This window comes from Dioscorea cayenensis, chromosome 1 (assembly GCF_009730915.1).
Source record: "Dioscorea cayenensis subsp. rotundata cultivar TDr96_F1 chromosome 1, TDr96_F1_v2_PseudoChromosome.rev07_lg8_w22 25.fasta, whole genome shotgun sequence".
Taxonomy (NCBI): domain Eukaryota; kingdom Viridiplantae; phylum Streptophyta; class Magnoliopsida; order Dioscoreales; family Dioscoreaceae; genus Dioscorea; species Dioscorea cayenensis.
The window spans coordinates 1100273-1238774 of NC_052471.1; the positions used below are offsets into that span (position 1 = coordinate 1100273).

Below are 138502 nucleotides of genomic sequence, written 5' to 3' on the forward strand. Positions count from 1 at the left end.
CTATCTCTTGGAGGTCGCCTAACTCTCATTAATTTTGTGCTCTCAACTGTCCCAGTTTATTGGATGTCGGTATTCAAACTTCCTGCCTGGGTAATCAAAGATATTGATCAAATTCGAAGAGATTTTCTTTGGAAAGGTCATGATCTAAGCTCCAAAGGAATCAGATTGGTTGCCTGGAATAGAATCACCAGACCCCGCGAAATGGGAGGTTGGGGAATCCTCAACCTTCAGGATTTTAATAAAGCTCTACTTGGGAAGTGGTGGTGGAAATTATCTTGTAATCCTGATAGTAGTTGGGCTAAAATCATTCATTATAATTACTCAACTGGTAGCCCAAATGGAATCCTTTTCCACAACCCACCTAGAAACAAATCTTTCTTTTGGGCAGGAGTGAACTCTACTTTACTTCCCTTCCGATCCTGTATACACAAAATCATCAGAAATGGCTCAAACACATCTCTTTGGTTTGACAGTTGGCATGATGGACAATTGCTCAAAGACCTCTGGCCAACACTTTTTTCGGATTGTACATCTCCTTGGATAAATATTAGACAATTCATCCAACTTATTAATTGTCCAGAGGTTCTCTTTTACTCTGCTCCCTCAGACATGCTATCCTATCTCTTAGAGATCATTCCAGATTGCTCTCATAGTCAGGAAGATTTCTATTCCTGGGCATTGGAAAAAAGTGGAAAATTCACTGTCAAATCATTTTATAAATTCCTCATTGATGGTGGAATGCGTAGTCCACTTTATTCTCATTTCTGGAAAACTCGTTGTCCTAGCAAAATAACTCTTTTCTGCTGGCTCACTGGGGAAGATAAAATTCTCACTCTCACAAATCTCTTTAAAAGAGGGTGCAACACTCAAAGCTCCACGAGACACTCGTGTTCTATGTCACAAAAGCTTCGAAAAATGTTAACCATCTTTTTTTCTTGAATGTGATTTCTCCAATCGTCTCGGGGTTTCTTTTTCTCAAATCCTTGGTTTCAACCTTTCTCCACATTCAATTCCCCACTCTTTGGACTTCTTGGATTCCATCTCTTATCCCACAACACCGAACCCTCCGGGATCTTATTTCCCGTGCAATCTTGTGGAATATCCGGATTGAACGAAAACACTCGTATTTTTCCATTTGATTGTTTTTACTGGGTTTTCAATATCTTTATTAAAAGCGCTAATATGCTCCTCTCTTGGTTCTCAATTACAGGAGATAGTCAGCAACCAGTCCTCACTGAAGCTTCTCTGAAAATCAAGCGCTCTCTTAACTTCTACAGCGCCAGAGACTCAAACCCTGTTGGAGAATCGGACTCTGATCATGCGCAGGAGTAGTTGCTCCTTTTGATGGCTTGGATAGGCTCGAGGGACCCGGGACGGTGTCTTCCGCCTTCCTAGCTCCTTCTCTCCCTGCCTTTTTATTTTTCCCTGTTGTTTTTAGTTCCTCCTCACTTCCCGGTGAGAGATTTTTATCTTAGTACTTTCTGCTCTCTTTTTATTCAATAAAGCTGTGGTTTATCAACATTTATTTCAAAAAAAAAAAAATGTATAGATGTCAATCAATGAGCACGGAATAGAAATTTTTAAAATTTTATTTAACAACTTTAGATGATGATAAATATAATAAAGTTTGATAATTTTTCTCAAAAACATGCTTCAAATTTTTTATTTTTAAAACACAAATTAAATGTTACGGTAGCAACTGGGCCGTAATATATATATATATATACATAATTTATAATTAATGATTTTATTAGAAGTCAAGAATAAAAATGAAACTCCAAAACGATATGGAAAACCAATCAAACATATGTGCACAAATTTTCAGTGATTTTGGTCAAACAACCCAATGCTGACTTTTGCTGAGCTTTCAACTTATTGAGTTGCCGAACTCATGCATGCACTAATTAACTTGACGTCTACTCATGAGCTATCAGCTTTGGACCACCTCCAAAAAGAAAAACAATTAATAACAAAGAAAGCCACCAAAGTTTACTCTAATTCATTCTAAACATTGAAAATCAAATAACAATCCAACTAAATCAAGTAACAAGCATTCAATATTCACATGCAACTAATCCAACAATATAAATAATGTATATATATACAAATGTGAATCATGTGATAAGTGCAACAATTAATCAGGAGAGTGCCCTCCAAAAAGAAAAACAATAACAAAGAAAGCCACCAAAGTTTACTCTAATTCATTCTAAACATTGAAAATCAAATAACAATCCTACTAAATCAAGTAACTAGCATTCAATATTCACATGCAACTAATCCAACAATATAAATAATATATATATATATATATATACAAATGTGATAAGTGCAACAATTAATCAGGAGAGTGCACACACCCGGAAATTAATCATCTAGTTATGCACCCTCATCTCTTTACAAGGATTGGATTGCAAGTTTGTTCACACACTAGGATCTTTTGTAGCATTTTATATATGAGACGTCCCTCCACCTTCAACGCACAGTATACTTTTTCTGATCATGCATCGGAATAGATTTGAACACTCGACCCCTGTGTGAGAATAGTGAATACTCTGTCTATTGGGCTAGATAACATTGGTTATTCACAAGGTCACCAAAAAAAAAATCGCCATTTTTTACTTTGGTTTTTAAATCTAAGGTTGTTCATGAATGCCATTCAACAATTGCATGTCAATAATGCTTTGGGATCTTGGGAAACAACAACAACATTCACCATCACACCAGCGTTTCCAAACTGAAAATGAATAAGATTCCGAAGAAAAATTATGGTTAGGTCCAACACGGCCGGCGGTAGCCGCTTCCCGGAGAGTTCCCCAACATTCAACACGATCAAATTCTGGTATGTTTGAATGGAAATGAATCCAAACCAGTGCATGTTCGAGCTCCGGATATGTGCTAAAAAGACTCTCATCTCCGTGAACAAAGGCTTTGAGAACTACTGGTAATTCCTTGGAGAAGATGTAATGCCGAAAAGAGGCGAAGAGGTTGAGGAGGAAGTGACCACCACTAATGTGGCAGTGTACATGGAGTGACATTTCTCCTCGCACTTTTTTCCATTCGGCTACTACTTCATCTCTTTGTAACCAGTGATACCATCCTTGTAACTGTAATTTGAATTAATAAAATTATTGTTTAGTTTTTCTTAATTAGAAATAAAGAGGTTAAGTGAATATTTTCTAAATACTATGTGTTTGCAATCAAATGTCTTACCGCTTAATTATTACACCGATCGATGACTGTAAGTACTTTTTGATATATGATTTCTTTTAATATATATATATATATATATATATGAGAAAAGATCTGATCATGTAAATATTGAGAAATATGAAATTGAACCATTGAAACACTAACACTAAAATGCATGGATATATTACCTGAGGATGATGAATGGTGTGGGAAATGGCAAGAGTAAGATGAGAAGTGACGTCGCTGTGAGTGAGAGTGTATGTTCTTGGGAGAAGAGTAGTGGTCTTGTTCTTCTTCTCATGGATGCCAACGAACAAGACCTTGAGTTTAGATGCCTCAAAGATTGAAGGGCCAAACAACCTTGCCATCTAAATGAAAACAATAATTAGGTAAGATCAATTAGTAAATATTTGTATGTATATGTAATTGAGTGAGTTTGTATAAATATTAAATATTACTGGGCTTGTAGAAGTAGTTCTTTTTGGCTTCTTGTTCCCATAGATCAATGAAGAGCTCCTTGTTTTCATCTCTGAGTATGGTGTAAGGTGGCACAAAGCTGATGTAAACCCCATAACTTTTGATATATATATATATATATATAGACAGATAATTAATAGCTATATAGAGATAGTTTTGATGAGAGAAGAAGAAAAAGAAATGATGGTGGTGTTTTATTGAATAAAGAAAATATCTTATAAATTTAAAGAGGAAAAAAATAATGATGCTAACAATGATAATATAAGGATGGAAGGGAAGAAGTTCAAGATGCAAAGGTTAAGGTCTATTAAGATGATGAAGAAGAAGAAGAAGAAGAAGAAGATGATGATGATGATGATGATGATAATGAAGATCAATAAACACAAAAGAAGAAGAAGATGAGGGTAATAATGAAAATCATGAAGCAGAGAGAAGAGAAGAAGAAGAAGAAGAAAGAAAGAACAAAGAAGAGAGTTTGAGATTTAGAGAGAGAGAGAGAGAGAGAGAGAGAGAGAGAGAGAGAGATGGAGGATGAGAAGTGGTGCAAGCTAGGGAGGCTTATAATAAGTGAGAAAATTTAGAGAGAGTTAGCATAAGGCACACACAGTAATAATGAGAATTAATGGTGTCACTGTTACTTGTGAGGGATCAAGGCAAAAAGAAGCGTGTCTGAATGGGAATGGCTAAATACATGCTTTCAAGCAAAGTCTTGTTTTAAGTTCCAAAATTTAGATTTATTATTAGAAAATATGATACATCACACATGTCTTGATTGACACTTATTTGTACATATGAATTGCCAACATGGCTTTTGTTTACATATTTATTTAATATATATGTCAATCAAGGCAAATTATTACTGTACTTGGGTTAAATCTAGCTACATTTTTACTTAAGATTTTTCTTTTTTTTAATCATATTCTTAGGTAAACACTTAGGTAAAAGAAGTCACTGAAGTAATTATCACTACACTCCCATTTGATTAATACATGGCCCAACTTGTTTAAAATGGGGTAATGGATGTAGGCTTTGATATTTTTGCCCAAATGTGACTCATGTGAGCAAGTGCTAATGCCACAAACAATGGGGACGTACGGCCACTGTTTTATTCTCTTGGAACACATTTGACACGAGCATCATGACATCAATAATTGATTCTCGCCATGAAATTTGAATTTCCCAGCAAATGGCCCAATATGAACAAATACAGTACAAGATTTCAATGCTTGTGCAGTGTGGCCAAAATTAATATAGTGCAAGATTTGAGATTTCAATGGTTACCACTTCACTACGCACTGCAAGTGACTACTGCTATATGCTGAGCTAACCACTACTTACTTACCACTAAATAGGGATGACAACGGATAGAGTATGGATTATAGATAGAGTATGCCAAAACTTTTACCCATACCTATAACCCCTACCCTATATCCGTACCCTTACCCATGCCCTTCAAGATAAAAAAAAATCATACCCATACCCTTACTCGTAGGGTATGGGTATACTCACAGGGTAACCGCTTACCCATTGTTCAAATTATTAAATTAAATTTAAATTTAAATTTAAATATAAATTCAAATAATAATACTAATAATAAATTAATTATACATTACATTACAATCTTTAAACACATGTCCATATATTCCAAATTACAAGTTGATATATATTTGTTTATCTTAAATTATATAATCATATAAAAATGACGTTTGTTTAGGACTCAATGGTAACTCTACATTTTTTTTTCTTTTTTTTATGTTTAACTATCTTGGTTTTTGTTTTAAACTTTTTTATATATCTACTATTTATATTTTATATAGCTTCAAATATTATAAATATCTAGTAAGATTTTGAATATAAAATACATTAGAAGTAATTCTTATAAGTTATATTCAATTGATTTTTATTAGTGTTTTATTTTTCAAAATGTTCTTATAATTTATAGAATAAATTATTATAACATTATTTTTTTATATTTTTTTTATAATGTTTATCTTTTAATTTAATTATGATTCTTAATATATATCCAAAATTCAATTTTGATAATATTATACTTTATCAATTATAAATATAAAAATTAAATAAAATTAAAATAATATATTTAGATAAATTTGAAGTATTATTTTCACCATAAAAATATATTTTGGGTAAATTGTGGGTAAACGTTTAGTTCAATAAAAAAAATTATATATATATATATATATATAAATGAGAGGGTGAGGGTTAAACCCGTACCCTCTTCAATGGGTAAAGGTAAGGATAAGGGTATGGACAGAATAGGGGCATACCTTTACTGATCCGTACCCGCTCAAAAAATAAAAGATAATGCCCTTACCCGTACCCATATCCGGTCAAAGAGGGTTATAAATACACCTTCTTTGACCGGGTATACCCTCTTTGACCGTATATGGGTATAGATATACCCATCGGATAGGGTATAAATTACCATCTCTATCACTAAACTGTATTTCTTAACTTATTTCTAAATTGCAAAGAAATTTATCAAGAGAAATTGCTTACAATATACATTTCTTGAATGAAGGTAATAAATGTTTTGTTTTCAAGTATTCATGATTTTTTTTTTCTCAATAAAAAGAACGTTATTTGATCTATCATTGATAAAGTTGCTTGCAAGGTATCCTTTCTCTATTCATTCTTCCAAGGCACATATGCCATGATTGGTTGATGCCATCCAAGTTCATCAAGCAAACCATATAAGCCATATAAAATATAAATATAGCATAAACAATAAAGGCCACAATTACATAGAAATTAAAAAAAATGTTTGCAAGAAAATAATTTTCACTATAATTAACAACATTATATTGCTATCACTCAAAGTAATGTTCTCATTTTTTCACTCTAGTGAAATTAGTCATGGTTTCTTTTATATTTTGTTCATGTTATATAACATTAATTTTCATTTTGTTAAATCATCACTTGGGTTGGCTTAACGCTAAACTCTGGTAAAATCTAAATTTAAAAGAAATAACTAAAAAGCATTCTCATAAAAATGTTAAAAGATATTATTTATTTATTTATTTGACGCGATAAGCGTATATCATAGGCGTGTACAAAGAATGATATGAGCCTGCCCATAGTGATGCAAGTGGAGAGAAAAATCTCCGTTTCTCGTGAAGAGCCGTCCCAATAAAGAAGGGATTTCTCAAAATAGCCTCCCACCGGGTAGAGAATGTGAAAAACCCTTTCCTCACCTAGTAAGGTGGGAAATACTCTCCCCGACCCGCTCCTCGTAGTGAATCCTCTAGGCCGTGGGGAATTCACCATGAATATAATATTATAATATTAATATTATATTGGTCAAATATTTAATTTTTTGAAAAAAAGATAATTTTTTAGTATTTATTAATAATATTTTAGTAAATATAACTTTTCAGTTTAATAGAAATTTAATTCAAAACAATTGAGTTTAAAATACAATTTTAACAAATTTATTTAAAAAAGTCATATATATATATACACACATCTTGTAACTCTGATATCGAGATTAGCACTCTTGTAACTCCAGTATCTAATGTCTAATCTCGATGTCAGCATTACAAGGGTGCTAATTCCAATCTTGTAATCCCGACATCGAGGTTACCAACTTTGACATTAGGATTAGCACTTTTATGTTGGATGGCAAGAGAATTCTTTCGGGGGAGTGAGTGGGAAAATTTTCTCCTCCAAAGAAAATTTTGGGGCAAAAAAAATCCCCGATGCATGAGAAGCGAGGACGGAGATCCTATTCCCCTCCCTTCCAAATTTGTATCTCTAGTCTATGCGGCCTCACCCAGTCCACACCCACAATCCGGGACTTTTGACACTATTGCATCCAACGCATTTCGAATTTAGTCAATGAGTATCCCATAAGTCCTTCACAGTGGAGCTAGTGTAGTCGGATCAAAAGGAGTTTTTTTAACTGGAGGATGCTGTTTTAAATTTTAAACATGTTTTTCCAAAAAAACCTTTTTTTTCTTTTTTTTTCCCAAGGGGGGTTTTATAGAGATGTTTATGAACAACTGCCTTTTTTGTAAAAAATAAAAAAAGCATTTAAACACTTCAGTTTCTACTATCTGATTAAGTTTGAACGTATGATAAGTTTGAATTTAGTTTTGATTTTATTTAGCTACAAAGTCAAAAGAACAATAGAATTTTCTTTCTCTTATAAGGGAATGGATGTTAATATGGCATATCATTGTTATTAAAAATTCATTTCCACATGCTACAATAGGCTCTCATGTGAATTCAATGACCCTTTTTTTGGAACGTTATGTATATTTGTGCTTAAAATCCCTAAGTCATTGGAAAGAATAAAGTAGTTCACCTAAACATGCAAGCCGATTTGGCAGACCAATGTTGTGAGTGACTTGTGGAAAATCAAAATAATTTTTATTTGTTTTCCAAAATACGGATAAATCACTTTAAATAATTATATATGTGTGAAATTATTACTTTAACACACATGTCTTTATTCTATGTGAGCAAAAATTCAAATTCATCTCCTCGATATAACTAAGAACATTCTACTTAGAGGCAAGTGAAAAATAAAAGTGATTTATTAATCAAAACTCAAGAGTGAAGAAAAAAAAAATGATATATTTAACCATATATTTTTTAAATCAAGAAAATCAATATCCATTAAAATCAATATTTTAATTCATTCCTATTACCTCAACTATTTCCATTCTCGTTATCCTAATTCTGCAAACCAAATTCCCATAATCCCATTTAAATGCAACCTTAGTTAATATTAATAAATAATTTTAAATAAATAAATAAATAAATAAATAAAAGTAATTTATGCCTGTTGTCACTTAAATATTAAATAGCTATACTTACCACCAGAATTGAAGAAAACTTAGGTGAAGTGCTATAGATGTAATTTGTGTAGTCTACCATTAGATTTTTAACACTTGTCATGAGATAAGTAATTTAATAAAAAAAATAAAAATATTATGAAAAAATATTATATTTTAATATATTTTTATCTCAAAAATTTATTAGACACTATACTACATCTACTGCATTACGCCTAACATTATCTGCCAATACAAATTTATTGGCAGATAATGTTACAGAAATTATAGCACATGTTTTTGTGGCTTGTGACAGAATTTGAATCTGACGTTAATTTTTATTTTTTATTTGTTTGCACTTGGAAGCTTATCATGTGAATTAAAATAAGTGAAAATTGCCAAAAACACCTTGTAAGTTTGCAATATTGCCAAAAACACCCCGTTAGTTTTGCACTCCTCAAAAACCCCTTCTTTTTGAATACAATGATTTTTTAAACCCCCCAAACATCTAATAGTGATTGATAGAGTTAATTTGGAATTTTTTGGACGAAATTGTCCCTTGCGTGGGAAGTTATGGCAAGTGTGACAGGGTTTGACTATAATGCCCTTGGGTACAATGAGTTTCTATTTGAAAATGAAGCTTCTATTTAAAATATGAGGTATGAGGTTCTGTTTAAAAAATGAGTTTCCTGTTTAAAAAATGAGTTTTCTATTTAAAAAAATGAGTTTTTTGTTTAAAAAATTGAGTTTTCTGTTTAAGAAATGAGTTTTCTGTTTAAGAAAAGAGGTTTCTGTTTAAAAAAATGAGGTCTCTGTTTAAGAAATGAGTTTTCTGTTTAAGAAATGAGGGTTTTGTTTAAAAAAATGAGGTCTCTGTTTAAGAAATGAGTTTTTTGTGGTGTATTTATCACCCCCAAAATCTCTTTATTGCAGTTGGACTGGGCCAGTGAGACAAAGCATGCGGCTCACAATCACAGTCACGTTGCATGAAAAATGGGATTTCATGTTCAGAGAAAAAGGTGCAACCTTTCGATGCCTTCGCTCGACGACGAGGAGCATGCGGTCTTCCCCGAGGTCAACGACGAAGAAGATGAAAGAGATGAGGTCGACGACAGGGAAGACGATGAAGACGAAGACGAAGACGGCGAGATCGAACCCTCATCGGCGCCGCTTCCTCCCTCCGTTCCTGTCACCGACTTAGGCACCATGGATCCAAACCCCGGAATGATCCCTAACCCTAACCCTATTGCTATCCATGTTGCGGTCTCCGCAGTCGAGAATGGTTCCGTTCAAGTTCAGCCCGTCTTATCCGACGTCGCCACCGAAGACCTCACCACTCCGACCACCGAGGAACGTCGCCAACCGGATCGCCAACGCCAATAAAGATTTCTCCTTTAAGACCCCACACGAGCATGCCACCTTCGAGATCGCTCGCCAGATCTGGAGCTCAGCACTCAAGCGTTCGCGCGAGATCAGTGACGATGAGATACTCAATGTCCCTACTCAATGAGGTCTCTGTTTAAAAAATAAGCTCTCTGTTTAAGAAATGAGTTCTCTGTTTAAGAAATGAGTTCTCTGTTTATATGCTTGTTTGTCTTTGTTTAACTATCGATGTTTCTGTTTAATATATTGCGTTTACGTTTAAAAAAGTGCTTAAATATCGTTGTTTCTATTTAAATATGTACGAGTGACCAAGATTAATTGGTTTTATATCCAGGATTAATTTATCATGTAAATATTTGTTTTTCTGTTTAAATATTAATGTTTTTGTTTAAAAAATGAGTTTTATGTTTAAAAAAATGATGTTTCTGTTTAAGAAATGAGTTTTCTGTTTAAGAAATGAGGTTTCTGTTTAAGAAATGAACTCTCTGTTTAAGAAATGAGTTCTCTGTTTAAAAAAATGAGCTCCCTGTTTAAGAAATGAGTACATGCAAAAACGAATGCAAAAAAGAATGAAAAAAATGTATGCAAAAAGGTTTAAGGGCAATGATGGAATTTCATAATGCAGGGGGTAAAAAGGAAGTGAAACAATAAAGGAAGGGTTGTCTGAGCTATGCAAAACTCACAGGGGTTGTTTGGGAAGTTTTGAAATTATCGAGGGGTAAACAGTAATTTTCCCTTAAAATAAATATGCAAAGTTCTTTTGTGTGTGTATAGTTAGCGTTTTTCCTTCAACATAACTAATTTTAACGGACATTTAATTATTTATTAATATTAATTAAACTATTTTTTTCCCCTCCAACCCAATATATGAAAAGCATTCTTTCAAACTACATTCTTATGAGTTATTGCCCCCTCACTTGAGATAATCTGGCCAAAACCAATTTCATTCAAAGCAGCAGCTAACACAAATGGCGCAGCTACGTTAACAATCATGATACCATGCTATGGTTCTCAATACATAACATAATAAAAAATGACAACCCTTTTATGGACACATTAATAATTTTTCCGATGAGAACCGCTCGCCGTCTGCTCTTCGGCTTTTCCTCGACTTCAAGAAGTTTAACATCGACCTGATACATAACAATAATGTCAGTAGCTAGTAATACGGAGAAAATGAATACGAATGATCCTTAAAAATTCAATACCTCTTAGAGATCAATCTGAAAGCAAGCATCATTTCATGATTTCAGATTCATTGAACTCATTCTGATGATTTATAAACATTCGTTTCACTAATTGATTGAAAGTGTCATTATCAATTGTCTCTCTGTATCAGGGACATGAATTAAGCATGATGCTTCAGTTGATGTGGAAAATGTTGGATGCAATCTCTATTTGCCGGTCTCTTTGATGCAAGCCAGTTGTTAACTTTCAGAAACTTCTGTGAATGAACTAATCAAAGTTAAACACCCATGGAATATGATAAACATGTTCGTCTGAATTCAAAATAAAGACGATCTCCCGATGCTGCAGGCATTCCGTATCATGGGAAATCAAAGCTGACAACAAATGCATTACAGACGATGAATTCAGTGACGATAGTAAGAGGCCAACTTGGATTTTGGCAAATAAGATGAAAAAAATCAAGAAAGAGAAGGTCCATCTACCTTTTATGTGTTGGTTTGGGATTATATGAGCTGCAATAGTAAGAGTGCAACTTGGATTTCGGTAAATAAGGTGGAAAATAAGTTGGAGCTTACTTATCTCAGTCATAAAGGAAGCTCCCTTCAGACTAGTTATCAGCCAATGAACCATAAAGGTCTACACCTATACTGAAGAGTTGATATCTTTTTCTCATCTCTGGTATCATTCTAAGGATGATTTTCACTGCTTGAAGGAAAGGACATCACTATTTAGAAATTCACGCCACCTATAACTCTGGATCATGCATGAGAAACCTTATATTAGTCAGGAACATAAGTAAGTCCAAATTATATTTAAGGTCGTCCTAAGCTCTTACTTCCTCCAATCACACATAAATGAAAGTTTTCAAACTAGAGAAAAATAAGCATCTAAGCATTAGAGAGTCACAAAAAGCATACCTTCTTTCATCAACCCTCTGAAACTATGAAGGGGGATTATAATCCATTATGATGTCCTCACCAAAATCTTGCTGAAGCTCCCATCCTTCATTAAAAAAGAGAAGGTCAAGAATCAATGTATGCATCACTGAGAACTCGCACCGTTAATTTTTTTAGAGACAAATGCAGCTTCTTTTGATCTTCCTGTTGTCTCAAGAGCAAGTCTTAAATCATTTAAGCAGCTAGAATTAATCAGTCCAAGTCCACTCTCTGTCATTTCATAAAATAGCACAAATGCATCTGAGAATCTCCCATTTGTGCAAAGCCCACTTATAACCACACCATAAATACCACTATCAATTCTATGATGCTTTTCTAAACAAAACAGCAAAAGCTTCCCTGCTTCCACGAACCTTTTGCTCTCACACAGAAATGCAACGATCTTCTCCATTCTCACATAGTATTCCTTACTATAAATCAGTCCAAGAACCTCGAACGCCCTGTCAACCAAACCACTTCCAAACAAAGCGACAATGACATCTGTTGAGAGATCAATGTTTTGCCGGACCTTCCGTTCGAACATCTCCAAAACCAAGTCAGCCGCTTCTTTAACAAAAACATCCTTTTTCAAAAGGCCAGCAAGCACTGAATGAAAGATCATGGTGCTCGGCCGATGCCCACTGCCCATCATCCTTTGCAGCGCCTTCCAAGCATAAGGCACCTTCCCTTTATCTAAGAAACCTTCGATCAATACTTCATATACCTCAACATCTGGCACAAGGTCTCTCCTCACCATAACTATCACCAACTCGTATCCTTTCCGGAATTCACCTTCCTTGCAATGACCCAGAATCAAAGTCTTGAAAGCAGTAATATCCACAGTTGCCCTCCTTTCCAGAAGCTGCCTAAACACTATCCCCGCCTTCTCCGCCTTCCCGTTCTTACACAAATACTCAAATATCGGGTTATAAGCTGCCATCAAAGGAACACAAGTCCCTTTCTTCACCAACACCTCCTTATCCATTATCTCATTGAAAAGCTCCTCAGCTCTACTAAATTCACCAATTTGGCAAAGGCTACGCATCAAAGTAGTATAGGAAGCAGAATCAGGCTTCACCTTTAGCTGCAGCATTCCATCATACACCTTCAACGCATCCTCAACATGACCCATATTACAATGAGCAGCTATTATAGTATTGAAAGTGCAAACATCTGGCTTGAAGCCTCCATCACTACCACCACTCCTTTCGCGTTCCAAGACGCTCTTCACCATCTCCATCTTCCGAGACTCACAAAGACCTTGAATGAGAGTATTATAAGTAATCTTATTTGGCTTCAATCCAACACCAAACATCTCCTCAAACAACTCCAGCGCCTCCTCCACCCGTAGCTTCGCACAAAACCCACGAATCAAGGTAGTGTACGACACCACATTGGGCGAAAAATCACGACTTTTTCTCTTGCGCATTCCCTCGAACAAGTTGCGTGCAACCTCAACCTTGCCTGCACGACAAAGTCCGTCTAGAAGAGTATTGTAAGTGACAACATCCGGTTGGCATCCGCGCCTCATCATCTCCTGGAAGAACCGGAAAGCTTCATCAACCATGGCGTTGAGGCAGAAGCCACGAATGAGGGTGTTGAAGGTGCAGAGATCAGGGGCGACATTGTTACGGGGCATCTCGGCGAAAAGCTTAGTGGCAGCGTTGGTGCGGCCGCGCCGGAGGAGGGCGGAGAGGAGAGAGTTAAAGGAGAAGACGGAGGGGGAGGGCATGTCGCGGAAGAGGGAGACGGCGGCGCGGATGTCGCCGTTACGGGCGTATGCGCGGATGAGGGTGTTGAAGAGGCGATCTTCGACTGACGGGAGGGAGAGGAGGAAGGAGCGGGCGGCGGAGAGGTCGCGAGAGCGGCAGAGGACGGAGAGGGTCTTGGAGGGGAGGCGAGGGTGGGGAGGCAGGTGGAGGTGGGCGAAGTGGAAGAGGTGGAGAGCGGAGGAAGGAAGGCGGAGGAGGTCGAGGGAGCGGAGGAGAGAGTGGAGGGAGAGGGAGGGAGGGTGAAGGGAGAGTGTGGAGAGGAGGAGGTCGGAGGGGAAGGAGGAGTGGCCATTGATGAGCTTGGCGATGGAGCGGGCGAGGGATTTCTCTTGATCTCGTTGGAAGATGGAAGAGAGGGTTTGGCCATGGACTGCGGCGAGCGGTGGTCGGAGAGGTTGGAGAGAAGCCATGAACACCGGCGGGGAGCTCCCAAAGGGCTCTCAGTATATATAGTTTTTCTTTTTTTTGCAAATAAACCCTTAGTAGTTTATTATTTATTTTTATTGATGAATAACTGTGCATATAAATCTTGGAAAATTGCTTGTATTTTCCCATAAAACTGGGTAATTGCTGATACATATATATATATATATATCAGTGTGTACTTCGATATAAACAAATTTTTATATTAAAACTAAATTTTAAAAACATTTTATTTTGGACTTATTAAGCCATAATAGTTTTGCTTTTGTATTTTGTAAAAGAAATTGCATATATACCTTTATGACTTCAACAAATATGCAAATACTCTGATGAAAACACCCCTACAACAAAGTTTATTTGACAAACACTCAGGAAAGTTACAACATTAATTCAGTGTATAAATGAAGCAAAATTCTGGACAAGTATCACAATCAGGAATGCAAGATCTACATAATTCCTAGAAATACAGTGCAGAGAATGGAATGCAAATACAACATATATATATACATTCTAAAAATAAGCCAACAAAAACATCTTATTCATGTTGGTCTGAATATGATGATCAGAATTATGCCAGAAAGTTCCCTTCCTTCTCATCTGATAAAAAGCCTCAAGATAACAGAGATCCTGCAACTCTCTTCAATGATTCAGCTGCCTTTCGGACATCAGCCTCCGAATGGCCTGCTGAAACAAACATTCGAATGCCTGCAGGAAGACGACACTTATCTAACTTCGACCTTTTGGAGGTGACAAGGAATACAGAGTCTTCCTTTAGAACCTGTCGACGAAAGGAATGTCAAGAGAAGTGTTGGTTTTCTTTTTTTTCTGTTGAGTTGTTGAAGGTAAAGAGTTTCATGCATCAACTTACCCGGTCAACGATATTGTCAAGTAGCTGCATGTCACTCTTGAAGGAGCCTGTTGAATTCTTCAGCTTTAGAAAAACTATGGGTGACTGAGGATGGCTTGAAATAGTAAGCCCGGGCACATCGGAAAGACCTGCATTTATCGGCAAGGCATTTAAGAATGGTAAGGAATAATAATTGGTCTTAGTTGTTCATGAAAATAGTTTTATTGTGTTAAAGATTACATTTCCACAGAAGAGCAATGTTATTCCTCAATGACGCGAGGATGGCTGGGTTCTCTTCCAAGTGATTGACAGCAGAAATGGCAGCGCTTGCGAGATAGGGAGGCAAAGATGCAGAGAAGACATAGCCAGAGCTACTGAGTCGCTGCATTGTCAGATAAAAATGGCAATTGAGAAGTTGATCCATGGCATTTCATATAATGGGTCTGAATTATTGAATAGCAAATCAAAACAAAAGATCTTACCTGATGATCAACAACTCTAACACTTCCAGTGCAAAAGCCTCCATCAGTTGCCAATGAATTTCCCATACCAGCAGTTATGATATCAACTTGCTCAATCTTAAGAAAATGATAAAATCAGTCAACAAAGAACAAATAGAAGCAGTGAAAAGAATAATTCAAAGAGAATCAAAGGACATACCGGAACACCACAATGTTCAGAAAGGCCTCTTCCAGAATTTCCAAGCACCCCAAATGAGTTACTCTCATCCATAATAAGTCGGAAACGGTATTTCTCCTTCAGCCTGACAATCTCATCCAGTGGGGCTACCTGACCAGAATTCTGCAATAGAGAAATACCATCATAAATAAAAGAGTGTTTTGAAACTTGCGACTCTAAAAAAGGATACACGATGCAGCTTGCTTAAAAAAGGTTTAACATCACACATATTCAAAATATTTTATTCCTTTTAAGCTTTAATGTCCTTGTAGTAGAGCTATTGTAACAACAAAATAATCATCTATACCTGATAAACAGCTTCAATAACAATATACCGTCGGAGCTTCTCTGCCCGCCGATTTCCCTTAGTGGTTTTCTCCAAAGCACTTTGCAGAGAAGCCATATCATTATGCTTAAAATAAACTATAGTGCTCCTAGATAGATGGAGCCCATTTTGCACAGCCCAGTTGACACCGTCATCACTGTCATGCATAAAATGCAATTAATTCATGGTGTACATGAATGCCACAAAGCTATATAATCAAAATGTATATCTAAATCCTAATGAAAATTTAGTCAACATTGGCAATGGTACCAAGAAAAATGAATACTTACGCAACAATTATATCTCCTTTCTTGCAGAAGGCTGGAATGACACTGAAAATTGTTGATATTCCATAAGAGTAAAGAATTGAATCCGGTGTTCCCAAAAACTTTGCAATTCTGGTCTCACAATCAAGGTGGACATCTACAAAGATGTGCTACTAGTAAGAAATATGCACTCTGGCATATAATTAAGCTGCCTTAAGTTGAAAATAAGGCACTTACCAATTGTGCCATAGAAACCACGAGGACCACAAGAACCAACACCATACTTCTCCAAAGAATCAACACAGGAATCCTAAAAAACACAAAGTATTAAGAATATTTCCAAACCAGCAACAATAATGATATTCAAAAGACTAAAAAGGTTATGACTCACAATTATCTTCTCATTCCCAACAAGTCCAAGATAATTGGCAGATGCAAAGTTTACAACTTCTTTTCCATCGATTATGGTATGCGGCCCTGCAGCACTGAAATAAAAGACAAACCCTGTGAGCAGAAAAATATCATCTCCATATATTTTATTTTTCTAGTAGCATTTACGGCAAGCGAAAAAGAAAACTTAGTACAATGTAACACATTGGTTTAACTTAAGTAACAAGTCATATGGGAGAGACCCTCAATGAAGAGCAACTAAGAGAAGAAGGATCAAAATATATATGTATAAGGAAACCAATTACCAACTATTTTATATGGAAAACAAAACAAGATCCTTAAAAATATAGAAAAACACATAAGGTTCAAAGAGATAAACATTCATTAAGGAAATATGGCACTTTTATACAACCAGAAAAAGCTCTTCCATTTCCACAACTTGCGTGAACAATATACCCGTTGCTTTTTAGACTATGAGAATGCCAACTAGTTAGGCCATTATGCACTTGGTAGAAGGGCCGTAAAGGTAAAAAGGAAAACAGAAGTAGGTGAGCTTTTGATGCATTGACCAACACAAGGTTGGTTGATCAAAACCATTAAGCCTACAAAGTTTATTGAAAAGTATAAAGAGACCAATAAAAGTAATCAAATGTGCATGAAAATATGAGGACTAAAATGTTCACATGCAAATACAAAGAAAGCACCAACCAATGCCAGAAATGCATCATTCTATATAAAGAATTAAACCGGAAGTTCCTATATTACCTTTCCAATGTAGGAGGCTCAACTACCATTTCTTCTGTAATTGGAGGATGAAGAGGTTCTGGAACCCATTCTTCACAAAGGTCATCTATTTCCTGCAGTAAAGCAACAAAATTTCACTAAAACATGCATGACGCCAGATCATGTCTATCAGCTGAGAAACAAATACAACAACTATGATAATCACTTAATCAAAATGCACACACCACAAATGAAGAAACTGAGATGAGAATATTAAAGCGTTATTAAACAAAAAAAAAAAGGAAAGAACATTAATGCCAGAATTACCATGAACCAAATAAAATAAAGTAAAATACTAGATGCAAAATTTGAGACTACAAGGTGCCAAACATTTGTCAACAATTCATAAAAAAAAAAAGAAAAAAGAAAAAAAGGGTTTACATTATCTGAGAAGGGATATTAATTTGACATTAAACATAATCCAATACCAAGTGTGGTAAAACTAGCTACTGTCTTAAAATCACAATAAAACACAATCACTCATTAGATCTAGAGCAAGTTCAAGCAACCAGCACATAAAACACAAAATAGAAAAATCAAAAGTGAAATTCTGACAGTAAAGGATGCATCAAACTGTCTAGGGCCAAGAAATCAACCAACCTTCTCAGTGAGAGGCTTCTTGGGCGGCTTGTAACTCTTCCTTGAGAGTTGGAAGAGAATAACCAAAATCAAAAGCACTTCTAGAACTAAATGCCCTGAAAATAGAAAGCATATCAGCAGTGTCAGCTCAAATGAAAATTTATGAACAAAAAAAAAAAAACTTTAATTCCTCCACTGAAACAATTCATGCTAGAGTACCCACCATCAATATGGACCCCAAAAACAACAGCCCGAGCTAAAGGAGCATCAAACGATGAAGAGAACCATCCCAAAGCCAATGAAGTCATATTCATGACGGCCGACGACATCTATCCTTTGTCTAAGCAAGAAGAAAAAGATCCCAATCCTACAACTCTGCAAGAAAAACCAGATTTTTACACTGAAAAAAAAAACAAAACTTTCTAATAGATTCAATCAAATCACTATATTTTTCACACAAAATCAAACAGAAAAACCTCGAATTGGACCAAAACTCAATCAAATCAAAAGAAACAAAGAGAAAACAAATCAATGAGAAAATCATTGGAATTTGAGAAAAAAGAGAGAGAGATTGGGTGGCTCACCTGTGGAGGAGGAGGCCGAGAGATCGAATGGGGGAGGCAGAGAAGGAGAGATCTAGGGATTTAAATGGGATCAAACGGGAAGACGAAGTCGGTCGTGTTTGGAGAGCGGGATGATTCAAAGGTCAACACTTAATGGAGAAAAGATGCATTTATTTACGAAATTGCCACCGCCGCGCTTTCCGTTGTTGACCGTCGCCCACGAGGAAGGAGTACATGTATTACTACAAATTAATTAATAATAATAATAATAATAATTAATTATTTGGTTTAATTAAATTTAAAAAATATGGTTTCGTCTAAAGATTTCATAAGCTTATGGTATTAACCATGCTACGAAGGATGTTGCCATTGGATATTTAAAAAGTTCTGAGTTTAAGTCCCGTTAAATACAATAATAGGGTAAAAACTTATGATTTGAATATTTAATTTTCTGATCCATGTGCACATTTTTTTTACAGGATTTATCACATTTTAAGAACGTAATTTTTTTAAAGCTTATGTTAAAAAATTTGGTGGAGATATATATGCCATTTCTTTCTTAATTATATAAAGGTATATAAATATATAAAATCCTTAAAGTCAATTGTATTTAAACAGATGATTATCAGCAAAATTATATTTTAATCCATGATAACCATGGACAAATATATCTTCTTGGTTTCCAAAAACAAAAGACATAAATACATATATCGAATGACAAAAACCATGTACATTATATATAATTCTATGTACTTTATTAAATAAAATTTTCAATAAACTTACCCTCACACGCAACGTTGCACTGTTTTATCCATTTTTTAAAATTAAGAAGTTTGTGTAATTATTATTATTATTTTTTAATTAATGGTTACATGTTTGAAATTTCAAATTCTCAGCCATCTTATCACCAGATATTTGTAGGAAAAATTTATTATTTATAGACATGGCCACCAAACAAGCATTAAATGCATTTAATAGTGAAGCATATAATAAATAATAATAAATGAACACAAATAAAATAACAAGTTGTTCATATTGTGAAAGGGTGGGATTGGTAACTTGGTTGACCCTTCAATTAAATTTATTGGGGCCTTAAATTGGGTCCCATTTTATTTCATTAATTCATTGTTTATAATGTCAATGGAAACAATGGACAACCACACATCTTGATTGAGGGCCAATCCCAAGACACAGTGATGGTTGTCATTGTTCCCAAATGTTCAATTTTAAGTGGAGGTTTCCTGATTGGCCATTGCTTTTCATCACCTCAACGTCAATCTTTTTCTCTGTGATTAAGTCCAAAAGATATAATCCAAGAAATCTCACTATCTAATCTCCATATTTTCAATCATATATATATATATATATATTTTATGAATATGCAAGAAACACCTTCCCTTGCTTAAAGGATTATCAAAGAATAAATAGGTGCATATGTCACTAATTACAGTGTTTGAAAAAATATAAAAAAATCTCGTCATGTAACCCGATTCCCTTAAAGAGGATCTAAATGTGTATTTGTGAGTTAAAAAATTCGAACTCAAGTTTTTTCAAAAAGCAAAGCAGATGAGAACCGGATTGTTCTCTTTTATCAAATTTATATATTTTATAATTCTTAACTCAAATATTTTATATTTTTTTTATTACAAACAAATTGGTTAAGTTTTAGAAAGATAATTAAAGATTTTATAAGAATAATTACATATGAGAACACATAAAAGCACATGAACAAACAAGTTGGTCAAATTGAAGAAATGGATGACCTTCTAATAGCCAAATGAGGTATTTTATAATTTCTCATTTATATTTGTTTTTCTTGATGAACTTCTCTTCATTTAGACTTGTTCTTGGATAGCCGTCCCATAAGGTTGACTTCAAACGTGAGCATGAATTATTCTATGTGGAAAGAACCTCAAAGATATCAATGTTGAACTGATCAACTAAAAGTGGTAATTAAGATTGATTTTATGATTAAATCATATATGTTAACTATAAGATATTAACTAACATTAACGGTGCCTCTCTATAAAATGACCAAACTTCAAAGTTTTTTTTTTAACACGGACAAATTACAAACCACATATTTGAACACTTAACCTTTGAACAAAGAGGGAAATGTAATATCAATTTTTTCTATTACAAGTGTGGGAGATCATTTTGTAGAATTTATAAGTTTCATAAATATTTTTTTTACACGAGAGTTTTTTCAAAAAAAATCACACGTGCGGGGCCTAATTTTTAGAAATCCATAAGTCCTTAAAAATAATCAAACTTAATCATGTAATTTTTCTTTAGTTTTTTGGGCCCTCAAAATCATGGAAACCAAGCTCGAGGCTTCATACATATATTAATGTTTAGCCTCGACTTTATTAAATCATTTGTCATTGTCCTTGGTGACTTGGACCTAATTGTAGAAGCTATTTTTTTAGTAACTCTATGACATACATGATAGACGATCTATCGTGATAATTGTCTCCTAGACACTATTCTTCATCTCATTAAAGTTATTGTAGAACGACTCATTTCCACTATTAGTGGATTATGTGATATATCTCTTATACGGCTATTTTACTATAAAGTTATTTGTTTATTTTATTAGTACTCACCTTCTAATTTTTAAGAGAGCAATAGTGGATCCACTCTTATATATTTATATATATAATTTAGTGGGACATTATTAAAACGACATCTTTTGAAAACTATGATTTTTATGTGAATTACATAATTTGATAAATTTATTGTGTGTTGAATAAATTACAATAAATTGATGGAAAATTTTCTATTTTGATTATGTACAAAAAAAAATGTTATGAACTCTGCTGATTTATTAATAATAGGTTAAAATAATAATTTTTAATCCATTTTGTCTTAATTCAATTGACCATTAACATTGATAAATAGTTAATAAATCCTATTTCAATTATTAATTATTTTTAATTTGATTTTAAATTATAAAATAATATTTTTACTTCAAATTGACTTAACCCTTATCATTGATTCATTATGAACATGATTATCCCCATTTTTTGGAATTCGGATCTTTGCTGCTATGATTGTTTTGAACCCGTTTTGGGAATTCGGATCTTTAATCCAATAGTTTTTAGGATCCGTTAACCCATCCTATATAACCAACTGTTCCCCTTCTGAAAACGATTTCGAAATCTCTTCCCTCCCTTTTTGTTTCCCTTTTTCTCGCTGCTCCCGAAAGGCCGAAACCCTAACCCTAACCCTAATCCCTTTGATAGCTTGAAAAGAAGCACAGAGAGCTCGATTGAAGATCCATGGCCAGGTTCCAAGATGCTGAGGAGATCGATTCCAAGCGCCTTGCTGACAAAGCGAAGAGCCGAGACGTAGGGTTCTTTTCAAATCCTTCTTTTTTAACGCTATTTATTGGTTCTTGTGTTGATGGTGAGAGGTTGTTTGGATTTTGCAAGATGATCAATCCTGATGAGATTCCTGAATCCTCGCTGTTATCTTGGATGCTAAATCTGTTTTGTTTTTATTTTAGATGAAAGAATTTGGATTGAAGCGCACTTTTTACAAGTTTGTTGTTTTTTCAGGTGAGTAGCTGGTTGGAGGGTGAGGAGTTGATTGGATTTTGCAAAATTCTTGGTTGAAGACCTCTGAGATCAAGCCTGAGATTCCTTCGTTGTTATCTTGAATGTTAAATCTTTTTATTTTGTTTTAGCTTGAACAAGTTTGGGTGGAAGGGGATTTTGACCATTTTGTTGTTTTTTGAGGTCATTAGTTGGTTGGAGGGTGAGAGGATCAAGCCTGATGTAATTCGTCGCCATTATCTTGAATGGTAACTCTCTTTTGTTTTTTGTTTTAGCTCAGTTCCTGTGTTAGTAGTAGTATAATTCCTTGGTGAGCCTGTTCTCTTCAAATTAATTCTGTTGCAAAAGTAATCACTATGTCAATTTGTGTGTGTTAGTGGTGCTTTGTTGCCTAGAAAAGATTGGGTGTATGGAAAGCCAATGGGATTTAATTGAGCTTGGAGCTGCATGTTTTTTTAATTTTTTTTTTTTTAAAATACTTTGTATAGCTGCTCTTTTAAGTCTGCATTTTATGTTTCCGATGAGTTTTTTGTTGGTGAAAATTTTGTTTTCTGTCAGGCTTTCATGGTTTACACAAGGGTATCTCACAAGGGGAGGCGATTGATGGTAGATGATGCTGCAACTTGTGTAAAGGATGGACTCATGAAAGGTTTATGGGTTTGGTGAGTATTCATATTTGTTATTTTGTTCTTTTTGTTTTCTTTGGTGGTAGAATTTCCTTCATTTCTTTTAAATATGAGGAAAATGCTTCCTGCTGTTGCCAAGTTTCTCTACAGGTTTAATCAGTGCATGCTACTTTGTTGTTTTCTTTCTGAGCTTTCAACCTCTGTTTGTCCTTGTATAATTACTTTAAAACGTTTCCTAGAACCTTTTGCTTACTTTGTTGTCTGTATAATCTGGCGAACCTTGATAATCACTATGTAGAGAGTTTAGATCTAGAAGAACAAGTTTCTTATATAAAGAAACCTTCAAAACTCAGTCACTTGATTAGGAAAAATCACACAAGCTCAAAGAAACTAGAAAATCAGTAAAACATAGATCAGCTTTACTGAAATAAAGATACCAGATTTTGTACAACTCTGTTCCCTCTGAAAATCAATACACAAAGAGTTGAGATCACGAACAACAACTTTCTTATACAAAGTTTGGATCAAAACTCACTCAATTAAGAAGGAAAATTCATACAAGAAGAGGCTTCACAGAAAAACATAATCAGAAAAAACTCATATCACTGAAAACAACAATTAAACAACCCTTTATACAAACTTCGGTGACTGAAAAGAAACAGGTTAGTCATAACCCACGCGTCTGAACTAGACCAACTCCACCGCTCTTCATCCAGTCACATCTGTTTTGCCTTGAACTAATGAAACTATATGTGATGATCAAGTCTCAGCCGTTCATTGATTCTGAAACCCTTTGCTTCAGCTGCTGCCTCGAACTTACTCCTTTTCTCTGATGAACTGCATCACAGCCGTTGATTTACTTCCAGCCATCTGCTAATGGATTTAACTAAAATTTAAACACTTGAAAAGACACAAATACCCTTTAAATCAAAAGTTATACCACCAGGACAATTTCAGCTTCTTCTCTGCATCTCTTCAATTCTTCAATCATAACCAACAAAATCCCCCTTGATTGAAGCCGACAGACTCCCATTTTACCTCTGAACTGTCTATGCTTTTGAACACTCAAACACTTTGTAAAGATATCAGCAACTTGTACATTTGTAGAACAATAATTCACTTGAATCTTCTTCTTTGTCACAAGCTCCCGAATGTAGTGAAACCTCACATCCATATGCTTTGTTCTACCATGAAGTGTAGGATTTTTTGCAATAGCTATACATGATTTATTATCACACCAGATATGGACTGTAGTGTCACAATTCACATTACAATCAACCAAAATCTTCTCCATCCACATACCATGACAACATGCTGCATTCAAGGCAATATACTCAGCTTCTGTGGATGAAAGAGCCACAATTTCTTGTTTTTTTGATGACCAACACATTGCTCTTGATCCTAGAAAAAAAAACAAAACCAGATGTGCTCTTTCTATCTTGTGTATCTCCACTCCAATCACTATCACAATAGCCCTCAACCACACAATCCACATTACCGTTATATTGAATTCCATAGTCATAAGTACCAGCTACATACCTCAGAACATGTTTAGCAGCCCCAAATTGAAATCTTGTAGGTTGAGCCATATGTCTTGATAGTAATTTAACTGAATATACTAAATCAGGCATGGTGTGTGTCAAATACAAAAGTTTACCAACCAAACTTCTATACATAGTTGCATCAACACTTTCTGCATCATCATTCAACTGCAATTTTGTGCTTTGAGCCATTGGAACACCCACTGACTTGCAATTCTGCATACCAAATTGCCTCAACAACTCTTTGGCATACTTCTTTTGTGAAACATGAATACCATGTCCACTTTGATTCACTTCCAATCCCAAAAAATATTTCATCACACCTAAATCTGTCATATCAAACTCTTTTTTCATAGCTTCTTTAAACTGATCAACTGCTTCAATTGAGGATCCCAAACCAATCAAATCATCCACATATACACACACCAATAATGTTTCAGACTGTTTTTCAGATTTCTTGTACAAGGTGTGTTCTGTTAGACTTCTATGAAAGCCTTGAGAAAGAAACCAAGTATCTAACCTCTCATACCATGCTCTTGGGGCCTGTTTTAAACCATATAGAGCTTTAAACAGCTTATATACATGATCTTCTTTACCTTGTACTTCAAACCCTCTAGGTTGAGACACATGTACCTCTTCTTCTATTTTCCCATTCAAAAAAGCAGATTTAACATCCAATTGATAAATTGGCCATTTCCTTTGTGCACCGAGAGCCAAGATCATCCTTATTGTATCCATTCTTGCCACTGGAGCAAAAACTTCCTCATAATCAACCCCATATTCCTGAGCATAGCCCCTTGCTACAAGCCTTGCTTTATATTTTTCAATTTCACCATTTGGTCTTAACTTAGTCTTATACACCCACTTGACCCCAATTTTCTTCTTACCTGTTGGTAGTTGACAAAGCTTCCCAGTACCATTCTTCTGGATTGAGTCAAGTTCTTCAGACATTGCCTGCCTCCAATGCTCAGACTTTACTGCTTCTTCATATGTCTCAGGATTTGTTACAGCCAAGGCAAAAGTACAACCTTCATAAATTTCTTTCAGTGCTCTAACTCTTTGTATAGGTGACTCATCAACACTGGAATCACTCAACTGTTCTGACTACCTGCTTGGTGAAACACCATTGCTGCTATGACCATTAATACTACTACCATCTTCTGTTACTGAATTTTCTGATAGCTCAGATGTTGATGTTGTTGTAGTTCCTAATATAGTTCTCACATCTGGTAGTATTATTGCCTTTGTAGAATCTTGTACATCCTTCCACTGCCAAAATTCATTCTCAGAAAAAGTCACATCTCTACTGATCACAAGCTTCCCTGATTCTGGTATAAAAATTCTGTAGGCCTTGGTATTACTGCAATATCCAACAAAAACACCTTTCAGGGCCCTTTGATCTAACTTCTGCACATTTTGAGCTGGCAGATGTGCATATGCAATACAACAAAAGACCCTTAAATGATTCACCTTTGGCTTAACATCAAACCATGCCTCATAGGGAGTTTTATTCCACACTGCTTGTGCAGGAGAAATATTAGACAGATACACTGTTGTCATGACTGCTTCTGCCTAGAAAGAATTTGGCAAGTGACTTGAATTTAACAAGCTTCTTGCCTTATCAATAAGAGTTCTGTTCTTCCTCTCAGCAACCCCATTTTGCTGAGGAGTATAGGGAGCAGTCAATTCATGTTTAATCCCATTTTTTAAACAAAAGTCATCAAAATCTTTAGATACAAACTCTCCACCTCTATCTATTCTCAAAATTCTCATTTCTGGCCTGATTGTCTCTCAACAAAGGCTAAAAATTGTTTGAAGCATGAGAACACTTCATGCTTGTACTTGATTGGATATACCCAACTCATTCTAGTGCAATCATCAATAAACAACAGAAAATACTTACTGCCACCATGAGATTCAGTCTGCATTGGCCCACAAACATCTGCATGCAGAAGATGTAATTTTTGTTTTGCTCTCCATGACTTGCCAGATGGAAATGGTATTCTTGTTTGCTTCCCATAAATACATGCTTCGCATATACCTATAGGTTGTACCCTTGGCACCCCAATAACAAGCTTCTTTTGATTCAAAATTTTCAGTCCTTGAAAAATGCAAATGCCCATATCTGTGATGCCACAATAAAGCTAGATCACCCTTGCTTCACAACATTCACTTGCTCACCATCACCAGCAGAAAACTCTATAGGATACAAATTGTTACTGTTCCTATGCAACATCAAAATTGATTCACCTGCAGCATTCATAATTCTACACCAAGTCTTCTTGAAGACAATCTCATAATCACAAGCTGTCAATTGCCCAATACTAAGTAAATTATGAGCCAGCTGTGGCACATATTTCACATTTTGAATCAGTTTTTTAATTCCTCCTTGCATTGTAACCATCACTGAGCCTTTCTCTTGCACTTCAACATCTTTATCATTTTTCAACTTCACATTATGCTTCACTGATTCATCTAGACTGTAAAACAAATTTCTGTCACCTGTCATATGATTTGAACAACCACTGTCCAATAACCATAGTGAAGAACAAACATTGCCATCACCTCCATGCACCGAAAACAAATTCCCATAGTCACTAGAAGATCCTTCATCTTGAGAATTAGAACTAGACCCCCTTTCAAAATTTTGTTCTGAGACCAACAATGTGATTGAGTATGACCATATTTCTTACAATTGAAGCACTGTATATTTTGTAAGCTCCCTCTATTACCTCTCTGTCCAACAAACTGCCTTTGCCCTCTTGAAAATCTGCCAAATGATCTTGATCCAATTCTCCCCCTCTGCCATGTGTTACTATCAGAAGAATTTTGCTGTCTTTGCCCAACTTGCCTTTGATCAACATAACCCTGGCCTCTCCAATTGCCATCAAACCTTCCTCTACCTCTGAATCCTCTAACTCTCCCTCTTTGCACATTTCTACCACTCCTTGTGTCTCCTTGAACTACAAAGGACCGATCTTCATGTCTTCCAAAGAACTGATTGTATCTAGCTTCATGAGCTTGTAAAGCACTGCTCAAATCATCCAAAGTCATTGTCTTCATGTCCCTTGCTTCTTCAATTGAGGTTACAGCATGCACAAACCTTGATGATAAACTTCTCATGACCTTCAAAACAACCTCATCTTCTTTCAATTCAGTTCCCATACCTCTAATTTGGTTGCACTGTCTCATCTTCTCTTATCCTATGTGCTCACAAGACTAGCGGGGCAACCACAAGGTTGCGAGGTTGCAAAGTGAATACTAAGGTGGCAAGGCTCGTCGGAGGTTGCAAAGCTAGCACAGAGGTGGCAAGGCTCAGAAAGAGCTCTGTGGAGAGCTAACAAATCACGTCGGAGGGTGTACAGAATTCTAGACTGAACACGTTCACAGCGATGTCATAGACCGAATTGAACAAGATTCCGGCGATCGGCCGGCATCTGATACCATGATAAATAAATGATGAGAGAAAAGAATGAATACAATTCTAGGGCAAACTAGCCCATATAAATACAATAATGGTGTACACTCGAGTATGTATATACATATAATATACATGTACAAGTACTCTAACACTGAGTATGACCCCTTTTTTTTTTTTTAATTCTTTATAACAATGATAACATTGCCATTGGTCCTTATAATATGCTTATTTATGTATGAGTCGTGATTGTTGTTTGCTACAATGTCTTCATGCTCCTCTTGGCTTCATTTTTTTCCTTGCTTAGAAATTTGTTTGCTGGCTTTAATGCCAGGGAATGCAATTCCTCCCCTCTCCTCTCTCTCTCTCTTAGAAATTTGTTTGCAGGATTTAATGCCAGGGAATTCAATTTCTCTCTCTATGTGTATATATATTTATACATATATATATTCTAGGTTGATACTACAACAGAAATTTTATCACCTTCAAAAAACAATTCGTCTTTGGCTCTTCTTTCATTTTCAACATTAGCTCCTATTTCACCGACCACTCATTGCAATCATTAATGCCATTTAAAGATAGAGGATCAATGACATCTTGCATGTCATAGTGAGCCTTAAATCTTTGATTGTACTTCACAAAAACTAGATCATACAACCTTTGATGCTCAAGTCTGTTTTTTTTAGTGTGAATATTTTACACATGTTACAAAAAAGGAAAAAATATTAGGACGATCATGTAATTAATATGTATATATCTACATATAATTAATATATTTAGGGATTCTTCACATAAGGTGTACTTACATGCTCGGACATATTCCAATTGCGTTCACAACTTGCAACACTACAAGTTAAACTCAAGATTTTGATGGCTAATTGCTGCAAATTGGGTGTTGAATTCCAAACAAACTCCACCATTTAGCTGCAAAATTATTTAAAAATGTCAACAAAATCATATAAACATTATACGATAAGCAAAAAAAATTAGAAAACATCAAATACTTGCTTGGAGACTTGGTGTTCCTTGTTCTAATTGCCATTGGATTTCCAAATTGTCCTTTGGCCCTTTTGTACAAAGACAATTCATTCATGATTTTTTCTTGAATGTAGGTATTCGAAATTAATCATTCTATACACTTGTACAATCCGTTTGTAACTTCTTAATTGAACTCAATTTTTGGATTTTTATAAAAGAATTCCATATTCAAATAATGACCAGTTGCGTGTGATGGATGATGAAGTTAGCATTCCCATCTTTCATCAATGATTTTGATTTTTGAGTACTTCCTTGTACTTCCTATCATCTTCATTAAAAGACTTCATTATTGTCTCTTCTGCTATATCGATTGCTTTGTTTAGCACGAAATATTCCACCTTTGGTAGTCTTCTCGGAAAATATGCACATTACTAAAATAGGATCCTTAGGATCTTTCAAGTTATTATATTTCCAAGCAGGATCTTTCTAATGACTTGATTGTTTGAATGCACACCCTTCTTCCATATCCAAAGGTCTTAATAAAAATAAAACAATGATAAAATTTCAGATTAAGTTGCAAATGAAAGAAATAAATAACAACTAATTTTTATGGTAAATAGGAAACATAATCAGAATTATGTAGAGATAAAAAGTAAGGGATATGTTTGAATAATGGAGTAAGAAAATAAGTCATTTACCCTGTTAGTTTGTTACTTTAATGTTCTTCTCGAAGTAGAACTCTTTCTCAACTAATTCCTTGTCTTTTATTTTGGCTGTAATTTTTTGCTTGTAAAGTGCTTTTGTTTCCTTTTTTTTCTGTTCTTTGAAAGTAATATGCTGCTTCACTATTCTTTTCAAAGTTGAACTCTCCAATTAATCACATAAAATCTCTCAAATTTCCTTTAGCTTTCCTATGGAGTTTGTTTTTCTATTAAATATCTTTTCTTTGCTTTATTTCTTTCCTAAAAAATCTCTCCATATTCCAAAAAGTTGCCTTAATATATTTTGAAAAAATTGACATTTGCACTTTCCAAGTATAATTGTTCATATTTACTAGAAAGCATTTGTTACTCTATAATATTGTTTCCTAAAAAGCATTTAAGAATGTTGAAAAAGAGAAAACTAACAAAAATAAGGCTTTGCTTTTTTTCCCTGCGTTTGGGTTGAAGTTCTCGCTTAGGCAACACTTCTTTGGTGGCGCTTTGCCTTGTCTTTTTATGAGGTGCTATAGCCTCGTTTCACCTCGCTTTGGGCTCTTAAGTGAGCCTTTTTTGCGCTTTTAATAATACTGTTTGAGATAAGGCTTCCTTTCTTTTTTTTTTTAACAATTGCAAGTTTAATGGTTGGATCTTGTTAGCCATTTGGCAGGTACATTATCTTGACATTTCTTAACTATTTGTTTCTATTCTTGATTTTCTACTTGGCTTTTTTTTTCTCTTGCCCCTTCTTTCAATGAGGCCCCACCTTATTGACGATTATTTTGGTTGAGCACATTGTATACGTCCCATTCCTCTCCATTGGCTCAAGTTACTCCAAAGTCTAGGGTCTTGAGAATAACAAGAGTTTTTCTATTATGTCCTACTGTTTCTTCAATAATGATGGCTAAATTGTTCGTTTTTGAGTCAATTCTTTGGAAGGGTCCCATTGTAGCAAAATTATTATTTTCAATTGGATAGTTTGGAATAACAAAATTCTGACCGTGGACAATCTTGCTAGGCATAGCTACAATGGTTTGCTTGTTGCATCTTATGTGCATTGTTATGATGCTATGGAGATGGTGGACCATTTGTTCTTGCAATACCTGTTTGGTTTTTTGAATAAGGATCCATTTTGATTGCTTATTTAACCTCACTAGGTATCCCTCCTCTTAGTTGAGGTAGGGTCATCCTAGAGGACCAATTTAATCTCCCATATATGGAGTACATGTGAGACTCTTGTTTCGTTTGCTTGTTCTTTTGAACATTTGGTTGTAACCAAATAGCCTCATCTTCAATAATTGTTCTGCGCTCATCAATTTTGATTGAAAGAAAAATAATCTAGAGGTTTTTTTGTCCACCGTCGAGTGCAGCCTTCACCTTCTCAATTCTTCTTTGGATTCAGGCAAGCATACTAACACAACCATCGATCCAATTGATAGAGATTGATGCATGTTTTGTTAGGGCAGCCTTTGTCTTATTATTCCCTCTGTTAGTCCGGGTATCTATACATGTTCTCCTTTTAATATATTTTGTGGTTATCTCTCTTCTTGTTTTCGTTCTTCTTGTGTTTTATTTTTTTTGGACAAACCAAAATGGATATAATCTATAGACATAAAGCAAAATTGAAGAAATAAAAAGTTGGTGAAGGATTCACCTCTGTCATGGGCAAAACCTTTCTTTGTTCTCATAGTTTGCCTTTTACAATTTATGATGTAAATAACTACAAAAGTTAAAGGAAGATAAAATAGGTTGTAGCTGAAGTGTACCTACAGACTTAATTCAACTCCTGGTTTCAATCTGATGATTTCTGAAGTTCATTATATGATGCGTGAAATCAATCAATCCAAAAGCATTTCTAATAGCTTCACTGAACAGTAAAGAAACACATACTGCCCATAGACCAAACACATAGCCAGTAACACCACCATAATAGAACCATTGTGTGTCATCAGATTCGCAACCGTCTTCAGAATAAATACAAGATGGTATCAGATCATGAACTGTGGCATCGCTGTCGCATTTTTGTTGTAGAGGAGGACCGCAAAGATTATGGTTCCCGATGTAAATAAATGGATCATTCAGAGTCTGAAGTTGGTAACCTGATGGAATTCTTCCTGACAAGTTGTTATAAGAAAGGTTCAGGTGGCTCAGAAAACTTATGGTAGATAAACTTGATGGAATTTCACCTTCAAGACTGTTTGCTGACAAATCAAGAGATTCCAATGAGTATAAGCCACCGATTGATGCGGGGATGTGTCCTGTGAGATGATTTCCAGACAAGTTCAGACTTTTCAGTCCATGCAGACTGCCTAGTTCAACAGGTATTTGTCCTGACAGTTGATTCATTGAAAGATCTATGCTTCTCATTAATGGGAGGGTTTTGGTGTATTGTAGCAGCATGCCTTTGGTGAAGACTGATATGCTATCGCTGTAACCAATGGTGCTAATGTTGTCTGTTCTTGTCAAAGTCTGGCTTTCAAAGCTCTCCAGTGCGGTCTCTGTTGCCTCAGTTGTGTATTTCATTGCTGTTAAGTTGCCGAAATCTTGAGGTATCCTTCCGGACAAGTGATTATCTGAAAGGTCTAAAATTTGAAGTAGCTGTAGATTTGATAGTTCTTGAGGGATGCTACCATAGAACATATTGTGTCGAAGCCGGAGTATCCTCAGGAATTTCATGTTCTGTCCGATCCAAGTTGGTATTCTTCCAGTCAGATTATTCCCACCAAGATCTAAAGTTACTAGATAGTTGCAGGATTTTAGAGATGAAGGGATTTCTCCAGAGAGATTGTTGCTTCCTAAATGAAGCACTTCCACAATGCAAGGAGAAGCCACTTCCGGAACCAAACCCGTTAGATTGTTGTTTGCAAGATTAGCTACGAACAAGTCACGCAAATCAGAGAAGCATATTGGGAGCTCACCAGAAAGAAGATTGTTCGAAAGATCAACTACTTCCAAAATCTGAATTTTGCATATAGATGCAGGAACTGCACCATTTATGAGGTTATTTGAAAGATATATTTGAGCCAAGCTGTATAAATTTCCACTGAAGATTTGATGAAGTTCGCCTGAGAATGAGTTATCTGATAGATCCGCGTATTCTACATCTGGTGGCAGGGAAGGCAATGGACCTGAAAACATGTTTGAGCTCAAATTGATTATTCGGATGCTATAGAACTTTAAATATGGAGGAATACTTCCGGTGATTCGGTTATGAGAGAGATCTAAAAGTGTGACGAAATTTGACAATTTCCAAAACCAGTCAGGTAATTTATCTGCAATTCCTGCATTGGAGATGTAGAGTTGTACAAAGTACTTCTGTGTTCTAAGCCATGAAGGGAATCGTTGGCCTAACTGGCAGTTTGACAGACTAATTATTTTTAGCTGGAATGGAGGAATCCAATTTCTGCTCACATTGAAAGCCAATGAATTTAATCTCATGCCCAGGTCTTCCAACTTTGAAAGATTGGCAAAATGAGCTTCAGTGACAACACCTCCTACTGAATTGGACGAGATGTCAAAAATTTTCAGTTCTGACAGTTGTCCAATGCTCAGTGGTAGATTTCCATTCAGTCCATTATAACTGAGATACAACCCTCTCAAACTCGACAGATTCCCGATGGAAGCAGGAATTGGTCCGTCCAGAGAGTTCTTGCTGACATCAAGAATGACTATTCTTTTGAGCATCACCAACCAATTCATCAGTTCACCTCTCAACATATTGCTTCTCAAATTTAAGATCTCAACAGTATTACCGATACATAAAGAGAAAATATCCGAGAATGTGCTTGTGTTTTGACTGATATTGTTGGATGAAAGATCAAGACTGCGCAAGTTACATATATTGCCCATGTTTCTTGGCAATGGACCAACAAAGTTATTGAGTCCGAGCTGAAGCACCTCCAGGGATGTCATCTGGCCAATAGCTTCAGGTATCGGACCATGGAAATGATTGAACCAGAGATCAAGCTGGACAAGGTTGCTAAAATTTGTCATCCATACAGGAAAGTTGGAGTTGATTTGGTTGTTACTGAGATCAATGATGCGTATAGAATTAGTGAAATTGAAATTTGGAGCAGAAGAAGGAAGCTGTTGAAGTTGGCAGTCTGATAAAAGTAATACTGTAAGAACAGGGAGCATTGAAACCGCATAATGCCAATTAGAAGCTTTTGCAAGGTTTACGCCGCTCATGTCAAGATGTTTCAAAGTTGAGAGACGTGAAATCCAGTTTAGTTCATCAGCAAACAAGCGATGATTTGCATGATAGAGTGAGTTGAGATCAAGGTACCTTAAACTAGTGAGATTTCCAAGCTGAGGAGGAATCATCCCAGTGAAGCCAACATTAGACAGATTGAGATAACTCAATTCAGCAAATGAACCGATGAAGTTCGGTATCGGGATTCCTTTGAAATTGTTGGAACTCAGGTCCAAGTGGTTCAGGTGTTGCAAGTCAAGCAATGAAGGATTTATCTCCCCACTCAGCAACCCATTGTTGCTGGGACCATCACAGAGATGCTCATGTCGGAGATCCATCATATTAACATGACCAGTTTTGTTGTTGCAGCCGATTCCTCTCCATGTGCAGCAATCTTCACCTGTCCATGATGACAGAAGATGGTGAGGATCTTCCAGTCTTGCTTTGAACTTGAGCAATGCTACCCTTTCATGCTGAATGCAGCTCATGCACTGAATGATTTTACTGGTTAAACATCCCAGCACTAGAAGGAGATGCAGTGGCCTATGCGTCTCCATCTGTTAGAGGATGTTTGTCTATGTTTCTCTATCAAAAATTGTCATGTGCATGAGTTTTTATGGAAATGAGAACATGTATGCTGATACCTCTGAACATAGAATTTTCAGGTATATCGCTGAAGCTTTGACAAGTTCTTGTTTGTTTAGTCCACCAAATCTGTTTCTAGAGAAGTTGGAGTTACCATATTGTTTATGTGATCTTTTACAGACGAAAGAAAGCAAAATGCTGTGCTATTGACATCAAACAAAATAATGTTGCTGCTTTGAAATAGTCATCGATGAACATGGGCTGAAAAAAGGTATGAATTATTTATTTAGTCTCATATTTGAATGGAAGTGCTTTGGGGAAGAAAACCATTAATGCTGATAGACAGATTAGTGTTCATTTGTCTTACATCCACTAATCCTTCTGTGATTTGCATGATAAAGCCTAAAATAATAATTTGACTCAGAATTTGTTGGAAAACGTTACAATTTACCTTTGCTAAAGCTTTGACAAGTAATTGTATTGAGGGTTCAAAGAAAATGAGACATTGTGATCTATATGTTAATTTATATTATCTCATAAGTTAAAATATATATTAGTCCAAAAACAAACAAAGAAAAGGTTGACCAATGAAAAGAATTTTCAAGTCCTGTTGATATTAAACTTAATTAGATACCAACTTCAAGCTTTGAAGATCACCCAATTACCGGTCAATATAAAAGTATGAGTCATTATGGAAGACTGACTTATTTAGAATTTCTTGTAGGAGTATATGTAGAATTTGCTTGTTTGCAAAGTCATAATTTTACGTTTGCAGAAGAAAAAGCTATTAAAGCTGACAAACAGGTTAGTGCTCAGTTATTTCTGTATCCACCATATCCTTCATATATGTATTATACTTCCTATGAAAAATCAACATGGTATAATATAATGTTTGGGAATACAATAATTTCCAACAAAATTTGAGGGGGAATTTATCTAATGAATGATTCATCATTGAAATTGCAGCAATATGTATAACTGTGTACAGTATTTGATCTTGTCCTGTTAAGCAAAATTTCGGCACCTCACTCCATTTACTCCATTTGCTATATTTGTGAGTTGATTAGTTATTATCAGTATTGCTCTTTGGTAGAGTTTCATTGAGGCCATTGTAACTGAGATATATAGATATAGGGCTCCCAAATTTGGTAAGTTGCTGAGAAAATTATTGATTGTGTTTGTCTTCAATGACATTGTGGCAAACTGAACATATACTTTAAGCTTGATTCAATCCAGAAATTTAAGCTAAAAGTGTAAGAAACACAAGCTTATATATTTAAGTTTTTTTTTTAAAAAAACTTAAATGATGAGGGCTTATTAGTTACTCTGAACAAAATTATGCCATAGACTTAAAACGTGAGTATAGAAATAATTTTGTTAATTTAAATTCCACTCGAACTATATTTTAACTTATTTCTTCAATGAATTATTGGTCATTTAAATCCTCATGGTCTGCTAATTTTTTTTTCTAGTTAAATTATATATTTTCAGAGTAAATCATGAGATAGTGATTGCTTTTATAAAACTTTATAAAACTTTATAAAAAGGTGCATTTTGTTATCATATATGAGGAGAATTATGAAGTTTATCAATGAAGTTGAATCAGATTCCCATGTCCAACATGGAGAACAAACCATGTCATAGTGGGATGAGCATCTTATCTAGGTTCACTTAGTCATTAATGTCTAAACCAATCATAAGATTATATTCTTAAGGAGCTTGATGTTGAAGAGATTAATTAAGCGTTAATGAAGTTTTATTTTATTTACGAATTATATATATTCATGTGCTTTTATGGTCCAAATCCATATTAGTTGGTTGCAATTACAAGTAGTACATTTGCTTTTGTAAAAGCGAATGAAATCATCACCACTCAAAATCCAAAACTTAAAATGACATGCTTACAAAATATATTATCACTTAAGAAGAGCTTGAAGTTTTTGATTATTTAATAAGTCAATTTTTGTACTTATACATAAACAAATATATTATTTTCCAATATATGCACACAATTTTAGTCTTCACATCCATGCAATTATGAGAACCAACAATTATCTATGTTATTAATTTAATTTTAACCAAGTAATACTATAAAATAATTTTGAAGATTTTTGCAGAGATTATATAAATGAATTATTCAGGAAGATAGGTACTAGATTTTAAATTTCACATCCATGCAACCAACAAGCACGTGAATTCAATTATTCAAACACAACCACTCAAAACAAGAAAATTATTATTATTTTTTTTAAAAAAAGAAAGACATTGTACCGTACTTTAAAACCATACACTATGCCTTATATATATATATAATTCATGTGTTAAAACCTAAAATATTAAATTATGTAATATAAATAATCAATACTCAAACAACATAAACTTATCATTCCATTCTCCAAAATTTCATTATAATTCCCCCATTATATATATATATATATATATATATTCATGAAAATAACAAATAAGAGATAACATCACCATAATAATTAATAATATAAAACATAACAACTAAAACAAGAAGAAGAAGAAGAAGAAGAAGAAGAAGAAGAAGGGATCAAACATCAACATCACATTCCGGGGCACCAAGAATAGGAACTTGGCCGGAGCAACCCTTCCGGAGACCAATGAGCACATCACACCTTACAAAGAAACCATACCATACACTCCTAAACGGTCCTGATTTGTACCTAAGCTTTCCAATGATCACCAACCTAAGTCCCACTACACCATAACCTTCATCACTCATTAACCCAGTTACCACATCGCCGGAGACCGGCACCGGAGTAAAACTACCCATCACCGGAGACAAAGCAACCTCTCCTTGTTTCTCTTGAAAAAGCATAGGCAATGATACTGGTTGAGTTATGGCTTGGTTTCTATAAGTGACGTAGGAGGAGAGATGGTCATAGAGAATGGAACTCCGGTGGTTGGGGTTGTGGCTGAGGACGGTGAACTGGAGGTTAGAGATGATGGAGTTTGTGGCAGCTGGGGTGGTGGTAATGGTGGTGGTGGAGTTGGTGGAGGTGGTGGTGAGTTGGTAGACGGCGACGCCGGAGATGGCGAAGTGGGGTTTGGAAGGGCGGTAGACAAGGTAGAGGATGAGGGCGATGATGCCGCAGAGGATGAGGATTGTGAGGATTGTGCAACACAGGAGACGACCCATGCTTGAAGTGAATCCATTGCGTGAATGTTGACAATTGTGATCATTGCCCATCTTCTTCTTCTTCTTGATTTTCTTGAGTTTTGGTTTTGGAGTGCGGTGCTTATGAGTGTGTGTGTGTTTATAGAGATTTGAGGAAGGTGTCAATTGTAACAAAGGTTTAGATTACTTGACAATCCAAGTTATTTATTAATTTTATTAGTAATATGTGCAAGCGCATCTATACTTTAATCTTACGTGAGCTTGAGATTCGAACTCATTTTTTTAGCGGAATATTATGGACAATTTATATAGGATATATGGTGTTAATAGACCATGAAGGTATTAGCTAACTTAGGTTTTATAATGATGTGATATTAATATATAAATATTTTTTTTATGGATGATAGATGTAAACTTAAAGTTTAACATAATATAATAAGAAATAACAAGTAAAAGAATTGACTTGTTTTATTAAGATGTTGAAAAATTGGGGTTTTTTTTGGAGTAAGTCAGAAAACAGAGTGGTTTTTGGAGTGAATCCATTGCGTGAATGTTGACAATTGTGATCATTGCCCATCTTCTTCTTCTTGAGTTTTGGTTTTGGAGTGTGGTGCTTATGAGTGTGTGTTTATAGAGATTTGAGGAAGGTGTCAATTGTAACAAAAAGGTTTAGATTACTTGACAATTCAAATTATTTATTAATTTTATTAATAAGATGTGCAATCTGTGCTTTAATTTTGCATGAGCTGAGATTCGAACTCACATTTTTAGTAGAATATGATCACTTTATATAGAGTATATGAACTCATATTTTCAGCGGAATATGAGCACTTTATATAGAGTATATTGTGTCAATAGACCATAAAGCTATTAGCTAACTTAGTTTTTATAGGGATGTGATATTAATATATTAACTTAAAGTTTAACATAATATAATAAATATTATAAGAAATAACAAGTCAAGGAATTGACTTGTTTTATTAACATGTTGAAAAATTGGGGTTGTTTTGGAGTAAGTTAGAAAACAGAGTGGTTTTCAAGTAATTAATCCTTGAAAAAAAATACTAAAATGTTGTACGTATTATATGCAAACCAACTATAATATTCGGTTTCAATTCAAACAAAAAAATATTATATTTTCTAAATTAATTGATATGGAATTATTAGTTATTCTAATACATTTTCTAGATGCATACTAATTTATTTTAACTAACAACGTTGCAAACAAATTAAATAATTTAATTAATTAATTATTATTTTTTTTTTTTTGAAAAAGTGGATAAACCACATTCATTCGATAAAAAAACAAAAAAACAGTACAGATGCTCTACTAAAGGTGAGAGGAGAGCATTCAAACTAAATATATTATCTTGTCTAATTTAATTAAAAAAATTAAATTGATAGGATGAGAAACCGAGTGAAGCCATGAGGGTGAGTGATAGAGTATTAAATTTTGGTTGGAACAAAGTTGAGGTTATGCCTTAATGAAGATATAGAAAAGATAAAGTTAAGGATAGGTCACTATTAAGAAGAGGTTCTGATGCTGAATGGACAGGAATAGAGACATAGTGAAGGAAAGGATGGTAGTGGACTTGTGATGTGTAAAACAAGCTCTCTTGCTTTTCTTCATGGGACCTATTTTTTCTTTTTTGTTCTATTTATTTTTTCATAGTTTACTTCTTTTGTGTTTGCTTTTAGGGGAAGAAATTGGAATGGAGGGAAAAGAAGAATCAAAAGAAGAGAAAAGATGCTTTTTTTTTAAAAAATTTATTGAATGTTTGGCAAGAGTATAAAAAGAGAATGAAAAGAAGAGAAACAAATATATATTTACTTAAATTTTGAATGTTTAGTACAAAGTATAAACAGATAAGAAAAAGTCAATAATGCAGTAGAAACAAATATATTTATATGTAACAAAGGCAAGCCATAGAGGAATATTCATATACAAGAAATAGCAAACCAAAAACCAAAATCAAATGGTGTAGAAGACCCTGACAATATTTACAACAGATGAAAGAATCCAGTCTCAAATAAACAAAAGCTGAACAAAAGTTAACAAAAGGCATGCCATACAAGATGCCTGAAACTCATTACTATTGTATCACAATACCATAAAAGAAGTTAGATATATATATATATATATATATATGATGTTTGATGTGTGGAAATCCTTTGTTATGTTAGAATTGGCTCTGCAACACAAGAATTGCAATTATCCGGTCACTGAATCACTGCTGTAGTGTTGAATTTGTCGAACGAATTGTCCCTTTACTCGGGGTCGTTGCTCAGCAAGTAATTTTCGGCTTTGATATCGAACCTGTGAAAAGATAGCCAAGAATGAGTTGACAATGAATTGATTTGCATCATTTTAAATATAGAGTATATAAATGTATACCTTCTTCTCATAACATCGGTCCTTCCTCTTTAATCGGTATTTGGTTAAGGCCGCTTCTCTTTGGTTCATGCGAAGGAAGTCCATTTGCTGCATTCCATCATGAACAAAAGGTACTTCATTCTTTCCAACTTCAGCATTGATATTGCTGTTATTACTGTCAACGATTACAGTCGAAGCATCTACCTGTTCATCTCTGATTTCGGCAATCTCTTCCTTATTTTCTGAAGAATGATATGTTGGGAGTTGTTCACTTAGCATAGCATTGACTTCATCTGCAGAATTTGGATGGTCTGCTTCCTTGGAAATTGTCGGCATTGTACTCACAAAAGCATTACTTGATTGTGGAGTAAACATTGGCTGGAGTAGTGAACCATTAGTTTGCCATGTAATCGGAACCGGGAAAGGAATAGCTCTAAGGGAGAGATGGAGTGATGCTTCATCTTGATTCGTATTTCCAGAACCTGATGGATTGGTATCTTCGATGCTGTTTGATGTTTCTCTTTCGTGCATATTACCCGAAACTTGAATAACTTGTGATTTCATTGAAGAAGAACCGAGTAACTTCTCCCTCTCAGTTATTACCTTCATGGGAATCGGGGAAGGTGGCAATGGTGTCCTGCCTGTATACCTGAAAAATGAATTTAAAAGGTTGCAGAATAAGTAACTGAATGCAAATATCAAGTACATGAATGTAATCAACACGGCACTCACAGTGAAAATGGAGAGGAATTTGAATGATTTAATGTCTTTGGTTCATTGTTCTCTTGTGTTTGAGAACAAGCTTGTGTGGTTCTTCTCAAAGAAAGCTCTAAAAGATCATAAACAGGATGATCTTCTGAAGCATTAATCCCATTGCTTTGACTGTCCATTACCCCAATCAGATCAATGGCTTCTTTAGGCTTAATCTCATTGGTAGCATCATCGATATCCACAGAGTCCATCACTTTAAAATCTTCTTTCATTGCCACAACTGCCGAAGAACCATTGTCGGCGAGCACTTCACTGGAGTAACATTCTGGACCCAATGTAACTGATTTATCTGCAAGAATTCACTTGTCATACACCTCACAATTGGCTTCAGATAAAACACGACAGCCTAAATACGAGTTTCATACCTTCGGCTTCAGCAACAGCATGTTTCATTGACACCATATCATGCTCATCCCCATCCAGAGTCATTTTGGTATCCAAAAGAATGCATGACTTGCTTGTCTGCTGTTTGGTTTCCTGCATATTTTTCATGTATTTACTCTCAGCCTCTGTGTCTGATCTTGTACAGGAACTCTGCACAGCACCAAAGTGCAGAAAAACCAAGTGAAACTCCAAATCTGAGCTCATTCTAAATTGTCGAAACATGCAACTAAAACAATACTTACTCCTACAAACAAATCAGAAACATAAAACTAGATTAATCGAGCGAATAACTAACTTGAATCATTGAACTCACTTGAGCTTCACTCCCTTTTGCAGTGTTACCATCATTTTTGTCCATACAATCTACATAATCACTAGAATAATTGCTCGCATTATTTTCAAGATTTGCTTCCAATTCACCATTCACAGGCTTCTCATCTTGGTTCCGTTGTGCACCAGCATGTTCACCGGATGCCTGATCAGAAAATACGATCACAAAAGACTAACAAAAAGCATAACAGATAAGAGTAAAGAAAAACAAAGAATTGACAGTGATGCAAGAAACATACCAAATGTCTTCTCCAAACATGTTGCCATAAATTCCTGAGCTCATTCTTGCGTATTGGCTTTACAAGATAATCGGCTGCCCCTTTTAACATACATTTGAAAACCACACTAACCGAATCATGAGAAGACATCACTGCAAAAATGGCAAGGTTTTCAGTATCATAATACAAACAACAGAATAAAGAAATTGATGAGAATTGTAACAAAGAGAATCATACTTATGACAGGAATGTTTTTGCAAGTCTCATGTTCCATTATCATCGTCAGAAGACCGAAACCAGAGAGGGATGGCAATTCTACTTCAGTCAAAACAAGATCAACATGGCAACCTGTAATTGCCTCCCATGCCTTTACCCCATCAGATACTGAAAGAACTGAGGCAAAAAAAATTACAGCAGAAATGAGAAAAACAATTGAATTTTCAAATTGATGAGTAAAAAATTAAGATTCAGAGAAGACAATCACATATTTGTATAAAGAAAATGGTTAATCTGAGATCTTAACACCAAATTTACCTTTGGGGGAAACTCACCTAGACAAATTGGTATACAAAACCTCTTCACACAAATCTTGGTATGAAAAGAAGGAGAAGATTCACATACTAAAAATTCCTAGTTTTTTTAATTCAAGAACCTAAAACTAGAAGCAATCTTCATGAGTCTATATGCTCTCAATACTCATACATCATAACATTTTTTTATAGGAATTTAAAAGAACCATCAAAACTTAAGTTCAAAACACATTCAAATCAAAATCTAACACACAAACATCAAAAATGAGAAAAATCCAATAAACCAGATCCTCCCTTTCTTATCAACAAACAAACAAACACAAAATCCAAACCAAAAACTTCAAGCTTCAAATCAAAGAACAAACCTTTGTAACCACACTTGCGAAGCAAAGCAGAGATGATCTGTCTAGTGGAATCATCACCTTCAACAAGAAGAACTCTAACAGGTCTATTAAGAAACAAAGTTTCCCACCTCACTTCCTCCATGCTTTCTTCTTCTCTCTTTCCCATATCTCAAATATCTTTAAGACTTTCAATTTCTCTGCCACTAATGATATTACTACTACAACAACTACTACTCATCCATTAAAGAAGAGCACAGCAGCTGATGCCCAGATATTTTGGCCTCAAAATCCGAGATATTTTTGGGATGAGTTCTTCACTCTGGGCCAATCAGTACCTGTTCGCACGGTAACTTCCATGTGAGAGAGAGAGAAGAGAAGTTAATATGAACCAAAATATCTAAACCCACTAGCTTTAGGCCACGTCAGCAAACAGGGGAGGAGAGAAGGGATTGGATGGTGTGGATGATGGATGACGTGGCCGAGCATGAGTCTCAGATGAGATTTTTTTTTTTTAAATTTGGGAATCTTGAGTGGGTTGAATATTATGAGAGTGGGACACGTGTCGGGTGGATATTTTGGTGAGGGGTGTGCCACGTGGCGGGATTTTGGTGGGGAGATGGGTAGTGTGAGGTTAGGAGGTTGACACGTGGTTGGTTGAGATGAGGTTTCTGGATGGCATTGAGATATTATGTGGGTCCCATTTGCTTGTATTTAGAATTTATTATGCAAAATATCAGCTTGGAGCATGTCCTCATGCTAATGTCACTTGTAAACAGGTGTGAATTTTTTTTTTTTTTGGAAGGTTTTTTAATGTTTTAGATATATGAATTCATGGTATTTACATCATATAGTTTTTTTATTTAATAATATCAAATAATAATTACCGCATCAAATTGATCCATTTTTGAATTAAATTTTTTATTTTGTCTATAAAAAACTATAAAAGATTCTATTATTATTTTTTTTATAGAGTTCAGTATTATAATTTAGATCGGTTTAGAGCTTGTGCTTGTAAAAAATAAAATAAAAATATATTTTAAGAAAAAATTATTTTTATATAATTTGAGGGGTTAGAATGATATTTTGTTTAGATTTAGGAGTGCGATGTGAATCATGTGATATTTCTGATAAATAGATTTTTATTTTTTTTAATATAAAAAATAATTGGTGGTCTGAATTATAAGCATATTTTTTATGTTCCCCAAACTATTTTTGATGGTTTCATAGTATTTTTATTAAATTATAATTTAAAATAATTTATTAAATAGATAAATTATTTGGATTTTTTTTTTCTCATGGCTGTTTGAGAAAGATGACATTTTTGGAGTTACAAACTTACAACTATTGCAACATAAACTTTTATTTGGATAATATATCAATCCATATATACATTAAAACATAAATTTGAAAATAGAAAAATGTATGTGTGTATATATATATAAGAATCTCACTTATTCTGAAGTAAAATGATGGCATGTGTGTAGATTTTAAGTGGTATATATATATATATAATGAAAAGCTTGGAAAATGTTACCAATATGCCCATGAGAAAATCTAGATTTTTTTTTCTGTTAATCATTGGTAGATACTATTTCCTTTTATTTATTATTTTAACTTTCTTTCCATTTTTTTTTTGTCTTATTTTATTTATTTTTTTATTTTTGTGGTTGAAATTTAGCTAAAGGGCTTATGTTCTTTTTTGTTTGTAGTGCATTATTGCCTTCTTTGGATGTCCAAGGTTTTATCTGGTGATTGAGAACAAGATGCAAAAAAGATATATGAATTTGTGGTTCATATGTTCTACTTAGAAAGCAGCGTATAGACAAGATTTATGTAAAATATGCTTAGAATATTCCTGTTCAAAAGAAAAAAAAAAAGAATAAGAGTATCAGTATGAATAATTCATGGATGAAAATTTAAAAAAAAGAGGAAAAAAAAATATAAGTAATAAGTTCAATATTTTATTTGGGGTAGAATCAAAAGAAAAAGAATAAGAATAAGAACAATTCAAAGACAACAAGATTTAAACCACTAACAAATTTGATGGCTGTTAGTTTGTGGGATTTTTTTTTAAAGATTTTTTCTTGGATACATGAAAAAAAAAAAAGGTAAACTTAGGTACTATGTTCAAGTTTTTTATAAAATTGAAAATGACTCATAAAATTTGGGTTATTATGGGCATTTAAAAAAAAAATACTTTAACATATATTTATATATTTTATAACCATAATAAATAAGGAACTATTTTTATAACCAATACACTCTGAAATGATGAAATTAATTTCTTATATTAATAATGAATATTAAATACAAAATTAGTTTCTAAGAATGTATTTAAATTACTTACAAACATAACATTGAGCAAACGTGGGATTTTTTTTTCTTTTTTTAATATAATAAGAAGACATTGGCAAAGATTTTGACCTTTACAAGAATGTATTGACATCATTTTATGGAAACTATTGTTTTATAAATAATTGAAAGTTTTTCTTGAGAACAAAAAAATTGAACCTTGATTTGTTTCCAGTTCAGTGTATTTCATTTTATTGAGTAAAGAATTAATTAATTAAGATTTATATGCCTCAAAATAATGTCAGCCTCTAACCTGTTTTCCAATTTAGCTTGAAACTACAATTGAACTATTTTTATTTTTTTAATAATAAATTATATAAATTATATAACATTTTCAATTTATTATACATAAAATTATATATATATATATTATATATTTATATATTACAAGCTATTAAACTAAGCTTTATTTAGAGTGTCTTTAACTCAAAATTAATTTCAAATTTGGTTTGGAAGCTTAATTTTCTAAGGTAGTCAAACCCGACCGGGGTATTGATCGCCCAAGCTCAGGGGTCAGGATCGGTAGGTTCAACCGGGTCGAACCGAAGTCAATAATAAAATATTAAAAAAATACATTATATAAAAAATAAAAATAATATATATTTTTTATAATTAAAAACACAACTAATTAAATGTAATATTTAATTTTTTAATTTATAGATTTTATTTGATTTTCTAAATATCTGAAATATAATTATATTTAATATTTAAAATTTTAGTTTTATAGCTATACTAATTTCCTAAGTATTACAAATATTAAAAAAATATTTAAAAAAACCCTCATGTTTCTCTTGGGACTCGCAAAAGGTATACGGTATGATCGGACCAGCCTTGTGGTCGGTTCTCAATTTTTCTGGTTGAATTGGCTGGATCGATCTCGGTTTACCATCATTGTAATTTTTATGCCAATCTTGAGTTGTTGATGAATAATTTAATCAATTGATAACCATCTAGTATATATTAATGTACATATTAATTAAGTATCATTAAAGAAACTAATTAACTTTATCCCTTGATCCTTTGTTTATATATATATAGTCCTTGGTGAGGTGAGATTAAACCAAATATTTATATAATGAGATTTCAATAGATATTTTAATAAAATTTATAATTAATGTGTGGCTCTAAGATTAAAGTTTGATAAAAAAAAAAAATAAAGTTATATTATTTTATGAAATAAAATCATTAAATAATTACTAGTGCTATAAAAGAGCTAGAGCCCCCTAAAACTTTATATGTGTTGGAAAAATGGTCCCGTGATAAACTATTTCATTATTATATAATTAATTATTTTATCTTTGAAAAAAATAATTAACTCTAAATATATATACATATATTCAAACATGATATACGAGTGCACAAAAACCTCATGAATAAATAGCATAAAAAATCATGTTGAAGTTTACCCTTCCATAAATTATAAAATAGATTTAATAGCGTTAAATATTATATAAATCATATTTATTTTATAATTTATTAATGTCAAGGAAAAAATATATTTAAGATAAGTATAAACTATGCCATAATACGTAATCTCTTGTCTCTTTGACTTTAATTTCCATTAATGGAATCAAATATCTTTATCTTTCTCAACCAATATATATCAAGTATACCGCACTGTTGATCATGAAAGTGATTGAAGTAAATGTAGAAAAATTAGAATTATAACAAAATATTAATGTTCTTATACTAAGAAATATTATGTAAATTTCCATAGTTATTTGAGTTAAAATGATATTTATAAATATTTTTTATAATGTCTACATTAAATATTTAATATGTAGATAATTTTAATCAATAAATTATAACGTTTTTATATTAAAATAAGAATAGAAAATATTTTTATATTTGATATTTATGTGATACAAAAGATATTGTTAATTATTATTCCTTTGGAAATTGAGAAAAAAAATTAAAAGAAAAAGTTAAGCAATGTTACTTATCTTGTTAATTATCACATCAATTAAAATTATTATAGTACAAAAAACGTGAGTGTTCCTTCTTCTTCACCAAAGCATGAAAATTAAACATTGAAAAAGAAAAGCCAACCAACACTCACTTTCATGAATCTTTGAGTGATGAATAAACAACTCAAAAAATAGAAGTCAAGTTGTGCATCACATTACACCTCATGAAATGAAATTGACAAACTATATTATAAGCTTAGTAATCTTTTTCCTAATTTTACTCACACCTACCTAAACACAAATACTTTCAAAAAAGTCTAAGTTCCTTATAAATTCAGTTTCTTGAATTTATAGATTCTTTGTATCAATGGTTTTCAAACAGTTGTTTTCATTTTTATATGATATCGTTATTTTATATAGTTATGTTATGTGGGTCTCCTTACAACAAGTGTCCTTGAAATTTCGATGCATTTTTCAAACACTCTTATTTATTTATTTATTATTTTGTGTGTCAAACTTTGAAGACAAGTCATCGTTGAGATTTAAGTAATTAATTTGATCTCGTATCTTTCTTATGAGATGTATCTTAATGTTAGATTTGGTTGGTTCTTATGAAAAGAATATTTAAAACCATGCGTCTTGATTTATCATACCATGCATGAAATTTAATGTGAAAGAGTTTGGATTTATATCCATTGATTTGAACATATATTTACATATATATTGAAGTTTTGTTGCTAGTGTTTATTAATAATTAAAAGAACGGTGGACATGGAGGAACTTTAATTTGTTTTTTTCTTAAATGTTATTGAAATGAATACTTTTATAAGAATGAATTATGTGCATTAACAAAACATGTGATCATTATTTAATTTTTAAACATAATTATGTTGTTGACAAAGAATATTTTTTTTTTTACCTTTTTGCTGCAAAATTGAAATATGTGACAATGATTAATTATATTATATTAATGTCATTATTAAAAATAAAGTTAAACTATAACTCCTAGCTGCTTCATTATGAAAGCATAATAAAAAAAATATAAATATAAATATAACGATAAAAAAATATATAAAGAATATGACAAAAAAAATATTATTTGTCAGAAGATTCATGCCTCAGTAATATTAGCTCCACTATGAAAGTCTTTAGCATCAGGATCGCTTATCACATTTATAAAAATAACAAAAATATTATTCATTTTCAAGTTAAAAATAAAATAAAATTACAAACACTTCTGGCTTGTTTTCTTTTTCTCCACTAAAACACACAAAGACTACAAACATGGTAATGTTGTTGTTTGTCATTAATTAATAACACATTATAAACACTTCAACTTCATAAATTACTGTAAAATACATAAACCTCACCACCCTTTTTATTATATAAATACTTTTTCCACCACTTTTTTTTTTTTTGTTTTTTTTTTGTTTTAATTCAAATTCCTAATCCATCTCCCAACACTCCAAAGCCTTGATAATCAAACAACCATTCACAAGTTTCCTCCAATGGAGACATTCCAATCACACTATTAAAGTCCTCCAATTCATTGTTTGGAAAACTCCACATTGATTCACCAATGACATCAACATTATTACTATTATAATTATCATTACTTCCCCACAAAAAGCTTTCCATCAAGTTCTCATCATTCATACTTGAATTCTCTAGTCTTTTCTTCTCTTTTTCCTCCTCTAACTTCACTTCAACTCTCTCTTCTTTACCATCTTTCTTCTCATGGAGTGGTTCATGAGTCACAGGATCAATCCCCATCTTCATTAACTTCTTCTTGATGTGTGTATTCCAGTGATTTTTTATCTCATTATCTGTCCTCCCGGGTAATTTTGCCGCAATCTTAGACCATCTACAATATTAAATATAAATAAATAAGCTTGAGTTTCTCATGCTATTTAACTTAACGTATAATAAAATATATAAATTTGAGTCTCTCATCATATTTAAAAATATAAAATAAAAATAAACACCTGTTGCCAAGACGAGCATGAAGATCGATAACAAGTTGTTCTTCGGAGTCAGTAAATAGGCCTCTTTTAAGGTCCGGCCGAAGATAGTTAGTCCACCGGAGACGACAACTCTTACCGCATCTTGAAAGTCCGGCGAGCTTCGGCACTGCCCTCCAACAACACTGCCCATTGTTCAATATAAAATTTATCAACTTCTTATCTTCCTCTGCTGTCCATGGCCCTTTCTTCACTCCCAACTTATCACAACATGGTTGCCTTCCCATTCTCTCTTAATTCTCCTCCTTCTTCTTGTTCTTATTATTCTTTCTCTATATCTACATATCTTCTTATCAACCAAACATGGCTTAATTTATATAACAAAAAGAAGAACACAAAGTTAATCAATGACACGCACGCACTAGAATGAAAGCAACATATGAACCACAAAGACAAAACATTATGTGTGTTTGTGTGTGTAATTTTTTTCTTTATTTTTATTTTTTTTTCTTAATTTTATTTTTATTTTTTGGAGTCTTAAGTGATGGAGATGGTTGATGATTTGTTAACATAAAGAAGAAGAGACTTTTGCAAATGTAATCTACTCAAGCTTTCTAAACTTTTTTTTGTATTTTTTCACTCACAATATTCCACTAGTTGGTCGCTTACTTAAGCAGTTCATCACCCTTACATCATCCCCCACTCTTCATTAGTGATTAATTATTTAAATTAATCTATAATTGGAAAACTAAACATAATTCCATGCAGGCTGTTAAGCACTTCATGCTTTTATTGTTCTATTTTGGTCAACTAGTTAATGGTGTAGCTTCATTCATGCCTTGATCTATCTCATGAACTTAACTTTAATTGGCATGGGAGTTATGCATTGTGGATAACAATAATGAATTTTGAGTTGAAGCTTTAGAGAAAGGCATGCATGATACCTTACTGTTTTTTATTAATGGCATGCTATTTTTTCATGTTTACATTAATGGGTTTTTTTAAACATATCTATCTATGAAAACTCCATTATTTTTTTATATGAAATGACTTTTTTTTTTAATTATATAAATAGAGGAAGGGAATTTGAAACTTTGGAATTATTGTTCATATTTTGTCCATGCGAGTGAGCATATTTATTTTATTTTAATGCAAATGGTGTAATTATTTTCCTTAAAAATTTATTTAAATTAATAAAATCACATTTTAGAAGTTAGAATAAGAAGGTAAGCGAGGCCCCTTTTGGCGGCTCAAGTGTTGGGCCAAGATCCAATGGACACAAATGCAGGCTAAATTTTTATTTTATATTTTATTGTAAATTACAAATAATCAAGTTAATAATAATAATAATAATATAATTACAAGAGTGAGTCGCACATTTTAAGAATAAAATAAGGAGACATCTCAATTATCACTTTTGACATTTCCTATATATATATATGTATATTAGTATATATAAATTGAGATAAACAAAAACAAATCATGGGCTGTATTTGAGCTCTCAAATTTTATGTTGAAAGGAGACTGGGTAACAATTATCTTTTAAAGGATGGTATATATATATATGTATATATGTATATTACTATTTGTTTATTTTTAATTTTATATTTAAAGGAAATTAATTTGATTTTCTAAAGTAACATATAACCTTAGTTTTGAAGAAATCAATCATCTTCTTCTCCACCATTTGGATTTTTAATGCACATTTATTAGCTTCGTTACTCCTTCTTTGGGGTTTGTGGGGTGACTTAAGACTAGTGACTTGTGACTTGTGACTTGTGACTTATGAGGCTTTTTCTCTAGATAGCCCCACATCATTACCATTGAAATGCACCCAACTTTGGCCTTAAAAAGAAGTAATTAATTAATTAATTAAATACTTCTCTTTGATATTATAATTGTTATTTGTTAGTGTGTCTATATTTATTTATTAATATTATATATATATATATAGATCAATTCTCGGACCTCTCGGTCATATATTAAACTCTAGGTTTTAATATGTCAAATAACCCAAAAAAAATGTTCCTTTGAATAAATTTTAATGGCATTGACTCTTTGGTCAAGCCGTTCAACTTAATTTTTCCAATACCAAATAAACTTGACCACAATTAAAGATTACTCTTACCAATACCCCCTAAACAAATTAATCTAGTTTTGCTTATATATATATATCACTTGTCTATTTTTTTATATATTTTTTTAAAACATCTATTTTAAAAATAACAAGTGATCACCACTCATATAATAATAAAAAAATCATTATTTCATTCACAAGATTTTCAAATAATTTTCAATAATTAATATTTATACATATAAATATTTTTTTATAAATTAAATAAATTCTTAACTAATATTACAGGAAGAAATTAATTCTTCTCGGTTCTCATTTGGCAAGCGAAGTCATCATCTTTTTAATGTGAAGGTCCACATTAATATTATATATATAATGGAAATAAATAAATAAACTTAAAAAATTCAGACTTTTTCCAAAGTGGTCATCTTTTAATCCCTATAAAGAAACCAAACGACCCACTCAAACTCTCTCAATCCTTCAAAGTCCAACCAAACCATGAACTCCATCAACCATTCCCTCATCTTCATCTTCATCTCCATCTCCACCTTCATCTTCTCCGGCGAGCTCATCACCATCTCCGGCAAGCCCACCACTACCACCACCACCACCACAGACTTCATCCGCACATCATGCAACGTCACACTCTACCCATCACTCTGCATCAACTCCCTCTCATCCTACTCAGCCACTGTGCGCCATGACCCACGTCAACTCGCCCACGCCGCCATCTCCGTCAGCGCCGACCGTGCCAGCGCTGCCTCAGCCTTTGTCTCCCGTCTCTCCGCCAACTCCTCCAAGTCACTGAGCTCCCGTGACGCCGGCGCCGTCAAAGACTGTGTGGAGACAATGAAGGACAGTGTAGATAAGTTAAGGAACTCAGTGAAGGAGATGGAAAAGATATTGGGAAAAGTTGGGAAGAGAGAGTTTGCATGGTGTGTTAGCAACGTTCAGACGTGGGTGAGTGCAGCGTTGACTGATGAGAGTACGTGCATGGATGGATTGAAGAGCATGAATAATAAGAATAATGGAGCTGTGCTTGTTAGGGTTGGGATTAATAAGAAGGTGGTGGAGGTGGTGCATACTACTAGTAATGCTCTTGCTCTTGTTAATCATATGGGTTCTCCTACTTATTAATAATCTAGTGATCATTATGCTTAATATATTATTAGTTCATGCATGCATGCATGGATGGATGTACTTTTGTCTTTCTCTTTGGTCTTGTGTGTTTGTTGGAGTACTTGCAAATGTTTGCTAATTGAGTTCATCAGTTGATAAATGTTTTGATATATATATATATATATATATTTTTGAATAGTGGTCTTTTCTCCTCAACATCAACAGTTTCAATTGTTATTTCTCTATATTTGGTCAGAGGTGCATCTATGGTGATTAATGTGACTTGCACAAGAAGAGGATGTTGTATTATCAAACCATTAATTTATGATTTGAGAGAGATGACTTGTATTAAACCCTGATTTTATTTAGTGGATTTGTGTCACGTGATTGTTTTTTTTTCCCTTCATATCAAAGCTTTTTCCCATGTAAATTTCATCTTGTGTGATTGAGTCTTGTTTTCTTGTTTGGAATTTCAATGTGGAAACTGGAATGGTTGGTATATGGCAAGGTCAAATATTGAAGGACAAATAGTTGGAAAAAATAGAACCACAAATCACGCCTTCAATCACAAAAATCCAATAATAATTCAATGAGGGATTCAATTTGTAAGCAAATGGAGCCAACTTGGCTTGTCTTGTGGGGCAACAACTAAGATGAAAAATGCTAACTATTATATATGGTCCACTTGCCAGGCTACTAGACAACCTTCCTATTATGTGTGGTTTGAAAGCTCATATGAACTTAATTTGTTCTATTATTGATATTTAAAGGCGCCCATAAAAAGAGTAACAAGAGTAGTTCGTTTCCATTTCAGAACTTAGCATTAAATTAATATTTTAGGGGGAAAAAAACAATTGGAATATTTTAGTCATTGATGACATTCCAAAGTCTAAAATCATTATTTTTGTAAAACTTTTAATTAGCAACATTAATCAAAGAGGAAAACAACAACAATAAACAATTCATGAAGCTCTCTTAACTCTCTTGTATTTTCTCATCAAGCAATGTGATTTCGGACTTGACATCTTTCTCCTCCTTCTCTTCATCCTCTTTAACCAAGGCCACTTCTTCACTAACCTCCTCATCTTTGTTTTCATCACTAGCTTGTGCATTTGGTTCCTCACTCTCAACCTTCAAATCATCCTTCTTCTCCTCCACATTATTCTCCTTCACTTCATCCAAAGCCTATGGAAAGAAATAATGAACAATGATAAGCAATAATAAATAAATAAATTAATTAAAAATAATTAATTTGTTTTTTGGATAGAGAATTTAAATTTAAAAACAATCACGGGCAAAAGAAAAAAATCACTGGCAAAAAAAAAAAAAATCACTGTCTCTTTTTATTCAATAAAGTTGTGGTTTATCCACATTTATTTCAAAAAAAAAAACTATGTATAACGGTGGCACCTCAAATTGTTATAGTTATTTCAACATAATAATATCTTGAAATATATTTAATATAGGTTTTAAATTGATTATAAGTTATATTGATTTCATTCGGTCTTTCAAATAAATCCATAGTATGGAGATTTCACACCCCCAATGATAGTAGTATTGGGTTTTGATATTATACCTTTTAAATCTCATGATATTATACATAAGTATGTAATTGTTTTCATCAAAATAATGCATTTGTTTTCATCAAAATAATGCATGTAATTTGAAAAAAAAAATTATTATTACAAGTATAAATTCAAGATAATGTTAATTTTTTAATTTAAAATATATTTCAAGAAATATAACATCAAATATCATTTTACTTACATAATTTTCATCTTTTTATCATAGCTTCATTGTATTATTTATTTTATTTTATTTTATTAAAAAATGTAGATAAATCACCAGATTCAAAATATTTTTTAATTGAAAAGAGAATGAAATACTAACTCTTTCTAATTTATTTTTTTTAATACCAAACTAGTTCACATATTTTTTTATATTAAATTTAAAAAGATGAGAGATGTCGATATAGATTAAAGATCACCTCGACAAGGGCCGAGTTTTCGGAGGGAAGTAACTCGGGTTCATTGTCAGCCAGGTCCTTGGGTTTGCTTGCACAGCCTCCCATGGTAACTGGCAAAGGATGAAGAGATGATTGAGAGGAGAGTTCTAAAGAATTAGAGAGCTATGAATGTCTTATTTCTATTATGAATTTCTTTAAGATGATTATATAGAGGTTAGTGCATTGATTTTGAACCTATGAAATGTGTTCTAATTTTGGATGAATGAAAAGAACGGTGGACAATTAAGAGACCAAGTCTTCTTTCTCTGTTCTATCCATGAATTTTAGGAATGTAGGATAGAAAGTGTTTTTGGTTAGAGTTTATAGAGATTTAGGGATGTTTCCATTTTACTTATTTTATATATTTTTATTTTTTTTAGTTTAATTTATTTTTATAATTCTTATTTAAGAATGATTAGTAAAATTTAGAAAAATCACCACCGACTTTCCAATTGGTTCTGCTAACTTTTTTGTAATTTTTAATTTTTTTAAAAAAGATGATAAATGCCATCCTATGAAGGGGTTGTTAAAGAAATATATAAATACAGTGGTGTGCTAATTATTTAAAGAATTTAAAATTTTATTATATGAGGTGGGTTAATATGTAGGGCAATAACAAACTATCACATGTACCAAAAATTATATCATGAACTATAACTCTATAATAATTAATCACTCATATTCATACCTACAATCATTTTTTTAATTGTTTTCTACTCGATCATTGTCACGTTGGAAAATATTTTAAAAGTCAAACAACCCTTTATGTTTGCATCTAGGCATGAGCATGATGCCCAAGGGGTTGAGCTTAGACTTATCCATGGACCAGGCCGGGCTGAATCCATAATTATTAAAATTCAAATTTGTCCAAGCCCAACCAGGCTTAAAATATATGGGCTTTAACCCTTGCTAGAACTTGCCCAAATTTAATGACCTCTAACCAAAGCCCGCCTAAGCCCATCCAAATAAGGTTTTTTTATCAAATAATATATAAATAATAATAATAATAATATTATTATTATTATGTGAATATGACTCAATATTATTCTACAAAATACTTAAAAATTTAAATAACAAATGCACATCTTTATTCAATTACAACAATTAAAATTCAAATCATTATAATCAATGGCAATCAACAATAAATATATATTAAATAAGTATATACAAAACTAATTAATAAATAATCAATAACAATTCAAACCATTTTTTATATATATACAAAACTAATTAATAAATATATCATAATTTGGATCGGATTGAGCTAGATCGGGCTTTTAACAATAAAAACTAAACCAAGTTTATTTTTAAAATGTGCTCCTTCTTCATCCAAAGCCATTTTAAATATTTGTCCAACCTCTCTTAATTTTTGGGTGGGCTTTCGGATTTGAACGAGTAGCTTGGTCTTTGAATAAGTATAGGTTTAGCTCACCCTCATCACGCCCAAAGTGCCTCTCGAGCAATATGACAAAGGGGTAATTGTATCATTTTATTTGAATTTAAAAGTAAAACTTTAAAACACAAAGATGTTGTAGAAATATGATCAATTTCACGACCCTTGTTTGATATTAAAACATTTGGAGGGAGTTGTTATTCTCTTTCCCATGTTTTTGAAAAGGTGGATAAAACCACGTGCATTAGAAAGGAAAAGATAAACAGTGAACCATCTTGTACAAAAGTTCATGTTATTCTCTTTCCCATGTTCCATCTTATTTTACTACGAAATAATAGTGAAATTTTAAAAAAATAATATAAAAATAATTAATTGGAACTCAAAAGATGATTAAAAAAGTGAACCATCTTGTACAAAAGTTCATGTTCTGCCGGAAAAAAAAAAACCTTAGGGGCCGTTTGGTGTGCAGGCTTGGAGTGGGAATGAAGCCTTGATGAGCTTTAATCCCTTATTTGTGTGTGCAGGTATAGAAGTGAGAAGGGTGTGAGGGAGGAGAAAATAACCAGTACACAAGTAATGACAATGCCCCTGAATTTGAGAGGAGTCTCATTCTTTGTTGAAGACTTGATGGTGAAATGTCAAGTTTGCCCCCAAAAAGTAATTTTGCCCACGTGAAGTCTTCTTCTCCTGGTTTTTATCTCCAACTTCTGGTTTCACTGCATCTAATTAAATGGTTTTTTAATGCTCAAATAAGCAAGTAAATTTTATTTTTAATTCTATTACTTTATATATATATATATATATATATGTATATATTCATCAAGTAAAAAAAGATATATATATATATATATGTTTCTTCTATTTTGACAAAAAAACGTACAATCATGATGAATGTGTTAATATGTTGAATGTGTAATGTTGAAAATAATAACTGATTCAAATAATAAAGAGATAAATAAGTAAATTTAGTTATAAATAACAATTAAACTTAAATATTTCACAACCACCTATATATTGTTATTAAAATTAATAATAAATAATTGTTAAACTTAAAAATTTAATTTAAATTTTTAATTATGATAAAAGAAATAACAATGCTTACAAAATATAGTTAAAAAATATTGACATTCTATTTTCTATTTTCTACGTTTTAATCTTAATTTTAATAATAAATAATTGATAAAATAAAATATTTAATTCAAATATTTAACTATGATAATGGAAGTAAAACAATATTTGAAATATTTTATTATTTAAAAATAAGTATTATTTAACTTAAATATGTTATTTATATATAATTCTATTTAATCCTATAAAGGGTATAATGGTCATTTTACCATATTTCTCTTTTTTAACTTTTCCCATTCCCAATAAACTACTCCCTTATACCTTACCAACCAAACACACTCTTCATTCCCAATCCTCCTTCACTCCTCCTCATTTCCATTACTCTCCCACTCCTTTCCATTCCCAATCCGGAAACCAAACGGCCCCTTAATTTCTGTTGAATGAGTGTATATGTGCCTGATGTGCGTTAAGTTATTATTAGCTTCATGCCTACATATACATAATTTGTCCACTTTATAAATAATAATAATAATAATAATAATAATAATAATTTATTCTTAACACTATATATAATTTTGATGATATGCAAGTATGGGATTTAAGAAAAAAAAAATATCAAACACTCAACCAACACTTATTTTTATCAACCGAGTTAAACCGTTACTTATATAAGAGTAAAGTGTTTTGAGGCTAAACAATGATGACAAAATATTTATATATAGGTTTAATTATCATACATGTCTTTATAATTATGTACTTTCTATTTTTTTAGTCCTTTTAATATTTTTAGGTACAATTAAGTCTTCATATTTAGTCAAATTGAGTTGTTCTAGTCTACGGTAATAATTTTTAGGTATAATTAAGTCATTGCAATTTACACTTGTCCATCTATATCACGGACCAAAACGACCTAAATCGACTGAATATGAGGATTTAATTGTACCTAAAAATATTGTAAGCACTAAAAAAAACATAAAATACATAATTATAGGGACCTGTGCAGCAATTAAACCTTATATATATTCCGTCTAATAATAAATAAATAAATAAATAAATAAAATACCCAACCAATAAGGAACGGACAAATGTACCCTCAAAAGAAGAGCCGGGAAGAGGAAATATTTGGGAGCAATTTAAATAAGAGCAAATGGAGCTCCAACGCTGGTCATTCTCCTCCTCCCTCTCCACCGCGCTCCTCCTACTCCACCTTCTCCCCGCTATCAATGGAGAAGCATCGCCGGCGGTGTCTGGATCGGAGAGGCCGGTGTTGAGGTTCAGCGGAAAGAGGGGCGAGTTCAAGATCCTCCAGATCGCTGATATGCACTTCGCTGACGGCCGGAAAACGAAGTGCTTGGATGTTTTGCCCGAGGAGGCTCCCAATTGCTCTGATCTCAACACCACCGCCTTCATTTACCGCGTTGTCAAGGCTGAGAACCCCGATCTCATCGTCTTCACGGGTTAGAGCTCCAATTTATATATTCCTTTTTTATTTCAGTTCTATTGTAGCTGTATTTTGGTGGATAATCACTCGTTTATTACTTCAGATTGTTGTAATTTCAGTAATCTATGGTTTGAAGCTGGATGCAATGTGCTCCTTTTTCTTTTAAAAATTTGATTTTTTAAGTGTTGTGTAAATCTAGGAGCTTAAAAAATGATATTTTTATTATTTTTTTTGGGTTTAAATATGTAAAATTCTAAAGATAAGTTGAGGAATTACAGAGGCTTGTGTTTCTTTTCAGCAATTTTAATTTATTTCTTATATGTTGCCTTTTAGCTGTGTTAATGTCTCTCCTTTCCACTTCTTGTAGATGTTTTGTTTCCCAGTCTTAACAATTAACAAAGTGTGTTTTTTTCATATTAATAAATTATGGTTTATCCAAATTTTTTTTTTTAAAATCTGATGCCGTTGTGAATTGGGCCGTACATGCATTAAAAACTCTTGTTTGCTTATATTCTATTTATTTATTTATTTTTGTGTGCTGGTGGGTGGATAGAAGATGATAAAAACTTCAAAAATTCCTCAAATTTGAAATGCATGTTACACGTCTCTGAATGAATTCAAATAAGTAAATATATTTTGAGTTTGTCAAATGTTAATGATTATCAGGTTATTTAGCAGATCTGGTGAGAGTGTGAATAGATGAAAGGAATGCATATAAACATGCATATTTTTAGGACTCGAGGTATATGCATGCAATTAAAAATGAAAATTAATGCATTGGTTGAGAGTTTATTAGCTGCACATCACTGCCTCATTTATATTGCTGTCCTTCCTGTCTTGTTAGACATGATGACATTCTTGTTCTGTTTCTTTAATGGTTCATTGTGGTTTATATCAAGTGAGGACAAACCGGAGAAATAAAAGAGTTTAAAAATTTGGACTTTGCCGACTACTTCATGATATTAGCTGAAGATATGTCAAACTGAGAGTTTGGATCATCTTCTATGGACCACATCACTGCTATGATCTCAATTAATTGATTTGTGGTAATTTAGGAAGGCCGTGAGAAAATGACCAAGTTTTGCCTAGCACTGAATTGATGATATGAGAATGAAGGTTTGAATCTTTTCTCCTGAAGCCTGACACTTATTGGGTGATGGTTAACCAATTTGTGATTGTGCTTGAGAGATGGCGAGTGAGCAATGGAATGAAAATTACTAACAAATAAACTTGATAATTTATATCTTAATTTCTATTATTCATATAATTCCAAGCATGAGCATGCATCCTGGTTATCTTGTTTTAGATAGAATTGATTCTTGGCTGAACACCAATACTTTGAGTTGAATGTTAATTATGAAGAATTTCTCTGCTAACTTGAACTTTTTTCCGGTGGAATGAGATCTCAGGATGGGAATGGTTTAAATTATCTTGTGTTCTGTCTGTGCAGGAGACAACATCTTTGGTCGTGATGCAACAGACGCTGCAAAATCAGTAGATGCTGCATTTGCGCCAGCAATTGCGTTAAAGGTCCCATGGGCTGCAGTCCTTGGAAACCATGACCAGGAGAATCCCACATTGAACCGTGAAGGTCTGATGCAGCATATAGTGGGCATGGCATATACATTGTCCAGCATAAATCCAGATGGATTAGAAATAGATGGTTTTGGTAACTACAACCTGGAGGTGGCCGGGGTGGAGGGCTCAGGGCTTGCCAACAAGTCTGTGCTCAATCTATACTTTCTCGACAGTGGTGACTACTCCACTGTATCAAAAATCCGTGGCTATGGTTGGATCAAGGTGTCACAGCAAATGTGGTTTCTAAATGTTTCTTCCCATCTCCAGGTAAATTCAAGTGGTATAAAGAAACACTTTTTTTTTAATAATCTGATTCAGATGATTCAGATATCTGGAACTTGATCTTATTGATCTTAGTAGTTGGTAACTTTGAAATTTCTGATTACTTGATTGGTTTGCTGAATTTATTTCCTTGTCACAGAACTTGTACATGAGTAAACCAGAACCACAGAAGGAACCCGCACCAGGCCTCGTTTACTTCCACATTCCATTGCCAGAGTTTAGCAGTTTGGACACATTAAAAATAAGTGGAGTAAAGCAAGAAGGAATCAGTTCGGCCTCAGTTAATTCGGGTTTCTTCACAACAATGCTGGAGGCTGGGGATGTCAAGGCGGTGTTTACAGGTCATGATCACATTAATGACTTTTGTGGTGAGCTTCATAGAATTCATCTCTGCTACGCTGGTGGATTTGGGTACCATGCATATGGTAAGGCTGGATGGCCAAGGAGGGCGAGAGTTGTGTCGGCCTATCTTGAGAAGACACGAAGTGGTTCTTGGGGAGGAGTTCAATCCATCAAGACATGGAAACGTCTTGACGACAAAAACCTTAGCACTATTGATACTGAGATCCTTGGGAAAGAGGAAATGAAGGTATGCTATGTTTTCCCATTTATTGTCTCAGTTCTACTACCAACAATCATAATGTTTGATTGTTGGAGATGCTATAACTTATAAATCAGTGTCTCAGACTAAAATTGTCAGTGCATCCAAAATGCAGCTACTATTTTTCTAAAATGCTTCCAAGTTATGCTTGTTTATGAACAGCTGAAGGGCGACGGGAAACAAGAATCACGGCAGACGCTGAGGTTCTGGCTAAAGACAATATCCTGCAACTTAATCCACTAGATGGAAATGAAAAGATAGGCGTAATTTAATCTCATTGATTGCAGAAATGGATAGAAGCTGGTGATTGTATGCTGCTTCTACTGCATTGGAGTTATGTATTAACCATGAGCAAAGGACTTCTTCTTCTTTTGCTGTATGTAGTGAAAATTAATAGAGATGGAGACCTTGGTGTATTGAACTTGTGTTGTTTGAGTGAAAGAGTTGGATGGGGTTGCCAGTAAGGTTTTTTTTTTTTTCCTTCTAAAATTTATGATTTCATCCTATTTTACTACCAAAATAATAGTGAAATTTCAAAAAGAAAAATGACAGGGTCTAAAAAATAATTTAGAAAATATAGATTATTTATCAGAATGAAAATATAAAAAAACTACCATCACACAAGAGGTGAATTTGTATTTCATTCTTTTATGCTTAATATTATATGTTATTCATATTATTGAATCTCAAATGGATGATTGTAATTTAATGATTTAAAAAAATCAATTAAAATTCAGTATTTCAAAACATCCATGAACTAATAAACAATAAATCGCTGAATTTCTAAAATTTTTTTTTTTTTTTTCTCAAAATTCTAAGGTTATAAATATATAGTTATTCCCTTATTTTATTCTTGCTGAGTTACATTTCTGGTGACCTGATTTTAGTTTTCGGTATTTTTATAATTTTTTGTGTTTCTTATATTTTGCATGAAACCGTAATTTATTCACTTTATTAAAAAATATATATATATATATATATTCAAGATCTATATTTGTAAAAAATCAATTTAAGAAACCATTCCATATAAGATAAATTACAAGGGTCTATATGAAAATTATGCTTAACATTATTCCCAAAGCTTCTCTAATTTGAATGCGCGAAATGAAATCGAGCTATAAATAAGAGAAATGGTTTCACTGAGGAGACTCGGAGTCAAATGGAGCTCAAACCCTGGTCATCGTCCTCCCTCGCCGCCGAGCTCCTTCTCATCCTCCTTCTCGCCGCCATCAATGGAGAAGCATCGTCGGCGTCTGGATCGGAGAAGCCGGTGTTGAGGTTCAGCGGAAAGAGGGGAGAGTTCAAGATCCTCCAGATCGCTGACATGCACTACGCCGACGGCTTGAAAACCAAGTGCTTGGACGTGTTGCCGGAGGAGGCTCCTAATTGCTCCGATCTCAACACCACCGCCTTCATTTACCGCGTTGTCAAGGCTGAGAACCCTGATCTCATTGTCTTCACTGGTTAGAGCTCCAAACTATTCCTTTTGATTTCAGTCATTTTTTAGTTGTATTTCGGTGGATAAACCCTCGTTTATTACTTCAGATTGCTAGAATTTTTAGTAATTTTAGTAATTTTACTAATTTGGATGTGTATTGTTAATTTAGGGGATAGTCTGCAGTGGATGCAGTGTGTTGTTTTCTCTTTTAAAATTTTTATTTTTATTTTTTAAGTTTTTATATGTGTAAATCTAGGAACTTAAAATGATTTTTTTGGTTTTTTTTTTGGGGTTTTAATCTGTAAAATACTAGAGATAAACACGGGAAGTGAGGAGGCTTGCGCTTCTTTTCTGGAGCTTTAATTTTTTTTTATTATTATTTATGCCAGGGATTTATGTGAAACTTGAATAATCAAGATATTCATGCAAATATTAATTGATGGATTTATTCAATTATGAGGTAGTAATTGAGCCGTTCATGCATAAAAGTTCTTGTTTGGTTATATTAATTGTATTCATTTATTTATTTATATTTATGTGTGCAAGTTGGTAAATAGAAGATGATATAACTCCAAAAATAACTCAAATTTGTAATGCTTGTTATGCGCTGCTGATAAATTCAAATAAGTAAATATAGTTAGAGTTTGTTAAATTTTTAATGATTATCAGGTCATTTAGCAGGTCTAGTGGGAGTGTTATAAAATACAAATAATGTATTTAACCATGGGTATTTTTAGGACTCAAGGTATATGTGTGCAATAATGAAAATTAATGGGGGTGGTTGGGAGTTTATTGGCTGGACGTCGCTGCCTCATTTATGTCGGCCTCCTTCCTGTCTTGTCAGAAATGATGACATTCTTGTTCTGTTCTTCCATGGTTCATTGTGGTTGTTTCTAGTGAGGATAAACCTGAGAAATAGTAGAGTTCAGAAATTTGGACTTTGTTGACTATTTTGTGATATAAGCTGATGATATGTGTAACTGAAAGTTTGGATCATCTTCTGTAAATCACATCACTGCTATGGTCTCAATTAATTGATTTGTGGTATTAGTATTTGGACTTTGTTGACTGCTTCCTGATATAAGGTGATGATATGTGAAACTGAAAAGTTTGGATCATCTTCTATGGGCCACATCATTTCTATCGTGTCAATTAATTGATTTGTAATAATGGGGAAGGCCTGAAAAAATGACAAGTTTTGCATGATATTAAATTGATGATATGAGAGTGAAGGTTTGAGTTGTTTTTTTCCTGGAGCTTGACACTGATTGGATGATGGTTAAATAGTTTGTATCGTGCTTGAAAGAGGGTATAATTCATATAATTCCACGAATTGACCTGCATCCTGGTTATCTGGTTCTAGGTATAATTGATTCTTCCTGGACACCAATGCTTCGATGAATCCACCATACAAATAGTTGAATTACTTGTTTATTTTGAAGAATTCTTCTGCCAGCTCAAAAATTTTCCTGGAGGACTGAGATCTCATGATGGGAATGTTTCAAAATATCTTGTGTTCTGCATGTGCAGGAGACAACATCTTTGGTCTTGATGCAACAGATCCAGCAAAATCAATGGATGCTGCTTTTGCACCAGCAATTGCGTTAAAGGTCCCATGGGCTGCAATCCTCGGAAACCATGACCAGGAGTCCACATTGACCCGTGAAGGTCTGATGCAGCACATAGTGGGCATGCCATATACATTTTCCAGCATAAATCCAGAGGGGTTCGAAGTAGATGGTTTTGGTAATTACAACCTGGAAGTGGCCGGGGTGGAGGGCTCAGGGCTTGCCAACAAGTCTGTGCTCAATCTCTACTTTCTGGACAGTGGTGACTACTCCACTGTTTCTGATATTGGTGGCTATGGTTGGGTTAAGGTATCACAGCAAATGTGGTTTCTAAGTGCTGCTTCCCATCTCCAGGTACTCCTAAGAATCAAAACTCAAGTGGTATCAAGCAATGCTTTTATTATCTGATTCCGATTATCCAGATATCTGGAACTTGATCTCATTGACCTTAGTAGCTGAGAACTTTGAAATTTCAGATTACTTCATCAGTTTGCTGAATGTATTTTCTTGTCACAGAACTTGTACATGAGTAAACCAGAACCACAGAAAGAACCCGCGCCAGGCCTTGTTTACTTCCATATTCCTTTGCCAGAGTTTAGCAGTTTTGCTGCATCAAACATGAGTGGAATAAAGCAAGAAGAAATCAGTTCAGCCTCAGTTAACTCGGGTTTCTTCACAACAATGCTAGAGGCTGGGAATGTCAAGGCGGTGTTTACAGGTCATGATCACCTTAACGACTTCTGTGGTGAGCTGACTGGGATTCGTCTCTGCTATGCCGGTGGATTTGGGTACCATGCATATGGCAAGGCTGGATGGCCAAGGAGGGCGAGAGTCATGTCAGCCTATCTTGAGAAGACACGGAGTGGAGCTTGGGGAGGAGTTCGATCCATCAAGACCTGGAAACGTCTTGATGACAAACACCTTAGCACAATTGATACTGAGATTTTGTGGGAAGCAGGAAATGAAGGTATTCTATGTTTTCCCATTTATTGTGTCAGTTCACCAACTATCATAATATTGATTGTTAATTAGAGATGCATCATCATTCTAGATGAAATTAACCTAGTTAGAAATCAGGGCATCCAAAATGCAGCTATTTTTTTGTAATATGCTTACGATTAATTCTTGTTTATGAACAGCTGGTGGGCGACAGAAAAAAAGAATCACAAAACGACGCCGACATTCTGGTTAGGGACAATATCCTGCGAACTGAACCACGAAATGGAAATGAAAAGATAAGTGTGATTTTATGATTTAAATTGCAGAAATGAATAGAAGTTGTAGACTTGCATGCTGCTGCTGTATTGAAGTGTATTGAAGTTTATGTATTAATGATGATTAAGTTATGCATTAAATATGAGCAAATGTCTTTTTCTTCTGTTGCTGTATGTAGTGAAAATTAGTAGAGCATGAGATGTTGGTACATTGAACATTTGTCGTTTAATAGAAAGAGTTGGAGACTAGGAGGGAGAATTCATGATTTTTTCCTATTTTACTGCCAAAATAATAGTGCAATTTCTTTAAAAAATTATATGCAAACAATTGATGGGGACTAAAAGATAATTTACAATACCAAATATTATTTATCAAGCAAAAAATGTACATTAACAAATAAATTATTTATTCTTAACACTGTTTGTTATTTCATATTATTGGTTCTCAAATTGATTATTGTAATTTATGATTTAAAAAATAACAATTAATATTCAGACTAATTGGATAATTCAAAACATCCGTGAACTAATAAAAAATAAAATGTCTGAATTTCTAAATTTTTATATTATTCTTCTCTAAATTACGAGGTTATGAATATAATTCAGAGGTTGTACCCATGTAAAAAATTGATTTAAGTATGCAAAACAAGCAAAGTACAATTGGTTATTTGAAAGTTATACTTAACATTATTCCCATAAACTTTTTTGATTCGAATGCACGAAGTGTAACGGAGCTATAAATAAGAGCAATGCTTCACTGAAAAGATTTAGAGGTCATTTAGTTCACAATAATGATGTATTATCAAGATTATTATGGTAATGAGATCATAAATGCTATATGCATAGAAATGTTGTAGTAAACTGTTATAACTATATTCTAAATTTCCAAAAATACTCTTATCTATAATTTTGAATAAATTTAAATTTAAAGTAAAATAAAATTTTGGATCAAAATAATTAAATTATAACATCAAAAATTAATTTTTGCATATTTCCCCAAAATTACCATTATATATAAAATTTTGAGTAAATTGAAAGTTAAAATAAAAATTTTTAAATAATAAAATTAATAATAATACAAAAAAATTAATTTTCCAAAACTTAAAATATTCCCAAAATAACATCATCCAAAATTAATTTTTTTTTTTATCCAACTAATAAAATGTGATTTTTTTTTTAAAAAAATTATGCATATATGCAAGACGTCCACAAGAGTAGAGTCTATACACACACTTTTATTTTGTAGAAATTGAGATTTGAATCCACAAATACAGAGCACATACCTTAATTCAACATTATTTTTATCTTTATTTCGTAAAAACTGATATTTGAATCCATAAATATAAAGCACATACACATAAATTCAGCATCATTTATATTTTTATTTTGTACAAATTGAAATTTGAATTCATCTTCAAAAACACAAGCATCCACGCAAATGCAAGCACATACCCAAATTCAACAATATTTATATTTTATTTTGTACAAACCGATATTCGAATCCATAAAACTAGAGCACATACACACAAATTCAACATCATTTATATTTTTATTTTGTACAAACTGAAATTTGAATCCATCCTCAACAACACAAGCATCTACGCAAGTGACCGGTGCCACGTCCGTCTTGATCTATTGGCAGATATTGAAATTTTAAGCAACAGGTACACAGTTTAAATAAAAGATCCAATTTTCTATAAATTTAATTTAATTGTCCTTCATAGTAAAAACCAAAAAACCAAGGTTGTATTTACAAATTTCTTCAAATAAATTTCCATCTCTTCAAGGGGTTCATAAGCAAAAACCAATCCAAGAAGAAACCGAGAACCATCTCGAGAACTCGGCGACGAAGAAACCCTAAACGCGGAGGCCGAGCAATCCCAAGCTTCAGCTTCGCCATCAATGGCGATCTCCAAGCCCTCGCTTCTCCCTCTCCTTATCCTCACCATTTGCCTCCTCTCCTTCTCCGCCACATCCCAATCCCTTGATTCCACCTCGACGTACGATGGTCCATGCCCTGCTCTCTCCGCCGGTGCCTCTTCATGCCCCATCCGATGCTTTCGTGCAGACCCTGTCTGCGGCGCCGATGGGGTCACTTACTGGTGCGGGTGCCCTGACGCTGCCTGCGCCGGCGTGGGCGTTGTTCACACGGGACCCTGCAAGGCAGGAAGCTCCTCCGCTGGGCTTGTCCCTCGTGAGGCTCTTCTTCTCATTCACATCACCTGGCTCTTCGTTCTCGGCTTCTCCTTCCTCTTCGGTCTCCTCTGAGTCGCTCGTCCGCTGATTGGTATTCTTTATTTAATTTTCCCTAATCTCTTGTTTGTATTACTGTTTGAATCCTCAGTTATTGTTCTTGTAGATGTTCACAACTCCAGATCTGCATTCTTACTGTGATTCTGATGAAATTCTCTTGAAAATTTGGTTTTTTAGTGTGAGTACTTTTTTTTTTTCTTCTTTTTCTTGATCTCTGTGAGATGTGTTGAAATTGAAGGTGTTCTTGAATTGAAACCTGATTTAAAGTTTTGATTTGGATGGTTTCATAATTTTCATGGTAATCTTTGACAGAATTCTGCATATGCAAGATAATTTAAAAAAAATTGAATGCTATGGTATATTTGAGAATTTTGATAAGAAAACAAAGTTCCTTGGAGAGATTGATGTTTTTGAGTTCTTTCTTGTTTGGTCACCATTTCACTTTGATGTTTTTAATTTTGATTAAAGTTTAACTTGTTGCATTAGAAACATGGAGTTGTTAGATTATCAAGCAATTTCAAAGTATGACCTAATTTACATTCTAGTGAAAACTAGGATGGTTGAAAAGTTTATTCTAGAATTCACATGTAAATTACGAAATTTGAGCTACCATCAAATACTTCTTGATGAATTTCTGTGGGATTTGATTGAAAGGGTTTTTTTTGAATGGCTACTGCCAAATATTGAATGTGATATGTTAGATGTCTTACCTACAATGGATGAAAAATGCGAATTTTATTGTGCTAGAGATGGAGCTAACTCTTTTCTAAAACTGTTAAGTTTTTTTTTTTTTTCCTTTCAAGAAACTTGTGTATATTTTAATTTAAAGACATGTGTAACATATTACGTGTTGATGTTTTGGAAAATTGGACAATTTTGCCAAGCGGATATGGATCTCTCATTGTTGAGCATCGTCCATCGCCACCACCTCTATATAGAGAAGCATATTACAGTAGCTAGAGCTGCAATAACATTATAACAAGCAACCATGTGAGCTTGATGGAATTTATGCAATTGTAGTTAGAGCTGCAATACAAAGTATATACTCAACATGCTTACCTGATATAAACAACTATTTTTTTTTATTTATCTTTCAATGATAGAATTTGTACATAACATGATAGAAACCATTATTTTCTTTTATTTATAATGGAGAAAAAGATTGTATCAATATACAGTGATATTCAGGATTCACCAAACGAGAATCATTTCTTTCAATACCCACTCGTTATCAGTTAACAATCCTAATGAGTAGATCCATATGCTTAATTGTAGTGAAACATAATGAAATATGAAGACATTTTCTTCAATCTACTTGAGCTGACACTCTTAAATGAAAGGAGGTTGTTTTTTTTTTATTATTATTATAATTCTGCTTCCATGCTTTCACTTGAAATTATTTGAGGGACTGGCTCTCTTTTATCTAGATTTTGGAGAAACACCCTCTTCTTCGATACTTTTGTGTTTTTTGAATGATAGTGGCGTAATTCTGACCTCACCTGCATGTGCATATGAAATTGGAATTTTGCAAAGAAATTACTACTGGTTGGTTCCATTTTGATCACTTTGCAAGCCAAAAGCCTGCAAGTACTTCAAAGTATTAGTTCTAAATTCTGATACTAAATTTATACTGTCAGGTATTGTTGCTGCTCAGATATAACTCCTTTTTTAAAAACTTGTGGAATCTAATTTTTAGCTGTATATATGAAGAATGAGAATGCCACTATGTCAGTTCTTGCTTTCAATGGTGTTTGTTTTTATAGTTCATTTTGTGCACCCATTTATTTTATACTATTTTTTTTTTTAAAACATGACAGTGAAATTTGTTAGTTCATGTAGTTATTGTTCTCTATTATTATTATTATTATTATTATTATTATTATTTGTGTGTGCTTCCTTAACTGTGTTTGAAGTGCTTCAATTTGGAATTTACTTATAAAATTGGACCCTTATGCTTGACTGATAGCATGATAAGTTTTTTTTTTAGCATAATGAACCTTGTGTTTTTCATTAATGCTATTATGTCGGAAGATATATGTGATAATTAAATTTTGTTTTATTTACTTTCTTTCATTCTGTGATGTTAGGGACTATTCTTTAAAATTATTTTAATAAATATAAAAATGTTGTTAGATAATTATTTATGAAATATGTATATACTAAATTATTATCTTGATTAAAAAATAAAATTATGTATAAATATAAAATGAATGATCTTTTATATTTAATTATTTAGACATTTAAATTAAATTGGAGAATGAAAATAATCTGAAATCTTTTTCTCAAACTGTAACCAAAAAAAAAAAAAAAAATCTCAAGCCATCTTGAAGTAATAATTCCCTGGGGGAAGGGGATGAAAATGAACTTTGAATTTTCAACTTGTGGCCACATGTGGATCATGCGATAATATTATTATTTCATTTAGTAGAGTTCAATTAAAAAAAGACTATCATATGGTACTCCATTTGTTTATATTTATTATTTATTAACTGTTACATTTGTGATTTGTATAAAAAATAAAGTTGTTAAAATTTAGAAAAAAAAAATTAAAGAAATGTATAGATTAATTAAAATTGATAAAAACTCTTTGGTTTTAAACTTAATAATCAACTTTTTTTTAAGGTTTTATGTAAAAGAAAATAAATCATTTATATAATAGAAAGAGTTAGTATCACATTCCAAGCTTGTGCAATTAGATTTTCTTTAAAATTATAAATAAATAAATAAATAAAGTTTATGATAAATTGTTTACAGTTTTCCAATAATAAATGGTGGCAATGTTCGGATATTGACCATTTTTAATTTCAAACATTTGTATGATTAGAGAAAAATTGACTTAGAGTTAAGATGGAATATAATTGAAGTTTTTTACAATTGTTTACAGCTTTGTAACCTAATATTTTTATATGTACTTTTTTTATGAAAAATATAATATCAAACTATAATAAATAAAGTAATATATATTAAATTAAAAAAATAATTTTATTTACAGGGAATACTGAGATCAAGCAACATTTTATTTGATTTCATGTGCTACATATCCTTCCATATTCAACCTATTACAATTATATTTACCATAATCATTTGATCTTTCTTTATGAGTCAAGAATCTTCTGTCAAAGGTTTGTGCATCTGTATTTATCAGACTTTGGAAGTGTTTAGATTTACTAAAATTTCTCTCTTCTTCATAATTACCATAATTAACTCTATTTCTCTTTCTTCTTGTTCTTGTTTTTATTCATCATCCTCTTGTTCTTGATGATGATGGGTAGAGCAATGGAGAAAGGATGAACAAATGAAGGACTACGCAAGCATGGCACTTGTGCAACTCTTTTCAATGGGGGTGTTTTGCTCTCTAAATTTTGAGGGCAAAACATTCCCATTGAAAAGATTCGCATAGGTGCCATGCTTTAGGTATTGTTTGGATTGGATTTTAAAAAATTCAGAAGTTCTTTCTTATAAGTTAAGCACTTTTAGGTTCCAAAAATATTGTTTGTATTGGCTTTTCTGAAAAAATAGAAACTGTAAAAAAAAAAAAAAGCTGAAAAACAGTTTTTTTCAAAAGCTAGTCATGATCAGCTTATAAAAAAAAAGTTGTTTTTTAGCTTATTTTTACAGCTTCTGCTTCTACATAAAAGCTAATCCAAACAGAAAATATAAAAAGTGCTTAACTTATTGAAGCATTTTTTTTTCATAAGCACTTATACTAAACCAAAAAAAACACTTTTTTTATAAGGCAATTCAAACAAGGCCTTAAAGCTGTATTCACAAGCACTTCTTCCTTACCAAAAAGTCTAATCTATACATATTATTAAATTAAATGTATAATCTATTCCGAAAATATTTCAAACAACAATTTTAAATTTTTAATAATATTTAAGTTTTTATTTATATTATTTATAATATTAATAATTGAAAAACATTAATTACACCTAATTATTTATGTAATAAATGTCCATAAGATATTTGAAATTCAAGATATACAATAGTTTTCATAGTAGGTGTTGTTTAATTATATTATTTTATATATGATATTGTTTTAAAACTTCTCACAAAATTTTAAAATCTCCGATGCAAAACTGGGGAGAATGCCTTGTCTTCATTATTTCTTTGCTCTCTACTTTGAAAGCTTGCATGCATGCATTCATTAATTCATTTATTATTAATTTTCTCCTTGAAAATTATAAATGTACCATGTATAATTTCTTCAAGAATATATTTCAATATAATTACCTGGGGTAAGCCCTATAGCCTGTTTCCAATACTCAGCAGCCCGATCGAACCAAGCCTCTGCAATTTCAGAATCATCTCGTAGAATGGCCCATTCTCCCTGGTAGGAATAGGTAAGTAAATTAATGAAAATATTAATGCATATATGAAGACTTTGGAGGGTAAGAACATGCCCTTTGCGACAAAAGTTGCTTTGAAAGCTATATTTTGATTGGTTTATTTATTTTCTTTCATCTTTTGCTCTCATAATGGTATATCGACAATTTTTTATATTTACTTTAATAAATATTACAACATTTCTTTGATAAATGTTAATGAAAGATTAATGTGTTAAAAGCTTAATTATCTCAATAAATATATAAATAAAATAAAATAATAAGTAAAAATAATATACAATATATTATTTCTATATATAAAGAGATCATGAATGATCTCTTAGATTTAACACATTTAAATAATTAATATTTAATTTTAAAAAAATTAGAAAAAAAATCCCAATATATACACTGAAATTTTATGCCCAAGGCCCTAACTAGTATGGAATAATTCCAAGGGAGAAATGGACAAGATTGAACTTTGAATCATCAACTTCTGGCCACGTGTACACATGCAACAAAGTTATTCCTTCTTGTAGTGAAGTTCAATTAAGAAGGCTGTTAATTTTTTTTTATATAATAAAAATAGATAAATCACACCGTTATTGAAAAGAAGACTGTTAATTAGATAATACATATTATTATTATTATAAATATATTTTTTTTATCTTGCAAAAAAGAGTCATTAATTAACTATAGTTCAGTGATTTTTAATCAACTGATTAATTATTAAATAGACATTTTCCCCGGTTTCACATCGGAGATTTTAAAATTTTGTGAGGAGTTTTAATACAAGCTTCTACCACAAAAACTATTTTATAACTCGGATTTCAAAAGTCTTATGGATGTAATTAATTTTTTTTTAATTATTAATATTTTAAGTAATATAAATAAAAACTTAAATGTTATTAAAAAAATTAAATTGTTCTTTGAAATGCTCTAGGAGTAGATTATACATTTACTTTAATAGCATTTATAGATTATTATATTATAATATTTACTGTAAATAATTCCCTAACCTTGAACATAAATTCATGGCATTAATGAAGAATGTTGCAAGTTTTAAGATATGCACTCTTGCCTTGTGGTGGAAGAGTTCATTTAAAATATGAAATATTTATGCTCAGCATATACATCATCAGTTGCATATATACCTATAATAATCGTACACTCAACTTCAAACAATAACAATAACCAAAACAAAAACTAACAAATAAAGAGATTTTTATGTTCAAGGGACGTTATATATGATCTTATAAACTTAAAATTAACCATAAAATTACGTTCAGAGCTAATATGATAGCAAACAAACAAAGAGATTTTTTTAGGTTCAAAGGACGTTAAATATACCATCTTAAAAACTTAAAATTAACCATAAAATTATTTTTAAAGATAATGTGATAGGTACTATATATATATATATATTTATATATATTAAACTTCTATATTTATAAATTTTTAAGTATTAGGAGTCATGTTTTAATTCATCTATCTTGTAGCTAGATTTGAAATTATATATATCAACATATATTAATATTCATATTTGGTCATTATTTATTGTATTTATATACTGCACATGTTATAAATATTTTACAATATAATACATTTAATATAAGACCAAAATATATATGAGTAATGCTATATAGAGCGAAAGTGATAGAGAGTGAAGGTAAGTGTTTTCTCTTTTTGCGTTTCATTCATTTTTATTTAAAAAAAAAAAATCGAAGCGGCCACGTCACCAGCCACATTCGTGTGGCTAGTTTGTGTGATTGCTTCGCTCTAGCATTACTCAATATATATATATATATATATAACAGCAACATATCGTGCAAGCCAATATAATATATATAAGATCTAAACCACTTTTCTATTTATTGTTTCGTTAAGGTTGTTTGCAAACGGGCACACACACACATATATATATATATATATATTATTTTTCATGCATTTAATGAAGTTCCACCACACGCCAAGAAAAACCCCTTTGTTCTCTCTTATACATCCCAACATCCCCTTTCCATGCGTATCTTAAAACTTGCATCTATTCTCTCTATATCTCTTTCTCTCCATCTTCATTAATTATCCTAAGACTCTCCCCTCTCTCTCCTTCTTCTTCTTCTTCTCCTCCCACTCTTCATATAGCCTTAAAACGTTCATTTAGTTTGAAACAAAGAACTTCCTCCTATCCTCCTCCTCCTCTTCTTCTACTTCTTCTTCTTCTTCTTCTTCTTCTTCTTCTTCTTCTTCATTTGTGTTAGTTGTTGGTCTTAATTAGTTCATCACATTCTTGTTGTTAATGATCATGGGTGGAGTGATGGAGAGGATGAACAGAATGAAGGATCCGATATGCATTATATTTGTGCAACTCTTTGCAATGGGGATGCTCTTGCTCTCCAAAATTTCACTAAATCAAGGAATGTTCGTATTCACGCTTCTTGCTTACCGAAACTTTGTCGGTTTTATCTTCCTCATTCCTTTTAGTCTCTACTTTGAAAGGTTTGTCTGCATTCATTCATTACTCCTTCTTCTTCTTCTTCTTGAAAAATTATATATACATGTTCATCATTAATGATTCTTTTAATTTTGACTGTGTTTGTCTTTTCAGAGACTTGAGAAACAAACTCAGTTGGAAAGCAATTTTCTGGATTTTCATCACTGCATTACTATGGTAAAATAAAAAAAACTTTTTCTGTTATGATTCTATATATATAATCTTTATTCTTTTTTTTTTTTTCTAATGTTTCTGTAATCTGTTAGAGTTTTATATTTTAAGTTTCTGTAAATTTTTTTTTAAATAAGTTCAAATGAGAACTTGGTCAAAGGTGCACATCAAAGAGTTGGTTGTTAATGTTTTAAAGTAGTTTACATGGTACCATGAGAACTTGGTCAAATCTAGAGGATATATATGCATGTTAAGATAAGCAACAAAAAAAATTCCTTTCAAAGACATTATCATCAACTTCCATATCCATATATATATACATATGACCTTATCTTAATTTGTGAATTTGTATGTGCATATATATATATATTGACAAGCTTTGATGCAGTAAATTATAATCTCTAGTGAACTTAACTAAGGAAAAAAACTAACTTTCATTTTATAATTAAGATGCATCATTATGTTTAATTTTAATTTTAATTTGATTAACTCGGTACTTAATTTTCATCATTTTTTTTAAGAAAATTAACTTAACTTATAATTTTTTTTTTTGTGTATATATTTGATACAGGATCCCAGTGGCATTAGGGCTATATTATTATGGTTTAAGGGATACAACAGCTACATATTCCTCAAATTTTCTCAATTTAATTCCTATTGGTACATTTATTTTTGCTGTGATTTTCAGGTATATTTTATTATTGTAATTCTGTCTATCAACAGAGGTAATATATTTTCATTTCTCAATTTTTTTTTTTGTTTACTTCACTCACTAACTTTTGAAACAATTGTTTTTTTTTTTTTTTGGTTAGATTTCCATACAAAATCTCATCAGTTTTATTTAAAATCAAAAGAAATACAATTGATTTTATTATGGATTTGTTTTTTAAAAAATGTTATATTTTACATTCAATATCTAATGAAGTAAGATTTCATATAAACCCAACAAATAAATTAATAAATAAATAATCTTACTCAATTTATTTACTTATTAAAATTTCAGATTAGAGAAGCTTGAGCTAAGAAAAACAAGTGGAAAGGTAAAACTTGGTGGCACATTATTATGTGTGGCAGGAGCAATGGTGCTTAGTCTTTACAAAGGTAAAACTTTCCATATTTGGTCTTCTCACAAAAACCATGTCAACACTACCGTGCTAGTCAAGAAGAAGCACAATTGGACAAGAGGAACTTTATTTTTGATTGCAAGTTGTTTGGGTTATTCTTTTTGGTTCCTAGCCCAGGTAAAAATCTTTTTTAATCATATGATTTGGTTATATATTAATTTTATTTACTTTCATGTATCTCTCTCTATATATATATATTTTGTTGATTATATTATTAATAATAAAATGCAGGCTAAATTGTCTACAGTTTTCCAAGCCAAGTATTCAGCTACTATGTTGGTGGGATTGTTTGGAGGTTTACAATCTCTAATTGTAGGGATTTCTATCAATAGAGAAAAATCCACTTGGAAGTTGGGATGGAATTTGCAACTTTTGACAATTTTTTACTCGGTAATTTAATTTGTTTTATTTGTTCTTGTTATAAAAAATATATGTAATCAATACATATATAACAAGTGAACTAGCATATATACTTAATTAGAATAATATATAATTTTATACACAGGGAATGTTAAGTACGGGAGCAACATTTTGTTTGCTTTCATATGTAATTGCTCGTCGTGGCCCTACATATCCGTCGATGTTCAACCCTCTTGCAATTACATTTACCATGATCATTGAATCTCTCTTCATGGGTCAAGAATTATCTATCGGAAGGTTTATATATTTTTACTTATCAAACTTTGATATATAATTGATTTAGATATATTATGTTACTCATAAATTTTTTTTATTTAAAAACCATGCAGTTTATTGGGAATGGTTATGATTATTGGAGGATTATATGCATTTCTTTGGGGAAAAGGAAAAGAAGCAGTGAAAGCAAGTGAAGATAAAGATGTATGTCCAAATATAAAGAAGTCTTCAATGGAAGAGCAAGTGAGTTCTGGTGAAACTAGAGTTTCATCATCTTCAAATATTGGTCCTCAGAGCATTGTATTGAATGAAATCAAAGCAAGCTCATGAAGTCAATTCATATTTGAATGAAAATAAATCTAAAACTTTGAATTATGTATTCCTAATTAGGCTCTTTTTTCACATTGTGTTGACCCATTGGTGCGATATATGTATATACAATATATATATATATATATATAATATAAACACTAATGACTAAACACACACAAAATATCTAATGATATACATTGTATATAAAAAAAATAGAAAAATAGAATAGCTATTTGCATAAAAAGGAAAAAAAAACCCCACAAAAACATAGCCAAGCCACAGAATGAATAAACACAAAAAAACCACAAATTTTTTTTTTCATAATTCATTAAAATAAAAATTAAAAATCAGAGTACAAAACTCTCATCCCATCACATTAAACACAAAACAAAGGAAAAAAAAACAAAAATGAATCACCATGGAAACCAAGCAAGATCATTCTCATAGATCCAATGACAAACCTCAATCTTCCCGGGACCAAACCCTAACGCCATGAACGCTTCATGCCCTTCACTCCACTCACTAGTGTCCACGTGGCAAACCACCACTCCAACATTCACCATCTCCTCCTTCATCCCCACCACCTTCACCTCCACTTCATACCCTTCAACCCTAGGCACTGCATGGCAGTAATACACCAAATATGGAAACATACTCTGATGGCATGATACCACCTTTACTTCCTCCCCTCCCTTCACTTTCCTCACCTCCACCTCCATCCCTGACCCCACCGTGCTCTCCGTTGTCCTCACTCTTGCTCTCTTTCCGATCATCTCCGATGCAAACTCCGACATCTCCTCAATAGTGCTAACACATCTCTTAGTCTCTCCTTTAGCTCCTGCTCTCTCACACTCCCAAATTGTCCTGTCGATCACAGTTTTCGCTTCCGGCATTTTACTCATAAACACACCAGACCTCATCGGCAATAGCTTCGCCAATGCTCGTGGCAAGAACGATCTCTTCGGCATCTTATCTCTAATATCCGGCATCACTATCACCTTCCCTTCAGTTATATCTCTTCTTCTAAAGAACTTCCCTGGCTCCACAGAAGAAGTACTGCTAGTATTGTTGTAACCATTGAAACTTGTTACTGAATTGAAGTAATCTTTGAATGATGAACTAGTTTCATTGCCGAGATACGTCGAGAATTTCGTCGAAGCTACTCCAATGGCATCTTTGCCATACTCAACAAATTTAGTGGTTGAAGGGCCTGAAGAATTCCCATAGTTTGTGAAGATCTCAACCGGTGTGTTTGTCCCTTTTCCATATGATTTGAAGACATTCTTTGGCACATTTGCTCCATCTCCTCCATAGCCCATGAACTGCTCCACCCCTCCATTAGCTACAACATCATATGCTTGGAATTCATTCTTACCGACATTCGTCGCTCCGGCGTAACCCTTGAACAGGTCTATCGCTCCGTTGCCGGCCTCGTTATACAACTTGAACTCGTTCTTCGCCATATTGGATTGAGTTGAGTATGAAGAGAACTGATTCAAGATCGCATTCGCTTTCGAACCGTAAGCCTTGAATCCATGCTTGACGACATTGGAGTCTTCGGAGTAGGAAGTGAAACTTTGAACACCGGCACTGCTGTCGGAGCCGTAGTTCTTGAACTGATGACCTTGGAGGTTGCTTTGGCCTCCGTAGAGCTTGAAATCAGAAGCCTCACCATTGCTATCAGTTGCATAATTTGTGAATCCAGAACCACCTACATTTGTTTTCCCTGCATAACCAGTGAACTCTTCTCTACTTCCAGTGTTCTCTTGACCATAATTGGAAAAGAAATCATGGCCAACGTTTTCCCCTGAAGAATAGTTCTTGAATGATTGACCACTTAATAAGCACTCCTTCTGGTACTTCTTGAACTCCATGTTCTTGTAGTTCTTGAATTCAGTGTTGGCATGAAGATGATGATGATTAAAGAGAGGAGAGTTAGAGAAGTCACAGAAGAGGTTGGCTGCGGAGCAGAAGGAGGGGAAGTGAGAGTGGAGGTTGCCGGAGTGAAGGTAGTTGGAGAAGACGGCAACTTGGCTGGCGTTTAACGGCGATGATTTGGAGAGTAAGAAACCAGGGATAGTAATGGACGGGAAGAGACGGGACCAGTGCCGGCGAAGAGAAGCTTGAGGAGACAAAGGATTGATGTTGCTGATGCTGAATGTGTTTGATTGAAGTGAGTGATCAACATTGACGAAGAAGAAGAAGAAGAACAAGGTGAAAAATGTAAAAAGGTTGTTTCTAGTGAAAGACATGGTTTTGTTTTTCCAAGAAGATGGATGAGGATAAGAAGAAAAAGAAGAATGAATTATAAATTTATAAGTAAAACTAGGAAAGCATTGGAAACCCTTTGATGCATTGCATGATATTGGTGTGAAATTTTTTTTATTGGATTGATTAATATTATGTACTGAGAGAGAAAGGAGGAAGGTGTGCTGGATGAAAGTGAAGATGATGAGGAAGTGGTACTTTGGAAGGGTGGGTTTTGTATCTGAGAAAAGAGTGTATAGTAGTGAATTTAGTAGGGAAGTGGTAACATGGATTTTTGCAGGGTTGATGCTTTCTTCTATGTGAAATGCATTTCACATTCATTTTGTACTTTAGACATCATGCTAATGCTTAATATTTAAATACATTATTTGTTTATTGCATTTGAAGATTGAGTTTGGGGCTTAATTTTGGAGAAATAATAATTGTTTAGGAGGAGAAATACGGGTAAGAGCCCGTTTGGAGTAATTCATTTTCAATCCGAAAGTGTGTGTGTTTTTTAAGCATTTGTGAGTTCCAGGCATTCATATTTGAATTTCCTGTCCAAATAATATATAGATATCTCTCTCTATATATATATATATTAATTTTTTTATAAAATAGACAAATAATTCTCAATCAATCTAACAGGAAAGAATTGGTCCCTTAATCTCTTACTTGATAAAAAAATATCAATTCATAAGAGAATAAGTAAAAATAAAAAATTCAATGCACTATTATAAAATTATGAACACGAAAACACTTCCACACTAATGCAGACAATCAAAATAAATAAATAAATACTCATTTGAAGAATTTTCAAGTTTAAGTACTTATTTTATGATGATGGAGATCAAGCACTCTGGCGCTCACTTGACCTCCCCTCCCATTACCTTCTTCACATGAATTCACACACACACCTTCAATTTATATGATTGCTTATTTTACTGTAATCAAAGGAAGAAACTAATGATTTCAAAGGGCAAAGTTTGATGAGATGTAATCACTCAGTGGAAATGGGGTGAGACCTGTAGCTCAGGAGATTAGAGCACGTGACTACAAATCACAGTGTTAAGGGTTCGAATCCCTCCCACCTATAACCGGCTAAAAAAAGAAAGACCTTTCCTTTACCTCCGGGGTAGAAAAATCATGATTGGGATAGCGGCTCGACAAACCAAGATGCACATATATATATATATATATATACCGAAAAGGAACTCGTATGAGAAAAACAGAAATCCTGAGTTTTGGCCAGAAACATTGATGTCTTGAGGATCATAACAGGAAAACACCAAGTACCGGTTAATACTAGTGTGAATTGACCTAAAGGAACACTTGAAACAGAATCCGTGAGGGGCAAAAAGGTGGCACTTTTAAGACTCCCCAAACTGATATAGCATGCATTTTAAAACAACAAAGATATAAAAATTTGGCAATCTGTACAAAAGCATTGCAAAGGCACCAAGAGTAAACTTCAAAATATTGAGTACCCAAACCAATCTAAAACTGTGATCATGTTGGCAAGAGAGAACATTAGTATGTACAAAGCATCTGCTTTTTAAAGACAGCAGGAAGAGGAACCAAACCATATCTCTCTGAAGTTGAGATACTTGCCCACCTTGAAACAAAAGCATGAAAAATCAACTGTTGCCATGATCATCATCTTCGCATGCCTCTTCCACCACGTCCTCGGAAAGCTGCCCCACCATGACCAGCCATTGCACTTGCAGCTGCCTCACCTTGTGCACTCTCCGACTGAAATTATTTCCATCAAATAACAGTCAGTGATGATCCTCGAAATTGTTAAAAGCCAATGTGAAAACAAAAATAGGGCAAAAAAGTATCAATGCATCTGGAAACAGTACTTAAATGCATGCATTGTCTCATATTCGAGTAACAACAGAATGGATAAGAAACAAACAAGAACAGATTCCAAAATAGGCATAAAAAAATATAAATGAAAGACCAGAAATAAGGTGTAAAAATGGCAATAAATAATTCACCTCTGTCAAGGTAATGGGCATTTGAAGAGGTAAATTAATGCAGAGTAATTCAGAGAGATTGCCAAGAATTATGAGGCAGTTACCTTGGGATTTTTCACTGTTTCATCCACACTCAAAACAAGACAAGCAGCTTCTGTTGCCGCATTAATAGCATTAATCTGCAGTTTATATTGAAAATCAGTACTAGAATTAGCAGCAATGAAAACAAACAATTTTAAAAGTAGCACTCCATAACATCTACCTTAACAACTGCCGGTTCCCACACAAAGTTGGTATATGAATCTGCAACTCCACCAGTGTTAATATCTACACCATAGTTTGCTCCTGTACCTGTAATCAGACCTGCTATATGAGAAAAGTGCTATCATCCACTTGAACAAACTAAAGAAATTTTGCGTATCTGACCAAGGGCATGTTTCTGTCTGAGCTTGTTTAACACATCAGTTGCATCAAATCCAGCATTATCACAAAGTTGCCTTGGGATAATCTGCATTAACACAGCCAAAACAAATGAGAAGATTGGCCTAGAACAAGAAGATCAAAATTGTATGATTCATTTAACATTTTTGAAGGTTTACGAAAACAGTTTTATCTAGCAACACATTTACAAATGTTTATCAGCCAAGTATCAAGAGGGACATCTAGGGCCACATAAATGATATCATCAACAATTAATATTACAATTTGCAACATTGGTTTCCACGTGAAAGATTAAAGACTATATATAAAACTTGGCTGACTCATGAATGTGCAAAATAAATATTATATTGATGAACCTAATGACAACACGTTTTTCCCTGGAAGAATGATCAAAATACTTAGGTTGACCAACAGCAAAATACCTCAAGGGCCTTCGCATATGAGTTAATAAATAATTGTGACTTCCCAGCAATTGATCGAGCATGTGTTCTCAAGAAACGGCTTATTTCCATCTGTGGTAAACAATTAAATGATTATGCTCCACGAAAGTGAGTTGAAGTGATCAGGTTCTAAGCCAAATTTACATCTATAGCACCACCACCTGGCACAACAGTTGAGTTCTTCAGAGCTCTTCTCACAATCATAATGGCATCATGCAAGCTGCGCTCAGCTTCCTCAATGAACTGAAAATTAATGTGGTTAGTAACAAACAACTCACCGAAACAAAAGCAATGATCCAGAGTGACAAACCTGATCTGCTCCGCCACGAAGAACTATTGTTGCTGTCTGACCAGAAGGGCACCCACTAAATATATTGAACCGTTCATTTCCAACTTGTTTTTCCTCAAACACTTCACATGATCCAAGAACCTTCAAACCCAATCACAAAATAAAAAGAAAAATAAGCAGGAGAATAAAAAATATTGCAGAACAAATCAACAAGAAATGTGGTGGCACAAACTCTTTAAAGGACTGAGCACTAATAAGCCAGCCCATCCCAACTTGAAATAAGCTTCAAAACAAACATTGTTTCAACAACCCATGGAATACAATCAACAAAACTATAGATATTATTAAAAGGTATTTTTTTTCTTATTTAATGAAATAAGTTCAAATATGATTTTGCAAAATAGTGTTCCAGCCGACCTAAATCTCATACTAGCAGTAACTTTTAAAACCATTGCAGTAGGAAACAGTGATGTTACAAATAACCCACTACAGCAGGAAGTCCATAAAACTATCCTAGATCAGAAAGAAACAAAAGCAAGAAGTATGAAATCAACCTCATCAACAAAATTGTTAACAGAAGTCTGTACAGTTCCACCAGTTGCAGCAGCAACACGTCGCAAATCCTCTTCTGCCACACGACCAGCACAGAAAACATCCCGATCCGCAAAATACTGATCATAAAGGCAAAAAAACATATGGTCATGGTCAAATATTGAAACCAAAAGCAGTTAATGATTAAGGATACCTGTGTTCCAAGGTCACCAATTGGCAAACGTGACAGAACAATTTTTGCTCCACTTTTGACACACTTGTCCAACTTATCATATATTATATTCCACTCGGCATCAACAATTGATTGATACTGCATAGGATCTGATAATCTGCATAAGCCACATACAGAAAAAAAAAGTGGATAAACATACATAAATAGCATACAATATAGAAAATATGTAGTACACCAGCATACCTAATTTCTGCATTTTCTTTCTCTGATTTCAGTTCTAGCTCAATGTTCAACAAAAGGATTTTTGGGTTCAAAAATTTCTTTGGTTGCTGCTCAAATCCAGCATATGAAAAAGTCTTCTTGAAAGCAACGCCATTAACAAGAAATGAATCTCGCATGTTACCGCCAGGGACCTTAAAAAATGTCAATATTTAGAATTAGGAATTTTTCTAGTCATTTCTTTTTTTATTCGATAAGCAAAAATTACTGTCTCACATGTCAAAACAAGGGTTTGTTGGTTGCGTTTCAAATTTATGGTTAGATATCCACATAAAAATAAAAATAAAAGGCATCACTTCCAGCAAGGTAAGGAAATCAGCATACTTTCGGACGCCAATTACCTCATGCTTTGAGTAAAAAATTGTGAATTTGATGGGAAACTTGACACTTTTTCAAAATATTAAATTATAAATTGAAGAATTACCTTTTTAATTCCAATCAAATTTAGTCTATCATCATCACCAATAGCCATGACAGCATCCACAACCATTGATGCAAAAAACTCCTTTTCTCCACCAATCAACTTAGACGAGAGTGTTGTAGCAGCACATTTGGCCAACAAGCTTTTCTTTTCTTCCATGCTTTTCCCCTCTATGCTTACAGCTATTTCTTTAATTTTTTCAATTGCCTGTTGGAAATCAAAATGCAGATACTGGACCCTCCAAGCAATGAATCACACACAAACATCAAAAACACATGTGATTGAAGCGTACCAACCAGATAGCATGCTGTCCTGTAACTCCTAATGAGATTCTGTGGATGAACTCCATCCTCAATGAAAATTTTTTCAAACTTCAAGAATTCACCAGCAAGAAGCATAACAGTAGTGGTTCCATCACCAACCTATACCAAATCAAATGTTTAAATACAGATCAACATACCTAAAGCTATTAAAATACAAAAGTTGCCATATTCCTGATGAATAATCCAACTCTAATCAATCTTCCAACAAACATAAAACTTGATTACAAAAGAATGGCCTTAATTAATACTTCACAACAGGTACAATGCAATGGCATATGAACTATTAGCAAAAAGGAGCATAAATCAAACTTGCACAAAATAAAGAATTTAAAACGGTTTAAATACTAAATCAACCATTCAGTCAGCACTAAATCGAAAAAAAACACAAAGAAACCACCAAAGTTTCAATCTTTCTGGAAGAAAAAGCCTTGAGATTTCAGAGCAGGAGGAGGGACCTCGGAGTCCTGGGACTTGGCGATGTCGACAAGGATTTTGGCTGCAGGGTGGACGATGTCAAGGAGTTTCATAATGGTGGCGCCGTCATTGGAGATGGTGGTGTTTCCCTTATCGTCATGGATGAGCTTGTCCATCCCGCGGGGACCTAGAGTCGTCCGCACTGCATCCGCCACCGCCGTGCAGGCATTGATGTTGCTCACCACATGCGCCTTCCCCTGAGACGTATCCGTCCCCTCCTTCAAAAGTATGATCTGCGGTTGCTGCTCGATCGAAGAACCAACCATCGCCATAGACCAACACAACGCATAGCGATGCAGAAAGAGTAGGAGGACAAAGTATCCTTACCAACATCGCCGCCATGGCAGCAGACAGGAATAGGAATGGGGGCGGGCAGGGAATGGGATCCCGTCTCCATCCCCGTTTCTCACGGGCGGGATTCTCCGGTTAAAATTTTTAATGTATTTGTATATACATGGATCAAAGACTCTTATATATAATTAAAAAAATAAAAAAAATATAATATATGATGAAATAAAATAAAAAAATTCTCAACTAAAAGTTTTTTTCACAACATACACATTATATATAAAATAAAAAAATTCACACAAAAATATTTCTCCTAATGTCATAATATAATATTTGATGAAACAACAACATTAAGATCATAAATAACATAAAAGTTTTAAAAACTAAATTAAAAATTACAAATCCATTAAATAAAAATTCATAATGCAAAACTAAGACAATAATTTCACTGCTCCATCAATTTGTTTCTTCTTTCTCCAAAGTCATTTATATTGAGAATCCAATTCCACTACCACTAAAGCATCTCGACATGATAACTCCCTCTTTCAATAATAAACAAAATTAGTAAATATATAATAAGATTATAAATAATATCAAGATTAAAGATAAAATTTTATAAAAAATCATATTTACCTCATCATTCTCATCCTCCTCTTCATCAAATATAGAATAAATAGCTTGAATTGTTGACCATAAACAAGAATCTTCAAAAATAAAGAAATACATAATAATAACTAAAAATATATAAATTTAAAAGAAATACCATATATGTTTTAATGAAATATATAAATTTAAATAGTTAATAAATTGTATGAAATAATTGTGAGTTTCATAATAATAACTAAAAATATTAACAAATAAATATTTATTGATTATATATATATAATATTATGTTAATTTTGAAATAATCTTTAATAAATACATTAAAAATATATAATATATATTTTTGGAGAATCCCCGCGGGGCACGGGGAATCCCCCGTGCCCCGAGGGGATTCCCCACGGGGTTTTCCGCGGGGAGCGGGGCAGGGATCCCCGTGGGGCGGGGAGACCATTTCCCGCCCCCGCCCCGCCCCGTTAGGCGGGAAGGAATTTTTCCTCACTCCTCGTGAGGGGATGTTTCGGAGAATCCCCGCCCCATCGGGGCGGGGCCCCGCGGGGAACGGGGATTCCCCGCCCCACCCCCATTCCTAGACAGGAAGAACAAGAGAGAGATATATAGAGAGAGAGACGACGAAGACGAAGACGACGAGGAGGAGATCTAGGCTAGGGTTTAGAGAGCGTTGGAGGAGCAAGAGAAAAGAAAATGGGCGTTGGGGTTTGAGATCGAATTCATAATTTTTTTTGTGAGTGTAAAAAAAAAAGAAGTAAATGTTAGTTTTTAATAAAATATTTTAATTGATTTTTTATCTGGAACGTATAGAAGTAAATAAAAATTATTTGTAGAGGTAAATACTTATTTGTATAGGATTTGTGAGGAAAAAGTGTAAGGGGGAGGTCATGGGTTCAAATCTCTCCCCCAACAGTAATGTTTCCCGTACTGTTTATACACTATTCACCCCGGGATTCCTATATTATTCTCATATCAGTATATATATCAGACATCCGGGTTTTCAAGATCTTGTTTAAGATCTGTTTATATTCATAAAAAAAGGTGATTGTCGTCTATTATTCAAAGAAAAACCAAAGAAAAAAATTAAAATGCCATAGATATGACAAACATTTTGAATATATATATTATAAAGTAAGCATATCATTCATATATTTAAATAATATTGAGGAATAAGTTCCTCGACATGCAACTAATCAGATTATATGGCTCAATTACTTGGGTTAATTAGTAAAATAGATTGAAACATAATAGAATCTATATGAATATACTTCGATATTTTGATTTATAGTTTGTGCAAAATTAAAAAATTAAAATACAAATACAAATAATTTTTCAGTAATTTTTTAAAAAAAATTTATATAGTAATTTGATCGTCTATCACTAATAAAAATACAAAAAATTTATTTATTTTATTTAGTAATTTGATCGTCAATGCACTGTAGGAAAATTATAAATTTTGAATTTAATTCCACTCTATCCTCACACTAATATATTTTTTTTTATTGATTTTTTCCCATCAATTTTTTTTTAAGGATTAGATGACTATGCCACATATTAAGAAAGATACGAATTTAGAAAATCAAAAATAAATAAATAAATAAAACAAATACTTATTTTATGAATAAAACATATGTTATGATTTCCCAAGTTTTTAGCGCTAATAAAGGAAATTGTTAAACCGAACCGGTTCTCAATTCAGAGGAAGAACTCGACCGAACCGGTTTGAAATCATCGATGCTTTAAGATTCGAAACAATATTGATGCAAATCCAACCGTAGAATCAGCATATAAAAGGTTCTCACTACTCCCTCGTAAACCCTAGTTAGAGCGCCGCGGATTGAGAGCAGACGCCGGAGCAAACCCTAGCCGGAGGCAGCGCATCGTCGGCGGTGAGATGGGGCGTGTGAGGACGAAGACCGTGAAGAAGTCGTCTAGGCAGGTGATTGAACGCTACTATTCGCGCATGACTCTAGATTTCCACACCAACAAGAAGGTCCTTGAGGAGGTGGCGATCATCCCCTCCAAGCGCCTCCGCAACAAGATCGCCGGCTTCACCACCCACCTGATGCGCCGTATCCAGCGTGGCCCAGTCCGTGGCATCTCCCTCAAGCTCCAGGAGGAGGAGCGCGAGCGCCGCATGGACTTCGTTCCCGATGAATCGGCCATCAAGGTTGACCAGATCTTAGTTGACAAGGAGACCATCGAGATGCTTCAATCCCTTGGTATGGGTGACCTTCCCGGCGTTGAGAAACAGACCGAGGCTCCGTCCATCCCTGTCTTCTCCGGCCGCCCTGGCTTCGCTGGCCGTAGGCCCTGAGGCATATCTCTACTACATTTCTTAAATTTCTTATCTTTCTAAAGCTTTTATTAAGTGTTCTGTGATTTTTAGATTTCTAAGTACTTTAATTTTCTCCAAGTTGGTTTTGATCTGTTGAATGAGGAATGGTGACTTTTTTTGGCTTGTTATTGAAGTATATCTGCCTTTTTTATTTAGTTTCTGAAATTCACATTGAATGATTTTTATGCTGTAGTTTATATCTTGTCATTGTGAGTTGGTGTATTAATACTTAGTTCTTGCTTTTGTTTGTCACTGTTCTACATTGAAGTTCTTGTTTTTAGATTTATTTTTATCCATTGAACTTTGCAGTCAATAGGCTAATGCGTTTCTATTCTGTGGCTCAATGTCTTTGAAAGTGCTTATTGTTTATGTGCTTATACTGCTTAGACTGCTTAGTTAATTGTTTGCCGAGAGTTAGTGTTGCCGATTAAGTTTCTTCTGATTGGAATTAATGAGTTTTACTATTCTCCTCCAAAGCGCATTTGGAAATTCTCTTGAACTTTGTTGTTGATCAATGCTATAAGTTCTACTTGCTATGTCTTGAATCTCATTTTGAGGCTTGGAACACCTCCATTTTGGCTACTGGCTAATGCAATTGGATGCCTTTGGTTACTAGAAGAATAAGTTAAAATTACTAGTTTGTGTGAATTGGATTTTGATGGAATTAGAGAATTCTTCCAAACTTTGTGAAAGGAGCTGAGCTCTAGGTTTGCTTCATGAGCATCCTTGTTGCTTGTGAATTATATTGGTTGTCACTTCTTCCTGGGTCTCATCACAGTTTGTACATTTCTTGCTTATATTGGATTTGGATTATCGGTTATATCATCTTGTGGTGTTCTCCATAGTGTACTAGCTGTGTGATTGCCTAATAGCATCTTGTGTGCCAATGAAACTAAACTAGAAAAGTATTTGATAGAGTTTATAGGATGTAGAAGCATGTGCTGCTTGTTTTTCACTATGTTAGGAACAAGTTCATAGGCCAAGTCAATATATATTGCGGGAGCGGGATTGTTAGTTGTATTAACTCTCTTTTATGTCAAAATAAGATTGAGATTGATGAAATTAATACCTTAATGATGTTAGTAGAAGTGCAGAGTCTTGCATAGTGATGATATGAAGATGAGGATGAAGTCTTTTGGTATATTGCCTTTTAGATTACCGGTAGAAGTTTTTGACCAGGGGGCCATTTGGTTAATAAGATATTTTGCCATCAAGTGTTTTGTGTGGCTAGGCCAGGAAGTTATTTCTGACATTTAGAGAATGCTTGCCATGATTTGTCCATTAAATATAAGCTGCTGAAACAGGAAGTTTGTGTTAGGAAACTGTGGTAAAATTTTCTTCAGATTTGGTGACTACTGATACCCTGTTTGGGTACCATTAAATTCCATAGGAATAGTGATGATTCCTATGGAATTTAATATTACTTAGGAAACTATAATAATAGCTGTTGGGACACCAGTTTTGTAGTATTAGATTACCATGGATTGACATAAATTCCATATGAATTTGTAAAAGAGAGGGACCCAGATTTTTTTTTCCTTTGTTTTTCGGGCGAACCAGTTGCTGTGCTTGCTATGGATGCTCTGCTTGCCCATGCTTTCCATACTTTATCAAACCCACAATCGTACCCTTCGAGCCTCGTTGCGCTCCGTTGCGTATCCTCAGCGCTGTTGCTGAGCTCGCCAGCTGCGTCGGCTCAGAAGGCCTTGCCAAGCTCGCCCGCTGCATATCCTCAGCATTGTTGCTGAGCTCCTTGAGTACATCCACCTCCACAAAACGGCGGCTCTCCTGGAAGCCTCCGTTGTCATCGGGGCCATCGTCGGCGGTGGCTCCGACTTGCAGGTTGAGCAGCTGAGGAGGTACGTGCGGTGTGTCGGGCTGTTGTTCCAAGTGGTGGATGATATATTGGATGTGACCAAGTCATCGCACGAATTGGGGAAGACTGCAGGGAAGGACTTGGCGGGTGATAAGTCGGCGTATCCCAAGCTCATGGGTTTGGAGAAGTCCAATGAGTTCTTGGAGGAGTTGAACAGAGATGCTAAGCAGCAGTTGGAGGACTTTGATCTGTAAAAGACGGCACCTTTTGTGCATTTGGCTAACTACATTGCCTACCGGCAGAAGTAGGAGTGTTTGCCTTCTTGTTTAGAAGTAAACAAATGTTCAATTCTTTCTTGTTATTATTGTTGTTGCTTTTCTTCTTCTTTTGTTATTGTTATATTGTGTTTCTTGCTTGCATTTAAATGTTGTGTCTTTCGTGATAAGTTAATCTGAGTTATAAGTTAATCTGAGTTCTATTTACAGTGTACTATGTAGTTTATTAATAGCCAGCTAAAACTTTGGAGGTATTTAAGATGATAATTTGATGAAGATTTGGGAATTAAATTGCATTCTGTGGCTGAAGAAAGAGTATGCATGAATTTAGTATTATTGATTTTTGTTGGATATAGATTATTGATTGGTAGACATGAGTTGTTGCACATCCTCTACCAAGCTCGATAACAATTCTTGATAAACATAACAGACCTGAACATGATTGAATGAATATATGTTTATATATATATATATATACATTATTTATCCTGGTTTCAGTCATTCAGCATAATGCTTCTCCTATTCCATGTGTGATTTATTTGTCATATCTATTTTTCTTATGTTTTCTATTCATAATGATAAGCTTCTGTGTTTGTTTAGCTTGCCAGCAACAGCCCATTGATCTGCTATACAATTTTTTTTACTTAAATGAAAACGTTCAAGAAAATTAAAAAATCATACTAAAAAACTAAAAAGTAAAACAAGAAATAAATCAGACCGGATCGGTTCCGACCGAACACGTCTGAACCGGCTCTCTCTCTCTCTCTCTATATATATATATATATTCCCACTTGTTCCTTTCCGGGTATGCTTGCGCGCAAATCCCCAAATGGAATTCCTCATCACTGACCCTCCTCCACCTCCTCTCCACCCCATCCAGAACCCACCGCCATTGATGGACCTCGTCGCCGCTCTCAACCACGCCACCCGATCCGCCGAGCTCCTTTCCTCATCCAACCCTTCCCAAACCTCCACCGCCATCGCCTCCCTCCGCACCGCCCACCGTATGCTCGGATCCCTCCTCTCCCATCTCCCTCCTCCTCCTCCTCCTCCTCCGCCCATCGACGATGATCAGCCGATGGCCGATATCGTTGAGGAAGAGGACGGTTGTGAGAGATTGAAGATCATCGACGAAGTAGAAGAGGGGATGCGTGAGTGTGTTCTCCAGAGCAAGAGACGAAGAAAGCGGCACGTCTCACCGTCGTGCCCTGCCGGACGTGAAGCTGATGATCTGGAAGAGGAGATCCTGGCCGTTGATCTTGAGGAACGAAGGAGATCCGCCATGGATCTCGTCTTCCAGTTCCACGCCTGAGCTTGAGGTGCGTCTTCTTCAACAAGTTATACTTAGTTTTTTTTTCGTATGTTTTGATTTGATGATACTTAGAGTGTACGTAACCCTAGTTTTCATATATGTTTATATTTCCTTATGAATATCAATTGGCTCATCATCATCATCATCATCATCATCATCATCAGTGCAAAAGAATTGAATGTTGTGGTGGATTTTGGAATGTTATTGAATTGATTGTTTGATGATTTTTTTTACTAAATTGATTTGCTAGACTAGACATGTATATATGTATGATTGAGAAGTTCCAAAGCCAAAAAGAAACATGTTTGGACAAATGTGAGTGTGTGTTTGGTAGGAGGGATTTTAATTTTTAAGCCCTTGGGATTCAATTTGTTAACAAATTTTTTTTTTTATATTTGGTTAAAATTCTATTTTTGCTTTTTTTTTGTGTGTGTGTGTGTTTTTGTTTTTGTTTTTTGTTATTTTTTTTTGGGCAACATGTTCAACTCAAGTGATTTGTAGAAGGTATAAATTATCCATCCAAGCAAAATAAGCATTTTTAAATTGTAGTTATGAGATGAAGTAGGGAAGTGATGATGTGTTTGGGATAGAGGATGTTATAAGTTAAGCTCTTGGAATTCAACCTAAGTCCATTAATGAGATTTTTGAATGGTTGTCCAAATTCTATCTTAGCTTAAAAGTTGGTTGAAAATCTCATATTTGCAATTTATTTTTTATTTTTTTCATTTTTGTGTTTCACAGCATGATAAGCAGCATTAGCATTTCTTTTTTACATGTGGTTGTTTGAATTTGATTGGAAGAAAAATAATCTCTTATATGGTAAAATTATTATATTTTAGTATTGGTCAAAACAAATATTTTTAGACTAAAGTTATAATTTGATAGATATTAAACTAGAGTTATAATTCTGAAAAAATTACATGCCAATTAGGTCTATTCTTGGAAATGGTGGGATGCCAATATAAGTTATAAAAACAAGGAGCTAGTCACTTGAGAACTGATATTCTAGTTGTGAACTATCTAAGACAAAAATATATGTAGTTTTTGGGTGGTTCATTGCAATTGAGCAATGAACTAAACATAACGTTTAGTAGGGATCCATATCACCACTCTTATTGGATTAAAAGTTCTATTGGCACCTTATCAATTAAGAAATGTCAAATTTATATATATATATATATATATATAATGTTAAAACATTATTCAGAGAATACAGTATAAGATAATATTACCAAGACTTAGCCAGCTTAGACAAGGTATAAATATCATTCTACGGCTGGTATGTGTACATAAGCAAACATTGCAATACATACTACAAAGATGTAGGTCACTTCTGGAGACCTTGCCTGCAAAAACACAGAGCCTGAAATCAGACCATCAGATATTTGATGTAATAATACTCAAAATAAACTTTTACAATAATATGTGCTACAAATGCATTCTTTCCTATTATTTGGACAGCTCATAAATTTTGATGGTTTACAACAAGATAATTTTTTACTTTATTTATACCAGGACTACAAATAAATGCTTGATACTTTCTGTACAAGCCTATAAATTGGTTAGTGAAATTGAATGATGTCAATTCCAAATGAAGGTTTACCTTGGATAATATTCTGAATAAAACTCTTCTTGCAACTCTAAGCCACCTGCCAGAATACATAAATAGCTTGTTATTTACAAGATCAAATTTGACTGTGAATATAGAGTCACATGCGTGTATAAAGATGGATCTTGGCAGCCACACATAACTTGTAAAAAGACTTTTATTTGGATGAATGGTTTAGAAATTTCAAAATAATAGATGTTATTGTGAAAAGATTGAAAAGTAAAACCATGTGACAAGAGAGCCTTCAATTCTGAAGTCAGGCCACCGCCGAGGAAATCTCATAATTGTATTCACTTTTGAATTGCGAAAGAGATTTGCCTAAAACATAGAAAGAAAGGGAAAGAAAAAACATATGCTTGTTTGTTTTTTTTCTTTTTTGTGCTTTTCCAAGTTTGTTTACAAAAAAATGCTTGTAAAAGTATCTTACTTGTGCACTGTATGGAGAAAATATTTCCTTTACATCTTCAAACACCTCTTCAATAGGCTTCCCAGCATCAATCTGAGCAAGAAATCAACAAGTCAAGCTCTTCATGAATGAAAACAAAGACTCAAGAGTTCACAACTGAGGAATTACCTTCCGAACCTTCCCTTTTGAATTGTAGTACTCAATTACAGGTAAACTAGATTCCATGAAAACTTTAAACCGCTTTCTTATGGTCTCAATGTTATCATCCTCTCTTCCCTATAAGTTTGAGGCGCAGACCTAATGTAAGGAGAAAAAGCAACAACAAAAAGGAACAACAAAGACTGCTAAAAAAATAAATCAAGAACCTGGTTGCGACCTAAAATGCGCTGCTGCATCTCCTCCTCCGAACAATCGAAAAATAGTACAAACTCAGGTTCAATCTTGGTCTGTGGGACAGGAGAAGTTTGTATCTGATCTCATTCATTCATATGCACATCATTCAAGCAAAACATTGATGCTAATAATTTTGCCAAATCACTGTGCCTAGTATAGATGTGTTATGTATAACAACCCTAGTGATATCGATACTATAAAACAAACAAAAAAGGCTTTACCACTTCCTCAAATGCAGCACGGTTCTCCTCATTGCGAGGGAACCCATCAATAAGAAACTTATCGTTCCCACTCTCACGCATAGCCCGTTGAAGAAGCTTTATGGTTACCTCAGAAGGAACAATTTTCCCCTCTTTTATCATGTTTTGGATCATGGTGCTGAAGAAATGGGCAATGAAACAATAATATGATACTTAATGTGAAATAAGAATTGGGCAATGAAACAAACTACAAAGATATGCAAGTACCCATTCTCTGAACCAGATTTAATTTCTGCACGAAGAAGATCGCCGGCACTAAGATGGGTGAACCCAAAATGTTGAACAATATTTGCACACTGAGTGCCCTTTCCGCTGCCAGGTCCACCTACAGATAATAGCACAAGAACTTAAAACCAGTGTCAAGGATCTCTGAATTCATTAAAATAGAGAAGTTACCCAAAGAAAGATGCTTAACTTTACCAAATAAAGGAAGCAGAATAGAAAATATATATATATATATTTATAAAAAGATTTGTGAAAGCGTACATCAGTCTTAATTTGTTGGTAAAAGTTGTATGACAAATCTATTATCCATTACTAAATTGAATACCAAACTTCTAACACAAGTTCTCTCAAGCAAAAAGATCCAAGAGGTGGCATTTTTTCTAGCAAAAGTAGTACTTGGAGATAAGCTTTCGAGGCTGTGCCAACACTGTTGCATACTAAAAAGATACACAGAATGCCTTGCTAGATAGCTAAGTTACCAGATGCTACCATATATGAGCCATGAACTTTCTGAAAGGTTCTGAACAATTATAACATCGATGCCTACCTTCGTAAACTTGCATATGGTGTTGATATTTATCACAACAAAAAGGAATAGGTTATTCTACTAGTAACACATACAAACCATTAGTTTCAATCATTAGATAATCTAAAAGGCCTTAATCTATGTCTATGGCAGAAAATTCACCTTTGTGACATTCTTGGTCACCTATTTTTAAAAATTTACCACATTATGCAGCTCAAGATCATTCATAGCAATAATAACTGTTCTATTTCATGCAAGGGGTTACTGAGAAAATCAAGAAATTGCCTTTCTTTCACTTTAGATGAGTTATAAATGCACATCTCCAAGGAAGATAGAAACGGCTGCATGTTATCTCAAAAGTCTAAACAAATACCAAAAAAACATTCAACTGAATGTATAATTTCTTAAACAACTTTCTCAGGATCTATTTCTAGGATGTTCATGCCATCCGACACAAGATATTGACTACTTTGTGGGGATAATATGAAAAACCAGATTGAATATCCATTTTCAAATCTAACACAGAATTTCCTTGGTGTCTTGATTCATTAGCATAAAACAAATTTCCCAAGTCAAACTAATTGTCAAACTTTAGGAACCAACAGCTTATTGAACTTGTTATTCAATGCTAAATAACCATTCAAAGGCACAATGTTGCATGAAATAGAAGACAGTGGAAAATAGATTTTAGTCTGATCCAGAGCATAAAATTCTCACCCAAAACAAAAACTACAGTAATTTTCTTGTCACCAGGGAAACTCTCATCCGCATCCTGCAACTATTCAGCAATCATTTTCAAATCATTAACGCAAAAAACATATACTAAAAGAAGAGAATGATTATAGTCAATGCCCTGTTGATATAATAAAATCAACATTGGACCACATCCGAGCACCGACAAGAGAACATTTGCCAAAAAGATAATAACAAATGAAAACCTACACATATGAGAACACAAAGAAAATACCTTGCTTGTCTCTACCGGCACGGGAACATCTACAGTTGCATCTAGCATGGTGCCCATACAGACTAGTTGTATCACAAAGTCAGTATCTAATATCTAAAATAAAACATACAAGAAAAACTAGTCAGCAAAAATACACATCATCAATAAACTCCAACAATACATTCAAACACAGAATTAACCTGTAAATCATCACTACACAACCATTATATGCTAAAAAGGGTCAAAATTTCACAAAAAGTATCAGCATTAGTACTTCTAATGCCAAATTAACTAAGATCTGAAATTCCAAAGCCATGCTTGTGTATGTTTCTTTAGTACAACTACATAAGATTTGATCATTAGGATTCAAGGATGACTCTGGACACTAGAACCAACAACTAAAATGTGGTTTTAATGATCTCAAATGCAACAAACAAACATACAAATTGAGGATCAAAGATCAAACAACCATTCTCAAATTCAAAGCAATCCAAACGAAAAGCTTATGGATCAATTCCAATCAAATCCAAGCCAATTGCAAGAGCAGATCTGAAATCACCGTCCAACTATGAAATGCAGCTTTAATGACCTCAAATTCACCGAAAAAAAAAAAGAAAAAAAAAATCAAGAACAAAACAATTCCAGAAGGGAAACCTATAGAAAGCCTCAAATCTCGCTAGATCCACAAGGCAAGCAAATTAGGGTTCCAAAACAACAAAAACTAATAGAAATCTCATTATAGGATCAAAACAGAAGGAATAACGTCAGAACAAGCATGGAATCGGATGCCGAAGAAGGTGGCAGGAGAGATGGTGGAAGGGAAGCAGGAATCCGATACCTGAGAGCGATGAGATCTGAAGCTTTGGGTACCTTCTCTCTCTCTCGGTCTCGGTCTCGGTCTCGGTCTGGGTCGGCAAACGGAGAGGGATTCAAGGCTTCAAAAGAAGAGAAGCGAATCGCGAGATCCGAAAAAAAGGAAGGACGCGTGGGCGTGTGATAGAGAGAAAAATTTCGCACACTACCGTTACGCGTTTCTTAAGAAAACCCTAAAACTTTTTATATATATATATTAAAATTTCAAAATTTTAAATCATGTATTATATATATGATTTATTTATTTATTTATTTTAAGTCCTAATGTTGGAAATTTGTAATTTTACATAAGTTAAGGGTGTTTTTAGATAAAATTCTTTTATGAAGAAGCTATCCTCATAAATAATTATGTTATGTAAATAAAAATTTTCTGTTGTTTCGTAAAATGTGAAAGAAGGAACCAAGGCATAGTTTAGTGATTTCTTACCTTCTTTGTGTTTCTCCATACCTCTCAAGCACAATAAAAAAAAATAAAAAAAAAAGTACTTGCCGTCAATTTATAAAAAAAAATTTTGAAAAGTTTTTTTTTTTATATAAAATGTTATTAAGATTATTGGTAGTTTGAGGATTCAATCATCACTACTGAATGCAGTCTTGATTAAACATGATCCTAATGCATATGTCCAAGTGATTACTAACATCTCCAAAAAGGTCAGTCTTTTGATCTCTTTTTAACAAGTTTTTTTTTGTGTTTTGTTCTATTTAGTTTCAGCCTCAATTTATCCACTTTTAATAGATTGTTTTTGGTGTTTATAACTGTTTTCTACTATACTGAGTTTTCGTGTATTTGTACTTTTATCCTTTGTTATAATATAACACGTTGTTTCTTTTTAATGGAATTGTGATTTATTCATTTAAAAAAAACATTTTTAAAAAAATGTTTAATTTATGTTTTTGTGTTATTTTTAATTAGTTTTTTAATGATAATTATGGCCTTTAAATATTTAATTTATGAATACTTCTATAAATCAATTATTAGATATGCGTGTAGAAATGGCTCAAGAGCTTCCTTCTTAGAGAATACATTTGATAAAATCTATTTCAATAATTAGACTGTAATTTTATTTTGCTCCACCTCCGAAGACGTAACATGAAAAGGAAAAAAATAACAAAAACTCACAGCTGCTGTTATTTCTTAAAATTCATCACAAGTTTCAATAACAATACTCTGTGATAATTTAATATAGTATTTATATATAGAATTTACATCCTCTATGAACGTCCATACATAAGAAATCTATGGACGTCCAATTATCAACCGTTGGATCATAATCCAACGACTGATATTGATAAACAGCATCACTGTTCATTATACTGTTCCAAACAGTAATTACTGTACATATTACTGTAGTAAGTACTGTTCATCAATGTTAGCCGTTAGATCGAGATCCAACAGCTGATAATGGACATCCATAGATTTTTTTTTTATCTATGGACGTCCATAGAGGATTGGTCTATATATACATATATGACCTTGGACATAGTAAAAGCAAATATACACATTAATTAATGATATAATTGTTTTCTCTTAGAAGTTAGCTTGGACAATTGCAACTATGTGCAGGGCTAGTAACGGGGACGGGGATCCCCATATACCTATAAGTTTTGATTGTTTTAGAAAACTCTAATACTAATGCACACTAACACACATGAAAACCATAAAAATCATTCAAAATAAAGCTCAACAAACCAACATATAAAAAGTTACAAAAACAAATACTCCAAATGCTTATCAAGCAAAACATGGAATTTAGAATTCATACAAGTACAATACTACAAAATAATATAAGTCCGATACTCGAAATGTAGAATATAAACTATAAAGCCTCCTTGTCTTAGGATTTCATGGCACGTACACGTAGTCCGTAGAGCTTCCTTTATGCAATCACATCAAAAAGCCAATCAAGTCCGTTGACACAATCTAAAACCTACACACAACAAATTCAATCAAATTAGAAAAGTAATAACGATATGAGGATATCACATAACAAATTCTAATCAAATTTGAAAAACATGATATAGTCTTCTAGTAAAACAAAGAAACAGGCAACCGTGGCTCACTCTTCATGTGAAGCTGAATATCGTTCTATGGCTCTACTTTGTTGAGAATTGATTTGGCTAAAATCACTTCTTCATGATCTTCATATTCCACATCCTCATCCCATCACCGTGCATTGTGATAATCAAGCCACCCTTCACATTGCAGCCAACCCCGTTTTCCATGAACGAACCAAACATATCGAACTCGATTGCCATTTCATTCGCGACCATATCAAAGCTGGCCTCCTTGAACCTTCTTACTTACCAACTACCAATCAGTTAGCCGATGTTTTTACCAAAGCCCTTGGCAAAGATCGCTTTTTGGTTTTACTCGGCAAGTTGGGCATGGCCGACATCCACGCACCAACTTGAGGGGGGATATTGAACGAGATTGCACCAAGCGAGTCTGACCCCGGATCCAAGATCAATGATTGCAACATATGGTGCATTAATTTTGGAGTTGCTGCAATTACTCAAACCATTCAAACACCTTCTGCTTCTAGCCATCCCACCTTCTATAACAAATCTGTTTAGATTGGAAGGTTATCAACATTGTATAGCAAGTTTGAATCATGCTCGTGTATTAAGGGCTCTTCCTAAATTATAGGGGAGGTTGTTTTTCTTCCTATATATTGTATGCAAATGCTCATTGAAAAATATACAATAGAGAAAACAACCTGTGGATGTAGGCTTACTTTGGCCGAACCACGTTAAACTCTTGTGTTTGTTTTTTATCTTCTCTTTTTAACAGTTACCAGCCCTATGTTAGAGATGACTACTAAAAACTCAAAAAGTAATTAATAATCGACACCTTACATTGGACACAATCACACAGATAGTTCAAATTTGCATAATGTGAACAATGTGCGCGCATTTATTATACATTTTAAACAATAAATTAAACTTAATTTGCAAGTAAAGAAGTAGCCCACGCTAACCTAAACAACTTGAAAATTCACTTGCTAAAGTTAATTAATAATGCATAAGAAGATGGAGGGCTCCTGATGGAGATGAGCTATGCACAAGTGTGGGAAAGAATAGTATAACCTTTATATTTGTAAATAAGAGATATAAATATAATTGAACATCTGTTTTTTTAGTAAGAGTAGTTTGGTAACTTGCATATATATATATATATATATTATTTTTTATTTTTTATTTTTTGTCAAAAAGACACTTAGTATTGCGCCACAACTCTACAGTGTAAGATGTCACATACGAGAAACTCAATGTACATGATCAAAACACGACAAGCACATATAATGATGCCACATGGTCCCTTATCCATGGTTAAAATATAAGCTACTGTGGCATAAAGTGGGGGCATATGGCAGTTTGATACCTGTGTACCTCTTTTCATAAGGTAGCTCAGTACTCGTGTGGTTTATTTATATGTTCAAAATTATTGTTTATTGGATAAATTAAATATTTTCATATAAAAACACCAAAAATATTTTATTTTAATGCTTTTAATTTTTTTAAAAAAAACAAATCCAAATATATATAACTTTCAATTTTATTCCATAAGTTAAACATTTTATTAGTGAACTGGCATCCAAATAACCCTAAATTTTTATTAAATAAAAAGTTATATTCGATTGAATTTGAAATTTTGATTAAATATAACTTATAATAAATTTTTAAAAAACTATTTAGGATCCATTATTATATTCAAAATATTTAGTTGGGTGTGCGAATTAAATCAAACATCAATTTTATATTAAAACTTTTCTCAAACAATTTCAATTTGCAAAAACTACAAAATATTCTTTTATCAAACAAGGACAATTACATCTTAGTCTTATTGTCAAAACTAGGCCAAATCAAGACCTAACACCAACTATGCATCCAAACCCGCCAAATAAAACTTGTTTAATGAATATGGTCATACATCTTGTCATTTATGACTAGTTCGTTAACAGAAAATTACTCTACCATTGAGCCAATAAGGAAGAAAAATAGGAGGTTCTAGCTCTTCTCAACCCATAAATAGTATGAATCCAAAGTTTCGTTCATAACTCCCCAACTTGTTCATCAACTTACATATCTCATCTCCAAAATCTTCCAAACCTTAATTCATATTTTTGAGCTAAGTCATGCACCTTGTTAATCATATGATGCGATTTTTTTTTTTTAATATGAATAATAACGTGACACAAACTTTTTACTATTATGTCTTAACTATAGATCAGAGAAAAAAAATCAAATCTTCAATTTCTCACATAAAAATGAAGTTTCGACTTCATTGTTGCGGAGAGGCATGTTATGTTATAAGCTCATTAACTCTCTACTGGTGGAATTCTTTTTTTTCTCATTTGTTTTTTTTACAAAGTCAACAGCGTGACAAAATAAATGACAAATGGGTACAGAAATACACTAGTTATAGCGACTTAATTGACATTTTAAAATAAACTCTCACGCCACGCAACCCTAGAAAGGAGAACAAGAAGTATTTCTCACACAGAACTATTGCATGTGATCTAGTAAATGAATTATAATATGAGAAATTTGAATTCGAAACCTATCAATCACAAACACGGATTGTTAATTATCAATGGATTAACCCACAGTTCCTACTTGTTTTCGTCACCGCCTCTCTCTTGGATGGCTTAATACCTCATTTTTATTTTTTATTTTACTTTTTTACATACTTAATTTTTTTTTCCAAATTATTTTTTTAAAAAATTAAGAAATTAGTCGAAAGGATAACATAAGGCTTACGTGGCGGACCCATCACTCCCCCACCTCCAATGAGAAGCCACTCACGTCCTCTTCTCGTACTTCACACTATCCTCAATTGCCATTCAGTTCTGCTCACCCGCGGATGACGACAAACCCGCACAAGAAACTGGATAGAGATTTCCTCTCCCCAATACAATCTCGCCACGTAATCTAGTCCTAGGTTAACTATTCTGTTCCTCGGATTTAGTTTTTGGAATGTATAGAAGGGGAGAGAGAGAGAGAGTGAGAGAAAGATCGTCAAGCTTCGAAGCTTTCGTTCGGGAGGCGGCCATGGCTTCCTTCACTTGTGCCCTAAGCTCGCCGGCTCTGATCAATGGCAATGGCAAGCTCGCCCCCCGGCCTCATTGCTCTCCTGTGAAAGGGCTTCCTCCATTGCCGTCGTCGCTGAACCGCTCGCTCCATCCTTTTGTATTGAAGAACACCATTGGTTGTAAGTTCGATCTCGTATGTCTTGTCAAATGCCCTGATTTGTAGATTAGCTTTCTTTTGATTGCTTATTTATTTTTATTTTTTTCAGTTTTTTGAGGATAAATTTAGTTTTTTTTTTCTATGTATAGTACAAGAGTGCTTGATTTTCATTGTGGCATATCCGTGAGCTTTTGGGATCAGGTTTTGTGATTAGGGTTTGATGATAGTGTATGTGATTTTGTGTGATTTTAACATTAGATGAAGAATTAGTGTTTGTTTTTAGTTGGTTGCTTCTTTTTTATTTGTTTAGGACGTATCTTAGTTTTGTTTTTTAGTGTAGGCGGACCAAATTTGCATTGAATGATGCCGGGAAACATTTAGGATCGGATTTCGTGATTAGGGTTAGGTTATTTGTCCATGATTTGTGATTAGCTGAAGAATTTGTGTTATTAGGGTTATGGAAATCAGTTGCCATTTGAATTCGGTCTCTTGATTGGTTATCTAAAGGGTGTTACTGATCATGTCCTGAAAGCATCTAATGAGAATAATGTGGATGAAACAACCTCTGAAATGAGAATTGTTGATCACCACTCCCTTGATGAGCCTGACACATATGCTTGTGGTTAAATATTGATGCACAAGGGAGAATTATGATCTGTTGCTGTGTGATGTTAATAGATCACAATTGGCATAACTACCGTCCGTAATATCCTGTAATGTGCTTGTAACATGATATGTTACAAATTATATAGGTTGGCTCTTAGCTTGCTTGCTATATGATTGTGGCAAACATCTTGATTTACCTAAGCTTAAGAGTTGATAATCTTTGATTGTGGCGATTTATATCACTTTGAGATCTAACCTTAGCCTGATATCTAGGTATAATTGTGGAGAATAAAAAAAGATCATGGTCCATCTGAGGATGAAGCCATGGATGGAGGAATCAAGAGAAAGATGAGGAGATAGACAACAATATGTTACAATAAACCAAGATTTTTAAAATAGATCCTCCAAATTCTTACAATACTTGGACTCTTGTTATGTAGACTCATCTATTTCCGAATGTAGAATATTTCATAATGAAAATATTAGCTGGTATACAAAGCATCCTAAATAATAATATTTCTAAATATAGACTCATTGAATATATCTAATTAGTAAATAAATTTCTAGCCTTGTATATTAATGTTAACCCTAGAAAATTTGAAACTTTTTCTTTTGGTGGCAATGGCTTATTGAGACCCAACATACGATCAAAATATGATCTATTTAATTTTTATGTCAGTTCCTGGTGTCCAGTGAAAATATATGTTTATTATGCCATGATTATGGTTGTTAGTTCTATGTCTTTCTTACAGGCTTGAAGTTTCAAGTTACAAAGGGGATATGGATATTCCAATAGTGTAGAAAAATGTATCTTTTTTCTCTTGCATTTTCATTTTACCACAAATTGTATTTCAAAAGTTAACTTGATACCATAATTTAGGCCACATACTTGCAAAAGTTGTTGTTGTCAGGGCAACAGGAGAAACACCAGCTGAAGGTGAAACTGAGCTTCCAGAAATTCTGAATACCATTCAAGAGACGGTGTGCCTCTTTCCAGTTGCCTCTCTCTCTCTCTCTCTCTCTCTAACATAGTACTGCTAGCATTCTAAAATACTTACAAAGAATGTTTTGATAGACAGTGGAACTCGCTTGATGATAAATATGCAGTTGCTGCCCTTGTGTTTGCTTTAGTAGTTGCTCTATGGTGCTCCACAGGATTGATCTCGGTAATTTGAATACATTTGACGGACAATCTTTAACCATGCTATTTAATCATTCCTATGATGGTTATGAAAAGTTGGCATATTTATTACTCCTTGAGACTTATCCTCAGCTAATTTACCACCAGTTGGTTTTTGATTCAGGCTGTCGATAGACTTCCTTTACTTCCTGGCATTTTTGAACTTATTGGAATTGGCTACACTGGGGTAAGTTCTAAGGCATACTACTTAAATATGTTACAATTTATATAACAGCTAGCTGGTTCAGTTCATTTTGTGAAGCATAATAGAGAAATATGCATCATAGGTTCAATGTTCTTGCTATCTTAATTTCTCTAGTAATATTAAAAAACCTGAAAATCATAATGCTACTTGTACAAATCAAACTTACAAAAAAGACTTCCCCAACCATTGAAACCACAAACGTTTTCTTGGGATTATCAACATCCCTTAAGATAACTTGAATGGTTGTCAAACATATGGAAAGTTTATTTGGTTAAGTTTGTTCATATCAATAGCATCACACAAACCAGAAAAATCCAACATATACAAAAGTATAAAAATTTAATTCAGACAAAAATAGATGTGAGGTGAATGAAGAATATATACTCAAGCTTGACATATTGTTTGGAAATTATTTGTGCATCCGCGTTCTATGGGAAATTCATAAAATTATGATAAACTGTAGAAAATCCACAAATGACTTCTTTATCAGTGTGAATCTCTATTGTGTCATGGTTGTCATGTTGATATGCTTTCAGTTATAATTAATTAAAGATTTTGTAATGCCTCTTTGTGCCTTGCAACTTTTATCTTATATCATACCTTTGAAAGGTCTCTAGAAGAAATGTATTGTTTACTTCTCATGTTCAAGTTGTTTGTGGCCTCAACTTATATTGAAGATGTATGTGATAGTGATAATTTTGTTAATGGTTCTGCCAATCTATATTTTTACTCTTAAATTTTAGAATTTTTTGGAGAAGCATTCTCTATTTTGGTTTTTCTGGTGAAATCATAATTTTGCTTTGCTCTTTTGTTATCATCATGAAAGTGCCCTAATCAATTTCGAATTCTTGGACTCAATGTATTAAATTTTCTGAAAGGTGTAATAAATTTAAATAAAGTCAGCTTTAAGCTTATCTTCCAAAGCCATTGTCAAATCTTTTATGTAATTCTTTCAGAATATAAAATGACATTCATTAAGTGTCATATTTCCTTATCAGCAATTACGCATTCTGTAATGCGTTAAATCTTAAATTGTATCATTATGTTTGTAGAGCATACAAGGATTGTCTTTTCTAATTTTTTGTTTCTGCCACATTTTCATGTTTTTTGTTTGCTTTGCAGTGGTTTATCTATTGCAATCTGATTTTCAAGCCGGACAGGTATGCTTGTTCTAAGCTATTATTTAGAATTTAAACTTGACCTTGGTCCATTGATATTTTGCAAGTTAGTTCTTGATCGTTAAGAGGTAGAGGTATTATCCCAGTGTCTCTCATCCTCTGCTAATGGACAAAGTGCATCACAATTTCCTTTATATTTAATACTTGGCTTTAAATTGAATGAAGTATCTTGTTTTATTTCTTTGAACATTGTTAAGTAGCCGTAACAATGAGCACAAGGACTGTTTCAGTATATCCAGTAGAGCCCTTTTACTGGCCTTTCAGGCAGTCTTGTTTAAATGACAATTAACATGGTTGTTTAGTTCGTGTATGTATACTTGATGGTTGCTTTATATCAGAATTCATATATTCCTTATAAGCAATGTTACTCATGGAATATAGAAAGGTCATCTTACTTTCCGGCCAAGGTAACTGCTGAATCAACTCTTCGAAATAAAACAATACAATAAGTTGCTAAGAGAACATGTGCAATTTGATGGCACTGTTAGACCAAGATACAGGAAATAACTGAAAGTGTTTGGTGGTGTCACCGAACTTATGTGGATGGAAAAGTAACACACTTGCTGCCACATTATGATGGATTGGATCCTATACCTTGCCGTATCTACTGCAGACATATGGTGAAAATTTATTGAGTATAGAGCCCTTAATTTTGTTTCATGTACATACCTTGATCATCTATTGAGATAAACTCAATTTCAAGGTTGTTCATTCACTAGAAATTCATAATTTATTTACTATTCAGTGCGACCAGCTTTGAAAGCTTACAGCATGGAGATCAAGCTATAATTAAACCGAACATTGTCACAAGACTCAGCAATATGCATAAGAAGGGACATGATAATTATATAAGGGCAGTGTAATTTGGTGGCTGGCCTATCTGGTGTTCTATCTGCTAATATTAGGATTTAATGCAAATTATACCATGTTGAATAGGACATTAGACACTGCAAGGGTAGCCATGATCATCTACAACATAGTTTATGGGAACCGGTAGGCCATGATCATCTAGGGCACAATCATTTAATCTGCTTATTGTTTCTCCATCAATTGATTACATGTGAGTAATATTTTTAAAATTATTTTCAATTTATTCAAGTAACATAATTCTTGCTTTTTGTTTCATTTCAGGGAAGCTTTGATTACAAAAGTCAAATGCACCTATTCTGACATAATTGGGAAAAGTTACTGAACCAGACTGATGCCATGGGACTTAGCTGTATTCCATCTAGTCAATTGTAGTTCCATGAGACAAATTTTTATTTTTATTTGATGTTTGTATCTAATGTCCATCTTATCTATTGAATATTTATTAGTATCTCACTCGCAAAATAAAAAATGTCTTTTTTTTTATTTTTATTTTTTGCCTATACCCAACCCACCAATAAAAACAACAACAACATATATATTCACTCTCAAAATTTATTTTCTTATATTTTTTAATCCACAAACTGATTAAAGAGTTGAGTAGGTTTAGAGTTTAACAATGCAGATTTATTTAGATATAATGCTGAAATTGATTGAACGACTGAGATCAAAATACTATACATCTTATTTTTCATTTGTGATATTATTTATAAGTGTAGTGATATAACTGTTGTATTGAAATTTAATGGCTTGCATTAATGTTTATATATTAGAAATTTATAAAAGTGCTTAGATGATTGATGCTTATATATATATATATATATATTTTTTTAATCTAGTACACTTTGACAGGAAAATACAAAAAGGAAAACACATGATTTATAAACTTTTATCGAAATTATATAATAATACAAATAAATATATTTTCAATTATGTATTTTTGTATTAAACTCTAATAATTTAGTGCCAATCATTCGGATTCATCTAGATTCACAATCCCTGAAACCCACGTACCGGGAATGGCCGGTCACCAATCAGAAAGCGACGCCACGTCATTCCCCAACCGGGCCCCCACACGGGCTCCTTTTCCGTCCACAAAGGCTGAAACACAGCTACACTTGTGGACTGGATCCACCCACCTCTCCTCGAGAAAGCGCAACGGGCCTCTTATCCACCACTAACTTTCCGCCACTTGTCATCATCTCCAGTGCCCTCTCTCCCCTCCCCTTCATTCCTAGCCTCAAATCATCTCCTCTATTTCTAATTATTTTATCCAAAATTAAAAAAAAAATTAATTAAATAATTAAAAATTTATCGTGGCTGAGATTTCTCCTCCCGTTTAGAGAGGGAAAAAGCACCCTCAACCCAACCCCCTTCTTCTTCTTCTTCTTCTTTGCTTTAGAGCGAGAGTGATCCAGTTCTTGAAGTTCTTCAGCTCAGCGAGAGAGAGAGAGAGAGAGAGAGAGAGAGAGAGAGGTTTGATGTTGGTTCTTGATCTGGAGAAGAGGAGAAGAAGGTAGGGGAGAGATGGGAAGGGGGGAGAGATGGTTGAGTGGATTCAGAAGTTGGATCTATTGGAGGTGTTTCTTGTTGATACCGAGTGAGTAGTGGGATATGCTGATTTGATTTGGTGAGGGATCTGATGATATGATCTTGATTTATTTGGATGTTTTTGTTGTTCTGCTGGAAATTTGTTCTGGCTTTTCTGTTTTTCTTTTGGGTGTTTTTTGCAGGTGATTCTTGAGATGAGGTACTATTTGCGTTTGGTTGCAGATTTGGAGTGCGGGTGTTTGCTTTTTGTGGAGGATTTGAAGGCTAAGTGATTGTAAATTTGTTTGTTTTTGGCCGTCTATGATTAATTTGGATCCAAAAATGGAGACTTGTTCATCCGGAGAGGACTTTGTGATGAAGGTGTTACTTGATGCTACGGTTTATAGTCTTGTTTTATTGTTAAGCTTCTTGATTGTGGAAATATTCTTGCTTGGTTTCTTGATATGTCAATGGTATTGTAGGCAAGGAAGCCTTACACGATCACGAAGCAGAGGGAGAGATGGACGGAGGAGGAGCACAGCAGATTCCTTGAAGCTTTGAAGTTGTATGGGAGGGCATGGCAGCGCATAGAAGGTTTAAAAGTGCTTCAAATTCTCTTACTTTTTCTAGATCTCTATATGTATCCATATCAAATGAACCTACCAGGAGTTGTACAATATTGTTGCACAACATGCGTGGTCACGGCAGCAAGAGTGTCTCTGTTCTTTCCCGATGTTCTCAGCAGCTCAATCCAAGTTCCTTTCTTGTTTAGTTGTCTTTGTGCCACTATCAATATCAATGACATCATTGTTTCATTTGGTGTAATAGTAGATCTCTCTTTCTCTTTAATTTTAGCTGCCCCACCAGTAGCCAGAATGGCTTCATTTCCTATCTTGTTTTTTCTTTTTCATTCTTCTTATTTTGCAACTAAATTATGGTCATTCATGTAATACAAAATGCACAAATATGATAGTTGGTCTATCCTATCTTTTAATTTCAGAAGGGACTTACAATTGGATAATAAGTTAACAACTTTCCACAATCATCCATTAGTTTATGAGATATATCTTAGTCTCACCATCCTATTAAATCAATCCATTCTTTTAATTTTGTCTTGTTTTTCTGTCTTTGCATGATATGTTTCCAACTTTCCTTGTCTATCTATAGCCCATATATACAACCTGAGGGCATTTTTCCATCTTGGCTTTTATAAACCACACACACACACACACACACACACACTAGTTCCATTTTGATTTTTTATTTTTATTTTTATTTTTATTTTTAGTATTTACTATTCAGCTTTCCTTTCCTAAATTCCTTTGCCACACTCCTTTTTGTGACTTACCAATCCTATTGTTTTAAATCCTTACCCTTAATGAATATATTGTCTCTTCTCTCTAACTTAGATGCACTCAATCAGTTAAATGGTAATAGTTTACTGAGGCATAGCCAAGGTCATATCTGGAAGGTGAGATGCAACCAATTGTTAATGTGTCCTTATATTTATTAGTGGCCCTATCATTTGAGTTTGGAATCAAATTATGAGCAATTACAGAAAGATTAATGTGGTAGTCATTATTATTACTCTTGCTTTTATTTAATTTTTGTTTTCCTTGATTCAAAAGTTTTGGACTTTGCACTATGCAGAGCATATTGGCACCAAGACCGCTGTCCAGATTCGTAGCCATGCACAGAAGTTCTTCTCAAAGGTGTTGTTGGGTTTTCTTGATTTAGTTTCCTTTTTGTTTACCCTCACTCACTAATCAATATGTACATTATTTGCATTTTTTAACAAAAATCTTTGGGTAGTATCATTTAAAGATTATTAAATTGAGTGCAATTCAAGAATTTTACTGAGCATATAGTAATAAAAGTCACTATGAATTGTTTAACACTTCCTTATTGTGATATGTCCCTGAAATTAATAAGGTTATCAAGTAACATTTAAAAACCAATACTTTATGTCCCTGTTATAAGTTATAACCAATTATACAGTTTTAATTGTCATTTTAATCTTATTAATATAAGTGAAATGATCCATTCAAGTGTTTTCAAGGCCTCTTGCGCATTGGATGTATATATATATATATATATAGATATATATACATACATACAAATATTTGTATTTGGCCCTTTATGAATATGTTCTTCTCAACTGCTTTTTTCTAGTCCACTTATGAAAGAAGCTCTTCTTCCACTTGCAGTTATTGGGTTCTAGTCTACCCAGGCTCTTTCTAGTGGATGTTAAACAGTATCCAGAATGCCAATCTCGTCAGACATGAATAAAAGATGAGAAGAAAAAAGATATTGTATAAGCGTGTAACTAAATTACAAAGCTCTGAGACCTTACTTTCCAAACGTAATTATCTGAAAAGCAACTGAACCAGGAGGATATTGCATTTTCTCACTCTTGCAAATCTGCAAATTAGCCTTATCTGAAATAATTCCACCAAAAAGGTAGAGGGGCCTGATATTCTCCATTGGAAGTTAGACAAAGGATTGTAACCTAGCATTCCTCTTGAAAGAAAACTCATAGATTTATTTCAAAGAAATTATTGATTAGAAGAGAGGGAGAAAAGTAAATGAAAATAGGAAAAGCATTCATGCATTATGGGATTCACATTGAGGTTGGGAGATGTTTTGCTAAAATTTACATCATGCAGATCACTACTGTCTTTAATGATGTTGATGCCAAATAACTGATGCATGAATACTTTTGACAATCAAAGGCAATTATATAGTGTTGGATTGCAGGATACATCTCATGAGTCCTCTCTGATAGGACTTTAGTGGACTGTGGTTCAGAGTAGATTAATGTGGGACTAAGGGTGTAGAGAACTGTTCTGGCCTTACATTTGGAAGATTAACTTGAGAGACTGTTCTCGCATTTTCACTTATTTGAAAATTTAATAGAATTGGCAATATGCTCATTTAACAATTAATGATTAAAAAAAGAAACAGAAACCCTAAAACCTAATGAACTGAGGTTGTGGAGTTAAGGAAAAAAATGCAATAAATATTGACTCAATTAAGATGATTGGAGATCTTTACAGAGCTACTAAGGTAAGCAATAGTGGGAATATGACAAACACAAATTCACAATATGGTTGCACCAAGTGCAGCTTTGCTTCTCTTTCCTTTTGTAATAGTAATAGATGAAATCCCTCAATACATGATCTGGCAAATGATATTGTTTGAATCATGAAATAATTGAATGCCTGTATATGTTAAATAGGAAGTATGGAGACACTTCAAAATCTTGAGGATTAAGGTTAAGCTGAAGATCAAGTATATTGGATTTGACTTCAATGAGTACATGATGGATGTATGGATAAGCAAGATTTAAATCAAAGGAACTGTATCTTAGGCCAATTGTCCAAAAGTTGGAGAGATGAGAAAGATGCTACCCATAAGGGCAATGTTGGTTGAAGAACTGGAGTAGTGGATGATCCTTGAATCTCTATGAATTGTTGGAATGGATTTTCTTGTATCTGCGATTGGACTTTTGTTGCTCATGGTACAAAACTTTGGGATTTTAGGATGTAACAAGATGACAGACGCATCTAATTAATGAAGAATAAGCAATTGAAGTTGTGGAAATGAAAAATAAAATATGATTGTAAATGAAGATATAGTGCTAAAGTAGTGGTAGTTTCCGTTTGAGTACCACTATACAGATCTATTAGTTTTAATTGGAAAATAAGGCAAAATTATTAGTTAAGATGGTTTGGCTATTCACGTTGCAGACTAAGTATTGCACTTGCACTTCCATGAAGGGGTAAGATGATTCAAGATGATGTGGGTAAGCAAAACCACATATTAAAAGAACATGAATTAAGATGATAACAGTAAATACAAGGATTTAAAACACCACTAGGATGTTCTGATATTATTGCCTTTGTGAACTCTTGCATTGCCCATTATAAAAATGAAGTTTTTCTTTAACCTTCAAATGCAGTTTTCTGTTTGATTTTATTTATTATTTTCAATGAACTGAACATTTTTTTTTTTTTTTGAGGTTTTATTTTTTGTTAGTTTGTTTTATATTTTACCTTTTCAAGAGATCCTTTAGCATGTTGTGAGTTTTGACTTGAATTTGTGATCATTTATGGTTTTCATTCATATGTTATGGTGGTTTTCACTACTTGGTGATATTTGACATACACACCAGCCTCATTGGCATAAGCATGATGTTGTCACTTATTGCATGGGATGCCCATTTGAAGCGTTTGGTCAAGTTTTGAAGGCTGCCGTGGTTGCTGACCAATTGGGAGAGTTTATGATGTAGGACTACTAAACACATTGCTCAGATTTCAAGTGGGGAATGTGGGATAATAAACCCAAAGTAATAGAGATCCAAATGTGTAGATGTTTAGGATTAGGGAAAGGCTTGTTTGTGGCAACCGGGCTGAATTAGGGTGGATAGTCTATAGAGGTTGTGAACAAAAGATAGGAGGTGCAGATTTATGCTTAGATCATCCACTTTGGTTCTAATGTTGGATGTGTGCCAATGAAGATCAGTGCATTATTTGAGTCGAGGCATCCTCAAATTGTTCATGTGAACAAACTCTATGTTGCTTTAGATAATAATATAATTTCAGTTTTTGGATAAAGACTGCAACTTGTGAGATTTTAATGGAGTCATGGTATTATGGGAAATTTAGAGTGTTTATCCCACTTTCTGCCTTGTCCTTGATGTGGCATAATCCTTCGTACGAGTTCAAGGTACTCGCTATGCTTTTGACGAACAGACAACTTGTATTCCTTTTGTTTTCCTTTGTATTTGTTCTAAAATATTGTAATATTTTCATTTCTTTTCTTTTCATGTTGCATTATTTTCTTTTCTAACCAAAACAAGCCGACCTCTGTGGAAATTATTGAATTTTTCATAAATCTATAGAAAGTTCTAGAATTTTTCAGAAACTTTAATCTTGAATGGAAGTATTTTAAGACTGCACAGAGATGATCAAGAATGTGAACTTATCATACCAAGGTAATTTAGAGTTCTTTAAAAGTTGAAATTCAATTTGAAAGCCATATCTGCTACATATAATACTTTCTTTAGCTTTTCTTTGTTTGGTCTTTCTTTTGAGCATGATGATAATGTTTCTTTTTATCTAATTTGAATGGCATTGCTTGCATATTGGTAGTCTACCTTCTAATGTAGCATAAGCTATTTGATCTTTCACACTCTCAAAGTTAAACTTAGGTTATTCAATTCAACCTAGTTGGTATCTCCTGCATTAGAGAGACATTAAAGGGAAAACCAAGCAATCACATGTAGGGTTTCTAAGCTATTAGTTCATAGAAGAAGAAGAAAGACAATTGCGCTCACTCAATATCATATAGTCCTGAATCGTTTCTAATAATAATATTTGGTTAAAAGAATGTCAACTCTTAGAACAATGTTTTGTCCAGAATCATTATCATTCCCAGTAACAGTATTTAACATTGATTGGTTGATCTTCTCTTAATATGTCCCAAGTATTCCTCACTTGAGCTAGTGTAAGATTTCCTGAGGCTCCTAGGTTCCTAACCAGCCTTTAGCTTGGAACACATGCCTTACTCGGAACTGTAATTCTCCTTTTGATTTGAAATGGACTGTTTTTGTCAAAGAATTGAAGACAACGCCTTCCTCTCTTCTCTCTCTGTTTGTCTCTCTCTCTCTCTCTCTCTCTATTGGTAGCACCAAGATATAATGCACAGAGGTGCAAGGTGATCATGGTGATTTTCTGTGGAGGTTTAATGTTGATCGGGAATTAATGAGGTTATAAAATCCACTTTTAATTCATATGAAGGTTAAGTGGGCATGAATAGAATAAACCCCTTTCTATCTGTTTGTCTGTGGGAAGAAACATTAGGGTGGCATCACAATACAAGCTCTTCCCATGCATCCATTTTGTATGTGAGGAAAAGGTCAAAACGGTGAGATAGTGACATTCCTTTCAATTACACTCAGAGAAACTAAAATGTAAGGACAAAATTAACTAAAAGAGAGGGTGATTATCATAGGCAAGAAGAGAATGGTGTTTCGAAACCAAGAAGTTAGAACCTTTGAGTTCAAATCTTCAACTTCAGTGAGATTTCCTAATCAATCATCCTTACTTTATTAGTAGATTCTCCATTATCAGTTATGTTAGCAACTCCATCTATGGCCCACGAGTTTGTGGTAACTACCCAAATAGAGAAAGACTTCCAAAACAAGCACCAAAAAATATGCACACATCATCTGGATTAACAAAAGAGTATGCAATGAGTTGCTCTATAATTTAAAGTTCGAAAAATGTGAAATTAAAATTAAGTGATATTTATTTATAATAGTATACCATATATTTGTTAAGATGCAAACTGAGTCTGTTATGGTGCATGTTTGGCAGTTTTTCAAATTAATTCGCCACTTGCATTAGCTAACATCATTAATAGAATATTTTGTGAATGAAACATTTTTCTGTTTAGTTGGCTGACAATTCTACTGCAGCTGGAAAAAGAAGCTCTTCTGAAAGGGATTCCCTTGGGTCAAGCTCATGACATAGATATCCCTCCTCCACGACCCAAAAGGAAACCAAGCAACCCATATCCTCGAAAGACAGGGCCGGGTTCTTTATCTTCATCTGCAGAAATGAAAGATGAGAAAGTGTCAAAATCACACCCTCTGAGAACCACTTCACAATGTTTGGGCAATGACAAGATAACATCCAAAGAGGTACATTTTTCTCACTCACCAGTCCTTAGCGTATAATATATTTCCAAATATTCATGATTTGTTTGCTTATCATCTGTCATCACCATTTGATAGAAATCTGGTGCACTGGAAACACACGGAAGAAAAGAAACTTCTGAAGCTGGCAGCTGCTCAGAACATAATCTCTTCCAGGATGTGCCATTTGCTCCTATGTCATCTGTACATAGACAGTGCTCAAAACCTAGTTCATTCAGGGAATTTGTCCCTACGGTGGGGAAAACTGAAGAGAAGACCCCAATGTCAAAAGGAAATGAGGAGCCCAAATCAAATGTTGTAGCCAACTATGAAAAGAAAGGAGTGTGTGGAACCCTGCAGGTGGCACCTGCTATAGAAGAGAACACAAACATGTCGGAGAAACCAGAGAATTGGCAAGGTTTCCATAGCTATCAGAAACATGTTAGTATGCCATTGAAAGAAAGCACCAGCGCAAAAAGCACAGAAACTGAGCTGTCCGACGGGAAGATCCCCGCCCCAGTAGCTCTCAATCCTGGGGTTCAACCTAATGTTAGTCCATTCATAACTTCCATGGGAACTGCAATACCAGAATATTCCAACCCTGGGACATCTGCTATTCCTCAGCCAGTTCCTTCATTTACACCTTATGCTCTATTTGGTACTAATCAAGATGTTGCTTATAGATCATTCATGAATTTCTCATCAACATTTTCAAGCCTTATTGTCTCCACCTTGTTGCAAAATCCAGCAGTTCATGCAGCAGCTTGTATGGCTGCATCATTCTGGCCACATGCAGACATTGATACGGTCGGTAATACAACTTCAGAAGTATTGGATGGGGAAGCTCCAGCTCCAGCAAGTCAGATGAATTCCACTCCAAACATAGCAGCCATTGCCACTGCCACAGTTGCAGCTGCTGCAGCATGGTGGACTACTCATGGATTATTGCCATTTTTCCCTCATCATCTTCAAGCTGACTTTCCATTTGCTCCAACCACCACAGCAACAGTACCACCAACTGATATGGCCCAAGCTCCAGGTATTGACAAAAGAAACGAGACAGTTAGACCTCCCGCAGAAGATCAGAAACTTGTGAGCACTGAACTTTCTGGCCTTCCAGCGAAAAATCTTTCACTGGAATCATCGGCATCCTCAGACTTGGATGAGAGTGAGCTAGGTGAAAAGTTACAATGCAATAGTGATCAGAAATTACTTGGCACGGATAATGGGAGCAAGAATAAAGCTGATCGTTCGTCCTGCAGCTCCAACACACCTTCCAGCAGCGAAGTAGAATTAGTGAATGCAATGGAGAAGCAATCTGAACCCAAAGATGCTAAGCAGGTACATTCAAGCTGTCCATCCAGTGAGACTAACCATCGCCGAGCCAGAGGCAGTGGAACCACATATGAAGCTTGGAAGGAGGTCTCTGAAGAGGTTACCATCAGTAAAATTATTCCTTTACTGTATTTATAATCCTCTACCTTCAAAACAGCCATAACTGCTCTAATGTATCTTAATCTTGTCAGGGTCGCCTTGCCTTCCAAGCCCTCTTCACTCGAGCAGTCTTACCACAGAGCTTCTCACCTCCACACCGGGATGATAATGGAGCTGCTACAATGGCAGTAGATCTCAACAGCATTGCATGTTCCCCAACTGATATGATGCATCACTCTGAAGAATTACCTAAGGAAGACCATTCAGCAATGAAACAAAACGGCGACACAGATAAAGGTTGTTGCTTGATGAATAAACTTGCATACGCAAAACTCAAAGCTCGTCGAACAGGATTCAAACCTTACAAGAGGTGCTCCATGGAGGTCAAGGAGAACAGGGTTGTACCCAATGAAGATAATGTTAATAAGAGAATGAGACTGGACGGAGAACACGGTTCAACCTGATTTAATAGTATAGTATTTCATGCACTTGCAATAATTAGTGATTCTCCGCTTGCAAAATCAACTCTTGTCTGAAGGCTCATATATGACTTTTGAAACCTGTTTAAACACTATTAGCTTCTGCTATTGCTGCAAATACTACTCTCTCATGACTTGTTTTAATTTCGGTATCTAATTGGAAGCAGTTTGTCAGGCCTTGGACAACATGGGTGGGTTGCTTCTGCTGAATGGTATGTGCTTTGTTTTTTTAAACTCTCCCCATGCTTTGCAGTTATTATCAAGCTGGTTAAACTTGGCTTTTCAATTGAGAACCATGTCATTGGACTGGAAATTAGTGAATCTCTTGCAAATCAATCCAGGCCCTGCATAGTGTTTCCAAAATGTAGCAGACCTTATCAATGATTGACCCAAAGCATCTTGTTTATATATATATATATATATATTCCTTCTTGCAAATGGAGATTTGCATATTTACTGTTTGGTTGATTATACATAATTGAGCATTTGCCAAAGTGATTAATATTTAAGGAGCCTTGCACATTTTAGGCATTGGTATGGACCAATATTTTGGAGAATAGGTAAAATGTCAATTGTTTGTGCTTGTGAATTAATTTTTTTTTTCTTCATTTGCAATTATACACACGCATTTGAGAATATACCGCAGCATTGCTTTTCTTGTTTTGCTGCTATAAATAATTTCTTTTTCCTCTAAAACTTACAAGTTGCTTTGAAGATAGTTTTTTTTTTTTTTTAAATGTTGGCAGGATAAATTTTAAAACTAAGCTTAAAGAAGGCTTTGTGCGCCCGGTTTTCCCTTCTTTAATGATGCTGTAGAAGAAAAACAAACAAAAAAATCACATGAATGCCTAGTTTTTCATCTGCTAATCCTTCTTGTTTTCTTCCTGTTGAGCCAACCAAACACAAGGCAACTAGAAAAACAGGTTCTTGTAATCAAATAAATGCGCCGGGCGTCCCCTTGCGAATAAAAATATTTAAAACAAAAGATTTAGAAAACACGCTTTACACCAGCAGGGTTCATGCAAAGCAAGTTTTCAGACAATAGATCAGCTTCTATGAATAGCAGAGGATGGTTTGGTTCTTTTCCATAAAGAACTGAGCCAGTCAACAGTTCTCTCATGCCATGGTATGAATTTTGGAAACTTGGCAATTAACGCGGGGAATTAAACAGAGCACGGCCGATAATACCCGTTGCCTCAATGTACCGGTCCACACACCTTGAGATGCAACTGCTCTCACTGCCACTCAAGCTCGATCCAGGCTTTGTGATGCACTTCGCGAAACACTTGCTTCTTACTGTCTGAGGAAAGTAAATGAAGTAAATAACTAAGATATGATACTATAGAATTAGTATATGTCAAGGTGAATGAATAACAATTGTCTATGATTAGAATTGGTTTTGTGCTCCTAATGAGAAAATATTGTACATCTCATCCAAAAAATTATTCATTGTAAATGATAAAAACAATCTTATAGGATGGTGAACATGATGCTAAAATCACTGAGCTATATACTGACACATAGAAAGTGAATAACACACAAAAAATGCCAAGAAAACCACCCAATGACCCTATAAATGAAAAGAAACTACACTTAACAAACATATAATAGTTGTTGTCTTTTAGAAAACATGTTAAAAAGGATGATTGATGACCAAGAAATACCCCTCCATATAATGTTATATAAGTTTAATTAATACCACATTTCACAAAAAAAAGAAAAAGAAACAAACAACATGACTGAAATCTCCAGCATAAGATAAACTTGTTTAATATGGGAGGAATCAAAATGTTTTAAAAAATTGCATTGCCCTTATTTACACATTGAAGAAGATGCTTTGTCCTCCCTATAAGCTAAATTGATTCCAAATATGACATTAAGCAATTACAAACTAACTAGCGTAATCTCCCAACTATGCAATATACACCCATTCAGTTGACTGAACTAACAGCACACAGATGCAATATACATGCAGCTAAGTCACCACACTGAACTGAATGATCCTCTTATGCTTAGTGTCTAGAACTGAAGCATGGTAGAAGTGATGAGTGCGATATCTTGGCTTATTGTGGCTGTATGCAGTACAGACATATCTTCTGAGCACAAGAACATCCCACAATTATTTTACAGGTGACACAGATGTATAATATATAAATTACAACAATAGGTTATTATCATGTTTGACTGCAGTAAATAATAATTGTAGACACAAAGGGGCCTTAAAACTTAAGGAAGATGCCTTATGTACTCTAGCTGGATCCAAATGGGCATCTCTGCCAAGACACCTACTATAAGAAATACATAACTCTATGACAGATAAATTGCTAAAGAAGCCAAGTTAAGCAGCTAAGCCTCAAAAGCAAATTATTAAATTAATAGTCTACACAGAATGCCAGACAGCTGCTGATGAAAACCTTAACAATTTTTCATGATAGCTCTTGACACGACTTGAAGATTTTTCTTTTATCGATAAGAACGATCCAGACAATGATCGGGCAATAAAATGAAGAAGTTGACACTGCAACAAACAGAACAACGTGTCTGTTTGCAATAATCAGAAAGCATGATGTTGTAAACAATGCCAAGTATAATTCTGAATATAATTCTTCAAACTATCATGATTAGGTGAACTGGCAAAAAATACAACCAAAACCTATCAAGTGAAGCCAGAAATTAATTAAAAATCAAGATCAGCAATCATGCACGCTGAGTTCAATCCGAACAAGGTTCCGTTCAATAACAACAAAGAAAGACTTATCAACATGCATTAAACTTAGCACAACCATCCCATCATCCATTGTTGAATAGTCCATACACTTCTGATTGGTGAGTACAGGCAAGCAAAATCAAGACAACATTAAAAATATATATCATAATAAACCCACATTGACATAGAATAATATTCTAGGAAAAAAAAAATTCTAACATCATGGGAATTTCTGTTAATAAACAATAACAAGTGCTTAAACAATATCAAATCACTGATTTAACAATAACTTTGGACCAATTCTCAAACCATTCTTCTCCAATTCAACCACAAAGTACACACAGAGATCAAAATATATAATAGACTTGCAATATTGAAAGTCAAATTGAATACCCGAAAATTAAAAAATATATATATTCAATGATTAAAATCAACTGCAAGTTCGATCAATCAATTGAAAAAATTGAATGAATTTGTGCGTACTTATATCAACATTAGATTGAAGAGAAAACACAAAAAAATCGAAGAAACAAGAAAGGAACGGACCTCAAGGAACTCCTCAGCGTACGCCTGAGCGAGCTGGGACTTCAGTTGATCCATGAGGGCCTCCGGCGAGGCGGAAGAGGAGCCATTGGAGGGTGACGACGATGAAAAGGCATCCATTGCCGACCTTTGCGAGGAGGATGGAGAAAAGAGGCCGAGTGAAAACCCTAGTTCCAAAACGAGGGTTTAATATCAAACAATTTTATCTTTTTTTTTTTAATTTAAATCTTTTTTTAAAACATTTAAAGAAAATTGAGATTATTATTATTATTATTATTATTTACTAATAAATAAATAAATGATGAAATTCTTTTAAATTTCTAATATTACATATATGTGCATGTCTAAATATTAATGTTTTATAGAAAATTATGAATGTTATTTTATTTTTTTATGTATATTTTTCCATTTTGAGATATAGCTACTTAGAAAAAAAAATTTATACTTTCAAAGTGTATTTTATTGTATAATTATTATATTTATTCACTTAACCAAAATATTTAGAAAATAAAAAAATTCAATCTGAGATGACCAAAGAAAAAATATACAAAATAATTCAATAATTTATTGCAACAACCCTAATTAAATACTATAGGTGTATACATACACAAGAATTTTAGTTTTTTTTTTTTTTGAATAATAGACGACAAGCCCCTTTTTTATATGAATATAAACAGTACCAAACAGTACTAGAACCCGGATGTACAATAAATAATAATATAAAAATCCCGGGGTAAATAGTGTACAGAATCTTAGCTTTTCAAAAGTATATAATTGGAGAAACTTCACTTTGTTGGCATTTATGGAATTCAAGTTATTATAAGAGTATATTCATTAAAAAAAATTAAAAAGTAAAATAATTTAAAATTATATGAGAGCTTTCATCTAATAAATAAACCAATTCAGGAATAAAGTATTCTGTGTGTTAGATTGCGCTTAACTTTTGAAAAGTATTTATAATTCTTTGGAAATCTTTAGTCCTAGATACAATTAAATTCATAATTATTAATAATAGGAAGAAGGTACAATAAAGCTCTCACAAATTTTTGTTTAAGCTTTTAGATATTTGGAATTTTTAAATATACTTCCCATCTTTTTTTCTAAAAAGATTTTTTAAGTGGACTTATTGATAATAGAGATGGCAATACATACATACCTCGACCCAACCCGACCCGACCACGAGTTTGACGGGTAAAAACCCGATTGATCGGGGTTTGGGTCGGGTTCAGTAAAACTCCGACTTGTATGAAACGGAGTGCGGGTGCGGGTATGGGAATTCTAATACCCGACCCGTACCCGAACCCGTACACGACCCGAAATTAAAATTACTAAAATATTTATATAATAAATATATATATACACATATATATACTAATATGTTCTACAACTTAACAATTTAGAATTTTTTATTTTTCCTCTTTGTTTGGTCTTGCAATTTTATAATAATTTTATTTTATAAAAAATTATAATTACTTTTAAGTTATTTTTTTATATAAATAATATATTTTTTATTAATTTTTTTAATATTGAGGTGAGGGCGGGATATCTCCGTCAGAGTGCGAGTCTGGTCATGGGTTTTTAAAACCCGTTGGGTTCGGGTTCGGATTCGGGTATATTAGTGGGGTATCGAGTACGGGTACGGGTATGGTAATACCCGCACCTAACCCGACCCGTTGCCATCCCTAATTGATAAGCTCACACATCACATCTCAACAAGCTTTGTCCAACAACTTCTAAGTTCATGGAGAATGAGATCACAAGCATGTTGGCTCTAGTAAACTCACACAAACATTATCGAACAAACAAAATAACTTACACGCATTGCTAGTAATGTGTGATTGTGTAAGTGACAATGCATGCTTGTGAGCCACATATATATTAAACTTCAACTGCGAACATCCGCAGTTGAAAACAGTAAAGATCATAGAGAGACAGAGCGAGGAAAGGGCTCATTAGTGGGTGTTTTGTTTATATAAAGTTTGTTACAGTGCTATTAGAAATATGGTTAGATAATTTATATTGATTGGGTTATTGCACGATATGATGGTTTAGATGAAAGCACTATACTGTGTCATTAATGTTAGTATAGTATGTGTGAACAGTTTAGTCCCACATCGGTTAAAGAGAAGATCGTACATATATTTATATAATACAAGATAATAAAGAAATTAAGTAATTGAATTTGAGAAAAGTGCAAGGAGGCCCTTCAATATTTTTATATATTTATTATTAAAATTATATTTATTTATTTAATCTATGAATGGGCATTTGGGTTGAATTAAAAATTATTATTATTATTTTTTTAACGAAGAGATACCAGTCATTATCTCTAATAGACAAATCCAACCGTTGTTCACACCTCTTTACCTTCTTTAAATATAGAAAAGTTCTCACATATATTATTATTTTTCTGCAAAGTTTGATATTGGGATTTTGTTGTATCCTGAGGGAATTGTTGCAAAACCTGGTACAGACCTGAGGGCGATAAATTCCTAAAAGACAGTGTTCCTACACGCCTCAAAATCCACTAAATTCTTTTTCAATTTCTGCTTTCTCTAACAATTAGTTATAAGTACAGTGATATTAATTATTCATTAAACAGTGAACAACCGTTGAATTGAAATCTAATTGTTGATACTAATGTTCATAGAAAACAATATAAAAAGTTAAAAAAAAAACTTGTGAAAAATGTAAGTTTTTTTCTAAATAGTTGAAAATTATGATAGCATTTAGAGATCTCTCTTGGTTAATAATAAATAAATTGATTTTTTTCTCACATACCTCCATGAAATTGTGTGTGTGTATATATATGTATGCAATGTATGTATGTATATATGTATAAAAAGTTGGTGAAAAAGATTATGATGCAAGCCCTATTCCAGCTGCTGACGTAGTATGTTTTCGATTGAAGCAATTAATGGTAATAGTTATGTTAACAGTACTGAAATAATAAAAAAATAATTGTGTAATTTAATAAACTATAGCCTTCCATTTTTTCTCTGCTTCCCGGCCAAACCGGCTTAGACTTGTGAATCTTTATTTAATTTTAATACTTAAAAAAATCAATTGAAAAATGAAAGAAAGTGACACATGCTTAAACTAATCTTGTCATTAAGAACAATTTGGCAAAGTGAAGTAAATAAATTAATGTGAAGGACGTAAAGCTCAACAAATAAGATTGGTCCGTACAATTAGGAAACAAATATTGAAACTCAAGTTGCATCTGGGGACCAGAACTTTGCCCAATGTATTTCTTAGGGTTAGGGTTAGGGTTTTGGTTTGGGTTGAAAGGTCACCACAAAGCAACCAAAAGCATATACACAAATAATATAATATTAATTAGGTTCGGTTAATTTATAAGTCTTATCAAACTATTTATGGAAGTTTACATGTGAGTTTACCAAGGGAGCTAGTAGTAGAAATCTTTTATGCACCAGATGGCATAAGAGTCTAACAAAAGAGCAGGCTTGCAGCTCAATCTTCGTATTACTAAAACTATTTATGCAATTTTTGCAAGTGTTTAAATCCAAAGACAAGAAAGAAATTAACTTGTTAATTGCTCAAGAGTGCTATAGAGTCATGCAAATACATCACAAACCTCATGTCTTTTTTCTCCACTAATTTTGTTTTTGTTTTTTAGTTTAAATACAACAATTAAGATCGCATAGTTTTATTTATTTATTTATTTATTTATTTATTTATTTTGCTAGCCTCTATATTTAATTCTTAACTATGCTTTGAGAAAGAGTCAAACTCTCAATCTCATGTATTATAGGAGTCAAGTGCCATATATATAATGTTAAGATTATACTCTCAACCTCAAATACTTAAGAAAATAAAAATCTATTTTGTATGATGGAAATTTAAGGGATTTAAGATTGAAATGTTATGATAAAAAGCTCTGAAATGAGTAATTTATCTAAATGATAAGATGATAAACAATTTGAATTAACACACAAATATATATATATATATATATGGAAAAAGAACATCTAGGTAAGTCCCTATATTTGAAATCTAGGGACGTTTTAAATCTAAGCCGTTGGATCATCATCCAATGGTTGATTGTCTGTATAGACACTGTACATGTTTTTATTATTTATGATCACTGTACAACACTGTAGAACGCGGGTTCTACTGTTCATAATGATAAGAGCCGTCAGATTACAATCCGATGGTTATTATGGACATCTTTAGTTTTAAAATCTAGAGACGTCCCTAGATGATGGGTCCTATATATATATATATATGTGTGTGCGTTATTTCATAACTTCACAATTCTGCACACATGACAGTCCATGAGAATGACGAGTAATTAACCATATTGAAGATGCACTACTTCACTCCTCTCACCCACACTCTAGTTTAAACGTCTCTAATAATTCACAAACTATTAAAATAAGATCAACAACAACAATTAACCTTATTATTATTATTATTAATTTTTGAATAAAATTGATAAACCACTAATTAACCTCATTTTTATTCAGCATCCATAACATAACGTAAAATTGTGTAAAAACTCTTCCATCTCATATTAACAAATAATATATAGTACTCCCCACCTTGTCTACTCTCTCTCTCTCTCTCACACACACACACACACACGCACGCACACACAGACACACAATGGACCTAACAACTATTTTTTATCCTTCAGCCTATCAAACTATAGATCAGAATTAGATGATCTATTCTTTATTGTTCCATTCCTAAATTTCACATTGAATCAAAAGCATGGAGACAGGAAAGGAGATGAAGATGATCATGAATAGAAGAGCTAATGTGAATCAAAACATGGATTTAGATCACAAGAAAGCAGCAGCAGAAAAAGAAGAAGAAGAAGAAGAAACAACAGCAAAAGAAAAACAAGGAAATGATCATTCAATTACACTCATGTTTTCAAAGGTTGTAACTCCAAGTGATGTAGGAAAGCTAAACAGGTTAGTGATTCCAAAGAAGGATGCACTCAAGTTCTTCCCTTTAGATCCCTCCAAAGAAGTGCAAGGTTTGATACTAAGTTTCGAAGATCGAACCTGTAAAAAATGGCAGTTTAGATACTCTTACTGGAAGAGTAGCCAAAGCTACGTGATCACCAAAGGATGGAGCCGTTTTGTGAAGGAGAAGAAGCTCAAAGCCGGTGATACGGTATCGTTCGGCCACCGTATCGGCTTAACCGGAGATAAGCTCTTGTTTATAGATTGGAAAAGACATGGAACACAAACTAAGGATGGAATGAGAGTGACGTTAGGATTGAAACCTTTGAACTCTCCATTGATGATACCTTTCATGCAATATTCTTTGTTGCCACCTTTGATTATGATGCCTTTCATGCAATCTAGAGCTAATGCTCCTAAACAAGTTAGGCTCTTTGGAGTGAACTTGGTATCAAAAGAGTGAAGGACTTCAAGCATGTTTATCTTTTCTTCTTTTATTGGTTTGGTTTTGATTTGGATTGATTTGTAAAATAAGGAGAAGAATTATAAGAGGTCATGTCAATATATACATGCTTTCTTTCATTAAGTACTACATATGTTTGTCAATATTGTTGTTGAGTTTATCTATCTTGATCTTATATATTAATTGTTTTGGTGTTTCATTTTGTTGTGCTTCTCTTGCAGCTTAATTCAGTTTGATTCTGAAAACAATGTATTCAATTTTTGTCAATCTCCTTCAAGGATTTTTGTTCTCTTCACTTTCACACCTTTCAAGGTATGAATATTTACATTCAATTATTTATTAATCTCCTTAATTTGTTTATGTCTTGAATCTTTCTTTCTTCTTTGTTTTTCTTATTTTCTAGTTCTTGAATTTAGTTAAAGTACCACGCAATCTACTCAACCAGTTAAAAGATAAAATCACGTGAAGTAACAGTATGTATAAGATATATATATATATATATATATATAAGAAGGAACAAAAAGAGTAATTAAATTTAATGAACTAATATTAGAAGAGATTTTGTCTGCTTAATTAGTGGCATGATTAATTGAATTTTGTGTATTATTTCATGAAAACTTATTGATTTATGTGTGTACTATATATAGTTATTGGTTTTATATGCAAATTAATATGCAATAGAGAAGTCATCATTTTCTCTGTCCCATTTTCTTTTTCATTTGCATTACATAAAATAAATCCTAATTGAAATTGGTATTCATAAATTTCATTAATGATCTTATAGTAGGTATTACTTGTGAGTTGTGAAATATCTAAGAGGTGATTGCATAGTAACACTACTCGAATTAATATATACTTTGGTAGGAATTACCTTCTCCTTTATTTCTCTTTGGACAATGCATTTGCAAATATGACTATATGTTTGAATTTGAATTTACTTTGTATCTTTATTATGTTTAGTGAATAATTATAAAAACATGATAACAGTAAAACGTTCTTCATGCACACACTATATATAACTAACTCAAAAGTGGACTTTTGGGACTTTGCAGACACTTTATATTTATAGTGGTTTAGGCTTCTTGTAGCTTAGATTAGGCTACTTTAAGTGACCCATTAGAAGTGCATTAAAAGGTTTTATTTCTTTAATTTTCCTATTGTGAGAGTAATATACAGTCACAAGCAACGAAGTCATTACTGTAGCATCACATATATAAACGAGAAAATTATAAATGTGAGTTGCAAATATATATGGAAGCGAGGACTATATAACACAAAAGAATATGAATTAGCCACTTAAACACAAATTTTTGGGATTTTTTTACTATTTAAATAATTATCTACGGGTGAATTTTTTGGGTGGGTAATATATTATGATCATTTTTTAATTTTGAGTATTGAATTTCAATTTGTATCATTGTTTATCATGTACCCAACTTTAATTCGTTTTCATCAGGAGGGTACCAAGAGAATTTCAAAGAGAATTTAATGACATGTATGTTAGATTTACCATATCAACACCAGTTTACAGCATTATCTGTCTATGTGAACATGTCATATTACCAAAGAGATCTATATAACCACTCTTATAGACCTATTTGCTAGATTGGCATGGCATGGGGCATGTCAATATATAAGAGTGGACATGTGGCTCTCTTTGATGACATATATGTCATGTACGCTATACAGATGGCGTGGCAAACTAGTGTTAATATGGCAAATCCTAGGTAAAAGTCATCAAATTCTCCCCAGAATCCTTTTGGTATCCTCTTATTGAGCATAGATTAAAGTTGAATGACTAAAATGATATAAATTGAAGTTTAATGCTCAAAATGAAAAAAAAAAATTGACCATAATATGATACCCACTCAAGATATTTACGCAAACATGTGTATATATAGAATAAATTGACAAAAAAGATATCTCAAATTCTCACGAACTAATTTTCTACAAGCTTGAAGTATGTGATTGCAAGATTTTCAAAAATGATGAAATATGTTATAACACATGACTTGTTTGGATTGTAGCATAAGTTTTTTTTTTATAATGAAGTTGTACAAGCTACATGTCAAGGACAGGCGCATGTAAGGAGCTGAGTTCTACAATACTTGTGCTCTCCATCTGCGTGAGCTAAGATTCAAACTCATCTCTTCATAAGCCTGAATGTCTTATGTAAAGGATTTAGTGCCATTAAACCAAACAATCGTCGGCTTATAGCACAAGTTATAATCACTAACTTATTGCACAATTATTGTGAATTGATGTACTTAGATGAATTAATAGTCATGACCAATGAGGCCATGATTGTTTATAACACTTTAAACACCACCACCAATGAAGGAGCCACAAATCACAGATTTCTAGATTGCTCAATCCCAACTCTCTCATCCATACTCTTAGGTTTTTCTCCAGTGGCTCATCTTAAAGCTTCATAGTAAGGTATTATATAAATGTCTCCACTTCTTAAAGATAGAATCTCCCTTTTTTTTAGAATATCTATGGCTGTTAACTTGGACACGTTCTAAATTTAGCCATTGTACCTCTAGTTGCAATTGAACTTTTTGCAACATAGTACTCTTACTGACTTTGACTAAGTTCAATTTCCGTTGCAATGCAACATTAACACTCCTCCAACCCTCCTAGTTGTGTCTAAGCCGATGCCTTCAAATTCTCCCAATCTCAATCTACCAACAAGCTACTTCGTCACAGCCCGGTCAGTAATACCCTCTGGGTTACACCCTACCATTGTGCATCTGCATATACTAAAGATAGTCTTCAACGATCTTTCAATGATTTTCAAATATTCTACTAAATTTGATCTTTAAGTGACCCAAGTTTGGTCATTACAATTTTCTAATTATCAAATTGATCTTCTATTCATCCAAATTTAATTCTTCTCAATCTTCTAGTTCACAAACTTGAACTTCATCCAAGTTTGGCCTTCACAATATTTAAACAAGTCTTTAAATATCTTTGGCCATATTTAGCTTTGGCTTTCCTCCAAGTCTTGAGTGAAACCTAGATAGTGTTTTCATTTAGGCACGTACCCAGATAAGTTTTCAATATGATCTTATCCTCATGGTAGTTGTGCATAAGTTGATCCGGCCACTTGCCAAATATAGCCAATACCTTCATTTAACTTTGTCCTCACATAGTCATTAGTCCTTGTTTGCTCTTCAAGTAAAATCAATCTTGTCTTTTTTAGCTCTTTCTTAAGATATCTTGTTTAAACTGAATTTTTCTTCAATGTCATCAATGCCACATCACCATCAGTTGTCACGTCATTGTATAACTAAACTAGTTGTCTAATAATGTTAACTATGTGCTTTTGCACTAAATATATATATAGTAATTATTTGTTAGTTGTTATGTACGAGAATAAAAGTTGAATTATGTCTAGACTTAATTTACTTTATGGTCAAGTCGAATAAAATAGATTTATTAAACAAAATTTAGCTCAATAAATTTCATATATGTCATCCTGCACCATTAAACTGGCTCCTATATATTTGTTGGAAGAATTTGTTAATTACATGGTTTCCACAAGTGATAGAGTATCTTAAGATGGTGATCGATGCTTCTTTTAGATAATAATACAAGTCATAATCGATGACTTCTTGCTTTACTTAAATGAAACATTGTAGTCATGACTATAAATTCTTGAAGACCTCTATTATCAATAAAGTTTCAGAAGACTCATTAGAATGCTCTTTAGTTCTAAATTAGATGTGCTGTAACATTGATGTATAGAAATTTGATAAAAGGATAACTTGTGATTAATTTTTTTCGGGACTAATACATCACAGTATATAAATTATTAGCATTATAAATAGTACTGATTGATAAATATACTAAACCATTATCAAAACATATTTGGTTAAATGTTGCAATGTAGTAAAGTAGATATGCCTCTTACCTTGATGAGATATTAATCAATAGTACACGTTATAGTATATTTACATGTCATGATGATGAGATCGACAATGTTTTAATCGTACTGATTAATAACTAGTTGTTTGCTATTATATCAGAGACTATTTCATCAAACTTAGAGATTTGATGTTCTAAAAGCAAACATATGAAATCCTCACAAATTAACTCATGATGCATGTACTTTGCATTATCTGATTGAAGGGGTACTAAGTATGTTGATTATTAGATTTTATTGATTAATTAGTTTCAATGGAAGTTTCGAAGATGTTAATTTCCATAGCAATCAAATTGGATGATGAGTTAATGGTAAATAGAAATTAACAATCTAAAATGACATGAAATTCATAGACTAAATGCTTGGCAGCAATTTAGTTTTCTTAATTTGAAGATTTTGATCTTGTAACTAAATGATCAATGGTTTATAAATTCCAATGGGCATTGTATAAAGATGGTCATTCATGAAATTCGCTGAAGTTCATTGTTCTAACAAGTGTCCTCTTGTTTCTTAGCTTTTGTATGTTTGTCCTGCAAGATTAGATGAGCTCTTTCTTAATTTTGTTTTTTTTGTTTTTTTTTGTTTCAAATTACTCATTAACAACATTTGTGTGATTAAGATAAATAATTATGGTATCTTAAAAACAAAATATTGTCAAACAGAAGAGAACTATAGCATTACTATGTATATATATATATATATATATATCAACAAGGCAAGCATATATATAATGCTAAATTTTCAAACCATGGGAAATTGGTTCATGAGAAGTGCTTCTATGCAGATATATATATCTTGTTAATATATATATATATATGTCAATGGTTATACAGTTAATCAATGGTGTAAATGAACAAATAATTGTTATATTTTCTATGATAAATTTTAATTTTTGAGATTTTGATCACTTCATTTAGTTTATGTGCCATTGTGTAATGGTTTTTTAAGATTTCATGTAACTCAGATGAGCTGGGAAAAGTTTAATTATGTATCTTTTGATTTTAATTGTTTAATCCTTTTATCTCTGAAGCCAATGTTAGTTAATAATTTTAAGATCTTTGAATATGCCTTAGATCATTAATTTGATTTTAAATTCATTCACAAGTTTAATTATACCAAATATTAAGACTAATATATCTTTTATGCATGTTTTATACCTACAGGTTTCTAATGATAATTAGAAGGTGTGGTGCTTCCTCGTTTGCACTTAACCATACAAAATAAGGTATATGATATGAAATTATGGTGGGGTGTGTATGGATATAGAGAGAGAGAGTGTGTGTGTTAGAATTGATTTTTATGATAATCATTACTAAGCTTAATTTCAATTCCTCCTTGACTATCAAATTAAATGTGAATAACCTTTTATATATATATATATATATAACAGTTGTTTTCTCTATATTATCATATCCTAACATCGATAATTTTTTTTTCCTAAAAGCCTATTAAAATTCAACCATTTTATTGATATTATTCAAATCACTCAACAATATGACAAACAACTCAAACAATATTGAAATTATATTATAAAATACAATAATTTCATTCAAAATAATAAAAAATTATATTGGGAAATATTCAAAAAAACGAGGAGTTTACCAAAGAAAAAAACAAGGAGAACTATCTTTTACCCTTCCAAATTTAGAATCATTTTAGTCAAGTTTTCCGACTTTCCACTATTTTACTATTTTAGAAGAGTTTTGGGTTTTTAGCAATTCAATCTGGAATTTTATCTAAAGAACACTTGGGACTTCCTTTGCGTGAGCTACATTTGGAGCATTTAATTAAAGTATTACAACTATATTTTCAATTATAGAATATTTTCACTTAATTTACACATTCTGAAAATTTTTCACACCTCCATTCTCTGAGCTAGCCTTGGTATCTCCTAATTAAGGAGAAAAAGACCAAATTTGATGAGTTAATTACTACAGTGAAGCAAATCCTAAAGTTCCTAAATCCGAGCATCTGACCCTAAATAAGTTGCAGGTTATTTATTTTTATTTTTTTATAAAAAAAACCATGAAAAGAGGTTTTATGAAATAGTCCCCAAAAGGGGTTATTTATAATAAATATATAATGCAGGGTGTTAGCTGATAAAAAAATGCCGCCGGAGACATGGAAATAGATAAGAGGATTTTATAGCCTCGTATTCAAAACCTCAACCTTGCTCTCATGGCCACCAACGCGGCCATGGCGTCCCTCTCCGTCCCTCGCCACGCCATTGACAGCAGGCCCAAACTCTCCTCCTCCTTCCTTCCAGCCTTCTCTTCCCCCTCTCTAACATCCTCTTTCTCTCACTCCATTCCCATCCCTAGAACCTCCTCACTGTGCCGACGAACTCTTACGGTCAAAGCCATGGCCCCTCCAAAGCCTGCAGGGAAGGCCAAGAAGGGTAAGCGTCCCTATAACATCTCAAAGTTTCGATCTTTCCCAAATTTGATTGATTTTTGCTGCAGTGATTGGTATTGTGAAGCTGGCGCTTGAGGCTGGGAAGGCCACTCCGGCGCCACCGGTTGGGCCTGCTCTTGGTTCCAAGGGTGTCAATATCATGGCCTTTTGCAAGGAATACAACGCCAAGACGGCCGAGAAAGCCGGCTATGTGATTCCAGTGGAGATCACTGTTTATGATGTGAGATTGCTCTTCAATTCTGGTTCTCTTATGCTTCCTTTTCATTCTTAGATTTTATTCTTCTTAATGTGGTTGTTATTTGATATATTTTGAATGTGAATTGTTTGTGAAAAAGATTAGTTTGAGTATTTAGTTGTTTATTGGGCAGGATAAAAGTTTCACATTTGTCCTGAAGACTCCACCTGCATCAGTTCTGCTCCTCAAGGCTGCTGGTAATCTCCTTTCTCTGAATTGAATTTTCTTTTGTTTTTGTGTAAAATTGGCATTTTTAATCTGAGAATGAATTGCTTATGATTCATAGTTAGCAATGTAATCTTAGCATCGTGTGAAGGGGCTCTGTTTATGCCTTTAGGTGGCATTAGTTCTCGATGACCATTTTTATGCCTTATGAATTCTTTCTTACTATTTGTTATCATAGAGTTTACGGTTTTACTATTGGGAGGATGACACTGTTTTCTTTGAATTGTTGTTAAATTAATCTTTTATTTCCAGCTATCTATAACCTAACTTGGTTTCTTTTAGTGTCTTAATTATAAATTTTTTCTTGTGATTGTTGTTAAATTAGTCTTTAATGCCTTTAGATGATATTAGTTCCTGATGACCGTTTTCACACCTTATGAATTCTTTCTTACTATTCGTTGTCATAGGGTTTAACTTTTGCTTCTGGGATGGTGACAGTATTTTCTTGCAATTGTTGTTAAATTAGACTTTTATGCCTTTGAGTGATATTAGTTCCCGATGACCGTTTTCATGCCTTATGAATTCTTTCTTACAATTTGTTATCATAGAGTTTAACTTTAACTTCTCGGAGGCTGATGTTATTTTCTTGTAATTGTTGTTAAATTAGTCTTATATTTCCAGCCATCTATAACCTAACTTGATTTCTTTGGGCGTCTTATGAATTCTTTCTTATAATTCACTATCACTAAACTTTAATTTTGTTTGTGGAGAATGACTTGAATTTCTTGCAAGAGTCATTACATCAGTCTTTATTACCTGTGACTGAGAACTTCTAATTCTTTTCTCCTTTTTAATCATTTACAACTTTTCTCAAGCTTCAAGTCTATAAAAACTTTACAAAGTCTTTTGTTAGTTAATGGGGAGACAAATGCTACAGCAAGTTAAGAACAACACAAAATATAAGCATTTGCAAGGAAAGCAAAGTAGAACTGCATAATATTACTACTCTGTAAGAAGAGTGTGTCTTATTCTTATCTTGACCTAGATGACAGTTAATGATGGAACTAGGGCACTTCATGTCATGCATGAAAGCTTGATTGATATATGATTTATTTACACTGCTAATTTTTTTTTGTTTAGTCATAGAATGCCCAATCCATTTTGAGAAACTGTGAGAGGTAGTTTTCCCAATCTCTCATGTCTTTTCAGTGATATTTCCAATGTTTACAAGCTCAAGTTCCTGTTGGTGTGTTAAATTCTGATAAATTCTGAATTTGACATCACCTAGACATGCACATAATACTGTGCCCCATAGGTGCACATTTATTTTTAGTTCACACATCTTTTATTTGAAGGTTGTTTATTTGAAGATTAATGTACATGATTTCTGAGCAGTGAAAGATGTTTGTTACTACAATATTCGTATTATTTATATTATTGAATGAGTTTGGAGTCAATTTCATATGTATTCAGCTCAGATAATTAGTGGAAGCATCTGATAAGATTTTGTCTGTAATTCACAGGAGTGGAGAAAGGTTCAAAAGAACCGCAACGGGAAAAGGTAGGAAAGGTAACCGCCGAGCAGGTGCGAGCAATTGCCACAGAAAAGATGCCAGACTTGAACTGCACTAGTATTGAATCTGCAATGAGAATCATAGCGGGAACTGCAGCTAACATGGGCATAGATGTTGACCCACCAATTCTCGAGCCAAAAAAGAAAGTGCTTCTTTAGAGACTTTTTTCTAGTTTCATGTTCATCTTCACCATAGGCCAGGTACATCTATCATTCTAAATTTAATTTTGAGATCCTTTTGTAACATGCTATGTCTCGTTTAAATCAATGCAATGGCTCTTCTGAAAATGCATCTGTTGCTATCTTATCACATTGTTGAGCAATAACAAAACGAATTGAAAGGGAAACACTGGCAAATGCTTGGTATTTATTACAACAAGTCTTAGAATGACCGATGACATAAGGGAACTGTGCGAACATCATAGTTGCATAGTTGCTTAGTTTCAATATGAAAGAGCATTTTGGCTGCTGAAAATAAAGAACAAAGACATACATTAATGTTCATATATTCTTTGTAATGCCCACAAAACCAAACTTTTACTGCTTTTTGTGGAATTTTGGTCAATTATGGAGGTGGAAGAGCCGGAATTTTTTCTGATGAGTTTGAAAACTTTGCTATTAGTCTTCTATTCAGCCTAATGAAATTGATGATACTGGATTATAAAGATAGACTATAACTCAAACTACTTATGGTCAAATCTTTGTATATCTTATAATTTCCTGAAACCATCCATTCATGACCATCAATCGCCTTCCAGCGTTCATCGGTTCAATGTTAGGCCTTCGATAATAAAATTTTAGCGCATTCAGGTAAAGATGCATAAGGAAAAGTATTACATAGATCATCACTGACATAATTCAGGTAAAGATGCATGACATCGACTCACGGCTCATGCAAAGAGTCTAAATTCTTTTATTTGACTGCCAATTGTGATTTTGAGGTATCACATAGATGGATGAACTTCTCCTAATCCATGGAATATATCTCTCTCAAAGACAAACTTATGGTATTTGAGTTGACTAGTTAGCTTATGGATTGCATTGTCCAGGCTGTCATTTTGATTGGTCATAGTCAATAACCTTTTAGCTTTGGTGTTCTACTTTGTCTTAAACTTTTAAAATGGAGATTTTGGATGTATATTTTTGTCAAAAAATAAATGAATTAATTAATTAATTTTCTCTAAGAGAGAATAAATAAAGAAAAAGAAAAAGAAAAAGAAAAAGAAAACTTCTCACAATGTATATCCTTTGGTATAAAGTTTCCAGCTCTCTCCTTCCATGCAAGCACCAACATCAATTCATCTTTAAGGGTTTAGTAGTTTTTAAGGTCCCTTTTTTGACTTTGTTTGATGTTACATTTAGAAAAATAGAGAAAAGAAATATTTAATTTGATTGTTCAGCAAGAAATTAAAGGGTTTAAACAAGGCTTGAAAGAAAAAGTCAATACCCAACCCCACTCTATTTATCATCCTTTCTTTCTCTTTTGTGTGTGCGCGTGTGTATGTTTTCTTGTTTGTTTTTCAATCAAATCAGTGTGATTTGGTCCGTTTCAATATTTTTATATTATTTTGTTTTCAATTCCTTTTATATGGTCCAAAATGAGGTCACCCATATGTGTACATATATATATATATATATAAAAGATGAAATTCTAAAGTCATGTATTTGCATGAAGAATATACGGTTGATTTTATTTATTGACCAGTTTTTATTTTAATTAAAATATATGGTAGATAAAATGTTGATTGTTTTACCTATATATAATACACATCCCTGTAAAGTTATAAATAACCATAATTAAAAAAAAAAATTATAGTGGTTGTGCAGCTGTGCTATTGAATACTTATTTATATATATATATGAATAAAAAGTCGGTTATTTAATTACTAATATTTGTTCACCTAAAAATCAAAGACAAAACACACAAAATCACAACCGACATTAAAACAAACAATGACTGACCCACTACTACTTCTCTCCGTCAAAACATTGCCCTTCATTTTCAAACCAGTTGGTCAGTTCTTCTTACTTGCAAACAAACATTTCTTAATTATTGTTTTAAAATTCAACTCTGCCCTTTTATGTTTCTCAGTCTTTCTTCCCCTCTTTCAACCCCCTCATACTTCATTCATTAACTCATTCATTCATCAAAATTATTAATATTATAAATTTTCAAACAAAAAAAATCCCCTTTTTTTTCCCTCTATAAATACTCATTCAATTGCATGGTTTCCAGGTTTCAGTTCATACCCATTCTTTATTCATCAACCTTTCCATTCTCATGCTCGTCGGCATTACAACGCCGGCGCCACCCCGTCCAATCTCGCCGGCGATAATCTCTTTCTCCACTCACACTCATCTCTCTAACCTCCAACTTCTCCTCCCCAAACCTCCTCCTCCTCCTCCTCCTCAACCACCACCACCACCACTCCAATCACAACCAATCACTAAAAAACCAAGATTCAACCTCAAACTTCCATCATTTCTCCGGCCACCGCTCACTACCGACTCCTCCTTTTACGACGACAACACCATCTCTCCAAGAACTCTAACCCATCTCCACCACCTTCTCTCTTCTCCTCCTCTCCATTCCCCTAAAAACAACATATCTTCTCATTGGCATCTCTACCACGGCTCCGGCGACTGGTCCAACCTTCTAGACCCTCTCGACGAAAACCTCCGGCGAGAACTCATCCGTTACGGCGAACTCATCCAATCAGCCTACCAATCCTTTCACTCCTCCACTCCCACCTCCATCTCTCAGCTCCCTTCTCACCACTCCTACCACCCAACCCAAACCCTCTTCGCCACCTCCTCCATCCCTCTCCCTACTTGCTTCACCAACCGCTCCAACCCCATCGGCTACATTGCCGTCTGCGACGACCCCACCGAGCTCCGCCGCATGGGCCGCCGTGACATCGTCATCGTTCTCCGTGGCACCTCCACCGTCCTCGAATGGGCTGAGAACTTCCGCGCTAACCTCGTCCCTCTCGACTCCGACGATGTCCAAGTCGAATGCGGCTTCCGTAGTCTCTACAAAACCTCCGGCGATGCAATCCCTTCTCTCTCCTCCTCCATCGTCGCCGAAGTCCAACGTCTTCTCAATCTTTACTCCGGTGAAAAACTCAGCATCACTGTCACCGGTCACAGTCTCGGCGCTGCTCTTGCTGTTCTCGTCGCCGACGAGCTCAGCATGACTTGTTCTTCTTCTTCTTCTTCTTCAAATGGTGATGTTCCGATCGCCGTGTTCTCGTTCGGAGGGCCAAGGGTGGGGAACCGGGCGTTTGCGGATAGGGTTCGGAGAAGGGGAGTTAGGGTTTTGAGGGTGGTGAACGCCGGCGATGTGGTGACGAAGGTGCCAGGAGTGTTGCCGAGAGAGGAAGAGGAGGAGCCGTGGCACGTGCTGCATGGATGGTTTGATGGGTATGCGCACGTGGGAAGGGAGTTGCGGGTTGATAGTCGGGTTTCGCCTTATTTGCGCCCGAATCCGGATCCGGCTTGTTGTCATGATTTGGAGGCATATTTGCATTTAGTGGATGGCTATTTAGGATCCGATAGCCCGTTTAGATCTAATGCTAAACGGAGCCTTGTTAAGTTGTTTAGTCAACAGGGTTCGAATGTTAAGAAGCCCTTTGTTAGCACAGCCCGGGCTCTCGGGTTTTGACCCGTTTTGACCAGAATCCGAATCCGATTAACTATTCATCTGACGTCATAAATTGGGGTCTTTGTTTTATATAAAATAAAATTGGTTATATATATATATTTTTTTCTTTTTAATTAATAAGTGGTAAAACATTGGTTGATTGTTTTGAGTGTGTGTTTATGTGTCAGTTGCAATTGGGTTTTTTTTTTAAAAAAAACTTTTATTGTTTGTTGGGAATTTGGAAATAAAAATGTTAGATATAAGTTTATGTGTTATTTTATTTTATTGCTGATTTATTTCTTTTATTTATAATTTTGTTATGTATCTGAACTAGAAATATTGTGATTTATTTTCCAAAATATAGTACATAAATCACCCAATAAAGTAAATCCAGCAATTAGGAATGAAATATACACACACACATATATATATATATATATATATTAGTTATTTTTTGTTGAAAGAAATACTTAATTGCAATATATACCAATTCAAAAGAAATAAATAAAGGGAAATAAAGATAAAGTCAAAATTATTAAATATTAAAGGAGAGTTGGTTCCTAAATTCAAATGATGATAATATTAATGACCCATACTTTGATTAGTGATAAAGATCAAAGGGTTTTTTTTTTTTTTTTCTTTTTAATCAGATGGATGGCGACAAGAGGCTCTCCACTTAACAGTGTCAAAGAAATAAAGACAAGTAGGTACAAAGGTGGTTATAATGGTTTAATTTAATTTATTATATGAGCCTGATTAACATATGGGATAATAAGAAAGCTATTACGTGCTTCTAAGATAATATATCAGAAATTATAATCCAACGATGTAAATTTTCTTATTATATAACTTTAAAGGGTGAAAAATATGACTCTTTTCAAAAAGACTTACATTAAAATATAGTGTACAGTGAATGAATGATACTTTATAATATTTGGTCACAGTTAACAGTAAATAAATAGTACTTTTATAGTATCACGGGCGTGGGGTGTTGAACCTGCCCATTCACTGCTAAGGCTTCCTTACTACTAGACAATGCTAGTGTTGGCAAAGTTTCATTTATAGAAAGTAATATTTTTAATCTAAATTAAGAATTAATTAGTTATTAACTATATCTATAATCCATACTTTCCAAGAAACTTTTCTTTCCCATTTTATTGCAGCACTGCAACAAACCCCTTCAATTATCTCCACAATCAAGAATGGTTGAATAATTTCCTTGAAATATTCCAAACTAATTACGCCAACTTTTAATTTAAAATGGGAGGAAAAAAAAAAACTTCAATTTTGAAATCCAATGAACGTTAAAATGAATTACGTATATGCATTTCAATTGTTAATGTTAAAATGGTGTTTTTCCAAAAAAATGCATAAATTTTTTTTTATATAAATAGATGATAATTGCTATTATTTAAAGGATGGCGGGGCACAAAATACGGATTAACTTATATGTATATTTTTAAATTATTTTTATTTATTAATTAAATATATTGCATCACCTAAACGAAACATGTGTCATGGAGCAACGAATAAATAAAATTTCATAAAAATAATTTATTTACATTTCACTTGCCACGTGTTATTTATAAAAACGAAACATACAATTATATATTAATTATGCTTATACTTCAAATTTTTCCTATAAAATTTCATTTTGAATTTTATTCAACATAAACATTATCAAAATATCTCCAAATCCCAATAAATAACTCAAAATCAAATTCTTCATATGAATTAACATTCTACTATTAAATAATTTCAAAAATTCTCAATTAAAAAAAACAACATAAAAAGCTCAATGATTTTGTGATAAAGTTTTTAACCAAAATTTAAAACTAATTACTTATTAACTATGCCCATAATCCAAATCAAAAAATTTCATTTCCAATTATTCTACCTCAGTAATAATCTTAATATATATATATATATATATATTATTCACCACTTACTATAACAAGAGAAGTTACATATATATATATATATATATAGAATTCACATCCCCTTTATGGACGTCCATAGATAAGAAATCTATGGACGTTCAATTATCAGCCGTTGAATCATGATCCAACGGCTGACATTGATGAACAGTATCACTGTTCATTATACTGTTCCGAACAGTAATCACTGTTTATATTACTATAATATCTACTGTTTATCAATGTTAGCCGTTGGATTGAATTCCAACGGCTGATAATGGATATCCATAGATTTTTTATCTATGGACGTACATAAAGGATTGGTCCTCATATATATATATATATATATATATATAGAGAGAGAGAGAGAGAAAGCAAAGCCATCTCCTTCTCTCTATCTATATCTCAATCTCTGAAGGAGATTGAGATGGAGAAGGAGATGAGATTGTTTGGAGTGAAAATAGTGGAAAGAAAGCTAGATATCAAAGAAGATGATAAAGGCCATGGAGAAGAAGGAGAAGAGAAGATAAGAAAGACCCAAAGCTTGAACAACCTCTCCACTATCACCATTAAACCAAGAGAAGCCAAACATCAAGGCTATCTCTCTGATGGTTTAAACATTGCTACATCATCCAAAGCTAAGTCAAGAGGATATGTGAGAAAGAAAGGTGATCTTTTTTTTTCTTCTTTTTAATGCATATATATTATTATATTTTTTAATATTATTTTGAAGTGGTTTTAATTTAATTAATATTGAGAATAGGAAGACCATGGACAACAGAAGAACACATGACTTTTTTGATAGGCATGGAGAGACTTGGGAAAGGAGATTGGAAAGGGATATCAAAGAACTTTGTGAGAACAAGAACTGCTTCTCAAATTGCTAGTCATGCTCAGGAGTATTTTCTCAGGCAGATTAATCCTAAAAAGAAATCCAGGGACAGTCTCTTTGATGCACCAGTCATCACCATGGTTTGTTTTTCATATATATATATATATATATATAAGAGATTGTGAAAGAGAATGATGTAAAATTTGATGATTGGTGTTCTCAGGTGTGTCCTTTTGGAGCTTCAGGAATGCAACATTTGCATCAAATGGTAAAAGTTAGTTAAAGTAGTGTGATTAAGAAGTGTTTGGGGGAGTTAATTATGTTGGGATTAATTTAGTGTTGTTTTATTTTGTTGTTGTTTTTAGGTTGGAGGTGGTGATGATGGAATCTGGAAAAAGGAGCAGTTCCCAGTCTACAGTGTCTCTGGGCAAGTGTTTCCAGGATTGAACTCATGTTTCAATGCAAATGTTAGTGATTTCCAGAGGGTATCAACTGGGCAAACTCAGAGGCCAACTCATCCAATTGTCTTCACTGCAGCAAAGCTTTGCAGGTTAGAACATCAGAAGGATTGAGGGGCTAACAAGTGTTGAGATTTTTTATGGTTTTGATGAACAATCAAGAACAGTGTTCTTGTTTTATGTTTTTGATATTTTTCAATTTTGTGATTTTGTTGTTTGAGTGAGAA

The 138502-nt window shown here is 33.5% G+C and overlaps 24 protein-coding genes, 1 long non-coding RNA gene and 1 pseudogene across 48 annotated transcripts; 15 read left to right on the forward strand and 11 right to left on the reverse strand.

The window, feature by feature from the left end:
- Positions 1–2169: 2169 nt before the first annotated feature.
- Positions 2170–4077, reverse strand: LOC120271569 (protein STAY-GREEN homolog, chloroplastic-like). The gene is made up of 3 exons (XM_039278269.1): positions 3648–4077; positions 3378–3557; positions 2170–3104 (listed from the first exon to the last, which is right to left on the reverse strand). The coding sequence occupies exons 1-3, from the start codon at positions 3759–3761 to the stop codon at positions 2634–2636; spliced, it is 765 nt and encodes a 254-aa protein (XP_039134203.1). The 5' UTR covers positions 3762–4077; the 3' UTR covers positions 2170–2633.
- Positions 4078–10740: 6663 nt separating this feature from the next.
- LOC120257743 (pentatricopeptide repeat-containing protein At1g02060, chloroplastic) lies at positions 10741–14249 on the reverse strand. Of its 5 annotated transcripts, none has more exons than XM_039265299.1 (4): positions 11951–14249; positions 11609–11786; positions 11054–11289; positions 10742–10978 (listed from the first exon to the last, which is right to left on the reverse strand). In XM_039265299.1, exon 1 carries the CDS (start codon positions 14148–14150, stop codon positions 12075–12077), a length of 2076 nt encoding a protein of 691 aa, XP_039121233.1. In that variant the 5' UTR covers positions 14151–14249; the 3' UTR covers positions 10742–10978; positions 11054–11289; positions 11609–11786; positions 11951–12074. The 5 variants fall into 5 exon arrangements, with proteins under 5 accessions (XP_039121304.1, XP_039121233.1, XP_039121161.1 ...); XM_039265227.1 differs by having other exon boundaries at positions 11516–11786; XM_039265155.1 differs by having other exon boundaries at positions 11054–11407; positions 11516–11786.
- A 241-nt stretch (positions 14250–14490) lies between these two features.
- On the reverse strand, positions 14491–18732 carry LOC120265163 (long chain base biosynthesis protein 1b-like). The gene is made up of 13 exons (XM_039273055.1): positions 18616–18732; positions 18255–18406; positions 18053–18147; positions 17435–17526; positions 16671–16764; positions 16517–16589; positions 16304–16436; positions 15996–16170; positions 15671–15811; positions 15493–15588; positions 15251–15392; positions 15032–15159; positions 14491–14941 (listed from the first exon to the last, which is right to left on the reverse strand). Exons 2-13 carry the CDS (start codon positions 18358–18360, stop codon positions 14774–14776), a joined length of 1443 nt encoding a protein of 480 aa, XP_039128989.1. The 5' UTR covers positions 18361–18406; positions 18616–18732; the 3' UTR covers positions 14491–14773.
- Positions 18733–21764: 3032 nt separating this feature from the next.
- LOC120259875 lies at positions 21765–27943 on the forward strand. 3 transcript variants are annotated; one of them, XR_005536363.1, is made up of 5 exons: positions 21765–21944; positions 22155–22242; positions 22343–22399; positions 22710–22813; positions 27537–27943. It is a non-coding gene; the product is annotated as an uncharacterized LOC120259875 (long non-coding RNA). The 3 variants fall into 3 exon arrangements; XR_005536361.1 differs by having other exon boundaries at positions 22155–22399; XR_005536364.1 differs by having other exon boundaries at positions 22155–22399; positions 27542–27943.
- Positions 27944–31191: 3248 nt separating this feature from the next.
- LOC120262315 (receptor-like protein EIX2) lies at positions 31192–34263 on the reverse strand. Its single transcript, XM_039270407.1, has one exon. The coding sequence runs from the start codon at positions 34159–34161 to the stop codon at positions 31192–31194; it is 2970 nt and encodes a 989-aa protein (XP_039126341.1). The 5' UTR covers positions 34162–34263.
- Positions 34264–36651: 2388 nt separating this feature from the next.
- Positions 36652–37497, reverse strand: LOC120261959 (NDR1/HIN1-like protein 1). The gene has a single exon (XM_039269982.1). It carries the CDS (start codon positions 37401–37403, stop codon positions 36744–36746), a length of 660 nt encoding a protein of 219 aa, XP_039125916.1. The 5' UTR covers positions 37404–37497; the 3' UTR covers positions 36652–36743.
- A 1709-nt stretch (positions 37498–39206) lies between these two features.
- On the reverse strand, positions 39207–42631 carry LOC120259906 (two-component response regulator-like PRR95). 3 transcript variants are annotated; one of them, XM_039267379.1, is made up of 9 exons: positions 42304–42631; positions 41646–41801; positions 41430–41560; positions 41156–41335; positions 40842–41010; positions 40438–40765; positions 39910–40354; positions 39727–39813; positions 39207–39648 (listed from the first exon to the last, which is right to left on the reverse strand). In XM_039267379.1, the coding sequence occupies exons 1-9, from the start codon at positions 42446–42448 to the stop codon at positions 39544–39546; spliced, it is 1746 nt and encodes a 581-aa protein (XP_039123313.1). In that variant the 5' UTR covers positions 42449–42631; the 3' UTR covers positions 39207–39543. The 3 variants fall into 3 exon arrangements, with proteins under 3 accessions (XP_039123313.1, XP_039123303.1, XP_039123309.1); XM_039267369.1 differs by having other exon boundaries at positions 39727–40354; XM_039267375.1 differs by having other exon boundaries at positions 39727–40354; positions 41174–41335; positions 42304–42630.
- Positions 42632–47954: 5323 nt separating this feature from the next.
- On the reverse strand, positions 47955–48832 carry LOC120259925 (MYB-like transcription factor ODO1). Its single transcript, XM_039267385.1, has 2 exons — positions 48527–48832; positions 47955–48405 (listed from the first exon to the last, which is right to left on the reverse strand). The coding sequence occupies exons 1-2, from the start codon at positions 48787–48789 to the stop codon at positions 47979–47981; spliced, it is 690 nt and encodes a 229-aa protein (XP_039123319.1). The 5' UTR covers positions 48790–48832; the 3' UTR covers positions 47955–47978.
- Positions 48833–51054: 2222 nt separating this feature from the next.
- LOC120263694 (21 kDa protein-like) lies at positions 51055–51867 on the forward strand. The gene has a single exon (XM_039271663.1). The coding sequence runs from the start codon at positions 51075–51077 to the stop codon at positions 51711–51713; it is 639 nt and encodes a 212-aa protein (XP_039127597.1). The 5' UTR covers positions 51055–51074; the 3' UTR covers positions 51714–51867.
- Positions 51868–57300: 5433 nt separating this feature from the next.
- LOC120260101 (probable inactive purple acid phosphatase 29) lies at positions 57301–60518 on the forward strand. Its single transcript, XM_039267543.1, has 4 exons — positions 57301–57618; positions 59053–59447; positions 59602–60051; positions 60226–60518. The coding sequence occupies exons 1-4, from the start codon at positions 57309–57311 to the stop codon at positions 60304–60306; spliced, it is 1236 nt and encodes a 411-aa protein (XP_039123477.1). The 5' UTR covers positions 57301–57308; the 3' UTR covers positions 60307–60518.
- Positions 60519–61160: 642 nt separating this feature from the next.
- On the forward strand, positions 61161–64544 carry LOC120260109 (probable inactive purple acid phosphatase 29). Its single transcript, XM_039267552.1, has 4 exons — positions 61161–61526; positions 63032–63423; positions 63586–64036; positions 64209–64544. The coding sequence occupies exons 1-4, from the start codon at positions 61223–61225 to the stop codon at positions 64259–64261; spliced, it is 1200 nt and encodes a 399-aa protein (XP_039123486.1). The 5' UTR covers positions 61161–61222; the 3' UTR covers positions 64262–64544.
- Positions 64545–66084: 1540 nt separating this feature from the next.
- On the forward strand, positions 66085–68329 carry LOC120266415. 2 transcript variants are annotated; one of them, XM_039274076.1, is made up of 2 exons: positions 66085–66570; positions 68174–68329. In XM_039274076.1, exon 1 carries the CDS (start codon positions 66186–66188, stop codon positions 66549–66551), a length of 366 nt encoding a protein of 121 aa, XP_039130010.1. In that variant the 5' UTR covers positions 66085–66185; the 3' UTR covers positions 66552–66570; positions 68174–68329. The 2 variants fall into 2 exon arrangements, with proteins under 2 accessions (XP_039130010.1, XP_039130077.1); XM_039274143.1 differs by lacking the exon at positions 68174–68329 and adding an exon at positions 67421–67649.
- A 4834-nt stretch (positions 68330–73163) lies between these two features.
- LOC120262324 (WAT1-related protein At1g43650-like) lies at positions 73164–75613 on the forward strand. The gene is made up of 7 exons (XM_039270419.1): positions 73164–73357; positions 73467–73529; positions 74095–74211; positions 74527–74764; positions 74879–75037; positions 75153–75304; positions 75397–75613. Exons 1-7 carry the CDS (start codon positions 73164–73166, stop codon positions 75611–75613), a joined length of 1140 nt encoding a protein of 379 aa, XP_039126353.1.
- Positions 75614–75883: 270 nt separating this feature from the next.
- LOC120259102 (polygalacturonase 1 beta-like protein 2) lies at positions 75884–77856 on the reverse strand. The gene has a single exon (XM_039266641.1). It carries the CDS (start codon positions 77845–77847, stop codon positions 76009–76011), a length of 1839 nt encoding a protein of 612 aa, XP_039122575.1. The 5' UTR covers positions 77848–77856; the 3' UTR covers positions 75884–76008.
- A 1408-nt stretch (positions 77857–79264) lies between these two features.
- Positions 79265–83624, reverse strand: LOC120262074 (T-complex protein 1 subunit eta-like). Its single transcript, XM_039270130.1, has 13 exons — positions 83194–83624; positions 82712–82837; positions 82419–82622; positions 81959–82128; positions 81737–81872; positions 81546–81662; positions 81013–81132; positions 80847–80945; positions 80685–80774; positions 80248–80329; positions 80084–80172; positions 79926–80000; positions 79265–79594 (listed from the first exon to the last, which is right to left on the reverse strand). Exons 1-13 carry the CDS (start codon positions 83482–83484, stop codon positions 79499–79501), a joined length of 1695 nt encoding a protein of 564 aa, XP_039126064.1. The 5' UTR covers positions 83485–83624; the 3' UTR covers positions 79265–79498.
- A 2293-nt stretch (positions 83625–85917) lies between these two features.
- Positions 85918–86605, forward strand: LOC120262083 (40S ribosomal protein S17-3-like). The gene has a single exon (XM_039270141.1). It carries the CDS (start codon positions 86007–86009, stop codon positions 86427–86429), a length of 423 nt encoding a protein of 140 aa, XP_039126075.1. The 5' UTR covers positions 85918–86006; the 3' UTR covers positions 86430–86605.
- A 1338-nt stretch (positions 86606–87943) lies between these two features.
- Positions 87944–88698, forward strand: LOC120262339 (annotated as a pseudogene).
- A 651-nt stretch (positions 88699–89349) lies between these two features.
- Positions 89350–91998, forward strand: LOC120265438. Its single transcript, XM_039273348.1, has 2 exons — positions 89350–89860; positions 91946–91998. The coding sequence occupies exon 1, from the start codon at positions 89371–89373 to the stop codon at positions 89851–89853; it is 483 nt and encodes a 160-aa protein (XP_039129282.1). The 5' UTR covers positions 89350–89370; the 3' UTR covers positions 89854–89860; positions 91946–91998.
- On the reverse strand, positions 91009–95246 carry LOC120265376 (UMP-CMP kinase 3-like). Of its 9 annotated transcripts, none has more exons than XM_039273317.1 (10): positions 95057–95246; positions 94240–94301; positions 93990–94044; positions 92729–92846; positions 92483–92639; positions 92234–92338; positions 92037–92144; positions 91890–91961; positions 91457–91502; positions 91009–91199 (listed from the first exon to the last, which is right to left on the reverse strand). In XM_039273317.1, the coding sequence occupies exons 2-9, from the start codon at positions 94294–94296 to the stop codon at positions 91494–91496; spliced, it is 681 nt and encodes a 226-aa protein (XP_039129251.1). In that variant the 5' UTR covers positions 94297–94301; positions 95057–95246; the 3' UTR covers positions 91009–91199; positions 91457–91493. The 9 variants fall into 9 exon arrangements, with proteins under 9 accessions (XP_039129251.1, XP_039129227.1, XP_039129236.1 ...); XM_039273293.1 differs by having other exon boundaries at positions 93990–94050; XM_039273302.1 differs by having other exon boundaries at positions 94240–94332.
- Positions 95247–100091: 4845 nt separating this feature from the next.
- On the forward strand, positions 100092–104768 carry LOC120265423 (protein CURVATURE THYLAKOID 1B, chloroplastic-like). Of its 2 annotated transcripts, none has more exons than XM_039273329.1 (6): positions 100092–100303; positions 101768–101868; positions 101967–102053; positions 102192–102254; positions 103395–103432; positions 104582–104768. In XM_039273329.1, exons 1-6 carry the CDS (start codon positions 100144–100146, stop codon positions 104640–104642), a joined length of 510 nt encoding a protein of 169 aa, XP_039129263.1. In that variant the 5' UTR covers positions 100092–100143; the 3' UTR covers positions 104643–104768. The 2 variants fall into 2 exon arrangements, with proteins under 2 accessions (XP_039129263.1, XP_039129270.1); XM_039273336.1 differs by having other exon boundaries at positions 101786–101868.
- A 912-nt stretch (positions 104769–105680) lies between these two features.
- Positions 105681–114646, forward strand: LOC120260119 (protein LATE ELONGATED HYPOCOTYL-like). 6 transcript variants are annotated; one of them, XM_039267565.1, is made up of 7 exons: positions 105684–105947; positions 106051–106228; positions 106330–106441; positions 107498–107559; positions 112329–112553; positions 112647–113981; positions 114074–114646. In XM_039267565.1, exons 2-7 carry the CDS (start codon positions 106169–106171, stop codon positions 114443–114445), a joined length of 2166 nt encoding a protein of 721 aa, XP_039123499.1. In that variant the 5' UTR covers positions 105684–105947; positions 106051–106168; the 3' UTR covers positions 114446–114646. The 6 variants fall into 6 exon arrangements, with proteins under 6 accessions (XP_039123514.1, XP_039123519.1, XP_039123499.1 ...); XM_039267574.1 differs by having other exon boundaries at positions 106091–106228; XM_039267568.1 differs by having other exon boundaries at positions 105684–105917.
- A 726-nt stretch (positions 114647–115372) lies between these two features.
- LOC120278468 (mitochondrial import inner membrane translocase subunit Tim13) lies at positions 115373–117891 on the reverse strand. The gene is made up of 2 exons (XM_039285282.1): positions 117714–117891; positions 115373–115760 (listed from the first exon to the last, which is right to left on the reverse strand). The coding sequence occupies exons 1-2, from the start codon at positions 117828–117830 to the stop codon at positions 115611–115613; spliced, it is 267 nt and encodes an 88-aa protein (XP_039141216.1). The 5' UTR covers positions 117831–117891; the 3' UTR covers positions 115373–115610.
- Positions 117892–122606: 4715 nt separating this feature from the next.
- On the forward strand, positions 122607–123110 carry LOC120262349 (B3 domain-containing protein Os03g0120900-like). Its single transcript, XM_039270450.1, has one exon. The coding sequence runs from the start codon at positions 122607–122609 to the stop codon at positions 123108–123110; it is 504 nt and encodes a 167-aa protein (XP_039126384.1).
- Positions 123111–129181: 6071 nt separating this feature from the next.
- LOC120276609 (50S ribosomal protein L11, chloroplastic) lies at positions 129182–131714 on the forward strand. Its single transcript, XM_039283328.1, has 4 exons — positions 129182–129436; positions 129501–129673; positions 129822–129885; positions 131377–131714. Exons 1-4 carry the CDS (start codon positions 129217–129219, stop codon positions 131583–131585), a joined length of 666 nt encoding a protein of 221 aa, XP_039139262.1. The 5' UTR covers positions 129182–129216; the 3' UTR covers positions 131586–131714.
- Positions 131715–133707: 1993 nt separating this feature from the next.
- On the forward strand, positions 133708–135142 carry LOC120262359 (phospholipase A1-Ibeta2, chloroplastic-like). The gene has a single exon (XM_039270461.1). The coding sequence runs from the start codon at positions 133708–133710 to the stop codon at positions 135088–135090; it is 1383 nt and encodes a 460-aa protein (XP_039126395.1). The 3' UTR covers positions 135091–135142.
- A 2270-nt stretch (positions 135143–137412) lies between these two features.
- LOC120262370 (transcription factor MYBS2-like) lies at positions 137413–138399 on the forward strand. The gene is made up of 4 exons (XM_039270470.1): positions 137413–137653; positions 137749–137957; positions 138041–138085; positions 138183–138399. Exons 1-4 carry the CDS (start codon positions 137413–137415, stop codon positions 138387–138389), a joined length of 702 nt encoding a protein of 233 aa, XP_039126404.1. The 3' UTR covers positions 138390–138399.
- Positions 138400–138502: the final 103 nt, after the last annotated feature.

Excerpts from the sequence above, each read along its gene's own strand:
- LOC120262315 (XM_039270407.1), bottom strand. The coding sequence starts at position 34,161 with ATGGAGACGCATAGGCCACTGCATCTCCTTCTAGTGCTGGGATGTTTA.
- LOC120262324 (XM_039270419.1), top strand. The coding sequence starts at position 73,164 with ATGGGTGGAGTGATGGAGAGGATGAACAGAATGAAGGATCCGATATGC. Across the intron at positions 73,358-73,466 it reads TTTAGTCTCTACTTTGAAAG|AGACTTGAGAAACAAACTCA; the intron begins GTTTGTCTGCAT and ends TTGTCTTTTCAG. Across the intron at positions 75,305-75,396 it reads CAAGAATTATCTATCGGAAG|TTTATTGGGAATGGTTATGA; the intron begins GTTTATATATTT and ends AAAACCATGCAG.
- LOC120265438 (XM_039273348.1), top strand. The coding sequence starts at position 89,371 with ATGGAATTCCTCATCACTGACCCTCCTCCACCTCCTCTCCACCCCATC.
- LOC120260109 (XM_039267552.1), top strand. The coding sequence starts at position 61,223 with ATGGAGCTCAAACCCTGGTCATCGTCCTCCCTCGCCGCCGAGCTCCTT. Across the intron at positions 61,527-63,031 it reads TGATCTCATTGTCTTCACTG|GAGACAACATCTTTGGTCTT; the intron begins GTTAGAGCTCCA and ends CTGCATGTGCAG. Across the intron at positions 64,037-64,208 it reads GTGGGAAGCAGGAAATGAAG|CTGGTGGGCGACAGAAAAAA; the intron begins GTATTCTATGTT and ends GTTTATGAACAG.
- LOC120262349 (XM_039270450.1), top strand. The coding sequence starts at position 122,607 with ATGTTTTCAAAGGTTGTAACTCCAAGTGATGTAGGAAAGCTAAACAGG.
- LOC120259102 (XM_039266641.1), bottom strand. The coding sequence starts at position 77,847 with ATGTCTTTCACTAGAAACAACCTTTTTACATTTTTCACCTTGTTCTTC.
- LOC120259906 (XM_039267369.1), bottom strand. The coding sequence starts at position 42,448 with ATGGGAAAGAGAGAAGAAGAAAGCATGGAGGAAGTGAGGTGGGAAACT. Across the intron at positions 40,766-40,841 it reads TGCTGTTGCTGAAGCCGAAG|ATAAATCAGTTACATTGGGT; the intron begins GTATGAAACTCG and ends GAATTCTTGCAG. Across the intron at positions 40,355-40,437 it reads AATTCCTCTCCATTTTCACT|GTATACAGGCAGGACACCAT; the intron begins GTGAGTGCCGTG and ends TTCATTTTTCAG.
- LOC120260101 (XM_039267543.1), top strand. The coding sequence starts at position 57,309 with ATGGAGCTCCAACGCTGGTCATTCTCCTCCTCCCTCTCCACCGCGCTC. Across the intron at positions 57,619-59,052 it reads CGATCTCATCGTCTTCACGG|GAGACAACATCTTTGGTCGT; the intron begins GTTAGAGCTCCA and ends CTGTCTGTGCAG. Across the intron at positions 59,448-59,601 it reads ATGTTTCTTCCCATCTCCAG|AACTTGTACATGAGTAAACC; the intron begins GTAAATTCAAGT and ends TCCTTGTCACAG.
- LOC120260119 (XM_039267561.1), top strand. The coding sequence starts at position 106,169 with ATGATTAATTTGGATCCAAAAATGGAGACTTGTTCATCCGGAGAGGAC. Across the intron at positions 107,560-112,328 it reads CACAGAAGTTCTTCTCAAAG|CTGGAAAAAGAAGCTCTTCT; the intron begins GTGTTGTTGGGT and ends ATTCTACTGCAG. Across the intron at positions 112,554-112,646 it reads ACAAGATAACATCCAAAGAG|AAATCTGGTGCACTGGAAAC; the intron begins GTACATTTTTCT and ends ACCATTTGATAG.
- LOC120262074 (XM_039270130.1), bottom strand. The coding sequence starts at position 83,484 with ATGGCGATGGTTGGTTCTTCGATCGAGCAGCAACCGCAGATCATACTT. Across the intron at positions 82,838-83,193 it reads CCAAGTCCCAGGACTCCGAG|GTTGGTGATGGAACCACTAC; the intron begins GTCCCTCCTCCT and ends GATTTGGTATAG. Across the intron at positions 80,946-81,012 it reads TTCGTGGCGGAGCAGATCAG|TTCATTGAGGAAGCTGAGCG; the intron begins GTTTGTCACTCT and ends ATTAATTTTCAG.
- LOC120261959 (XM_039269982.1), bottom strand. The coding sequence starts at position 37,403 with ATGGGCAATGATCACAATTGTCAACATTCACGCAATGGATTCACTTCA.
- LOC120276609 (XM_039283328.1), top strand. The coding sequence starts at position 129,217 with ATGGCCACCAACGCGGCCATGGCGTCCCTCTCCGTCCCTCGCCACGCC. Across the intron at positions 129,674-129,821 it reads TGGAGATCACTGTTTATGAT|GATAAAAGTTTCACATTTGT; the intron begins GTGAGATTGCTC and ends TTTATTGGGCAG. Across the intron at positions 129,886-131,376 it reads TCTGCTCCTCAAGGCTGCTG|GAGTGGAGAAAGGTTCAAAA; the intron begins GTAATCTCCTTT and ends TGTAATTCACAG.
- LOC120263694 (XM_039271663.1), top strand. The coding sequence starts at position 51,075 with ATGAACTCCATCAACCATTCCCTCATCTTCATCTTCATCTCCATCTCC.
- LOC120257743 (XM_039265370.1), bottom strand. The coding sequence starts at position 14,150 with ATGGCTTCTCTCCAACCTCTCCGACCACCGCTCGCCGCAGTCCATGGC.
- LOC120265163 (XM_039273055.1), bottom strand. The coding sequence starts at position 18,360 with ATGTCGTCGGCCGTCATGAATATGACTTCATTGGCTTTGGGATGGTTC. Across the intron at positions 15,589-15,670 it reads CTGAACATTGTGGTGTTCCG|ATTGAGCAAGTTGATATCAT; the intron begins GTATGTCCTTTG and ends CATTTTCTTAAG. Across the intron at positions 14,942-15,031 it reads TTGACAATATCGTTGACCGG|GTTCTAAAGGAAGACTCTGT; the intron begins GTAAGTTGATGC and ends TTTCGTCGACAG.
- LOC120259925 (XM_039267385.1), bottom strand. The coding sequence starts at position 48,789 with ATGGGAAGGCAACCATGTTGTGATAAGTTGGGAGTGAAGAAAGGGCCA. Across the intron at positions 48,406-48,526 it reads CATGCTCGTCTTGGCAACAG|ATGGTCTAAGATTGCGGCAA; the intron begins GTGTTTATTTTT and ends TTAATATTGTAG.
- LOC120262359 (XM_039270461.1), top strand. The coding sequence starts at position 133,708 with ATGCTCGTCGGCATTACAACGCCGGCGCCACCCCGTCCAATCTCGCCG.
- LOC120265376 (XM_039273253.1), bottom strand. Across the intron at positions 94,051-94,239 it reads TGCCGGTAGAGACAAGCAAG|TTGCAGGATGCGGATGAGAG; the intron begins GTATTTTCTTTG and ends ATTGCTGAATAG. Across the intron at positions 92,847-93,989 it reads TACTGTAGTTTTTGTTTTGG|GTGGACCTGGCAGCGGAAAG; the intron begins GTGAGAATTTTA and ends TATTATCTGTAG.
- LOC120278468 (XM_039285282.1), bottom strand. The coding sequence starts at position 117,830 with ATGGATGCCTTTTCATCGTCGTCACCCTCCAATGGCTCCTCTTCCGCC. Across the intron at positions 115,761-117,713 it reads ACGCTGAGGAGTTCCTTGAG|ACAGTAAGAAGCAAGTGTTT; the intron begins GTCCGTTCCTTT and ends TACTTTCCTCAG.
- LOC120266415 (XM_039274076.1), top strand. The coding sequence starts at position 66,186 with ATGGCGATCTCCAAGCCCTCGCTTCTCCCTCTCCTTATCCTCACCATT.
- LOC120262370 (XM_039270470.1), top strand. The coding sequence starts at position 137,413 with ATGGAGAAGGAGATGAGATTGTTTGGAGTGAAAATAGTGGAAAGAAAG. Across the intron at positions 137,958-138,040 it reads ATGCACCAGTCATCACCATG|GTGTGTCCTTTTGGAGCTTC; the intron begins GTTTGTTTTTCA and ends TGGTGTTCTCAG. Across the intron at positions 138,086-138,182 it reads TGCAACATTTGCATCAAATG|GTTGGAGGTGGTGATGATGG; the intron begins GTAAAAGTTAGT and ends TGTTGTTTTTAG.
- LOC120265423 (XM_039273329.1), top strand. The coding sequence starts at position 100,144 with ATGGCTTCCTTCACTTGTGCCCTAAGCTCGCCGGCTCTGATCAATGGC. Across the intron at positions 100,304-101,767 it reads ATTGAAGAACACCATTGGTT|GCCACATACTTGCAAAAGTT; the intron begins GTAAGTTCGATC and ends ACCATAATTTAG. Across the intron at positions 101,869-101,966 it reads TGAATACCATTCAAGAGACG|TGGAACTCGCTTGATGATAA; the intron begins GTGTGCCTCTTT and ends TTTGATAGACAG.
- LOC120271569 (XM_039278269.1), bottom strand. The coding sequence starts at position 3,761 with ATGGGGTTTACATCAGCTTTGTGCCACCTTACACCATACTCAGAGATG. Across the intron at positions 3,558-3,647 it reads GAACTACTTCTACAAGCCCA|ATGGCAAGGTTGTTTGGCCC; the intron begins GTAATATTTAAT and ends GTTTTCATTTAG. Across the intron at positions 3,105-3,377 it reads ACACCATTCATCATCCTCAG|TTACAAGGATGGTATCACTG; the intron begins GTAATATATCCA and ends TTCAAATTACAG.
- LOC120262083 (XM_039270141.1), top strand. The coding sequence starts at position 86,007 with ATGGGGCGTGTGAGGACGAAGACCGTGAAGAAGTCGTCTAGGCAGGTG.